Consider the following 144,179-nt stretch of genomic DNA (forward strand, 5'->3'; position numbering starts at 1 on the left):
TTGCAGGAAGCCAGCAAATCAGCATCTTTGTCACCAGAGAGGAACTACAGTGTTTTTTCTAAATAAAACGTTACTTTTTTTCCCCTACATTTTAATATGTTAATACACCATTTTAACATGCAGTAAATTGCAAATAAGTGCCAGATATTTAAAGTTATTCAGTGAAAAATGGGCAAAAGCACTTACTCACAGGACATTTTCTGGCCCTTTTATGGTTAAAATAAGCAAAAAAAAAAAAAAAAAAAAGACCAGACAGACATTTTGAGGCTTGGATGATAAATGGTTAATGAGAGAACACAAACTTACCAAAGGAGGCGGTAGCAGAAGACCAGCAAACAGATGGTGGTGTAGTGTAGACCGGGGTCTCTCAATCCTGGTCCTGGGGACACACCTGATTCAAGTCCGCTCATTAGCAAGCCCTGCAGAAGAAGCCAGATAACGAGCCATTTATTTGAATCAGGTGTGTTAGAGCAGGGAAACTTCTAGAACATGCAGAGCAGTGGATTGAGAAACCCTGGTGGGTGGATCTCATCTTTTGTTTATATTTTTTTATATTGCATATATTCATCACGTAAAAATTGACCAGTTTTATAGTGAGTGTGAAGAATAATATCTTATTTCTCTTGTGTGGTCTTTCTACCACTTAAAACTTCAGATATTCAGGCTCACAACTATTAAGTTCATTTCAAGCCGAAAAAAATCGGGCCTGGCCCACATAGCTGCACTCTCCCTAAGACCTCCAGATAATTAAAGGAAAGTAGGAGTCCGGAGTGATCTTTGGATCCTCATGCACAGCCATGGAGTTCACGACTGAAGCACCACTTGTGATCTCTCCAGGCCTCCGTTGGGGGACAGGAGAGGTCGTGACACCACCCAGCTTGATCAAGGTTTCCTCTATTTTCCTCTGTCCTTTGTTCCCCCCGTTCGGCTGCATGTGTTCCTCTGTTGTCAGCATGCCGTGTGCTTTTTGATGACACATATTAAAATAATCCTGTGTTTTCTGACAGAAGAAATTAGCAACAGGAGTTAACACCGTGTGCCTTTTCAATCGCAGATTCCCTATATTGAAAAATTCTGCTCTATTCCGTCTCTACAAAGCACAACTGGGGACACACAGATGTCAGTGTTGCTGTGATCCATGGTTCCCAGCCTGTTTTCTTAATCAGTGCAGCGTACTGTACACTTCAACTCGCTCCCAGCAACATACCTCCCTTGACTCTCAGATAAAACATGGGGTCTGTCACACAGACTTGCACTGAGGCCCGGCAGGGGAGCCCTAATGATTGCAATAAAAAACAAATGCAAATGATTACCTTGGGGTTCCCTCTTGTGCAGAATCTGTCGCTCAGCCTCTGGCTGTCAGGATGGATCACTGCCATCGTCTGTGGACATGAAGTGTGCGGAAAATAAACACCGACTGGGCCAACGCAGGCAGCAACAATGCAATAACAATAATGCCATTATCTGATACATTGTAGGGCGGCAAGCTTATAGGCCATTTTTGGCGAAGAATGATGGGTCACGGCTGAGCAGTATCACAGCCAGTCTGCCAGTCAAATTAGCTCGTGTGCATTTGTAACTGTTGATGTTGTGCCATTTTAGAGTGGGGGAAAATACTAATTCTATAACTTGCATGGGTTCGTTATATTCTTTATCATGTTTGAAGTTGTCGCAACACATATTTTTTAAAATACACACAATTCACAAGCTAACAGTGTGGTGTCAAAAATGTTTTCCATATGCTTATTTTGCATACAAATCTGAAATGTCATTTTATGCCACTTTATATTTCAATACCTTTCTAGGGTGATATGATAAGATTCAGATTTAACAAACAAAACACATGATGTGATTAATTGTGATTAAAAAAAGCACCAAATCACCATAAAAAGGACTAAATAAATGTGACTTTACAGATTTAAATCAGTGTGAATCAGGGGTCTCAAACTCAAAAAGTGTCTAGTTTGGTCAGTAGAGGTCAGTCAAGTGAAAAAAAGGAGATATTATTATTTCGATATTATTTATCGAAATAATATCTATGATGATATTTAACATAATATCTAAATAAAATTGTTTGTTTATGGAACAATAACTAGTTCACAAAAAACACACAGAAATAACAACTTATACTGTAACTTGATATTAAGTGGCAGGCCGCTATTACTTGCATTGATAGTAGTCACTTATAGTTAAACACTTCCTAGTGTGTCATTACTCTACAGAAGATGAGTGCCTTAAAGAGAGATGTGAGAATATAAAAGGGATGGAAAGTGTGTGAGAGGTCTAATTAACTCATCACATGCCCAGCTCACCACAATTGGTCTGACCGTGGCCTTTAATATGAACAAGAACATTTTTCCCTTGTAACAGCCATTTTAGTCCGTCTCCTCATCTCCTACACATTTCTATAGCCTCATTTTAGTTTAGGGGCCACAAACAAAGTGCAATTTGATCTCAAGTTGGCCGGACCAGTAAAAAAAAAAATCACAAACCTGAGGTAAAACTTTCAAAGCACTTATTAGTGTAATACCTCAAAGTGCATTTATTTTTATGCATAAATATTATTGATTGCTGATATATTGAGATTTTGATTGCTATTACAATTGAAGAAAGGTACACTGTGACCATTAAAATTACCCTTTTGCCAAGTTAAGTTATGTTTTGTTGTGACGTTTTACTGAAAACACTTCGATTACGATTTCTGGCGATGTAGGTAATGGCCTCAGGAAGACTTTATTTTGATTTTGAAGAACAATAACAGCTTTGCATTTCTCTTCTTGCCTCTTTCCTCTCTCTGTGCTTTACTTTAAATTCCATCTCCTTGTCGAACACAGGCAGAAACACACACAACCCCTTTAGAATCATCATCAGCAGTCATTTATTTTTTTTCCTGTGCGGGCAAATATCATGGAAATTAGTCTCGTTCCTGTTGTAGAGCGGCCGGCGTTCCATTTGGAAAATGCTTTGGCTCTGGTAGGTCATAACTAAAGAGTTGAGTCAACACAAAATGAGCGGCTCGTATAAAATGATTTCATGAATTATTCTCTAAAGTGTGTCAGCTTTTTGGATTTAGAGGACAGGGGAGGTCAAAGCAAACATGAGCGCACAGGACTGTATATCACTCTGTAATAAAAAAATAAATAAACAAATAAACAAGAACATAAATTAAAAAAAAAAACTCATGGCTTCTCTGAAATCAGGCCCAAGGGAGTGAATGCTCCACGCTGAAGCTCCTTCGCTGGTCCTTGGTGAGGATGCGATGCTCGAGTCAAGGATGAAATTTGCCTTTGGCTCTGCGTCAACAGGTGAAATGAGACTTGGTGGTTAAAGCGATGTGAGATTAGTTTATGAAAGATGTCCGCCGCAGACACACCGGAGTTCAGAGTGTAATCCAGGCTAATCCCACATGAGAGATGTTGGAAAATTGACCCTTTTTTTTTTACTTAAAACTTAATTCTCCATCATATTTATTCAAGGCCAATCGGAGTCTGCATTGATGTTTACACTAACCTATAAAATCTAAAACTGCAACATTACAAGCCTGAGATCACATTACAGCGATGAAATACAAACACACCTGCAGCTGGAAATAACCTGCTATTCTATTTCGGCTATTTTTATGGTGTGCTGTAGTTATTTGATTGTTTGGGCCCTTCAGGGCTCAGGGCATCTATTGGTCAAAACAATCCAAAACAACAATTTTATGATTGATTTGTCATGCAGTTATATAAGAAGCTGATATACCGTATATGCACTGTTTTGTCCTGGAAGACCTGAGAGAAAGATCATATTGGAAGGGAACGAGGGGATGATTCATTTCTTGTATGAGGAGAAAACAATAACTCCACTCTGAGGTCTTCATCTTTAAGTTTTCAAACGATGCGAAACAATTCTTAAAATGTCAGAAACTTTGACGCGAGTGTGATTTTTTTTTTCCCTTGCAGAGAATAAAAGGAAGGGGGGATTTATCTTCCCAGGCCTGCCTGTATATTTTTGGGAATGTGCGTTACGTGGCGTTATGTATCATAGTAAATGACTACAATATCCACAGAGAATTACAGTGAAACATAACGTCATTAGAGCCGTTCCCAAAGTTTTAGGTGGACTTAACTGTCGGCTGAAATGACTTTTTCCTAATGAACTGAATTTGAATAATGTATTCATGGACAGATTTGGAACGCTGATACGGTGATGATGAGGATATATGACTAAAGACCAGATGCGGGCAAGCCACCTCTGCGAGACGCGCGACACGTTCCCGTGATTGATGGCGACGCGTGACGTTCGAGCGACGTTGCTCAAACAGAGGCTCGGCGCCTCGGCGACAGCTCCTCTCGCGGAGACAAACCAAGGGCTCGGGTGTTCTGTGAGAGCGTGCGAGATGAGGATCATAGATTCTCCTCAGCGCTGGGAGCTGGCAAAGACAAATTTAAGGCACATGCTGCTCTAATGTCTTTTTCCTTTTCTTTTTCCCCTCACTGTTTAGCAATTGTGGGTTTCTCCGAGCACAGCGTTTCCTCATTCAAGAAACATTAGCATACATATGCACGGTCTGTTTTCACAGTGCATGTGTTGAATCAACAGAAATGCAGGGTAAAGTCAGTGATTTGCAATTTATAAGGACAGAGAAACTTGCAATTTTACAAATCTGCCACACTCAAGATATAGCTTATGCCTGGTATACAACACAGAATATTTATCGTACCACAGTCATGTTTCCATTACTGTTTTTTGCTAAATAAAAGCGATATTACAATTTCAAGTACAATTGCTGGTTGCAGGTGTTCCCAATTGAAGGGAGTTTTGCATATGAACTGTAATTCTTGTTAAGTCTTAGTCTCGCGACATCCCATTTTTCTCGTAAAATCTCGTCCCGTGAGACTCCACAAAAGCATTTGCTGTTACCACGGTTTTGGCTACAGTGATCTCGATCACCGCTACTGCTGTTGCTGTGATTGTTTTCAACAGAAGAGGAAGGCAGCGGGGGTCACTGACCGCCAAAAGTCCAAAAGTCCATTTGCGCCTGGCTTTCTTGCGCCAACACGTATCAAAAGTCTGTCAAACACATTGAGCGCCGAGGTCCGACGGAGTTTGATCCAATTTATTTCTCGCAAACAAGTCATAAAGCGGAGCCCTGGCCCACAGACTGCCTTCCATCTAGTTCACTGGGTTTTTATATCACATGATCATGTCCCACAGGATTTAAAAATAACCAGAGTTGGCAGATTAAGTCAACAACTTTCTACTTGCCATCCTCCCCCTTTTCCCTTTTGTCCTATGGCTTATGACAACCGCCTGCTCGTTACAGTCGTCTTCTCTATCAGATTCAGCTTCTCGTACAGCATGTCCTCAGTTTGGACCGAGCAGTGCTCATGCGTTCCCTTTAATAAGGCAGCAGTGTATCATACTAGCTTATCCTGGCACATTCCGTGGAGTCGGCCCTGCTTCCTGTGAATAACATCAGACATTCTTGGCAACAAAGGTAGTTCAACAAATACATGATTCTTTTACCTTCTTCGACATGAGTTGAATTAATCAGATTTCAGTGATCCCTTAGGATGCCCGGTGCAGAGGAAACCTTAGGGTTACGAGATGAAAAATACATTATGGTAACATTCTAATTAGACCAAACAATACAGTGAAGTTAAATAAGTCCTCAAACCTTCACCTCTACTTGGGCTATACTTGTACACACTACACCTCACCTTACTGGTAAAGGTTGCGTCACCGCTCGATATCTGCAATATCTGCGATGCTCCAGCTGCTTAATCAGCTGAGAGAGCATGGTGCGATATGAGCAGCACACAAATCAGGGTCCTTTCATTGCTCATAATGTCCTTGAAGACTTTATGGCGTCTATAGGCAGCAGGGAGATTTTACCAGCCTCTCCCGGCCACCTGCATAGAGAGGCTCCGTCCATGCTTTGTTTTCCTGTAATCTAGAGATGCAGATCAAACCCCCGGCAACCAATTAACCACGGACATTATGCTTGAACCGAGTGTTAAGTAGTATTTTCAGCTTTGAAAAACAAAAAAATGTGTGTGTGTGTGTGTGTGTGCACACAAACGGATGGAGATCAACATGATTCAGAGAAGCTCTTGCCAAATAATGGTGGGATTTGTTTGTGTTGCAGAGACACCTACCGGTGTGGCTCCGGTGGGTTTGAGGCAATGTCAGTGCCTAACAACAACAAAAATGACTTACATTTGAAGGGTTTGTGTGTGTGTGTGCGGTGTCAAGAGTTGTGACCTTATTTGTCCACGTCTGTGGCTAAAACAGACAGAAGAGCGTGTGTTATTCTGTGCAAGTGCAGCTCATTTGTACTTTTCCCTCTGCAAACAAAGGCAGAAGTGTATAGATTGGGATTTAAGATTCTGATTTAATTAGCTTTGACTCTGGGAGCTGCCTCTAAGGTGGCTGCTCCTACATGCTGCAAAGCTCATTATGGATGAATTAATTAAGTGGGACGTACACTTGGCATCATCCATGTGGCTGATGCATTATGTATTATTATTATTATTATTTTAGGGCCTGAGCAAATTAAGTTTGAATGTCGGGTGCATATCAGGGACAGTTGAATACCTTCGCACCCCACGTGCTAGTGGCTTAATAAAATCCCTGCTCATGTTATGAGACACACACACACACACACACACACACACACTGCTGAGTACTTTTTTTGATATTGACTGCTTTTGATTTGCATAACAATGTTGGCGCTGCCAACACTCCACATCAAGTCTGGTGTCAGCATTACATAAAATAATGTTCGCTTCAGAATCCATTTATTCAGCCGAGGAAGGTGCTTTACAGTCATTTTACATTTGCTTTGATTAGCCGTGGTTACATCATGAAAGAATGAAAAAGACTTCAGACACGCTCGAGTCTGAGGGGAGAGGCTTTGTACAGTAGCACACTTTATTTGTAAAGGCCGTTCATATCTTAAACACTTACTGCGTCCTTAGCTTTTCAAAGGACAAGGTTTTTTCACACGGATTTGTGTGAATGCCGCTATTTAAACCTGCACTAATTGTTTGGTTTTTTTAGATGAAAAAATATAATCCCATTTTGCCGTTTCAGTCAAAATCAGATTAGGTCAAGAGGAATTGAAGTGTTTGTGAACTCTACCCCAGCTGAAGGCTACCACGTATGTAGCAACTTTATCTCGTCATTAGAAGACATTTCTTTGGACTGGAAAGTGAAGTTTGTAAAATATTATGTCTCCCATGCCAAATTCCATAGAGAAAAATCAACATTTTTAGCTCAAGGGGACACAGGAACTGCTGGTCTACTTCTGCCTTGTTTGGCAAGTTCGTGTCACTTAGGTTACTGCAAACAACGAAACACAATATCCAAAATCATATCAACATATTTGAACTGACTGATGGAGGCAGCAGTGGATCAACAACTCCTGTGTGCCGTGATGTAAATGTGTTGATTTTCTCTGTGGGCTTTTGTGCAGCAGAGAGTGAGCGGTTTACAAACTTCACTCTCCGGTCATGAGTTTGACTTGATTTCATTATCACATAATGTGAGATGAATGTTTTATTTTTAAATTACTGATTGATTATCATTGTAGTTGCAGATGATTTTTCTTCGGTTGACTGAATATTGATCAGCTCTCAGCATTTGTATGAGCTCCGTGCAACAGTATATGTGCCTGGGAGCAAACATTTAAAAGACATAATTAGCGATGAGTGGCAAACATTGTCTTGCTCAAGAGCCAGATATAGTTCTTTTCAAAATGCTGAAAACAAAAGCAGAGTTCTGGAGAGAGTGAATAACAGACTCTTGTCTGATGGATGTGTCCATGCTTAATAAGGTGACATTGTGACAGTGATGCGTGCTCTCCCCGTTCCGCTGCCCCCAAATGTGCTAAAAAATACCTTTAATAAAACTTCATAAATAAGTAAGTAGGAAATAAGGCACTCTTTTTTTTTTTGGTACCAGTAGAATATATTACCACAGATGCGCTGCCAGTCTATGATTAAATTAGATTAAATCGGATCAAAATAGTATATCACAACATGCCATGTGTAATGTATACACTCCCTGTGCATATGACGTGAGCTCCACCATAGGTGATAAACTTGCCCACAGCGTCATAAATATCCCCGGCTTGTTTATTGCGTCTTATCACACGGCGTCGCCGACAATGCATCATTAATTTAAGAACCTTTCTAATGAATGTGAAATGAAAGACTCTCAAGCAAGCAATTTCTCTGCACTTATCATACAAGGTGAGACAGTGCCGGCTGCATTTCCACAGCCCTCACTTGAGCGCTTGTGAAACTAGTGAGCGCCGCCGTGTCGCTTTGCTAGCCTCTCATCTGTCACCCATGACACAAATTACATGATTCAGTGCTCCTGGTGGAAGAGCTGATGGACAGCGGACTCTAAAATTTTAATAAACACACTGTTTTATATAGCAGCCTTTACATTTTTCGCCAACAAATACAGCTTTAACCTTGAATGTTGCCACTCCCTCCACGCTGTGCAGGTTCTGACTATACTGACATCTGCAATTCAATTCCCATCCAACCCCTCCCCCTGTTCCAGCACCAAAAAAACAGAAGCCATATGAGAAAAATACAGTTCAACATAAGATTCAAATGCAGCGAGTTGTTGTCCTTGTCGCTTCTGATGTCATCAATAGCCGCGGCGTATGACAGGGAATAAAAAGCCCAGTTAATGATTTTCAGTGGTGTGCGTGACCTTCCCAGTACACCAGTGCTTGTACTCAAAGAAAAAAAAAGCTCTGGTGTCCTGCCCGAGACCAAGTCCGCCGGGAGGAACGCGTACTGGAGCGCCAGACAAATGTGCCCATAAAACGCTTGTTTTCGGCATCACTCAGTGCACTGGGACAAAAGTGGCACTCGTGTTCTTGTGTGCACTGAAGAATGCACGAAAAAGAATCCACTGACATCTCCATCAATACCACATTGTGAGCGCTCTGCAGCAATGCAAAAAGCACACACAAGTGCATTCCTATCACCACATTATCTCAAATCACTGCCGTATACTAAATTTCACACGGCAGCTCGTCCAGATCAATGAACGTTGTCCCGCCAGAGTTTCAATTGCCTCTCCTTTAAGTACATCAGATGACAAATTTGCTCTGAATATTGTTATGGGCCTTTTCATAGTGTATTGACCTTTCACTTTGATTGATGCTCTTCAATGCCGAAAGAAGACGTTCGCAGGGTATGGGAGGTGAGTCGGAAACTTCCTTTCTCTCAAGGTAAAAAAGAAGTTTTGATGAGACACAGAAGTGCTTCATCATGAAAAGCAATTATCGATCCCGCGTTTGAAGCACTGCAGCGCTGTGTTTTACTCTTTCAACACAAACTGATATTTCATCACCGAATACGAGACAAGTGTATTTACAGTGGGTCTACATTATGGAATTGGATGTGTTTATCTGTACTCAGGATGACATGAAAATATTACATTAAGGGCAGTAAATCTATAATGTGATTTAATTATTGCGGTAATTAATGTACTGTAAAAGCACTGGGTCATTAACTTGCTGTGGCTGTATTTTGCAGTGGGGGGGGGGGCGACTTCTGACCAAGAACCAGCTGCACAACCTGTTTGGAGACAGTGTCATCTAGTGGAGATTATATGCAAGTACAAGCAACACTTCTGAGTTTATGGCTGCATTAATTGTGTGTTTGTCTTAATGTGTCAACCAACCTGTTTTTAATCCAACCTTTGGAACAACATCCATTCTATAAACTCATTCCTCGTGAAATATATATAAATACTTACTAATAAAGCCAATTACATGAAAGTAATGGACTATGAGATCAGGGAATTCAAGTCAACATGAGACTAATTATGGTAGCACAGGTGCAGCTCGATGACCCAGGGTTGTTGAAACAGGGTAGGAAAAGGCAGATGCAACAACATTTCTTTGATAAACCACTTGTGTTTTATGATCTCTGTACAGGAGTCTGCAATGATACCTTGTTCAAAAATCCTTACTAGATTGTTTGTTGTGTTTTGTTTTAGGCCAGGACACCACCCTCAACGGTCAGCCATCAGGGGAAGTTGCCAATGGCTTCACAAGTGATTCAACATGTTGACTTGCTGTGTGCTGATGAGGAAGACGCTGAGCTCCGGCCAATAAAATGACAAGAAGAGACATGGATGTGATTAAGCAAGCGAAAGACCATGACCATACTTTCTTCTTCCTCAAGCAAAAAAACACGGGCTGATAGTGTCGAAGTCGCTGCACCGTCACAAGTCCGTCCGTCTGAATGATGACCAAGTGACAAGATAAAGAAATGCAGCAGTTTCTATGCGCCACCATTAGTCCACTTGTAAGTGATTAATACAGACTACTGCCACTTGCTGGTAATGGAAGTGCTTGTACTTCCCTGTAGGCTGTAGTCACTGCTGTTTACGCAGTTGCAACTTTTTTTCCAGACACATGCCAATGTGAGGCAGTTTTGCCATTCGCCGATCATTAGGGCAGGACAAGCCTTCCCCAAACTACCTTGAACTGTCCCTGCTCTCCCCAAATGCATCCTGGGATAGAAACCAGGGACAATCAATATCTAAAGTACACAAAAAGATAATAAATAACATGTTTACTATGAGTTTGCCTCGATGCATGTGTGTTAACAGGCAGAGACTGAGATACCAAGTACTTTGTTTGTATTATAGGCTTTCGGTCACTAGGGGGAGCTAATTCTTTTCAGATCCATCCTGCAAACTGACCTGATTTGCCCTAAGATTATATTTCATTTCCAATCCAGTGAGTGCTTCAATCAAAGGGTCCCTGCAGGGCAAGGCCATATCCCTGTCATTATTATTTGGGCTGATTACACCTCAGGTTAATGACAGAGTTTAGCTGCAAATGACACAATAGCACCGATCCTTATGTGTCGTGAAGAAGGATGAAGTGCCATTTGAAGCCCTCGAATAAGTTCAAATATGAGAAGGCTGCACACGGCTGGAAGAGGTGAAATCAGGCTAAATGAGTTAAAGCACATTTGTGGGTGTATCAGGGGCTTTAAGGACAGGATCATCTTAATTTAATTTTTAATCCAAGACTCTCTGCAGTAGCTGTTTTAATCCCATTTATGCCTGATTTCCTTTAAATAATGCTAAATTCATGTTTAGTCTAATGCTGCTCATGTCTTTATGACAGCATGTCACTTGCTCATCCTAGTAAAGTAATTTGAAGGGAACATTGCCTCATCTTTGGTTTGTTGACGTGCACATCAATACAGTTTAGTGTGAGTTAATTTCAGCTCCCGCGAATGCTTTCCTGTTCATCGATTTTAATGGGCTTTACAAGAAACAAGTGAAATAAATTGCCGTAAATGATCAGAGAATTAATGGATGATTCCTAATCGGTGAGTAAGTACAGTGGAAGAGCGGAGAGGTATGGTCTCAATAAGATTGATCCGCGAGAGGAACAAACACTGTTTACGTAACAAGCTGTATTTTAAAACCTTCAGAGTAGAGCTTATTATGTCTGACATTTAAAATCTGCCTGAAAATGCAAATGAGGTGACTAAGTGGTTCCATGCCACAATTACGTATTAGCAATCAGGAATAGAAGACAAATAGGACAGACTGCAGAGCTGCTGGAAATTAGTTCTGTCCAATCTCTGATTAGAGAGTGTAACACAAATTGTTCTAAATAATCTACATATTTTTATGTAGGTGTTGAATCCATGAAATACTGCATTAAACTATACTTAGGTAAACTTTCACAATGTGCAGGGTCATAGTTTAAGTTATTTATATTGTGCATTGGTGTGGCTCCAGATAGGGGTCCAAATTACTTTGTTTACTATGTAAGACAGATCATTTTAATGGAAATCATAATTCCACGATCCATAATGTTTTATTGGTCTTGACTGAATTTTGTCTTTTGCCATTCTTGTTTACAGTCTACTATATCGCAGGATATTTAGAATTCGTGTAGCACATACAGTCTGGCTGAATTTGTGGTTTTAAGAAAATTGGTGGTGGCTTCTTCTAGGAGTCTGAGATTAGCAGGTTTTGTGTGTGTGTGTGTGTGTGTGGCCTCCGTGGAAGCTCTTGTAATGGATACCCAGCCTTGAATGAGTTATCGGCTGTTTGTTATTCCCTGTTGAGAGAACCAATTTGAGGGTTACAGAGCAATTAGCTATTTATGCACAGTGCCTAAAAGACGAAGTGAGGAGACACCTAAGTGTGACCGTCCAAGAGTCAAAAGATTTACATACAGCTCTTTATACTAAAAATGTCTGTGTTTTCCCAGACTATAAACTATAATCAGTGGATTGAACTGTGTGTTAAGTGAAGAGAGCTTTGTTTTACCTAACTAATAAAGTATATTACCCTTCCGAGTAACGAGCCACCATTAAAACTGAAGCCAGGTTATGTTATGGCGCCATAGGGGGAATGGATTGATTCAAGTTCCCATAAAGTATCAGATCGAGTGTCATGTTGAATATTCATAAATCGCTTTAATGAAGATCTCACATTGATTAAGCCTCTTCTAATGGGCTGTGTCACAGGGAATGCCAGAATATAATTGGATTACGGTGACTTTGGGAAGTACTTTGAGACAGTGCCCACATTGGAAATGAAGATGAGCAGACCGCTAACGGCATAATTGACAAGGATGAAGATGGATGCATGCGGGCGACTCCCAAGCTCTTCCTGCCCAAAGTAGAGGAGCCTACAGCTGTGCCCCCCCACCCCATGCACAACAAGGCAAGATTTAATTAGCTTTCAAGGGCTTTTTTTGTAGAAAATAAAATCAGTTCCTGCCTAGGTTCAGTGGGAAAAGTTTTTTACCCTGTTTTGTTTCAGGGTAGATGGAACTGGCACCATTTATAGAGGCAAGTCAAGGCAGCTCTCTATAATTTACTTGGGCACAAGATGGAGAGTATAAGATAGAGATAAAGTTAAAAACTCTGCTGAATTTAAGAGCCGTCTGGCAGTGTTAAATAGGTTTATAGTAGATACTATTTCTTTCATGGGCTCTTTTAAGAGTTATTATACAAATGTATGCATTTCTGAAGCATTCCAGGCTCTAAGTTTGCTTTTCAATCAAGAGAATCAAGCTCCAGGGGCTTTGTACACAGTTTATTTATAATGTTCTGTCCAAATGGCTTTCTCTTCAAATCAATACCCATAGCAACCAAATGCATTCATTACTTCCCCATTTGTGCGCTGTAGACGAGCCAGGCATTAGCTAATGTCAAAAATCATCCCTGTTCAGATTTCAAAAAAATGTCGAGGCTAAGCTCCTTACGATATAAGAAGCCCTCTGTGTATTGGTGAACTTCTTCATACAGTACATGTGCAGCGCATCACTGTCACAAATTATGCAAATCTTTTTTTTCATTCTTAATCAACTCTGTGTCCCGCTGAGATCAGAAAGCCTGCATCAATCACTGCAAACGGCTGGCTAACCGGCAAGAGGGATCACGGCGAGACAAAGGAATTGCCGTTGTCATACATGAAACTGCTTTATTTCTGCACATCTACCGTGAACGGGGGGGCCTTTCTTGTTCTGCTGTCACTGTGGAGAGGCAGGAACACAGCTGTAACACGTGGCCACAGAAGAGCGCACTAATGAAAGACGTGACAGGCAACCTTCACAAGCCAAGCTGACCTCCCCTGGGTCTGATTATAACAAGCTTTTTGGCAGATCTGCGGATAGTGTGTCCCAGTGCTCGTCTTTGTGTGTATAAGTACCTGATTCACATGTAGATTTTAGATGATTTGCTCTTTGTGAATTACTGTACTTGATAAGATTACTGAAGGTGAATATCAAAAATATATCATCTTCCCTACTTCTTTCATGGCTCCCATTGCATGTCTACATGTGCTCCTCCCTTTATAAGTGTTTCCTGAATTACACTAAGCCAGCAGACACTTTAGAAAAGCTGTCACCATTGACAGCAGTAGAGACGTTTCCCACTGTGCACTGAAAGCAAACATTATGCAATTATCTGACATTATCACTGTCAACACATGTCTATGCACGCATTTTTAAGGCTCACACAGACAGTTATGAATATTTCTATAGGCGGCAACCATGGGAAAGTGTTGTTCAAGTTGTCAAAGATGAGTCAGAAGAAAGCTTGGATCTATTCTTTCTTGTCTGCTCAAAATGACATTTTCTTATTTTACATGGAAGTTGATCGTGCGCACTTGAATACATTCCTATAAGACTGTGACATCTGACTGTTTTAAAAAGAAAAAAGTTCCAAATTAACTACAGTATAAAAAGTAAACCCCTCTACATTCCTGTAAGGAAATGTAGTTGTAGATGTTATTTTAATCAAAATCATATGCCAGACAGAACAAACTGCAACAACAGTCATTATACAATGTGTTGACAGTATTGATGGGAGATGAGTAGCTTCCGTTACATGGGGCTACCAGAAGATGGCACTCATCACAGCTGCTAATGTCAATGAAGTGGAGTCTTAGTGATTGTCTCGTAAACATTGATTTGTTTACCTGGAATAGACAGGTACTCCATCACACTGTTATTAGATGCTACATGGAGAGTCTTTTTTTTTTTCCTTTTTGGAAGTGTGAGCTAAGTTTCTCTTGTACTTGCTCTTGACGACCAAGTTCATAATCCATCACTGCTCCGAAAAAACCTTGAGTGTCACAGTGCCACTTAAAAAGCAAACAACAGCTGGCAAAAGTTGCAACGGTAAATGGTAAAAAAGTGGGTCAGTCTGTGTCCCAGTCTGTTTCCATGAGGTGAATCCTAATACACACTGTGCCCGTTTCACAAAGTAAATCCAGATCGGGGTAATTAGGCGGCCATTCCGTGTGACGAGAGTATCCTCGGGTCACAAACTGCCTCTGTTTACTGTACATGGTGGAGAAAAAGGTGAAGGTGCTCAAACTGCTTCTCTCGTTCATCAAAAGATGACAAACACGACAGCTGGGTGACGACTGCCGCTGCCGTCCTCATCACCAGAAGGTCATACACCAGGGTCACAGCATGGAGATTGTGGTTGTCTTTTAAATCATAGCATTTCTGAACTATGGCCTTGCATCTGCAATAGCTTGTGAGCTACTTCCTGTCAGAGAGTCAGGGATTCAGCCCCACACATAATCTCTGTCCAGACTAACAAACATCCCTCAAATGTTCTGTTTTTTTTCATGGAATGGCGCTGGACATGATAACAACGAGCCAAAAGGGGGCATATCGCCACCTAGTGTAGCAAAGGCAGACACACTTCCTTCAACACATCAATTCCCTGGTAGTGCTTGCATACTGAAGCAAGGGGACAGTAGTCCAGATAGTTGTTTCCATGCACAGTTAAGTCGAGCTAAAGTTGTGGATGTACTGATTGGTCCACTGGCCACAAGCCTCGAGTCCCAAGAGGTGAACTGACTCTTAATATCTCGGATTTTCACATTTATAAGATACAAAAAAAAGACCACAAAGCGCTGCATAGTTTGTAGTCATTTTGTGTCTCCTTCACTCTGGGGGTCCTCTGTCGGCAGCCCAAGGGCCTGTTTTTGTTAAATCTGTCCTTGTCTGAAGTGCTTTGTCTGAGTGTCACTTCCAGCTGGGTACATTCACTTACATATTTGCAACGTCTCCAGAGATCTCTGCACAAATTCCGAGCAAAACTTTCAATCTGAAAAGGAAACCAGTAAATAAATTCCCTGGCATCTTAACATGGGTCAATATCTCTCCAAGAGCTGTCGATATGAATTTAAATTCTGCTGAAGAATCACAGAGCTGTGAATATATATACATGTGCCAAGACTTCTAGGCGTAATTGATGCTGGACGTGCCGTTGCTGTAACAAACGCGCTGTGATGGGAAGATTGTTGACAACTTCCAAGTCTTTAATGGACCATAGTTCAGTATTACTCATGAGCTGCCCTCTTTAAGTTCAAATGTATTATTTTGTGACTTTCGTGTTTGAAATCCTCTGCTCAGATTTACTTAAGTGACAAAAACATACCAAACAAGGCAACAGTAAACAATCAGCTCCTGTATTCCTGCAAGCTAAAAACAATGATTTTATCCATGGAATTTGGTGCAATAAAGTCTCCAGGTTAGAAACTTTAGTTTCCAGTCCTAAAAGGAAATCTAATGGCAAGGAGAAGCAGCAAACATATACTTAAGATATTGTAGACCCAAGTCGGCAAGGTCATGGAACAAAACAACAACAAAAATGTTTTAACATCACACAGGTAGAAACACGCTGGATTCACATGGATGCGGCTGCCCGCTCTGTTCACAAATGACATGACTTTCTTTCATGTCTCACAATAAGAGCAAGATAAATAAGGGATAAATCCCCATGTTACTTACTCTTTTTTATTGTCCTGACATTGAAAGCTTTTTGTCATTGATGTTTCCGACAGATGAGGTGGGCTCTCTTTTCATCCCCACCTTATTTCTGTAGTATAACTTTTTCTTTTGAAGGATGTGAAAGAGTGACTGTGGCAATCAGTGCTCCTTCAAGAGAAGAGCCCCTGCACAAGTGCCCATGCAATATTAATCCAATCTGCGGAGGTGGTTTGGCTTCCAGGCCAGCACTTCCCGAGGGGACTTCTACATTACGTCTCTCAGCTTATCTCTTTCCTCAATTCTCCATAAAGAAAAACTACAGTTGCAATGTTTTTGTACTTTGGGCTCCTTCTTCTCCTCCTCTCTAGAACATTTTCTGTTGTATTATTGATCAGTGAGGCTTTAAAGATGAATAAATTATATTTCATCAGTAGCAGACAAAGGAGAAGAAATGTGATGATGTCTCTTACTTTGATGTCATAATTGACTCTTGGAGGACAGGAAAAAAAACTCATCACACATTGGAAAGTTTTTTGTTTTAAAATATTGATGGTGGCACTAACTTACTTTTTTTACATTTTCGACATTTCCCAAGCAAAGTGGAAAAAGCAATAACAACAATTCATGACATTTTCTGTGTCTTCTAATCAAAACTTTGGAATAATACCAGGTATACTCATGAAGAATTCAGGCTCCCATTACTCACTTTCATTTCATTATCTGATTTAGCTCGGCTTTATACTGACTCGAGATTAAAAGAGCAATTCCTCAGCTCTGTGGGAAAATTAAAAAGTTCCCGGCTTGTATTTATTGCTACCGAAAACTTGTCGGTTTAAATTGCTTGCAAATCTAACCAGTGTTTGGCCTGACAGGAAAAATTAAATTACACTTTGAAAACTGATGCCATGTCTATATTAAAGTTGCAGTAGGCAGATTTGCTCGAAAAATAGTTAACTGTGTCATCCACAGATTGTTTAGTTCTAATGTTTTGGGATTGAGGCACTCCATCAGATGAGCATGGACAAACACACACACTTTATCTGTGCATATCTGAAAGGCTCCAGCCTCATTGACACATGTTTTACTTTGTTTACTGTCCAACTCTGTAAGTCTCCCTTTTTAAGGCTTATTTCCAGTAAAGGTACTTTCCATTGTATACACAGTAGTTTAGTAAAAACGGCTATGTGATCGGTCTTTCCATCACAGACCAGATTTACATTATTTGCTAAAAGGTTCTTGGAATTATCGATCAATAAAATGAGATTAGATTTATCGATCCCATACTGGGGACACTTAATTGTTACAGCAGCAAAAAGGTCATAGGTAGATAGATGAGGATTGAGCGATATGATATTATAATTCAAAGAGAAACACACTTAAACACAGAGAGGAAGTTGGATAAACAACAAATGTGTTGACTTAATAAGCTTTCACTTTGTTTTATTAAAACATCCACCATCTTTAACTGATATTAACGGAATATTTGCCATGTCTACAGGTTCAGGATGAGCTCTATAAAGGATAGGGCAGGTTCGTGGAGAGCTGAATAATTAACATGCAGTGGAAAACACTGAAATGTGTGGATTTTTTGGTAATTAATGATTGATTGTCTATTGATGTTTTTGAGCGAAGAGGAGAAACATCTGCCATGAGAGCAGTGGATGAATCTCTCCAACAAAAGCAAACAGCATCCAAAAGGGGACTTTTTCTCTCTTGGATTATAATACACAAAAGGAATGTTTTTAAGTTGATGGGGGGGGGGGGGGGGGTGTGTGGATTGATTAGCCCACATTGTCGCTACTTAATCCCTGGAAAATGTAGATACTACATATTCTTTACACTTCAGCTCATGCACAATATCCAATATTAACAGTTTTGTAAAATCTAAATAATCTACAAGTTAGCTCACATTTTCAAACTACTAGCTAAGGCTAACTGTTAGCAGACTAGATTTATCAGGGTGTTTCTCTAGCTGGTTGTTTAAGACCTAGCTCATTTGAGATAAACAAATGAAAAGGCAATTTCTATAGTTTCATACGCTTGAACAAAGATTAGCTAACACTGTGCTACTTTGATAAAAAAAACAACAACAATGTAGAATTTGTTATGAACATTAAAGAAAACAATGATTCATGCTGTTCAAATTTGGTGTTTGTTTGTTTTTTAAATAACTGATCTCACAAATGTGTGAATTTTGGACAAGAAACCATAATATTCTGGGGGTGCTCTTATGCCAATTACATGTTACAAAATTCTAGCTAATGGATTTAAAAACTGAAAGGTCAAAATGACGGTTGTGACATGCTAAATGATTTATCAGTTTCTGTTTGTGTTGTGGACAGAGACTAAATATTAAAATTGACAGAATCTGAAATTGAAAAAGACCTGAAGCCAGCATTTACTGATGTTAGAAATGAAGTGAGAAGTTAATTTTTCAGTTAAAACTTCCAATTAACGGAGTACTTTTTGTAGTAACTCAGTTATTGCTACCTCCCTAGGATTTACTTGAAGACTGTGTCTATATTTTCCATTTTTATATACAGTCTGTGGTTGTCCAAGGTTGTGCACTTAATTGTAGATGATACAGTAACTGAACACACACAAGGCCTCAGTCTCAGGGCGTGAAGGTACAAGATATGGCAGGAGAAAATTAACAGCTCTTGTCCACAAGGCCTCTTTAGAGCGACCGTCTCCCAAAAGCACAGGATCACTCTCCAGTTGCACTATCAACACTTCTAAATATTTAATCACGTCTGTCACAGGATCTCACTTTTGACATTGACGTCAACCTCTACACGATGGCCTGCCAAGTGTTTCCATTACACGGCCTCTCAAACGTCAACCGCCGACCACTCTTCCTCAAGCACCTCACTTGACTGAGCATACTGTCTGGAGCAGAGGCATGGCGGAGTGTAAATAAGAGCCCAACACTTGTTTGTTCCGCGACTACTTCTTTCACAGGGATGATCATAAACTGGAAAGGACAAGAAGTATGACAAAGGCACCGTAAGGACGCCTGGAGATAAGTCTTATGAGCTCTCCGAGGGTTTCTTGCCTGGTTGTCACCTGGACGACCGGCTTGGTGACAAACTTCACGCTGAGCATGAGCGGGGACTCTGGGGCCGATGTAAATAGCACGTCTCTCCCCCATGTGTCCTTGTTCCTGTTGTTGGTTTCACTTTGCTGATTGTGTTGCAACCTTTTGATTTTTCCTTCTCACAATCCACCAAGCAGGATGAAAAAAAACAGCTACTATAAAGATACACAAAAGCTCTGTCTGGAAGGTACAGCACCATTAAAATGCAACGCTCCCTGGAGTTAACCTGTTCACACTGCTGTCTCCTTTTTTTCATTCTTCTCTGAATTCAGGCACATTTGTTTGGCCTAGTTTCGACTTGCCATTATTTCCGAAAGCTTATCATGTTTTATTCATTGGGTCAGATCTTGATTTCAATAATCCTATTGTTTTGCTCCAAAAAGCGATCTACATTGCAAATGAGGAATCCGGTGCGCTCAGTTTTTCCCCGTATTTGACAATCCTGCCAATCGTGTCTTTTATAAATGGCAGCGCTTAATTCCTGCTCATTTTTTAAATTACATCTCCAGCAGTTCAATATCACCGCCTGATTAAAATGTTATAGGACCTGGGTTCAGCAGTAATTACAAAATCGGCCGGCTAGAATGAGCAGAGTAAATTATTTTACTTGAGGGACATAATTACGTCTACAAAATGCATCACTGCTACTGATTTAACAGCATCTATCACTGCAGGCGGGAGGGTTAATGGGTCAATTTAAAAAGCCATACTGGACATTATATTGACTTTATATATTAGAGTCAGGTGTGGTGTTGAATAAAGGAGTATTGCTTAGGACTGCTGCTGACGGGGAAAAGAAATTAATAAAATGCCTTCAAGAAGCTGAATGCATATTTTGATTCTGCATTGTTTTCATTCAATTATCACAGCGACATTAAAAATATACTTGTATTTTACATAGGTAATTCATTTGTTGTACAGTACTTGATGTTTTATCACAGCATTTCTGTTATTAATTACAGGTGACGTGGAGTTTTTTAAGTGACAAATTTAATATGTTGACAAATGTTGCCAACATGTTAAATACTTACATTTCTTTACTTCCACTTTAATGCATGCTAGTGGTATGAGTAAACTGTGGTTAGGTACATGCTTTGAAATTAAATTAAAAAGGTATTAAGTAGTGGTACTACTATTCTAAAAAACTAGAAAATAGTTTTACATGTTTGATTTGTATGCACATTTCCCTGCTCATTTGTCAGTGTCATATCATCACCAAATGTAAATCAGTGAATTGAAAAAAGGACATAAACAGGAGTCGGAATTATCATGTAGCTCATCTTAAAAACGATCAAAACTCGGAAAAACATTTGAGTAATTAGCAAAACACAGCCGCTGCCTAGATAATGACATGAGCCTAAAGCCTCTTTCACAGTATGATTTCTAAATCCAGGTAATGCTGTTTAAAAAAAGGTGATTAACACTATTGCATTGGCAGTCATTTTGTTCACCCTAGCGTCACCCATGTCTGCACTGTGATGTCTCACTGTGACGCCAGAAAACTTGATGGATTCTATCGTTTCGACGATCTAAGGGAAAGAAACGATAAGAATCGCAACATTAATGCCAACCAGCGATGTGACTTGCCCGTGCCGAGGCTTCTGAGCACGTGTTGGCTAATCCAGGAAATACTTTGCAAAGTGCATACCGAAGCTTGTTTAGATGACGTACAGTATGTGATGACGTCTGAACCTTCCCCACTGGGATGTACAACGTGGTACGCTATTTGGCGTGCCGCTCAAAATATATGGGACAGTGAAAAAAAACAGAGGTCCATGCACATCTGGGAAAGACAAAAACTTGTCTATACCGAATTGCTTGTTTGTTTTTTTTACAAAATAAAGCACTGATTAAAACGAAATGATATATTTTTTTTATCTTAGTAGACCAAATTGTTTGTGTTTTACAACACATTTCAATCTGCAGGGAGCGTGCTGTGAAACAAATGTAGAAAATGTTCCTGCAGCAGATTCATTCGCCACAAATGTCAGCTTTCAGCACACACATAGCTTAGCAGGATACCTGTGTCAAATGACCTGACAAGTTTAATAACGTGAGGGAGAAAAGAGGAGACATTGTTGATGTTTGGGCTTATCAACTCATGACGGCGTAATCGTCGATATTTCTGCGTGCCAGTTTTCTTATCTCTGTGATAACGCAACAACTGGAGCATGTACATACATCATCAAAAACAACGAGAGATGAGAGGCGCCGCTTTGATCTCACTGTTTTTGGCTTCACACCTGGAATCAGGAAGGGAGAGAAAAAAGGGTGTCTCTTTAAGACCTTTAAGATCTGTCAGACCTCCCGCTGATATCAATGTGCTTGTAAATCGTCTGAAAAGCTCATCATGTAAACATTTGTCACTAATATTCCTCTCTCCCTGCAAAGCATATGGTCACAGTTCCCATGACTGTTTGCCAATCCTTAACAAGATCTGCAGGTTTGTCTGTGCCAACCACCTAATTCTACTTCCCCGCAGCGCGTCGCACCCATTTGCACATAACACACAAGTGTTGAGACACGTTTTGTCTGGAAAATGAAAGACTAAGTTCCTTTTCAAAAGAGCAGAAAGAGACATGGAGACCTAAGACGTTTACTGTAAACAGATGAAACGCACACAACATTTTCCATTCAGCCAAACATCATTCGGCACTCAATTCACTATTTAAACTCCTCCATGGGCCATTACATATAATTTCAATACTATAATAACTGGATAACATTTTAGCAATATTGCATCAATAACTAATTCCGTTAAGGTTGGTCACAGTGTGCACATATACGAGCATGGAATGTATGTGTTTGCTTTACACAGGAAACTATATGGGAAAATAAGTTTTCACACAAGAGACAGTTAAACTGCCTGTAGCTGCATGCACAGCCTGACAATGAGTCAGACATGAATCCAAACATATAAAGTTTACACTGGTGTGATTTCCCCTGTCCGTTTTTACTGATTAAACGGTTACTGAGCCACCTAAACTGTCAATCCTTGACTTCTGTTTGTTTGACGATTATTAGGGTTTTAATACCAGACTGTTTCACATGGGCAGAACAAGGAAAACAAACTCAGATTCATGACTGCAAATCTTACTTGTTTGCTTAATACACAGCAGCATATGATGCATTCTCAAATACACCCATTCTTCAACTATTAAAGTTCACAACCAGTGTGAAGTGGGCGAAAAAAATAAATGCCAGTACTCCCTTTATCCATATGAAGTGTGTATGTCTGTGTACGTCTGTGTACTTGTAGCACCCTTAGCCTGACTGGAAGAAACACACTACTGACACCTACACTCTTCCTAGGTTTGGAGAGTTGGACCCCTAAAATTTTCAAATAACTTGAACTTTGACAATTTATTGTCACACACAAATAATTATTGCAGTATATAAAAATACAAAATACAATAAAATGGAGCCCTTTCATAAAAAATAAAATAGAAAAATTAAATAAAAGGGTCTCTTCTTCTCTATTATAAATTAAGAGTTCCGTTTTGGGTTGTGTATGTGCAATGTTCTGTTCATATGACTACCTGGGCAGATGTTTGTGTATTATTTCCTTATCTGTGTCACTAAGCGGAATGAGACGATGGGCTGGGGTTCTCCGGAGTGGATCCCACAGCTGGCCGTACTGTTCCGTCCAATCAATCGACCTTCCTGGCTCGCCACTGAACCTCCACAGGTTCAGAATCTGAATCAATCTATAATCCAGAAAATAAACCAATAGAGTGCAGAAAACATAACCGTGACTATTAATCACATGACATCATTCTACTTCCACTTTTCACAATGAATATCTTCCATAGATATATAAACACACACATGTATATGTATACATATATATACACATCATTTAAATCATTGTAAATGAGCCTGTATACATTTACAATCCAGTATTTTAACCAAGATAATGACCCATCATGAAATTAAATTTGAACATTTATACACCTTCATAAAGCACTATTTTTATTTTAAACCTTTTTAAATCGTAAAATAATATTTAAACAGTTCAGTGCAATAAAACACACAATGTACATCACATTTATCAAAGAACAATAACTATCACAACCTGGCATCATGTCAACAAAAATATGCGTCATATCCTGTCTCTCTCCCTGATTTAAATGGTAGTGGCAGGTTAGCTTACTTAGCCACACTGTTAACACTCACATTACATTTTACAGTGAATATCTGAGCTATTGTAGCGGTAGCGCCACTCGCGATTAGCGTTAGTGTCGTGCTAACTTAGCTAGCGATCTTTTCAAACAGTAGGAAACATTATTGTAGCTCCGACTGGTATCATAAAAGTGTCTCAATGAAAGGCATTTCACAAAACAACATCACATGCTAATGTAACTGCCATGCTTACCGGAGTTCTTTCAGAGGCCTCACACGGTGAAACGGCTCCTCTCATCCAACATACAACACAAGCCTCGTTCCTAACAAACAAATACATGGGTTTTCGACCTCTAAGTTGTATTTCTTAACGATGTTAATTCCGTTCGCTCACTAACAGGGTCTTTTCTTAATTAGCATCTCAGGTAAGAGGGCATACACTTGACAGTGGTTAAAGGGCTGGTCCGCCCCCTTGTGGTGAGGCATAGTAACCACTTTTAAATTACAGTATATGGGTTTAGTAACCATTTGGGTAACATACTAAACCATTATAATGTTCAGTAAATAAAAGATACCACATGTTATTGATGGCTGACATCTATTTATTTTACTCCATATTAAAATGATTAAAAACTGTACTCCTGTTGCACTTTTTGTATATTTAGATGATGCAAACATCAATAACATGGCCCATTTTATTCAGGGTCCTGTTATTATGCTGTCCTCCTGGATACAAATGTTGTCTCGGCACTAGACTCTCACAAGAACCCGGAGAACATGGAAATAAGCTTAACAGAGTGAGCATATACAAAAAATAATGTAAAAATTAAGAAGTCCCGGTAGACAGTACTGACCCATTTCAAGTACTTTCCACGAGCCCAAATTATTGTTTGTTAAATAAACGTTATGTAATCTCTGCCACTGGGAGTGGCGTCAGGGAGCAGCGTGGGATCATGGGAATCTTTGATCTCTCTCATCGCTGCCAATGAACATCTATTAGTACAGCAGATGATGTAATTAAAATGTCTGTTATGTTGAACAGAAATGCAGATTTTTATGGATTTAAGGAGTGTTGGGAACATTTTGGATAAAATACATCATCAGTCTTGTTGCTGTTGCGGGTGACGACATTTCAATGCAGAAATGTGACATATTATATGCTTCAAATTGCATTTAACAGGCAATAATGTAAGGCAACTTGAAGTGAATAATTATATAATTTAAGGGTGTTGGTGTAAAAAAGCTGACTTAGCTCAATTAACGGCTCAGGAATCAGCCACAGAGCTTATGGCCTGTCTGATCATTTCAACACAAGTCCTGCTAAGTTAGTGTCGCAACAACAACAGAGACAGTGATGTTCTTATATTTCATTGTGGCACGACTGCTTGGTGAGTGAACGCTCTATCAAAGTGACTTTATGAAGCCAGAGGTTGTGTCATTGACTATGCAAAGCATGCCGCTGAAAAGCTTTTGAATTCAGAGTGGGTTCTTTCTTTTTTTTTCGAGTATGAATTATTCCATTCAAGAGCCACTATTTATCAGAGATGCTATGAAAGTTGCCGTGCTTGATGTCTCACTTTGAAGGCTCTTTAAAGAGTCTCTGCTGATACTTAGGAGAAGAAGAAAAAAAATCACCGCCGCTTCAGAGTGATGTGCTGCTGGGATCAGTGGGTGTGTGAGCCGTGCTCATCAAGTGTAGATTACACAGACTGAAATATGGAGCCACAGAAAAGAAAAAAAAAAAATGATCCAAGCATGGGATCTTGTCATGTGATTACATGAGGAACATGTTCAGGGGAAGTTCAGGGGGAAGGTGTTCAAAGAGGGTGAAAAAACTGAAAAATGAGGTGAACTGGTTAGATTTTTGAGACAGAAAGCAGAAAGTAACTTTTTGTTTCCTCTCAGGACACTTGTACTGCGATATATCAGTGTATTTTAAAGCTCAGCCATGAGGGATTTGACAGAGAACCTCTTTAAGCATCAATGCAGTGTTGAAAGCAATTTCACCTGTCATCTGTAACAACAAAAACAAGACAAAAAACACGTCTGAATACTGGTCGTGCTGGTAAAATAAGCCAGGTTATGTATTTTTATTGACGCTGATACGAGAAAACAGTTCTCCATCACTCCCATTATAACTTTCTTGTTCTTTCATTTATTTGTATTTTTTTTTCTCATCAAATTGCAGCATCCTCGCCAAGTAACCCTAACGAGACTCTGCGGTAAATTGGCATGGCAACCGGAGAAAACAGAGCTAACCAGGTTGATATTGACATTTTGGCTGCCAGACATTTGGCCGCGCAATAAGCCGGGGCTGAGGAACCTTGATCAAAAATGACATCAAATCAAGAATTCTAATTTTCACTCTTCCAGGTTTCTACACTGGCCACGAACGAGGCGGCGTATTCTAACAGCGGCAAAGCAAGGGTTTGAATAATTAGGGTGTTGTGCGCCTTGAAATGATTGCAGTTTGTTAGAGTGAGTTATTATTTTCCAGTTGCTGCTCTTGTCTCACACTGCTGGGACCAGGAGTCTAAAAGTGATATCATGCAGGCATTGCTGAACATGGGAAAAATGTTTTTTTTTTTTTTTTTTTATCATCTTTGTGTGATTTCTCTGAAGGGCAAATGAATGTGGACAAAGTGTCTTGGCGAGATTTCATATGAGCTTGAGGGTTGGCACACAATTGCCCAATTCTGGTTGGACATGATCACACTGTGTGCAGAGCAAACACCATTTCAAGCAATAAACCAACACAAGGGGCTGACAATCTTTAAAGAGAATCTGATTGATTTTCTCAGGAATGAGCTATTATCTACAATCAGTGGCCTTAGGATTAGAAAAGGGCCGCTAAGAGGGACACGGCAGCGGCGGAGGCACGAAGCAAACAGACAAAGCAGGCGAGAGAAAATGGGATTCTTCTAAAAAAAAGAGACAGATGTTTTATGACTGTGAAAAAAAAACAGGACGCTGTTCATTTGACACACGTTTAAATAATGTGAACACAATATAACATACTATTTTTTAGTTTTAAGGAATCATCCCAAACTTTGAAGTGTTCCCTTACTACTTCAAAGCTGCATGTTGGTCCATTGGATGGCTTCAAGCTTTAATCTCGATATCCCATCATGATATGGCGATAACATTCATGATATTTCACATAGTTTCAAAATAAAAGGCCTCAGTTTTGATGCTTAAGGATATATAATTCACATATTTATGACACAAAGTTAATCTGTAAATATCACATTTAAGTGACGGGCCGTGGTAAATCGGCTGATAGGCCGCATGGGGCCTGTGGGCCACGAGTTTGAGACCTCTGACTTCACATTTACATTTAAGCATTTTCATTAAAAGCGTAGATGCTTTTATCCAAAGTGACTTATACAAGAGGAATAAGCTGCGGAGAAGTCTTGGAAAGAAATCCACTAGATAGGAACAGTGGAGCTGACAGACGATGAGAGTGCAGAAGTGCATCCATGTGCAGAAGGTGATAGTGGGGGGGAAGAGCTGGGTCTTCAAGAGCTTCTTGGAGATAGACAGGGACGCCCCGTGTTCTGGTAGCGCCAGCATGGAGCGACGCACGAAAACAGTCCCGACCTGAACCTCTGTCCAGGGCACGCACACAAAAAAGTCAAAAGTTCATATGCAAAAATAAACAGCAGTTTATAATCGGTTTTTGTTCCTATTCAACAGATAAAAAACTGTCCTGTGCTTCCAATAAACAAAACCAAGACCCCAGGTTGGGAACCATGGTCCTAGGGGGTGATACTATTGAATACTATACTCAACATAAGTATAAGCCTGTTCTATTTCTGTCTCGTTCCATCACTTCTGCTGCTGCGACAAAACTGTGAAAAATTGAGAAATTTTGAAGTCAATCAATAAAAGTAATATAACACTTGTTAATATCAGCCCAGAGTGTCATATATGGAGAGATTGCCTCGGGTAATCCGTCGCATATGAAACAAGTGCACTTGTCTGTGCTCATCTGATTAGAAGAGCTCGGGACAGAGCGCTGCCATCAAAACATTTAAATAAATAAATTGACAGTCAGCTACTGTATACTTTTTACAACCCTGTAAAATGGAGCTACAGCAAAATTGGAGGGGAAAAAAAGAGGAAATCCACTTACTGAATCATTTTATTGTATACAAACCTAAATCTCTGTTCCCTTTTTTCAAAGAACAAAGAAATCCACTTTTGGTGCTGCACATATTGCTCAGTCCCACAGTTACTTAAAGATTATGAAAGTCTATAAACACAAATGTCGGTGTTCATCTCTTCTTTGCCAGATTTTTATTACAACTAACACTCTTAAGCTTAAGTGATAAGCGGCATAACTGTGCAAAGTAAAGTGCTTTTACTACTGTTTTCATTTCCACTGAGTGAAAAAAAGCCGAATATTTCCACTCATCCACATCCAAGTTACAAAGTGAAGTCAAACACTGTCAGGCTTTTCAGCCCATGTGGACATATGGGTCAAATATGGTTATTGAAGTCGGTTAATGCCTCAAAGAGACTTCACTCCGAGGCGTAATGGATTATTTAGATTCTCTGGCCACAGAGGTTCTGAAACAGGAACAGGCTTTGATCTCGGACAACAAAATGCTGATGGCAAATTAGTTTGCATAGACGCTGAAGAGTTTGCCCAACTGTGTGGTTCTTTGAGGCGATGAAAATCCCCCCCCCCCCGCAGGGACAGTAAACACGTCGTGAAGTCTTCGTTAGTACATACTGGCGAACTTTTGCCCCCCCCCCCCCAATCATGACAATAAAGAGGGTGCGGGTGTGTTGTCTCCATAGCAACAGTACATGTTCCTTTTTATATGTTGCGTCTCCAGAGGAGGCTGAGAAACACTTAGAAATCCAACCTTTAACATGAACTGTAAACAGCGTGTGTGTCTGCAGCTCCAGCTCCGGGACTCATTACGCTCCACTCGCTGCCACAGGGCCAGACATTCAAAAAAAAAAGAAAGAAGAAGCAGTGCACATCATCTCTTTGTGTGCTACGGTCTCCACTCAACACCGAAGCTACTTTTCACTCGCAGTAAGCATAGACTAAAAAAAGGTTAATCACTGAATACGCAGCAATGTTCACATTTTAGTGAGTAAAACGTCAAATTTAAACTAAAAGGTGGAATTTAGTTTATGTTCTTTCGGCATCTGTGTCTGTAATCTATTCTCCCTTCATGCATTTTGAATTAATTGCGTTTACATGTGCACGTGTGTGCGTCAGTTGTTGTTGCTAACTACCCATAGGGCTCGTAATCCTCGCTGGCGTGACATCAGACAGAATCCTGATGGCAACCTTGATGAGTCGTAACAGAAGTTCACAGAGGAGAAACGCGGGGAATTTGCTTGTTGACAAAGGACGGGGAAGAAAAGGAGATTACTTCAGCATCTTCAGAGCGTGGATGTATCACAGCAGGTGACGAGGTTTATCCTGTCGCAAACGTAACGTCTTGATGCACAGATCTTGTCCCCGTGAAGCCTGGACAGGCTTCAAACGAGCGAGTTTAATCAAATAATAGAGATTGACTTCGAGTCTTGCAGGTTTATCAGTAAATTATACCAGTGTGCCCTGTATGTGTGTGTCCTGAATGATTCGTTTTCACATTGCGTTTTTGAAAGTGACAACACTGCATCTTGCACCAAGTACAGGGTTTGAACGATGAAAACTCGAATGACGGTCACGAAACACTGTGATCAGGTTGATATAGACACTATATTATGGTCCAGGAACTTCTATCATCACGGTTACAACAAAGAATATTTGGTTCATTCAGGAAAGTTTTGATAGCTGTTATCATTTTAATGGATGTTCAAGGATTTTCTCATTTTCACTTTAACACAACTAGATTTATACTCTGTATCTTTGTACCATTTTATACTTTGGATACTTTTTGTTGTTATTCTTATTATTTTGTACTCACGTCTGTTCTACAGGAATACAAGGAATGGAGGTGGTTTAATACAATAAAGACAGTAAATGTTACGTATCACGCAACAGAAGTGTTATAACCAGATAAACATTGGTTTATCTTTGTAATCCATGCAAATGTCTTATGATAATGACTTTGTGCGGACAGTATAACAATCCCAAAGAGGTAAAAAAAGGGCAATATGATTATAAAAAGGTTAATAAACTAACAATAAATATTTGCATGATGGTTTTTGGCAGCAATCAGGAGTGTATTTAAGATTCTTCAAATGTATGTGAAGTAGATGGATAGTTTTTCTTGAGTTCACTGAATTGACTCAAAGTGCTTTTGTAGCTCTGCTCAGTTATAGATTGATTGTTTCTGCTTGTACAGTATTTCTAAATCAGGTATTTTCAACCTTGCCATGTGTTTTTTAAAAGTTCTTGATGTGTGCATTTGAATCGCTATTGTTTTTTCTTTTAGTTTTTTTTGTCAAAATGTCCAGTTCAAACCCTGCGTTTATCCATTGTATTTACTCTTCACAGACCATTAGAGGATTTTTTTCCTGGCGATTAACTTGTCTGACTTTTACAAGTTGACACGGAGCACCTGAATGCACCATTAGTTTTAGCGCGCGAGGATAAAGTATCTCGTTTGAGTTGCAGACACACGGGTCGGACCTCGCCGTCCGACCCAGCCTCGGAATTGAACCGCGGCTTGTAAAAACCCTCTTTGCCGTCGTTAGCGAGTGATTACTTTGGCTAATTCGCTTTGGTCCTGTTGCTCATCACTCGACAGCTTCATCTTTTTATTTACACCGCTCGCACGCTGTCGCAGGTGCAGACCAACGTCAGGAGATCCGACACTGCTCTCTCCCCCCTTTTTTTATTTATATTTTAATAACAACTGACATTTTGCAGATTGCCAAGGGTTATTACTTCCATCAGGAATGTGCCTTATACGAATAATCCAATTTACAACATCCATGTTTGTGATTGTGCACACACAGTACGTGTTAGGTCGCGTGCCGAATAACATGCACAAGCTAGAGTCACTCACATGCATGCACCCGCCCACACGTGCAAGGCCCCACCCTCCCCGGCTGGAGAGGATATTTTCAATTAATCAGGCACCCTCATCAATAATGCATCACCCCTGCAGCCAGTCACTCTTCCTCAGCCTTTTAATGAGGCAGCTCAGCCAGAGGGACACCGTCGACGCGACACTCCTATTATAGACAAAGCTCAGGAGCCGAGCCATGGTGACCGCGGTGGCTTATTAGAGTAATGCCATCATTTGTGCCTTAGAGTAAAATCAAAAGCTGTCAAAGGCTGTTTGCAGAAGGACACAGAAGGATGACGGTAAGCAAACACTCTGGGAGCGAGTGCACCGCCGTGTCATCCCTCCCAGACTCCAAGAACCACAGGTTGTTAAAAAATCGACTCCAGGAATTCCACGGGAGGTTTGTCAGACGTGACGAATTATCGAGAGCAACTGTGCCGTGATGGAGCCACATGTCCCAATTTGATGTAATGTTTTTTTTTTTTTTAAAGTTAAACTATAGATCTGATTTAAGAAAATACCTAAGAGCCAAATATGGTCCAAATAAATCTCCTCAGTGGTAAGCAAAAGATCCTGTAAAAGGTTCAGAGTGCTGTTCTGGACTCAATATTTAGCATTTAGTGCAATCGTCATCGAGTGAAATGAATTGGGTTAGCGATGAAACTAAATCTATACGGTTTCTAATTCCTTTGATTCCTTTGACAAATGTGTGTGTCATGGCAGCAGACAAGGAAAAAAAGAAATGGGAAATTATTGTTTATCATCAAACTCTTCAAGTCGTTTGAATCATGAGTCACAGGATTTTATTGCGACAATAAAAGACGTTTAAATGTGGGGCTGCGACTAATAATTATTTTTATTACCGATCAGTCCGTCGATCATTTGCGCGACAAATTGTTTAGTAGGTTTGAAGTAATGTCAGTAATAATAATACATCGTCCTACTGATTCAAATCTGACTGATCGATCGTCAAAACAGTTGGCAATTAAGTTACTAGACAATGATTGATTAAACAAGTATATGGAGCAACCCTAGATGTAGAGAGTTACGTGTTACACGGATTAGCTTTCAAGACACAAATGTGGGTAAAATGTCCAACCAAACCAGTTCTAGCAACAGTAGACTACACCACTGTTTAGATGAATGCATTGCTGATTGTTACCTAAGGCCATTGTTTTGTCATATACCTGTTTAGGTCTTTATTTGCATAGTAAATAAGCTGCTGTAGAAACTGTGGCACACAATGGCTGCCTCCGTGAAGCAAGGCCCTTGCCTAAAGTAAAAAGGCTTATTCTTAAGCTACGGAAACACACCATTTAATTTTATTCGAATGTGATTATACACCTATACAAACACACGTATGGATGGCATATTGAATTTCTGTCAATAAACCCTGCTTAGTGTGACGCAGTGGAACTTTAAAAGAATGCTTTCGCAGTCATAAAAAGAAGATATAATAAAAAAAATAATCCATGACCGAATTCACACTAATTTAGAGACTGTATCCACAAAACGGCGAGATGTAGTAATAAAGACCGGATTAGCAACCAGGCAGAGCAGGTCCCAAAGTCCCGAGGTTCACAGCAGTGAATAATTACTGACAAATTTGGAAGATTTTTTTCTTCTGAACCTCATTAAGGCCTTCAGGCAATTCCTGCTCTTTTACTGGATGCCCAGGCTTGTCTTAGAAGAACTAAAGCGACGGAATATGTTAAAATCTCGCTTTAAGACGATACTGGTGGTGCATGACCATTCGCAGTCAAGTGGAGTCGAACGCCGTATTGCACGAATGTGTCCAGATGCCCTTTCCAGGAAAGAGATCTGGCTTAAGCCACACTGCATCGAAATCTTATTCAAGTTTGAACACAAGTCTGGAAAGGGTGTAGTCACCTCCCACGTTCAAGAGGCGTAACCTAGACGTATGCAGAAGAAAGAGTGAAAGCTGCTCTTCAGTGGCCGCCATGTTGGATGCATACAAAAGCTGCTGTGATGTCACTTCTCTCGTCCTTGCGTTTCACCCGCCTCTAGCAGGCGTTTGTCATTGGTTCCCCCTTTTTTTTTTTTTTAGGAGATTCTCAAGTTGGCCAAAACAGGCGTCCTTAACACACTGTGTCTGCAGAGCGAAATCAAAATCGCTGGCAAACTCGGTTGAGTTCACCCGGGGTAGAGAACTGGGCAACTTTGCAGACTGAAATAGCTATGAAGCCAGGACCCGGTGGCTCTTGAGACCGGGGCTGTCCTTCTTTTCATTTTCATCCTGCGACAGAGCGGGTCAACGAGGACACTTTTGTCGTCACCGTGTCCTGACGAGAAATGGCACCTTTGAGCATCATCTCTGACAACATGTTTGCTGTTTGTCACGTGTTCCGTTCCTTTCATGTATTCTAAAAATGGCTCTTCAGAGTCGCGGCGGCAGAGTTGTCCTGGCTTTGTACAATTCTTGTGATTTCTTACATCTCTTTCTCTGATATATATATATATATATATATATTTATGTTTTGCCGAGCAGGGCGAGGACGCTGATCTCTAAGGAACACAACCATATGAGCAGAGAATCTGACCATCTGGCTTCCTCTGCTGCTCAAATTCACATGGGACAAGAGAGGAGTGACGACCGTCCCTCATCTCCTGCTGCCTGTCAGTGTCAAGATGTCTCTTTTTAAAAATAAAACACTGTTGTCGGAAGCTGTACGGAGCCAGCACTGCGATAACAAGGAAAAGCCTTCAGGAAATGAAGGTTGTCTTTTTTTTTTTTTTGGACAGAAGGTCACCACAAGGGAAAAGAAAAGGGAAACTCATTTTGAGTTTGCTTTCTTGGAGCGAATCCAGGAGTACAAATAGTCACACTGGGGTGGGACAGCTATGAGAAGAGGGATGATATAGAATCTGTGTGGAGGATAATGATTGGCTTATCTCTGGAGCTCACAGTGCAGGACTCCTGTCAATTCTTTATTCTTGGGAGTAGCTTTCCATCTCTGGCCTGTCAAAAAGTGTATGAGATGGGAATATGTAAGCGAGAGCACGGGGGGAACTTATGCATTTCATTTTCTAAAGACTTTACATCAAGCTGTTGCTCGACTCTTAACTCTGACAATGTCACAGGGGCCGTTACTTCTCCTCAAGACATAAATTCTGCTAATTAGAGATCAATGACTCATGCTTTATTAGGTAATTAGACCATAATAAAATGGCACACCCCCACAAAAAAAAAACAACGGAAACATACTGTATATCCGTGCCCCCCTCTTTTCCCCCCATCAGTTCTTTTGTGTATAACATAAAACATGAGGATGAGCCCCTCGGCAGACATGGTTCAGGAGAGAGCGGTGGCCGCGGCAGAACTTTGACAGTCGGGTTATGGTTTCCTGGTCCCAGTAATGAAGGACTGAGTGTGTCATCCAGGAAACGGGCCTCTCCCCGCGTCTGTCTGTTGGCGAGCCAGCTGGATCCAATCCCTCGGAATAACACCGAGGCCTCAAACGCTGTAGCGTGGCCACACTTTGCTTTAATAGGAAGGAACAGCTCATTAAATCACAAGGGTGGCTAACCATTTCCATAGCAGAATTGGTAAAGTCACATTAGTCAAACACAAGTGCTAAATCACTTGGTTGGTTTTGTGTGTGTTTGTGTACGTGTGTGTTTGCCTTTTTATCTCTTCTTCCAGCCTACACATCAATCTGCTCAGTTTTGCAAAGTTAGCAACCGCAAACCACCGAAATAGGAGAAACAGAGGTGCTGTTCTCTACGGTGGCTCAATTTCCAAGAGTCAGCGATGTGTTTCTCTCCTGCAAAATGTCGATGATGTCCAGAACAAGAGAGGGGATTAAGCAAAATGTCACAAGAGACAGGTTGAGCTGAAGGGATATTGGTTCGTACGGAAAGGGTCACACTTTCAAAGTCAAAAAAGTGAGGAACTTCTCTGTAAATAGAAAAAAATAGACTTTATTTGACTTTAAGAATGAGGAACTTTAACAGAGACACTCAGCTTTAGGGAAAAAAGACAACGGCACTGAAGTTAATTATTTGCAGAACGGAAAGACTTTTGCTTCAAGGACTTTTTAAAAAAGACATTTTAAACACAAATCCACAAAGAACACAATGTGTCTATTAATAGTCCGGCTGAGCAGTTAATGTGGATTTATGTAATTCAGACAAATTCAGCTGGCCATCACACATTCTGTCAAAGAATCAGGAGGAAACTGAGGCAGAGGCTGAGTATAAGAAGCTCCAGGAGTGTTTTGATTTACAACTGTGAGCCTGACTGCCGTGTGGAGATTTGCCTGAAGTGAAATTCAAGAAGCGTCTCATCTGGTCTGATTTCCCTGCGCTATACGACCAGACTGGGCTTCATTAGCAGTTGCCGCTGTGCTTTCTTGGCACGGAGGGTCCCATTTTCACTGCAGAAATGACTTGCCACCAGCTGCAAATTGACAATGCGCCATATTTCCTCACAAGTCAACTCTTGTTAATAGCAGTTTCTGGGATCCGCGTTTTCTCCTTGTTTGCCAAGCACAGCAGCGTCAGCAGCAGGTAAATTTGAACCGCTGGGATCTGAGGACCTCACAGGCAGTGTTTACCGCACTGAAAGAGACTAAATATAGGAGAGCGGCATCGTCTGCTGCTCACATCCTGTGTCAGTGAAGTCTAAGTACACCTGAAGCTTCTTCTTCTTCTTCTTCTTCTTCTGTCATCTGAAGTACGCAGTTGCATCAAGTCGTACGCGTCAAATTTTAGATTTAAAGCTGCAGTGCATAACTCTCTGTGAGTTGTTTGTTGTTGTGGATGTTATAATTCTGCCTCTTTTTGGTCTCTGTAAACAGAAACTGTGTAACATTACTTGCGTGATGCGTTCTTCATGTGAAAACAGCAACTACCAGACCTGGCTGAGGGAGCATTTGTGCGTATACAGCAGCAGAGCAGGGGACAGTAAGCGTTAATTAAAAACAAGGTTGTTTTTTAGTCTGAAACTTTTCAGTCTTACTTCAACCTGTTTGCAGTAGAGCTCATATATATAATAATGAACTCAGGCTTCTGGTAGTCATAGAAAATCCCATTTTGATGCCCTGGAATATGCATTTTGACTGATGCTATGTCAATTTTTGCAACCATGTGTTAAAAAATATCAGCTGAAACTAGTGATTCTCTGCATAAAAATTTTGGAAAAGGCTCATTTTCCCCATAGACTTCCATTCAAATGGAATTCTTTTGCAACCAGCAGAGTCGGCCTCTCTTCCACTTCAAAGGCCTTTACTTTTCTAATCACAATTGTGTGCACCCATTTGAGATTTAAAGTTACGTACTACAGTACAGTTTTAACTTTTAAAACTCTTTAAAAGATAGTGTTGCTCTCCATTTGCAGGCTAATTCTACAGCACAATAGATGTGCACAGTATCAATGATTACTCCTCTCCAGAATATCAGGCTGCTCCTCTCTTACTGATGGTGGCTGCAGCAAAGGTTAATTAATGAGCAGAGGCAGGAGCGATGGCTGCCGGCGAGGGAGAGCCTCTCCTGGGACTTAGATAAAAGGTGGAACAGGGAAGGGTATATGACGACTCAGCTGAAATTGAGTCCCCTTCTTCTATCTGGATAACCTCCGTGTACTTTATAGTCTGAGAAAGCTACTTGATCACTTACCAAAAGCTGCCGCGTGGAATTAGATTATAATGCAGCTTTTCATCATTCCCCCGCCCTGTGAAACCTTATTTCATGCGATGATTACGTACGGGGTTATCAAACGTAAGAGATAATCTACGAGGCAACCTTCTAGTTTAAATTAGCTTCCTGTGACCAGACATCAAAAAGGGTTTTCATAAAGCTCTCTGTTCAGCTGTATTATATTCAGGTGCGGGAATGAATTCTATGGAAACGTGCGCTGACATATAGCTCTATTTTTAGCCTGCCGGTAAGATGCCATTAAATTTAATAGGCAGAGGCAGACTTGAAGTTAATGTATCAACTCGTCTGATTAGCTTTTTATGTGGCGTCCCGTAAAAAGGCCCTGTTATGAGATATAAAATTGGTGGTGCTTACATATAAGGCACTCTTTGGAAGGGGATTTTAGGTTGTATACAATTGCTTCATTAATGTTAATAAACCCCTGACTTGCACATTAATATAACACTTGGGTTGCCAGGTTGTAAAAAAAAAAAACTCTTTCTGGCAAGACTGAAACTGTCTGAGTTTCTTACTCTTTGCTGCTATTATAAATCTTACAGAAAGTGCATTAAAACAGCTAATGAAATTATTATGCAGTTAAGCGTCAATAAAGTCATTAATTAAACCGTAATTGTATCATTCTCTAATGAGATGTCTGATTTTTCAGAGGCATTAAACTGAAATGTATCAATCAATAATTTCAACTTATAATATGCAAGCCTCTTTTTTAAAGCCGTTATATTGGGGTTCATCATTTAGAAGTCATAACTTTGACAATGCTTGATTAATTCTTTATCATATCAATTAAACCTGGTCAATAAAATCTATATAAAAAAACAACTTAAGAAGAATAAATACATTATATAAGCATTAATCTTATAAACATCAAAACAGTTTATGATAATAAAGTTATTAAAGAAAGTCCTACCTTCTGCAATTATAAATGGTAATAGGACATTACATGCACTCACTTTATTAGGTACACCTGTTCATCTCTGTACACGCAACATAACAGTAGAAACTAGACCTGCTTAACTTTTGCCACTATAGTGGATGAACTGTGTACCTAATAAAGTGGCTGGTGAGTGTTTGTGGGTGCAACTGCTTTCTTAATAGTCAAATTACTTCCCAACACTCGATATATTAGTTATAATCCCTTTAATAGGATGAAAAGTATTTCAAATTCTTTCTGACTGTTTATTTTGAAGACACTGATTCTCTCCCGTTAGCGAAGGGACACCTGGACCGCAATCCCTTTATTAACTATTCATAAACCTTTACAAATAAGCAATCAGGTAAGCAGCCATAAATATTAACAAGTCATTATCGAAGGGTTTCTGCAGCTGAAGTCATTAATAAAAGGTTCAGGGTTCACAGCCGTGCTTAGGGAAAGGCGCTATCAGTTAGTAATTTGCAAATGTTAACGAGTTATTGATAAAGAATGTTCTACAATAATTCATCAAGTCTCTCGTTGCAAATGTCGATAGCTAATTGGCCGGTGGTCGGAGCTGGAAGGACAGAGCTCGAGTCCTTAGAGGAAGAATTTTGATTTGACTCCAGTGCAAGAAATAAATCTGTGTTTGATATTTAAGTACAAAACCCATCAGCAAACTAGAAAGTCAGCATTTAAGTATGAATAATGTTTCCTTTGCTGATAATAGCAAGCTTATTACCACTAGATTGTTACTGCTGCTTTGATTTGAATGTGAAGTAGAGCTAATTTTATACGTTTTACACTTTTATACAGATCATTGTCCCAGTCTTTTTCTATTTAGGTATCAGGCCCCTCACAGGAGGAACAAAAGGAACCACACAACAAATAATAGCAGAACCAGAAATACCAGCACTAATACTAACCTGCTGTTTAAGAAGTTGTTTTTCAATGTGAATCTGAGAACACTTGGATTCACATGCGTATTTACATAAAACTGAGAGATTATTTCCGTGACACAGAAGGAATTTGTCTCTTTTTTCCACTTTTTAGATTGGATGTTTTTTAAACAAATACTTTTTTTCCATTTTATTTGATGTGTGTGATGTTTTTTTTTGGAACCAAACTGAAACCATCAGTATTGCTAAGCATTTGTGTATAAAAAAAGTGCAAATAATAATGGTAATACTTAGAGGAGGAGTTATTCTTTATTTTATAATCATAACAACTTAATGTGCAATTTAAAACAAGGGTTGATGAAACAACCACATGGTAAAAGTACATTAAAGTTAATGGGCTTGAAACCGAGTGGATTTCAAGTGTAAAGTAACAGAGCACTGAGTTACTTATGCACACCGCAACATAAATAGAGGCAATAAGCACAACCTGGCAACCCAGCGGTAATGAATACATGTTGATCGACTGTAAACAATTAATTATCCATGATCACTTAAGTAACTTTTCCAATCCAATAAAAAAAAAAGTTATAACAGGAGAAATTGGGGTCGTAAAATCAATTAATAATAGATGCTATAAAAGGTATAAGGGGGCACAATGTAACTAAAATGTTATTCCTCTGTATAATCTATATTGATACTGATGTTATTTATGCACCAGTGGCTTTAATTACCCGCAGATCCCAGGATGACTCGGGATAAGTAACAGCCAGTGAGTGCAAGTCTGGACTTGTAGAAAACCTCCCGACCAAAGCATTTTCCCAAGGTTTTTTTTTTTCTTTTTTTCCCTCCCCTTTTCTTTTTTCAATGAATAATGTGCCTCTGCATGGAGGGATTAGACATACAGGACGCTGCCAGGCACTGGAGCATTGCAGGAAGGAGGGGATAAAGAACAAATGAGTAATGAAATGACTGACTCACTGAGACCGATATGAAACATGAGATGCTGCGAGCTGCTCTCTCTCTCTCTCTCTCTTTCTCCCTAAACCTGCTCATGTTTAGTTCCCGTCTCAGTCGGAGCCCGACAGATGAATCTCACTTGACATGTTTTTAATTGTCGGTTCCTCCTTGTCACGCACGTCACCCCTATACAGTAAGCAATTAGGCCGCCGCCATCCGTGTCTAATACAAACGGAGACTTCTCTGCGACGTAATAAGACACCGAGACCGCAGTCAAAGAAAGCATGTGCAAATTAAAATACATGTTCTGTCCTTTGTTGTGATGGATAATAGTTGGTTTAACACGAGTGCAACCAGTGTCTGCAGCTAATAGGAGCTGATGTCATGTAATCACATACAGTACGAGCACTCCCGGTTGCCAGTATATTTATGAATTTATTATTATTTTTTTTCTCTTTACATTTCATCTTCATGTCCCGCTCCAGAGCCCACAGAAAAACCGTTGTAGAGAAATGATTGTAATTCAAGGCCACAGAAGCATATCCCCACAAGCAAATACAAAACAGAGTTGGTTACAGGATTGCAACACCAAAGTGAAAGCATGTCTGCCAAGTCTACACATTCAAAGACCACAAACATCAAACGGGCTTTCCAGGCAGTCAAGGGTTTTGCTGTTCATCGAGAGGAAAGAAAAAAAAACAAAAAACAACCAAACGGGACTGTTTCTAACTAAGAGAAGATGGAGATTTCCCAAAAGTATGTTGTTTTATTTGCATACAGATGTCTATAATCGAGTGCGCCACTTATATAGAATATGTGATCTCCTTTTTCGGCAAGAGGTTACTGAAGGGTTATACTTTTTTTTTTCATCACAGAGTAGAAATGGTCTCTAACTTCTTTTTTTTTAAAGTACATTTATTTCCAAAACATTGAGCTCGAACTCCTTCAAGACAAAGGGGCGCACAGAGATCATTGAATATCTGATTGACCACAACAGGAAATGGAAACTTGTCCTGTGTGAATTTCCTGCAGGCCGTTAAGAGTGAAGATAGCACTGCAATATAACACAGGATAAGCCTCCGTTGTGGCGTTTCTTTTTTTTACAGATTAATATGAGTAGCTGAGGGGGATGCTTTGGAAATTGCTTTGACGAGAAATGTGTCAAGGCTGACAGATGAGATTTTTTTTTTTCCTTCCCAGTTTGATCCCCCATTTAGCACTTCCCTCTCATCTAATTCAATAAATGCCAAAGGGAGTTATAATAATCGTATTAATTCTCGATCCTTTGGGATATGCGTCTTTGGAGTCCATAAATACTTAGAACTTTCCTTCTTTGAGACCTTATTATCTTCCGAGGTTTGAGATTCCCAGGCTTATCAAGTACGCACAGTAAAAGTTAGCTTTGGAAAAAAGCACTGAATCCCACGTACAATCAAAAGAGTCCCAGTGAAAGTGCTAAGTCGCCAAACTGTCATGACATCATTGAGCTGAGAAAAAAAAAAAATCCTTCTACTGATGTAATGAAAATACAATCCATATATGTCTGCATCATAACAATAAAGCATGACTGTCATCTTGTTGCCCTCTGCTTGGCTTTGAGTCTGTACACTGCAGCATTTATTTACAGTTTTAAAGGGAAATGGCACTCAAAACACTCCCATATTAAAATCCACGACAGCCAAATCCGCCTCCCAAAGCTACAAACCGAGCCTGTTAATAATTACAAGTCTTATTTCTTAATGATCTTAATGACAAATCTGATGTGAACTTCCCTTGATTCCCTTAAAAAAAAAAAAATCAGACACCACAGATTAGCAACAGAGGCAGGAAAAAAACCCACTTGCTTTTCATCTCTTACTAAGACACAGTAAATAATCTCTCACTGAGAAACTGAGCTGTTCTTGAATGCTGCAATATCATGGAAATTAGGCTGAAATTCAGTGGCATCCGTCTGAAGCAGAGGTCTAAAGTTTCACTCTATAAAAGAAGCTCTACAAGTGCTGCTGACGAAAAAAAAAACAAAAACAAAACAGAAGCTCCCTTTTCACCTATTTTAATGTAAAATATTCCTCCCTCGCTAACATCTGTTCATGTAGCCAGTACAACACCATACGTCCCCTCAAAACAAATACAAAAACAACCTAGAGACAGAAATGCTACGCAGTTAACTTTTAGAATCTCCCTTGTTTTTTTTTTAAATTTAATTAAGTCAGTGCAAAAAGAAAAGTCCATGGCAGCTACAGTAAACTAGACAGCTCAACATCAGCTGACCAGCAGCAGTGAGTTAACTAGCAAACCGGGTGTAACCCAGCCTCTTCATGACACTTCCGCACACGTCCTCGACGAGTCTCATGTCCTTGCGAGGCATGTTCCGTCTCCACATGTTTATATTGGCTGGTGAAATGTCTCCTTCATACATCAGATTGTACAGGTTCGTGGAGGTGGTGAAGATGAGCTGGTTGAGGGCTGTGGGCGACACGGGCACCCCCAGGAACGTGTGTATGTTTTCCGCCGTCTCCTGCGGGAAATTGACCACATCCTCAAACCTCACTTGGAGGTAGGTCTCCTCTGGGAGGCTCTCGCTGACTCGCATTACTGCGGCGGTGTGAGCCAGCCACAGATGAGCCAGGATCAAGACCGGGTTCGTCTCGGAACGGGACAGCAGCCTCTGGATCATTTTAAACTCTGGTGCCACACTCGGGCACCCGTCCCTCCCGACGTCCCTCTTGAATATCAAGGAAAGGTGCTGTGGGATGTTTTTAAGGGAATACAGGCTGGGTTTGCTGTTGTAAAGCATGAGGTAAACCCACGCTCGGGGGTCTCTCACCAAGTAGATCGACCTCAAAGAGTGTCCCACCACCTCCTGAACGAACGGCAGTTTGAGCGCCCAGCTTCCACTGCGCATGCTGAGGACGACCCGTGCATCAGGATACTCCGCAACATGGCGTCTCATCTCCCTGACATACTCTGCATCTCTGTCTAGACTGGCTTTCAGTTTGCCCTTCAGCTCAGACGCCTGCTCCCGTCTCCTGGACCGTTTCTTTCTGTCCCTGGGGGAGGCAACTTTCTGAGGCTGTTTCACTCTGCTGCCCTCCACCAGCTGAATGTTTTGCAAGTGCAGCTTGGTGTTTTGGACCAGCGAATGAAACCAGCCCTGAATAACCTTAAACCGTCCGCGCTCTGCGTCTGACCTTGACCACTCACAGGCATCGACCACGGAGTCAAACTCAAACTCAGTCTCGGGAATGTCCATGTGCTCGGTGGGAACCCTAATGTAAACAAAGTCCGAGTTGTTATAAAAAAGATGTTTGAGTATTTCTGACCCCGATCCAGGCAGGGTTGTTATGACAACAGTGGGGAGGGGGAGCCGGTGCTGCTCGTACAGTCTGATCTGTTTGTTTACCTCGCTTTTGGCACCCACACCTTTCCATTTTACCCCGCAGAGAAGCTGATCGCAGCTGTTTGACACAAACAGCAGCTCTGCGATCCACAGGATGAGCACAGAGAGCAGCGCGTAACGCATCAACTTGCTGAAGCAGACGTAAAACTTTCTCTGCATGGTCAGAAAGCCTATGGCCACACAGAGAACAACCCCGGCTATTACGTTGACTGTGAAACCAAAGTCAAACAGCTGATTATCGCTGCTAATTTGTTTGGGGATGAGTTGAGTCCCAAGGCCAAATCGAGTGATTTGATATCTGTCCTCAACTTTACAGTGACCTCCAAATCCTAAATAATTCAACCTTGCGCCTATGTCTTTATAGTTTGTAGCAATGGAGACTATCCTCTCTGTGTTATTGATGGTTAAAGAAAGCCTCACCCCATTTTTGCTATTATCTACAAATTTACAGCTGGACACTTTGACGTACGGCCCGTGTAAGACATAAGCGACTCTGCTGACTGTGCCCGTCATCGGGAAAGTGACGTTGACGTACTGAGTCCACCTCTTTTTAAACTCGGCCGCCTGCTCTGCCTCCTGTATCCTGGAGTCGGGGCTGTGACCCTGGGTGTTGAACCAGAACATTTTATAATGAGCATCCCACACGTCCATCATGGCGCCGTTGTATTTGTCCATGAATCTGAAAGGAACATATTTGAAGTCAATGTCAAGATTGTGGAAAAAAGCGCTGAAGGACTTCACGGGCGAATCGTCCCGCTTCTCAACGTGGTCGAGCACCAGCAGTGTCTGTGAGTTGAGCAGCACCAAGGCTCTGAAAACACTCTTCAGTCTCATTGCAGGGGAGTACGCCAACACAGCCTCCCCACTCACAAACATGGTGTCTCTGTGTGAGGAGGCGACAATTACCTCCCCTCGAGCATCACCTACACCTTCATCAGTCCAGCGCAGCCACTTTGCACACTCCCCCAGCTGACCCTCCCACGGACTGTTGCACAGGCTGGTGGGAGAGGGGCTGAACACCAAAACATTGTTCAGGTAGCTGTACTTTGGGCCATAAAGTGCTTCAGACACAAATACTTGTCCATTAGGAGCAAACGTGAAGGAGTTCTGGTCTGGGTGCTCGTGACCCGGGTTAAAGCTGTTCCAGCCATCCACCCAGGAGTAAGGCTTGTCATGGACAATGTCATATACGGCTCGGCCTCCCAGCCTGCTCGACTTAAAGGAGACAAAAGTGTTACCCTGACCGTTGGGAAGACCTGCTCCATAGGTAACCACACCCCAGTTTGAGAAAATATGCATCCTCGCTTTGCCAAAATCATTGGGGGGCAGCGGCGTGAGGTGCGAGTTGTACCAGATGTATTCTGTGTGAAGTGTAGCCCAGCGCTGAGCCGACGACTGCCCCATGGGGCCGTCCTTGGGTCGGTGCTTTCTAATCTGCTGAGCCAGCCAGTTACCCGTGCCGTTCCTCATGACAAACGTGTCAAGGAAAACAAGCTGGCTCTCTGGCCCGTAGAACCAGTTGTAGTTAGAGTCCGCTATGCCAACGGTCCTCTGAAAGCCCGGTAACAGTGTGGCGTAATAGAAGAAGAAGTGTCCCCGCAGCCAGTTGTTCTGCGTGTTGTCGATGCTGAAGTGGCGCTGAGCTAAGAAGACGTACTGCGTGATGGACTTGGCCGTGTAGCTCCCGTAGGCGACTCCCTCATCCAGGGAGCCGTCGACGACGTGATTCAGGAGAAACATCGTTTTCTCCATGTAGTTCACCGCCACTTGTTTCCATATCATGGACTCTGGGTCATCGTGCGAGCCGACCACTATTGCACCAGTCAGGATGGCTAATATATTTGTAGTTTGATGATTTTGGAGATACTGTTTCCCCCAGCCTCTGTACTTGGAGAGTTCGTACAGCTCTACGGTCTCAGAGCGGATTTTCTTGAGGTAAACACGTTGTCTGTTCTCATCCAGTCGAGAGTAGATGAAGTCATAAGCTGTAGCGAAACCAGTGAGAGAGTGTGCCATGGGCACCTCATCATTAGGCGCACTGGTAACCTTCCAGTCAGGATATTCAGCCATTCTGTCCATAAACTTGATAAGAAACTGCAGAGCAGCTGAGTCCTCGGGGCACAGCAGGCAGTAGAGAGCTAGAGGGGGCAGGTTGTTCCCATAAATCTCATTCCACTTGCTTGTAAACTCCTCGTGTTTCACGGGAGGCATGTAAACGGGAACATTAGAAAGCATGGTGAGCACAGCCGCCCGGATGACTTTAAATATGTGACTGTGGGTGGTGGAGGACTTCTGCCTCAAGTGCAGCACATCAACTTGGTTAAAGTACAGGTTTGGATGCGAGTCAGCAGACTGGAGTTTCCACTGCTCGGCCGCTTTGTCTTGTGTGAGCTTGACCTGCAGCAAGTCATCCGTGAAAACGTCTCTGTCTGTGGCATTGAAGACACCGGAGAAAGCAGTCCCCACTGCGAAGAGTGGTAGTAAAAAAACAGAATACACCACCCAGTTCACAGCCATGTTGCCAGGCATCTGTGAATGCATTTTACTGGATTTCAAAGTCTTTTCTTTCATTTAAAAAAAATACATTGATATAGTGTCCCGTCAAATTTTGAAGTTGTGGTTTCAGGATTTAAGTCTTTTTTCAGAGACATAATAGTCCATAAAACTGATTTCTCAAAAAGCAATGCAGTGTCATAGTGAAGAAAAAGGGGAAAACAGAATATAGCCTCCAGGTATCAGCCATGCTGTCTGGCAGATGTGAGTTCTTTTTTTAAAAACTAGTTTTCAAAAATGCTGAAGCGTTCTTCCTTTAAATGGCTGTCCCATAACTTGTGATTTCAGAATTATAGTTCATGGTATGTTATAGTTGTTTAATAGTCCATACATTGGCATTTAAAAAATCCTGTGCCACCACAGTCTGACGCATGATGGTCAAGAAAAGAGGGGAAAAAACTTTAGTGCAAAAGCAAACATTATCCATATCCAGTTTGTAGACGCAGGAAAACATTAAAATTCCAAAAACATCAGATGTGAGGGAGGTCTGCTCCTCTCTTTGGTCTGCTTTTCAATTTAAATCCACTCCTGGTGACATTTTTTTCCCTGCGTCCTCATAGTGATGCGTGTTCTCGTGCCGAAGCATCTCCCCCCCCTTCACGCGTGCGCCACCACAAACTAGTATCGATCTCCTCCCCGTCCAAAAAGAAACATCTCCTCGCGGACAAACAAACATTCGTCAGCCCCAGTCTGTATCCGGTCCAATCACAGCCGCCGCGAGGCTCCGTGCGCAGCCCGACCGAGCTGCACCATCCGCGGACGAGATCATCATCACCACCACCGTCATCCTCGCTGGGTCTCCCCGCTGCAGAGTCTCCACACTGTCCGCTGCTTAAAACTGCGCATCCCGATCCATGTGTGTCGTCTTTAATCCACTGTCTTTTTTTTTTTTACGGATGTGGCTTTGATTATAAAAAGGAGAAGTCCGGGGAAAAAAAGGAGGAAAGAAGTTGTCGTCACTCCTCAAGTATGCAAAGAATGACACATTTTCCCCATTGTCCGCGCAGGAAACAGTTGTATCAGGCTCCAGGTTGAAGCAGAGTCCTCATGTGAAAAAAGGGGGGAAATCTGCAGCTGTGGATGATGTTTTTACGCATTTCTCCAGACGCACGAGTCCCAAGTCAGACTGCAGCAGCGGCTACAGTAATCTCCAGGACGGACGTGGGTCCCCCCGCTGCGTCCTCCCGACTGTTCACTTCTCTCCAGCTCAGTTTGATTGTTTTCCCTCTGCACTGGATGGAAAATTTCCGCCGTGCAAACTGTAGAGGGAGCCGTGACTTCAGAAGCCCAGCCTCACGTCTCATCCTGTGGAGGAGTGGGAAGGCTCAATAATATTCATCTCTTAAAAAAAACAACACCCGTCTTTCTAACAGGCTGCTTGACTCAGTCAGTGTGAAGTGTGAGGCTGCAGATGGAAAATCACACACTCGCATTCAACACACCACACGTCATTGGACATTTTTTGGGACTTTCTTGGGATAATAACGTGACAAAATTGGCAAAATATGTTATTTTAATAACAAATATTCATACATTGAGCTTTCACGAAACAATCCCCATGTATTTGATAAGGATCAAGTGGCTTGAGTGAGTTTTTTTTCTAAAATAAACACAAAAGTGTGACTTTTAGTAGTATGGTAGTATGGAAGTTTTAAAGAGAAGCACGTCAGTCAAACTATTGTGAAATGAATCACACGACGTTGACAAAGCACATCAGCGCCACACCACTATCTCCGTTTCCAGGTTAGATTTCGTGTCTGTGGAGACACACACAGTGACGCACAGGCGAAGGGGGCGGAGCCCTTAATATAACAGCCATTTTTATTTCTTACTTCATTATTAACTTGTTTATTTACTAAGAAAGCTAGCGCTATAAACAAAGATAGACGATAATGATGTATTTTTATGCGTTTGTCTTGGCATTGATTAATAATTATCAGGTTAATAAGGTATGACTTAAGGATTCTGAATGTAGATTTATTCATATAGCGAAAAGAAAAAAGTTGTTTTTATCCAATATCAGGCTGAATAAACACTGGATGTTTTACTGAGCACAAGGCAACAAAACATACAATAGAGGTCAAAAGGCCACCAGTAACTAATCTTTAGATAATGACAAGGACGCTGGAAACATGCAGGCTAGGTGGTGGGATCATGATAAACAGGTGAAACTTTACAGGAAGCAGACTCTGAAATGAGAGGCAATGGTGATTATTTCAAAATAAAACAGGAAACAGAACTCAGGATGTTACAAGTGACTATAGTTCTGTGCACTATTATAAAGATATGAACGCATACTGCAGTCTTAGCATTAGCATTAACCGATATATCCCATTAAAGGTGACATTGAATGCTTGTATCGCACATGTTATGGAGGTCTACTTACATATATTAACTTGTTTTCATGGTTAAAAACCTCCCAGTCGCTGCAAACGAGCCAATCAAAATATCTCCTCACTGACGCTCTCGTCAGCCGCGCTGTTTCAGACCAAAATCACACCCCCAGGACGTGGACTGTGTTGTGATTGGCCAGCCAACGAGAGCTTTCCCACTGTCCTGTGATTGGCCAGGTACCTGGAAGTGACGTAATTGGTAGGCCAGCTCTCAGATACACAGCTCCCCCTCTGGCACGGTGGATGCTCTGCATCTCACCAGCTACAACGAGAGTAGTTCTTCTTCTTCTGCGGTTGAATGTACGCAACCGGACTAGTGCTCGCACCAGGAGGCGCTACGGTGGTGAGAGGAGTGGTGAGGTTTACTGATGACAACATCAACATACGGAAGTGCCGATCTGCTTCGCAGAGCCCAGGAAAACAATAAAACCCTATTTTCTCAGCAGTGGCTGAACTGTTTGTTCTGAAACTTTGGGGTTTCATAAACGAGGTAATGACGCAGATACACACACAAACGCAGCGTTAATTGGAGCTTCCGGTCTATGTCGCCTTTAACATATTTCATTTTAAATCAACCTTTTGTTTTGCCCAGAAGATTTCAGTGCACCTGTTTTTTTCCCTTCCTCGTCTCTTTAACACTTTTCCCGAGGCCGACAGGAAACCTCCGATAACCTCAGATGCATCCTACCTCCGAGAAACGCGTGACATTTTCCCTGTCCTCACACTTGGACGCCGTGGACTCTCATCCCCTCGCTGTGTGTATATTAGGTTTCCTGTGCGCCGTGTTCCTTTAATGATGGATCGCTTCCTCTGTACTCAGGTCACATGTGTGTTCCGCAGGCATGCTTTCCCACAGGGAACACTGTTGCATGCTGCCGCTCTTTTTTCTTCCTTCTTATCAAGATTGCCAAGAGGAAACATGCCTAGTAATCTGCCTTTAGGCCACACTCGCAGACAAGATACATGCATCAAATTAAACAGTGATGATAATCTCAAACTCGCGTCAGTTAAATCGCTTCTCGAACATAAAGACAGCGCATCAGGAAGCGGGAGGAGGCTTGAAAACCCTTTCAAGATCCAACATACTCTTAGTAGGTTCCTTTAAGAGAGATTGGATTTCATTTTTAGCTCATGTCCCTCTTCTGCAACGTACGCTTATGTAATGTGAAAATATCTATAATTATGTCATTGTATACATATTGCACAAAGTGCTCTTGTCATCAGTCGTCTGTTGGCGACAGCTGTGGACGCAGCAGGTTCTTTTTTTTCCTCCTCTCCTTGTCGCAACTCTCACGCCGTTGAACAGATAAATCCTATGAAGGAGCAGGAAACTGTGTCGGCGTCTTTGAAAAAAAAACTCTTTATGAGGGGAAGTAGGAGTAGTAGAAACCCTTTATTTCACATGGATACAAATATGATGCAAGTGCGCGACTGTTTACAGTTGCAGTACAATTTGGAACCAGTGGCAGGTAGTACACGTCGACTACTTTAGTTTCAAACACCAAGGTGGTGCTGGCCAAACTTTAAAACCTGATGCTTCTTTAATAAACGGCTGAAGTTACAATGGACTACCACTTGATTGAGTTCCCTCTCCTTTGCCCAATTTCTACCAGTAAATAGGGCTGGGCGGATTGATCTAAAATATCGATAGTATCGATACTAACGTTGGTATTGGGTATTGATCGATACTTGTGTGATGAGATCGATTCTTAAGTTTCAGTTTCTCTTCTTGTGTGGCTGCATGATGGCAGAACGGACGAGGAGCGCTGTTTGGAGTTTTTTTTACAGCTGCAAATCAAACCACTGCAACCTGCGATGTTTGCGATGTTGTTAATTGCAAATGCAGATTACCACCCCAAAAGGGAAATTTAAGTTTTAAGTTTTCTATAAACATTTCTGAGTTACTTAATAAAAGTATTTTTATTTTTCTGACAGTAATTGCAACACACCTGAGAAAGGATTTTCTCCAGGTCAGTTAGTAAGTGAGAGAAGAAGCTCAATAAAACAGAAAAATGTAAACAATTTTTCTGAGTTACTTAATAATAGTATTTTTATTTGCCTGAAAACTTTGTCCTGTGTTTTATTATCATCATAAACATGATTAATTAAAGGAAAACTTCAAATTTGCATATTGATGATGCATTCACTTAATAAATCATGATACATTGCTCTCCCCTACACAAAAGTAGATGGTAGTAGTAAAAAGTATCGGTATTGGTATCGGTATCGGCAATACTGGCCCTGTATTTACTTGGTATTGGATCGATATCAAATTTTGCAGTATCGCACAGCTGTACCAGCAAATCCAATCTCCTGAACATTCATGAAGGTTACTGCAACAAAACAACACCCACTCTATCAGAGGATGCAAGTTGGAGCTTAAATAAACCCAAACAGTTATGTCTCAGAGGGAAAAACATCCCACTTTTATTTTTAAAGATAAGACAGTAGTGATGTGGGCTTTTTTTGTTTTTTTTTTGCAAGACCCCCCTCCAAGAGCTCGGCGCACAGCAGACACATGCAAACAGACTCAATAAAAGCAAATGATGAAAGCAACTTTGTAATGGCATCTCGAGAACAAGACTCAAGCAACGTGAGAGAACACACAAGGAAAGCGCTGAACGTTGCACCACACAATGCAATGGGAAATACAACAGATGTGTCCTTTAATTCCTGCTTCTCACTTCTCCCCGTGTGTTAGTCATGAAAATGGTTGCATGCATTGTTCATCTGCAGCGAAACACTGCACTAAACACCTTTGTGATGTGGGGAAAATGGGAGGATGCTTCACCAATACGGTGGTGTACTGCGGCCGCACGAGCCGGCGCCTCTTCTTTCTCAACATTCACACGAATACAGCGGAAAAAGAGGCAGTGAAACGAGGAAGGCGCCGTGTTTCGTTATTGTGCAAAAATGTGTCAAAGGAAAGCTCATGAGAACAGGAAACATAAAGTGCGATAAACTGTGATGGAATAAGTCTTGAGCAAAAAGGGCATAATGTGCTACACACATACACATTCACCCATATATCAAGCAAATTTGAAGTTAAATAATACAACTTATGTTCATTCACGTTCAATAGAGGCTGAACGTTTTGTATGGGAATCAGGAGAGCGGGTTCTTTGACACATGAGCGGATGTAGGAAATGTATCCGTATTCACTCTCTTTCCTCTAGTTCCTGCATCTTAGAAAATATCATTACTGGCTATAAAGACCTGCAGGAGACTCTGACGCAGTGAGTGAAAGTTCTTTTAACGTCTCTGACGTTAATGCTCTGGTATCATGTTACATACAGTATGAGGGATCCGGGCGATTCCTCGGGCTTCAGTTTCATGTCAGTCTCTGGTCCAACATCTTCTCGGCTGCACTTTGTGGTTTAAACTAAATGTCTTTGATTTATAAAATAATAATAAAAAAAAAAAATCCATAGGTGCATTTTTCAGACTCAGACAGCGGGGTGTTGAGAGTCATTAAATTTAAACTGCATTGTGATTTAATAAAGTCTCCAACTTCACTTTGCTGTAAGATATTGGCTTTTTCTGCTGCAGCCGTCACTGCAGGTCTGCAGTCTGGATATCTGTTTTGACGAACTTTCACTCTCGGAAAAACTAAATCCAAGTTTAAAAAACGTTAAAGTTGGATTTTTTTCCCCTCTGCCTCGTGCACTATACCCACACTTTCATTCCCATTAATCGTCCATCTGTTCAACCTCCACATTTCTCAGCAGAGCGTTTTTTTTGACTAATTTGATCTCCATTTAGGCACTTACGTTAGGTCCTGCCTTCACAGTCAAACGATGCTCCAAATGAGCATCAAGGGAGAGTGTGTGTGTGCGCGTTGCATGCGGCTGCCGTCCATTACAGCTTTACACCGAAACTAAGCGGAATGACTTCTAATCATCACATCACCCTGTCACACTCTGCAGTGAACGAGTGAGCATCCTTATTAGAGAAAGTCTCTGTATGGTGAAAAGGAGTGAATGATGTCATCCATAGTAAACTAACACTCTAATCACTCTCAAGCCACAGGGGCCCGAGGTCGAGGGGGAGGTCCTCCAGTTGTTGCTTGCCCCTGGCTGCCATAGCAACACCTCAAGCGCGTCTGATCACAGTGGATGGTAGATTGTGAGATTACCAGGAATGTGTCAAACCTGCGGTTCCAGGAATGCATTGTTGATTGACAGGTGGCAACGGTAATGTCTCCATGCCGACTGCAGCTCTCCTGCTATTTCCAATGTTTTTTTTTTTTAAAGCTTTTGCAAATCCTGGCTTTGCTTGTTGCGTTAAAGAAAAAACTCCCAGCCATACACAGTGAGAGGAGGTGAGGTGTGCGCTGACAGCCAGTGCCCTTATTAAAAATATGCCGTGCTGGGAGCAAAGGGAGGCACAAACCAGGCCTGTTGAAAGTCTCCCCTCCCTTTCTGCCTGCAGAGAATTGCGATTTCTCCCCATGAGTCTCAGGTTGCTCAGCATGCCCGTGTCCTGCATCCAGCTCTCCGGGAATGGAAATTGTCTCCAACTGTTTGGGTTTCAAAAGACGGCCGTCCATGAGGCCATCTGTCAATCACAGTGGGTCTTTGTCAGAAGGAGCCGCGCTCTGTCACAACCGCGGTGGTCCTTCGAAAACCACCAGATAACACGGAATAGGCCATCGAGAGAAAACAAAAAAAAACTTGGCAGAATGATAATTAAATTAGACAAAAAACTATGTAGGATTCTACAGATCATATTTGTATATAACACAGGCTACAGTGCCTGAACTTCAGAGTTCACTGGTAACACTGCTTACAGACCGTCTAGAACGTTACAATCCAATCACATGGCAATAGTCAAGTCTCAGGTTTATTTATGCAACACATTCAAAACAGGAGATGCTTTACGGAGGATTTAGACAAGGCAAAAAAAAAAGAAAAAGCACAACTACTGTAAAACAGCATCAGAGTCTTTATCAATAGTAAGAGGACCTAATGTGGGACATGTCCCCAAGCTGCTCCAGTGTAACAGAATTGTAATGGTATAGCAATGATTTTGTAATAAGGATGCCATTTTAGGTTTGCATTTGTTTTAGAGAATAAGAGAGTAATAAGGAGATAATATTACAGTAAAACTGTTTTATTTCAAAGTAATATCCACATAATAGCTTGGTAATGAGAACGACTGGCTCAGTGTAATACCTTCCGATGGAACCTTTCGTGAATTAAGTCGGTAATTATCAAAATATACAGCTGTAATGCATCCTCCTTTATGTCCTACGCTATTTTACATTTGTCATGACCAACCTAATGTTTGGTTAATGTGGTAGAAATAAGATGGAAAGAGTCACCGTGGGGTATTTATAATCACATTTATATTTATAAAAGATGGCTGAACTTCACCTGCCACACAGTCAAACTAAAAACATTCATGCACAACTTTAGAAATCTCGGTTTTAGCCTGACGAGGAGGGAGAAAAGATAACAGCGTAGGTCAACACAAGTCACATCAGTATGATTGGAAACTCTCCAGACGTCCATTGAGTCAACAAGCCGCAGACAAAATGGTGACTCGTGGAAAAACATAAAACATCAGGAAACGAGAAACTTTCCTATAGAGGCTTCACGACCTCTGAAGTCAAACTGAGAGGCTTAAGCAGAGACGGTAGAGAGGAGGAGACAGACGCCTCGCATTATTCTGAACAGAAAAGGCCAGCGATGGAGGCGTGAGACACACCGTTTCTCTTTCTTCAAGGAGAAACGGTCGGAATAGGAGAACTGAAAGATACCAAAAATGTGTTGTTGCACTGGTGTTCATGACGGTTTTAATCCATCACAGACCGAGACAATTTGGTCAGTCGCTGTGATGGGAGGAGCCAAAGCTGATCAGCAAAATGAAAAGGACAGTGTTAAAGACATCAAATCTCCATTGAATCGTAAATGAGGTTGATTCAAGAAACCTAGAATACCCTTTATAAAAAATCTAAGTTTTGACTGACAGCCTGACGCGGCAGAACAACAACAATAATCGACCCATTATATCTTTAAATGTTACCGTCACATTTCATTTTCTTTTTTCAAAAGCATATTGCTCCTGTTTACACATCTGCATGCTGTTGCACGTTTGCTGCACATTTGCCGCGCGGCGTTAATGACTGCGCACCGTTGCCTCGCATCTGCCCGACGATCCGTGATACCTGCTGCTTAATATGGAGCCGACATCTGTCGCTTCCCTTTGCTGGTGTCTTGTGTGTCACCCACACACACACACACACTCACTCACTTCCCCCTCGCCGCCTTCATTTGCACGTCACCTCTGCCATATTGTTTGTGAATTCCCCCTTTGTGGTTTCCCCTTGACTCTGCAGTTTGCACACGGCCTGCGACATCTCCCTCGCCTTCCATCAAGTACACAACCTACGTTACCTAGATTACCTTATTTTAACAAATGTCTGACCTGACAGTGCTACGCTGCTTTTAATAAACCCGGACAGAGCTGTATGGATGACCTTCTAGCGCGTTGAGCTGTGAGAGAAACTAAGAGAAATTCATAATAAATAAAAGGAAAAGAGGTTTCTAAACCAAATGTATCATTCCCCTTAAGAACTTGTATCTGTTTTCCTTAACATTATCCCAGTCAGTTATCTAACACGTTTTTAAAGATCACAAACCACTAAACGGTGTATTTCACAATAAAATTCATGTTAAGAGTAGATTTGGACTGTTTTTTACCGACATCTCTTGAAACCGGATAAATGTTTGATGAATGAACATACATGTGACCATGTAATCGTTACACAAACACCCACATGATCCAAACATGATGTCCTTTAAGACCGTGTCCTTGGGTTGTTTTATCTTTTGTCATTAAGACCGGAGCTGTTTTTTTTGAATCTCACTTTATTGTGTTTGTAGTTTCGACCTCTCTCTCTCTCTCTGCAACAGCACGCGGCACACTGTCCGTCCTTGCAGAGATAATAAAGTTGAGCTGAAGGGAACTGAATTAATGGTAACGTACGTGCGCTCGCCTAGTTAAAAATGCGGACATCCTTGAGGAGGGGTGACATTGCTCAGAAGGAGTCCCTGAAAGGTGAAGAGAAACAATCAGGAGGAAGCACAAAAGCACTGATAGATATGTTCAACTTGAAGGTCTGACTCATTTCAGACCTTCAGTAACCAGGATTTTATTTGAGAGACTTTACTGTCAAATGCATCAGCAAATATGAAGAGATAAAATAGTTTTCTCTTTCACAAATCTGTAGCGAACATGGTGTATTCTGACATGCAGCAGCAAGTTCTTCAGTTAATTATGGGTACAATTATAAATATATATAGCACTGTTGTTCTGTGTGGAGCTTGCGTGTTCTCCACGTGGGCATGTGTGTTTTCTCTGGGTTAATTGGACACTGTAAATTTACCATAGGTGTGAAAATCTGTACGTTTGCCCTGCAATGGACTGGTAATCTGTCCAGGATGTGACCCTGTTTTCACCCTATGTCACCTGGGATTGGCTCCAGCAGCCCCACAACCCTCATGTGAAGGATAAAGCGGTAGAAAATGAGTGAATGAATGACTAGAAGTACATGCAGATGTTATTATACTCCTCCAATTTCTAGTTGCTTCTCTCACTTTTCTATAAAAGGAAATGGTTCAGTTTATATCGGACTAAATTCCTTGACAGCAAGGTGTCCGATCTTTACAGGAAACCAGATTCATTGCCATAAAGTACATTTAAGATAAAATGTTGAAAAACGTGGCATTAGGAAATTTACATTCACTTTAAATGTGTTAAAACAAACAAAAACAAACTTGAGGCTGTGTTGCATTTTGACAAAAGAATACATTTGACCAATGAAGGGAGAAAATTAACTTGTGCAACATTGGAAATTAACTGGTGGGAGTCCTGCACCACTGTGCTCATAAAAAATGAAAAACCGCAGACGGTGTTGATACAGTACCTGTTCGACTCCTCTGAGGTGCACAACACAATAGTTCTGAAACTTCCCATGAATATTTCACGATGCTAATTCTGTCATCCAGGGGGATCATTTGAATCTTAAAACCGTGCACTTTCATGAGAGGTGACAGAGAGGGTGCTGTGATGAGAGTGAAGTCTATTTAAAAACAACACAAAACCAAACACACGGACAAGTGAAGCCGACAATAGTCGCCGTCTCGGCGGCTGTCACAACACAGTGCGGCCTCAGCGTGGATTGATTTTCCCATTTGCTGATACAGCGACGCAGATGCGAGTCTGTGTAACGCAAGACATTGACCCAGTGAAGATGTGAATAAACAGCCCTTGAAACGAATTTCAATCCCCAACAGATACACGTGATTTTCTCCAAAGGGGCCAAATGAAACATCCCGCTGTGACTGATACATCATTTACTGCCAGCGTTGAGGTTTAGCTCTTTCCAGAGTGAGATTACAACTCCACTGATTCCACTGTTTCCTCTCCCGCCTCCCACTCTTTCCCCGCTACCTTCAGAGAGTCTGGGGTTTTAATGTGACGCCGCCGCGACTCGTCGTTTCACAGCAGACACATCAAAGAGCCTGGGAGGGAATCAGTGTTCTCTCAGGTGCGCATTATTCAAATGGGCAAACTTGCCGCTCGTAGTTCGCCGTCTGCATCTCGTCTGTGCACGACATGTCACAGGGAAGCGAGGAGGAAGCAGGAGATGGATTTCTAGTGTCACTCATGGCGGCGTCCTGTGGGAAGCTGCAGTGTCTCTGAAATGGGACTAAAAGATGAGACGCAGTGCAGAGATAAATGTGCCGTCTTCACATCACGCAGTGTTTTGGCACGAGAGCACAGACCCCGTCCACAGGCTGCACCGCTGGCCCTTTCTCCGCCTGCTACATCTGGGATGTACACTGAGCAGCATATGAGAGCGTTTCATACATTTATGAGGACTATTTGGCCCTAATTAAAATCCATAAACAAGCAAAGTGCAAGTTCATCTGCAGTTCATGGTAAAATGTCTCATTGATTTCCCCGCGTTCTTGCAACAGCCAAGACGTTCTGAAAAGCGGCCTTTCAGTGGTGGAAATATCGTCGGTTCACAAATGATCTTCGTCCCCCACAAATGGATCATTATGCTACATTTGATTTCTGTATCTTGTTTTATTCCGCTGATATTGTCTGAACACGTCGTCCTCGGGGTAAACAGCAAAAAAAAAAGCAGCGCTGCAGTGAAGAGGCGAGCTGCGGAAAATTGAAATCTGCAGCTGTCATTGAGTGTCTGAATCGTTCTTAAACAAAAATGCCAAAAGGGCTTTCATATGAGACTTTGCTTGCTTTCCTTCGCATCACAATTATGTATATTCGGGTTTGTTAATCCAAAAAAAAAAACCTTTGGATTCTGGGAATGGTGGTCTCTGCTGCTGTTGGGCTGTGTGAAAAACAACTTTCTTGAAACTTTGGTAGGAGGATAGCATTTGGATCAAGGAAGTAATTTTCTTTTCACCTTTTTCATAGGCTATTAAAAAAATAATAATGTATAGATCACTATTGAAATCAATCAGGCACATATACAGATATGTACAGATAGGAATCATGACTTTCCTGTTCCGGTTGTATTAAATTGTTTTGTTTTCGTCACCTTAGGAAATGCCTTTTATTTGTATTCTGTGGGCAAAGGCCATGTTTTTAACAGAGGCTGCCATCTGGCACCACCATGTTTCTACAGCAGCCCAAATGGACAAAGCAGCGCGAGTGTTTGTGTGTTTCACATTTTGAAGAGGAAGCCAACTATGCAACAAAAAAAAGAAAAAGATCCTTTTCAGGATGGGGAAAGTGAAGTGAAGGAGTCTTCTGTGTGTTCAAATCTGTCCCTAAAAACTGGCTCAATAATTGTTAGTTGCAGCCCCGGATTATTTGTATGCATGAACTTCTGCGTAAACTCACCTGAATACATTTTGACAATGTAGTGGGAAAAAAAACACTTCCCACATCCACTTCTTAAGACAGATGTTTGAACGCCGCAGCAATAAAAAGTATAGTCTTGCACGTCGAGACGGTGCGTGTGTGCGCGAGTGTTTTCTTGCTTATAGTGAAATAAAATTGTCCCGAAACAGCCACACTCACAGGCGTAATGAAAAACCTGCTGTTACTGTGAGGCAAATATGACAAGCATGATAATGGCATCTCCTGGAAGCCATGTGTAATCAAAGTGTGCGTACAATTTTTGAATAAAAGAAAGTATTAAACTATTAAACTAATAAACTATTAAACCCACCAATAAAACGGCTCTCACTGGCAGCTTTCATCGTGCGTATAAATGTGAACATAACGTTGCATCGTATGCCGTTTGTACATTTGTGGAACTTAATTCTGTGCTGGTGGCTGCTCAGAGGAAACACATGAAAGCCATTGACCTGTTTTCATTTCCATCTGTCCTTTAAGTTTCACCTTCTGTCTCATTATTGTCAGGCTGCCACGATTTCTGGCCTGGCTGACGCAGAGTGGAGGTCTGGCCTCAGGAAGCAGCTCTGCAAGCCACACGGACTCCGACTTCAGAGGAGTGACCCGTCGCTGAGAGTTGGCATCTCGTACCTCTGTGGTCAAGGCTGGGGCAATCCTGATCTTTGCTTTAAGGTGGTTGAAGTTTGACCCCACAGGCAAGGGTGATGTGTGTGGAATAAAATATTCATCCATTTCTCCCAAAAAAAAGATGTTGAAAAGCTGCACTGTATTTGCAATGTGTTTGTTAAATCCTACTTCTACTAAAGCCAGGGGGGGGGGGAATAAAACTCAGTAAAAGGACATTTGTAGATTCCTTGTCAAGATGAATCTGCAGCACACTGATTTGATAAAAAAAAAAAAAGGGAATTATGAACACAGTCTAATGTGCACTGAAGGATGACACAGCAGAAAGAAAGGGGCGCTGCCCTCCCGAGCCTTGAAGTGAAACCAGTGACATCTCCTGATGTGATTTTTAATTAATTCTGAAGTTTCCTCGCAAAGAAAAAGGAACCTTTATCCTCACAGGGTGGATCATTGTAACAGTGCCATAGGGGTTTTAACAGCACGTCTTTATTCTGTTGCAAAACACCATCAAGTCGCTTAAACCGCATAGGTGAGAGTCACACAGAGCGAAGAAGAGAACATAGAGCGGCTTGTGGGTATTTGCTCCAATTCGGCTCACACCATGCATGTGAGGAAGGAGGAGGAGGAGGAGGAGGAGGGGGAGGGATCACACGCGCCGTCACTGGTCCAAGTGGAAGAGCTCATACTTAATGATGATAGACCAGTATTTTGCGGTGTCAAATTGACATTCGCGACGCCCCCCCTTTCTCAGGCTTCAACTGGACTCGATTAACACGCGTGACGACGTTTAATCGCGTGCTACTGAAGGTCGTTCAGCTGGTGAGAAGAGGACTTAAATGCACAATGAACCCACAAGAAACCAGATGTTTTTCTTGATCTCTTTCAGCGAATAGTGGAAATTCATTCCAGTCCATTCCTCTTGCAGATGATTTTACAATCAATCTGTTGGAAGCAGGGTTCCCACACCAACATTCAACGACTTTCCTGGACCAAATGTGCTGATACAGCTTAAGATGTATCTGGACAAGTGATTGTCCTTTGGATGTTGGTCAAAGTCAGTCTTTGCAATTTTCTTTTCGTTATTAGCTCTCTCTTTGCTTAACGTTGCTCTTAACGTTAATCTCATATCAATGGCGGAGAGAGACAGTGGACAGTGTGTAATTGCGACTCCTACTCCATGTACATCAATGCAAGCAATGCAGGGCATGAAACAGTTTAAATATCAACTTTGTGCACAAAACTCAAACACTTTCAATAACCCAAAATTTTTTAGGGTGATTTTTCAAGGGCCTTGAAGTTTTTTCAAATTCACAAACTTTCAAGGATTTCAAGGATCCGTTGGAACCCTGTGTGAGAGAAATAGTGCATTATTATATCCATCTAACTGAAGGAAACAAACTCTAATGAGCACCACCATTAAGAGTTGTGAAGCAGTGGCGCTGGTGAGTCATATTGACAGGGAATTATTTGAGCACCATATCTTTATATATCAACATTCGGTGCTAACGTATTAATAAATGTATCTCATAAGTCGGGGCAATGATCTACTGCTTGCATTATAATTTTGTCTCACCCTAAAGTTTCCGGCTGTACATCTTAAAGACGAAAACAGAGGGTAATGGTTATATAAAATATCTAATTACAAAATGTGTCAACCAGTGATTTGTTTTTTCGAAAGCCTGCAGTCGCTTGTGCTACTGCTGTGATTTTTATCCAGTCTTTCCTTTGGCAGCAGAATTAGTGCTAATTACAATTGACGTAATCATTTAGGCCTTCCATATTTTATCAAGGCACTGGCTGATAAATTCTGCTTCAAACACATTTTCACACACACACACACACACAAATGCACATATGCTCAGTCGACATCAGGTCTGCTTGTCGAAAAGTTCTTGGCAAATCCTGCCTATTATTCCTCGGCTCATTACTTGACTCGAGCCTCGTAGAGAGGACTTTGTGCTCGGATGGCAGGTAGACAGGATGGGGTGAAATGTATGGTTGCATTTTGTCAAAGTGTCGTCTGCTATTGCTCGCTTTTCCAGACTTACTAACTTTGCCACAAAGCACTTTTTAGTTTTGCCCACGAAAGCTATGCAGGAGTCACAAAGGAAAGTTACTTCAAGTCAGGGAAATTATATTTGTATAGCACTGAATGTGAATAAAGGTTATCTAAGTGCTAGGGGTGGGAATCACAGGGTACCTCACATTAGAACACATGGTCCACAATACCAATAATCTCATGATACAACAATTCTGTAATATTGCAAGACAATAGTATCGCGTTAGTTGCATCAGGATCTTGGTGTAACTGACGAAAACAAAGAACTAAGTGTTAGGGTAAGGTAGTGCTGCACCGAAGAGCAGACAGGCGAAGGCAGTAGGCAGTTTAGCAGTTCGTTGAAGAAGGGTTTAACAGATGAGACGAGCGAAGCAGGAAGGCGGAGCTCTGATCCAGACAGCGGAGAGGGTATGAGCGGCAGTGGTAGCGTGCACGCGGGAGGAAGTACTGCGCGCAGGAGTTAACACGAGCAGAGCACAAGCAAATAATTAAACACGAGAGATCTGAGACATCTTCGGGAGAGCGGCGTGACGTTCACCGCACAGGGGTTCTGTGACAAACTGGCAACGAGAGGCTGGAGAACCAGGAAATAAGTAGAGGCTTGATGACTGGATTGGGAGCAGGTGTGCTCCCGCCGCAGGTGAACTGATTGCATGGAAAGGAGGAGGAGGAGGAGACGCAGGCGGAGCACTATTGTATTGCACGATATTTTGACCCACCCCTACTCAGGGCACTTTAAACATTTAAACTTGTTACAAGTGCGTCATCCTCTTTCGTTATGTCAAGTCTCCATCGATACTTTCTTCCTGTTTAAGGTGAACACACGTTTTTAATTGGCTGCATCACAGACAAATGGCCCTTGGATTCCATCAAAGAGGCAACGCTGCAGTCAGGTTAATAGCAGCCCATGTTTATCATTTACTTATCATTTTTATGCAAATGCAGGCCGCATGCAAGACGAGCCCTTTAAACAAACCCGGCAAGAGACATTCGCACGTATTGTATTTCCTCAGCCTGCAGGAGGTGAATGAATCCAGCCGTTCCAAACAGCCTGCACAACCACTGACAAGAGGAAGAAATCACATCATGGCCTGCATGGATTGATTAGCTCCAGGCTCCTGCTTCATGATTGGCAGCTTCAGTTCTGCAGGGTAACACAATATTGTGTGTCAAAGTGATCCACTGCCCACGCCGCAGTGAGGGCAGCGAAGAGTTGGAAGAGGAAAATGCGAGCGGTGCAGGTCGGGACACAAACACGGTTGTATCACCTCAGCTGCGGCTCTATACCACCGAGGACATGAGGTCGCGAGCCATGATTTGTGTCTTCTGAGGATTGCTTTGCAGGATTTTCCATTCTGAAGGTAAACAGGTTTGAATATGAAAGAGGGATTCATTATTTTTTACAGAGTGTAAAGCAAAATGGGTGAAACAGAGAAACAGCTCCGTTACTCTGACTAGTTATGTTGAGTTTATTATTGAATTCCAGTGGAAACTTGCAGGAAGGATAACAGCCAAGTCATTAAAATTTCAGGGGTACACGGGTGACTTGAACGCCTGACCTCAGGCTTATTAATATTCCTCACCACAGTCCTGTATATCTTTTAAGATAAAGTAGAATGATAAATAAAAGTGACTGGACAGGCTCAAAGGTTTAGGAGGATGTGCGTGGAACTGCAAATAAAACAGACGATATTTACTACGCGTCGACATTTTAATGTAGCTTTATTCAGTGTTTTTTTTTCATCCGCTCCGACGCCGATGTGAAACGGAAACACTGACGGGGAATTTCCGAATGTTGCAGGCAATTAAAATGTTTTGCATCGCTGCATTTTGTCATGCGAGAAGATCACACAGGTAATTTGATGCTTCCGGTGCTTTAACCTTCACGGAGACGTTATAGGCAGCCTTGCGTGGTGAGAGTCTCGAGGAATCTGGCTAATTAAGCCGTTTTGAAATCCGCGCAATGTGGATGTCACGGTAAACGGTGTGCGTTTTTTGAAGGGCTGACAAGTTGTGAAATGGCCTGGGTAGGTAGCGTCAGCTGCATGTCGGACAGAAATACAAGTGTCTGGAAGCTAGATGCGGAATTACATTGATATGGTTAGTCACATGACTAGGCTAGCATGCAAATATTTAGCAGGTATTATGCGTGCAATGCAGGCTGATTTAGTTGTGAACAGTATATTTTATTTGACTTTTTCTGATCATTTTCACTTTGCATGGTCTCCCCAAGTTCCAAGTGATCAAGTGGTAGATGAATGAATGAAATCATGTCATAATGTGGCTTCAAGAGACTGTTTTGGCATCACTAGGACTAGCAGGTTCCAGGAGCTAACTTTAGCAGTTGCTTTTGAGTCAATTTGTGATACCTATGGTTAACGATAATACGACACAACATTGTTTTCAGCATTTTTGATGAGTTTTCATACATGTTTAAGCCTCCAAAGAGCATTCACTTTGGGTAGAAGTAAAATAAATAACCAAAGGAAAAAACAAAAATGGCCATTGCACCATTTGGGCCCTAAAATCAGTGGAGTCCATGCTCATTAGGAAAACAAGAACGTCTCTGCACAGCAGCAACTGGTGCCAGTCTAATCCGACATGTAAACATCGTCGCCGAGATATCTCAGCCTTGTTCAAAGAGGTGAACTGACAACACTGCCTCTGTGCCAGTCTTGTTCATATGCATATGCATACGCACTGTTTATAGAGATTACCCGAGTGCTAATGCGGCTAAAAAGGAATCAAAGACGAATACCAACGCCGACTTAAGAAATGTGCAAACCGAGGGCAATTTACAATGCTAATTGTATTGATCGCATTTAACATCATTTGACTCCGTTTCTTGTGTTTTGCACTTTAAGACACTCAGCACATACTGTAGACCGGCATGCTTACCGCAGCATATGTGTCTTTGTTTATTCATTAGGCTGATTTGAAGCATAGAGGTTACACCTCCTGCTTGATAAGGTTGTCCTTTTGCCCTCCCTGCAGCTGATTTGATTCATCAACGTCAATTAGAGCAGCTTTGGGGACGCCTTGGGGGGGGGGGGGGGACCTACTAAATGCCGCGTTCTCTGTATTTGTATATCTTGATGGCTAATGCTGCTCATGTGCGAGGATAAAAACCTGTTCATGTTCTGCAACAGATCCCCTTATACGTATAATCAGATGTCACAGGGACCCGCGAGTTGTTCTGATATGATATTTGACTTTTGAATTCAGTGTAATTTATTACGACAAGAACGACTTAGAGTCAAAGATCTGTGTGGGGGAAAAAAAAAAAAAGGCATTTTGTACCCCCTGCAAATTCACATGCTTTGATAAACAGCATGAGCAGTAAGCATTTGCATGGTTAGGCAGAGAAGGCTCATTTATCTTAATCAGGACTAATATCACCATCAGGGAGATACAGCAGCTGAGCTATCTATCATGTTCCTCCCTGGTTTTCTTGGAGCAAAAAAAATTACTTTCGATCAATCTCCAGAAGCAGATAAGTCCACCACAGAGACCTGGAGCTTCATCACTTCAAAGGGGTGGGGTGGGTGTCCGTTAAGGGGAGGGGTGGGGGGGTCCATCTGGGATGAGCTATAAGCTATTAGAGACCACACAGTTTGCACTGAATCAACATGAATGATAGGGGATGCTAATGTTTCCCAAAACATTGGGTCTGATTTTTTTTTTCCTTTCTATTCTTCTCGCGTGTGTTATGCAGCTTGCTCTCTTCACCTTACGCTATTGATTTCACATACTGTGAGATAGTTAATTGACGTTTGTATCATAGACGATATCATCCTCTAATGCCGGGGTTACTTAACCTTTTTTTTGGCTTCTGATGGACTCGCTGGGGAGAAGGGAAAAAAAGATACGATACACATGTCAAACTTATATATATATACATATATATATAAAATAAACAACAAATCATAAGAGTGGTTTTCAGGGAACAACCCACGTTATTTCAGAACTATCTGCTTGTTATTGCCTTTACTCTGGTGCGGCTGAACAAAATGTCAAGGCCTATTGACACAGTAAATGTAAAACAATGTAAAGAGAAAATATAGGTAATGTGGTCTTTTACAACAGTTTGAAAATGCATTTAGGAAGAACATCATCAAACCAATTCATTAAACAATTCACCAGTTCATAGTGCATTAAAATGGACTTATATGCAGATGACTACATCTTTTACATTGTAACTGATATGGGACATCTGTAGCCACATAGCTTAGGCCTAATACATAGTTACATTCATTTTTACAGTCTCTCTACATTTGCATGTTTCACTTTGCGAAAATCACAGCAGAAAACCCATAGGACATGAAAAGATCAGACACAAAAGAAAAATCTATAACATACATTACATATGTGGTTATGTTTAAAGTGGAGACGGCTGAAGGTATAAGGCTTGCATTTCATACTTTCTCCTTTGTGATGGTAGGAGTTGGAAATGAGGATTGAGTGGGTGTGTGGTGTCCTGTGATACTGCATGTGTGACACGTGTGATGGCCTTGGAGTTTGTAGACCAGTTATTTCTGTGTGCGAGGTGCGTACGTATCTATGAGCACTTAACGAAAGCAATCAGGGGTCATGCGCCTCTGACAAGTGCTTTCGACCTTTTGGTCGAGAATGGTGCCGCAAAACACCCAAGGTTTGCCACAGACTTGTCCGAAGGCTGCTTCAGGCGCCTACGTGCTGTAAAATCTGTGAAAAACTACTTGTAAACACAGGATATAATGGAATATTTACGCACATATTTACTTTATTTTTAATCATAAAAGTCACTGTAGTAATTACTGACACAGTCCGGCACATTCGGATCAGACTTATCACAAAGAAGCTCTGGTAATACAGTAATTACTGTAAATCCATGTTAAAACTAATCCCGTCCAAATGGGGCTATAGATGCCTGAGTGACAGGTGCGGCATGTTTTTGTTTTGCTTCTGTACGTTTACATTTATATAAATTCCCTTGTGATTTGTGATATAAAAAGTTTAACTTTTCCACAGGGAAATTAATGTAACAAAATGTGGTAGGCTTACCTTCCTATGGGTTTTTGGGGCCCGGTTTAGCCTAGTCCAATGCCCAGTAGAGTCCCTGGAACCAGGTGTTGGGAACCCCTACTTACTGTTTTTTGGGGCATTAGTATTCTCTAGATAATCTGCTGAACGTAATGTGCTGAACAAATCTACACTTTGGAGCTGATTTCCCTTTCAATCACTGTGTTTTCATTTAGCCGCTAACTTAATAGCTCCTGGAAAGCAATTAATTTGGAAGTAATTTGAAACTTCTTGGGTGTCACCACGTTTCCCCTCAATATTTTGATGCAAATTTCTTTTTTAAATAAATGATGACCCGTCCGTGTTGTGCGCGCGTGACAAGCTTTCAACAAAGCTTTTGAAGAATGCTTTCATTACAAAAGGGAGGGATTGCACTGTCAGACGTGAGTGCCATGCCTCCGAGAAGATGATGGATAGATGCTTTTTGTGCTCCCAGAAATGTACGTTTCCCCAGAAGCTGTGTACGCAAACCAGCCAACACATCCCACCCCCCCATCAGCGGGTGCAAGGGACGCAGCAGAGCGGATATGGCATATGTCAACACGGCGACGGCGCCATCAGAGAGTGGAGGACTTGCTGAGACCAAGACAGGAGATCAACCATGTGCTTGACACAGCAGAGTGGCTCAGCAAACCTGGGCCGCAGCACCCAGGCTCAGCAGAGCCGCTCATCCCCTCATCACAATCAATCCACCGCAGACCAACCGTAATCCTGTTTGTTCAAATAAATAATGAAATAGCTGCAGCCCCACACCGAGGCACACAGAGGGTGGTAATTGCCGCGTTTCAGGCAGGATCAGATGGGCTCTGTGGGAGGCTGGCTCGGCTCCACCGTGACCTTGTGTGTGTTTTGTAATTTTCCACAAGCTCAGTGGATGTGCAGCAGGCAGGGGCCCGCAGTGGGCGCACAGGAATCCACGGAGCGAGGGAGTTCGCCAAGGCCGTCTGAGTGAGTGAGTGAGTGAGTGGTACGGTGTGATGGAGCCTTTCTTGCGGCTTAAAAAAAAATAAAACGCTAACAAGGGACAAATGACACAAGAGCCATTTGGCGAGTGCAAGGATGTATCACAAGTGTTCTGTCCTTTGCCGTGCGCCGATGCACTGTAATTTGTCTTCTTCAATTTGTTTAGGTGCAATACCTCGGTGCATTACGAGGAGGTTTTTTTAGGAGAGCAAAAAATAATAAAAAATGCTTCAGTGCTGTCCTCCAACTGAACATGGATTTTACTCTTCAGCAGATTAACCTGGATTTATGAGTTTTTCCAATTAATATTAGAGGCAGCACTCGATCACCTGGACACAGAAAGAAAGAAAGAAAAAAAAGAATAAATATAAAGAACTCTCCTGTAGCATAAAGTACTAGAGAAGATTACTTAAAAAAACGCTTCAAGGCAGTTTCACTGAGAGTGCAAAGGTAGGTCACAATAAATTCTCACTTTAACAATAGCAGCCACTTTGATCCAGATGTGTTTTAAGGTTTTCATTTTAGTGAACGCGTCTGTATTTTCTGTCCAAAAAGATGAATATAGATGGTCAATAACAACAAAGCTATTGGTCGCCTAACACTCCGTAAGGTGAGCGCACGGATGCAGCACAGGCTGCACTGTCATGTGTCTTTGTTCAGTTTCTTTAGGTGCAGCTACAGAGGACTTTAGTCAGAGCAAATATAATCATTCTAAACCATCTGAACTTGGATTTTTACTCTTCAGCAGATTAACCCGTAACACCTGGACCACGGGATTTTTGAATTAATGTTTATCCCGTCCTGCCATGGCTGTATTTGCCCTCATAATCTCATTATCCCTGACAAAATATTTCATTATCTGGAATACTTTCCAAACGTGGTGCTGACCAGTCGAGCTTCGGCTCACTGCAGCAAGCACTCGGATGTTTGCCACTGGCACCAACATCTTCTACTTGTTAGGTGGGATATTTCACCAAGTTAGGTTCTCACAGTTGGTCTAAATGGTCGGTCATTTTGTGAAGTTATGGCCCATTGTTGTCAGGAAGGTGTGATTGCGCGGACTGTTATGAGCCATCTCTCGATATTGCGGAGACATTAGGCGGAGTCACAGAAGGGTCACGCCAGAAAATGTTGCCCTGTGACTGATGGACTTCCATAGCGTTCCACAATGAACACTTCAGCGGACCAGTTCTAATTTGAAATATGATGCCCTACAGCTGTTGGAACATTTTTACAGGTTTATCTTTTTTTTTGTGTATGATGAAGTTTAATATTTAGAGACAAAACATCATCAGGGTCAGGTTAGGATTGAGATATGGTGCTTGAGGGCGTTATAACCACCATTAGGTTTAGGGTCAGGAAGTGAATTTTGTGAACAAGCACCTAAAAAAACTGAAATTAATGTGGATTATTCCTAATAAGTAACAAGTTAAGCAAGAGTTCATGTTCAAATACAAAGCAAATTGTTGATTGTACACCAACGTTTGTGTTGAATAAATGAGAAAGGAAAATTAATCAAGTGTTTATCACTGATGGTTGCCTGGCAACTGTTAAGAAAGCAGATATCACAATCTACTGTACAAAAAAAAAAGTTTGAACTTAATGTAAGTTAATTAAATTGTGTTCATATATAGCACAACTCACGACTTGCCTTGTAATTAAGGGGTGACAATCTGTACAAGGTGCAACACACTCTTCTCAACCCAATGTCTTTTGCATCATTTAAACAAAAAAAAGAAAAATTATATTACTGGAGTTTAGGGATGTTTTTAGCATAATTTTATTTACATTCCAACCTGATAGTTTTGGTATATTTGGAAACCTTTCATTAAAACTGTATATAAAAGGTCTGTTTGTTTGTCTGGCAACACACTGGGAGTTTGTGTGGACCGGACCACTGGCAGTGATTGTTGTGGGGATAAAACCGGAATGTAGCACAGTGGGTGCCAGTAACACAACACATCAGACAGCCATGCCTAACAGAAAAATACCTACGTGCATAAAAAGTGGCAAAGACTTCAGGCATTGTTGACTTGATTACACCTGGAGGTAATAATACATTAGGATAGTGAATGCTTGTGGCAGCGGAAACAAGTTGGCCTAGTAAACAGTCGTTGGATAAACAAGTCAGGAAATAATTGGCATTTCCCCGTCATTCTGAGAGCGAGCGAGCGTGATCCGACTTCCTGCTGCACCCGGCACAAGGCTGCGAACAGCAGGGCACAGTCAGAGGAGTCTGTTACCTCGCTGAGAAGTTGGATTTAGAGCTGCAGGCGACTTCATCTAACACTTCACTGGGGCTGCTCCACCATGTTCCACTCCTCCCTGCAATATTTCAAACAAATGAAAAATGCAATGAGTGGTTTTTTTTTTTCCCTGAGACAAGCACCGGCGTGTTTTTATCAGCTCAGGAACATTGCCAGAATTCAAACTATGTTTACTTGGACACAAAAGGGTGGAAGAATAGCCTGATTGGAATGCTGAATAAAAGAAATATAAAAAGTTTTAAAGATATTCAGACAGTTTCCCTTGTTTTTATCCCATCACACTTGGATTACTGCAAGAACCTTTTTAACCTGCTTCAATAAAAAAGAAATCTGTCGACAGGCTGCAGACAGTAGAACCCAGACATTGTCGGGCTTTTAACCAGAGTAAACAGGTTTGAACTCATCACCTCAGTTTTAGACTTTATACCGACTCTCAGTGCTTTTTAGAATTGATTTTTAGGTTATTTCACCGACTTACGGAGCAGTCAATGCTGTGGCTCCTCGGTATTATTAAGAATCTTACATCCACACACAGTCCCAGATTCTTTGTTGGATCAAATCAAAAAGTGAAGCACTTGATAACTTTGATTTTGTAAATGTCACATAACTAAATATTGATTTAGAACATATTTTAGTGTGTGACTGTCAAAGTAACGGTTATACTCTTTTTTCCCTCTTAAGTTCATGAGTTCACACAATGCAAAAAGCAAAAAAACATTTTCTTTACATCACAAGGCAAAGCCGAAACAGCAACGCAAACATTAAAATGTACCGACAAAACGTTTATAAAATTGCTATTTGATGCAAAAAAAAAAAACCCACCAAGATGTAGGCCGTGTTTTGGTAATTACTCAGAATTACTCAAGGGGGCGTTCTGTGCCGTCTTGTCCCAAGTCTTGCTTGAACTCACCGTGTTATTATTTCCCACTGTGACGGAGGTTTTCATGGACAATGAATGAGATTTTAACATCACAAAGGAAGTGTGTTGTGTTGATTATAATGCAACACTAGCCCTGGCTTCGTCTCGCTGCTGCGTTTTTTTGGGTTTTTTTTTTTTAAGACAGCGGCGCAGGAACAGGAATGCTCTGGGGACATGGAAACCGTCTGTTTCCTCTTTGAACTGCAGCTCTGGGAAAAAAAAGTTTCGTTTGCATAAACTTTGCACAGGAATAACACGACAACACCATGCAACACTGCAAATGTCGAACTTCTTGAGTGTTTTTAGAAGAGTGATTCGTCACGTACGTCGTCTTCACTACGGAGACTCAGAACCGGAGACCTGCACATTGAAATTGGCAAGAAATGTGGATTATGCAATCTTTTATCACAGATCACAAGGACAAATCCCCCCCAACTCATTATTTTCGCAGGGGCATCATTGCCGCATCCTTGGCTTAGTGCCTCCGAAAAATAATTGTAATTGGTTTAAATAAATACCCTGTGGCAGACAGATAATTGGTGCAGCAGGACTCGTCTTCGCCGTGCCGACAAGGCAACAAGGTCAGTAAAAGGCTCTGTCACCACTGTCAGCCACAAAAGAAGTTCCTGACATTTATTTAATTGAAAAACTTTGGGACTGTCACCAAAAACAAACACTAAATTCTGTATTTCCTAACGAGTGGTAACATTTTGTGAGTGAGTGTTTTAAGTGTTGTACGTACAGCCTTACATATGGAGATAAGAGCGACGAGAGGCCTTGAGTAAAGTAAGGCATGTGCCACATGGATCACATTTTACCTCTTGCACATCTTATAAAAAAAAAAAATTGGAGAATAATTCTAGAAATTGCCTTGTTGTTAGTGATGTTTCTGCCAGAGGGCACACGACTCCTGAGGGAGCATGTTAGAGAGAAGGCATTGTGTATGTCATCATTTTATTAGATTTCTGACTTCATCACCGAGGTTGGAAAGTGCTGTGCAATTTGGAGATAAAAGGGAAACCTGGGCGAGGACAAAAGTGCAGTTTTGATACTCTTACGCAGCTCCCCTGAAAATCAATACGCAGGCAACATTTTTGGTTTGTCGTGTCATGAATAATACACCTGTTCAACGATCCATGATCAGAGTTCTCCAAACCCTGCGAGTGGTCAGAATTTTAAATCTTTGATTCCTTGTCAAAGCCAAGGTTTCCATCATCATCATCAATCATTCAGTGCTTTCCCAATGTATTTCTGGCATTTAAAAGCCCGGGACCGTCACCGGTCGTGAAACCAAAATAACAAACCTGAATGCAAAAATCGATCCGGCAGACTGAAAACAAATGTAAGCTGCCATGTAAAGGAGTGGCGCCTCACTTTCTCCCCAAAGTCGCTCCTGCACGTTTCCCTGAAGGTTGTTTGTGCCCGCCACAAGTATTTGCTGTCCTAAAGGCAGACGTCTTAGAAACAGCAAGTGAGAAAAATTTCATCCAGTGTCATCATCTGAAGCCATTAGCGAGGCTATTTGATCAGCGCTACAGCAGAGCCGAGTAATGGAAGCCGGCCAAACTGCAAATCACAATCACTCCAGCGAGTGAATGAATGTGATGTGCAGACTCATGTGCGACAAAAGTGTCCAACGTTAAACCACAGCTCTGCGAGCGAGCGTGCACGTGTGTGTTTGTGTGTGTGTGTGTGTGTTGTTTATTTACCCATGCAGTGCTTGGACAGCTTCATGGTTCAGCGACTGGCAGCGACCTGAGGGGTGCGGTGCCAGCTGAATGTGCAGAGCTGTGTGTGCACACTGCGAGGCAGGAGATAAGCATCCAGACAGGCGGTGGTCAGAAGTGACGACCAGACGGCCAAAAAGGTTTTGGATTTGATGCTCTGTGGCCACGGCGCATTCATATGCTACGATTTCCATTCAAATCCTTCTGGCTCTACAGACATTCGGCGAATAAGTGTCGACACTTTCTTTGTATGTCGTGCACCCGTGTGTCAAAGACACGGTCGTATGATCACTAGTCATTGTCTTCATGTAGATATGTCACTGTACACACCATAACATATTCATATAGTATTCACACATAGTTGCTCCAACCAAAGCACTGACCACTACCTTTCCTTGTGTAAACGTTGTGAGACTCTCAGATTGAAACAAATGGAGGACTCCGTGTTCCCACACCTTTTGTTGACCTCAAATTCAAGAATTTTCCTGGCCCAATTCCCTCAAATTCAAGGACCGAATGTGCCGACACAGCTTATGATGGTGTGGGGGGGGGGGGGGGGGGCGACTTGTAAGAGCCGCTTCAGCACGCTCTGCATCTAGTCAAGCGATTTTAGTTTTTTGGTCCAAGCCATTTTTTTTTTTTTTTAAATAATTTTCTATGTTGAGTACGAGATCTTGGAATTTCCATAATTTGCTCTCGCTTGGCGGAGAGAGACAGTAGACAGTGACTTAAGTAGACTTAAGTACATCAAGCAATTTATGCAGGGCATGAAACTGTAGGAGACGTCAAAACAAACAAAGGGAGACGTTTACCTAAGTTTTAACTTTCTTGCACAAAGTGGAATGACCTATCGTCTATTTAGGGCGATTATAAGGATTTCAAGGACCCGTGGGAACCTTGCAGAAGATATTTTGAAGCCTCCACTTCAAAATATCAAACAGTTGTCCATGCGGTTTGATGTAGAAACAGGCAACACAAGAACGTGGCATCCGTAAAACAAGCAATATACACTTTACTTATTCTAAGCATTTTTTTTAGTATTATTATTATAATAAGTGATTATACACTCTTATGAAAACATACTGGTCATATAGTCAATTTCTGCAGAAACACCATGCTAACGCACTAAACCTTTAAGATTAGTTGAGAGACAATAATCGAAAGCAGAATGAATCAGTCTTTAGGATCACTTATGCATGAGCACTAACTTCTCTATCTGCATTTCCCGTGACCCGAGGTTATTGTGCCAAGCTATTTTCTTCCTCTCGTCACAAGCTCAGCCGTCGCTGCTACGCGCACAAACCGCTCTCCAGACCGCCAATCCAGCTGAGCTCGCACGCCCTCGGAGAGTTGTGCTCATTTCAATGTTTATTGAAATGTTATCAAAACCACTCGGAGCGACTCAAAGGCAATCAATGATGTTTAGGCTCAGTGCTGCAGAGGAGGAGACGGGGGTGAGTCACTCCTCGGCAAATTCCTGCCTTTCAGGAACATTTTGGCTGGGGACTGCACGCCGACTGAAGACAATTAATTGACACGAGGCGTAAACATGTGGTTTGCACGCGGAGAGCGGCGCAGCGACATGGTAAAAAGGGGAGGGGAAAACGGTGCTGCACATAATGCCTGCCTTGCAGGGTGCCTTCAGTTTTTCAAAGGCATGCTCATTGTGCCAGTACAGATGATTTCCCCCCTCATGCGTAAGAAGCAGCAGTTTGCCTGAAGACGTTCCTCTGGCAGATTGAATCATCCCCCGGTCTCTGCTCCGTTGTACACAAGCCGCTGACAGAAACCCACCACAAGATACTAAATGATGAATGGAACCCACTGGGTGACACAGTGTTCACGGGGAAAGAAAACACAAGCACTTAGTCCCCGCGTTGCACCGTCAGCACCGAGAGACAAGTTTGTCACGACGGACTGAGCTTTACGTTCGCGTCAGCCAAAATATCCACGCCGCTCGCTGCGCTTATGAAAGGGCACGAGGAAAGAATGGCTTTCGCCTTTTGGGCTTGAGTGGCTTGAGAAGAGATGGATTTAAAAAGTCATGAGGGGAAGAATGTGGACCACACTGGTCAGGTAAACATCAGGAACACTGACAGCAAGCAGCTTTATTTTTTAACCTATGCTCATATCTGTACAAATTTAATTTATAAATCAAGTGATGATCTTTGCTGAGGTTACAGTTTAGACAACTTAAAAAAAAAAAGTTGTCTTCATATTACTTATTTTGATCTTTTTTCACTATGTCAAGCATTTTCTTTTTTCAGCATTTCACATCTAATATTTACACAGTTACAGGAGTCAAATATGATTTGATTTGACCTGCAGCTCTGAGAAGAATGAATAAGTTAGACTCACTATACAACTCCAATCTGAATCTGGAAAGTTTATTCAATTAATTCATGAAATTTGTTGTTGACATTTTAGAATAGCTTCCTGGTGAGAACCTCAAGAGTTGGGTCATATTTGGACAAATATTTTGATATTATATTCAGGTTCGGACACACTGATGATTACATCATCATCATCATCTACTGTCATGCATAAGTGTCTGTACACTGCACGTCAGGGACAGTTTAAATGCCTTGTTGGGCTCAGGTTGGTGAAAGAATCATCTTTCCAATTCGCATTTAAGTAGAAATACAAAAAAAAACTGAAAAAAAAGTTAATTCAACACATTTGTAGTCCAAAATATCCACCGTGTCACTTTTACCGAGGAGGCCGAGCGAGAAATGCTGCCGCTTATTTCAGCTGTGAGGCAAAATATTAAATACATAAACAGTCCAGCACTATTTAAAACATTAACAAACCACTTAGAGAAAGTAAATCAATTGTATTGCTATTGCTAAAGAAAAACACAGAAATATCAATGTAAGGCTTGAAGAAGTTAAAATGAAATATTTATTTTCATACTCTATTTGAATAGGAGCTTGTTCTCTCGCCACAAGGCTACAATATTCTTGTATTTTAATAACCACTCGATATCTCTTTTGGCTTCAAAGTATTGTGTTCTATTGATGCCACAGTGGGTGGTAAAATTGGTGTTTTTGTCCCTTCTATAATGATTGGTGAACACTCTCGGGGGGGGGGGGGGGGGGGGTTTAGTAAAGCTGCGCTTCTCTTGTTCTGTGAGGAATTCCCAGTGCTCCAAGATGGTTTTTAATGGGTTTCTAGACAGAACATCTATTAAATTGTAGTGTATTTGTTTCACAAAAGCTATTTTTTTGCAAGGGGGGGCAAGATTATTGCGACATACATTAAGGTTTTCATCTCGCAGATTGCTGTGCAAGAATGAAACAAGATACTAAAAAGATAGAGAGCAATATAAAAATCACCCTGATGTGGAAAGGTTGACCTCGTCGAGTTGATTTTATCGAACTGCCTGAAGAGTCCTTGAAGCTTTCTTTGGCTGCAACAACTGTTCCAGGTGTGTTCAAGTACAGTTTTGTTTTTTTTAAGTGAAGGTCCTTCATATTTCAAAAGGACAGTGTATCCATCTGCTTCTTCGCCGTTTGATTAATTTCCCTGTTAAGCTGCAGATTTCACTGGAGTTGAGCCAAGAATAAGAGGGTGACCTATAACGCCACTACATATACCTGCATTTCTTCCTTTTTTTAAATCTGTAGGTTTTTCCTCATAACCTCAACACTCCACTATAACTCCTCCCCCGTACATACTGTATGTTCCGCTCAGGCCAGAAATACACTGCTGCATCTCACGGATTCACTCAGTCAATGTATGAACAAGCCGGGCGATCTCACAGGACACCGAGCAGATGGCAAAACCACACCGTGTCAGCACTTTCCCTCCAGCAACCTGAGAGACTCGCTACGGTCAAGTGAAACATGAGACATAGGCACACAGCACACCTTCCAACTCCATTTCTATTGTTTATATGTTGTGACTGTGGAAAAACAATGTGAATGAAATCAGTGCTCTCAAATATTCCTTGAAACATGAGCCACAATAGTAAAAATAAAGCCATGTATGTGTGTGTGTAGCTTACCTGAGCATGCCATTTATTCAGCCCAGTGATTCTGAGCGAGAGAGAGAGACAGAACCTACTTTGAAGACTCCAGATCACCTGAATCACTCATTCTGAAGACAGATAAGATACGCTCACTCCTCACCTACCCAGATAGTAGAAGTAGAAATTGAGTGGACATAAACACAGAATACATACACACATACACAGGGATCCCTCTTTTTTTCAGAACTGAACTTCATTGAGTTGTAGAGCTCGACTTCAATGGACTCTTTACTTTTTTTCTGTAGCTAAATGCACAGCCAAGCTGGCCCTGTTAATTGTTGTGCACTGACATTAAAGTGTCACCTGTTCTAATCCCACAATCCCTGTGAGTAACTTCTAGTGCAACTCCTACCGGACCTAGATCAATGTGAGTATCTCTTTAACCTAAAAGTTAGGACCAAAGGTGCTACACAAACATCATGATTAATGCAGACAGGAAAAAAACAGGAAGTATTTGTATACATTTGTAAAACATCCCTTTCAAAAATTGACAACGGATATCTGAGAACAATACCTTGCAAAGTGCAGTCTTAACACATTCGACTCATAGCCACACATTGGCAAAACAACAAAAAGCAGAACATTTCTACATCTTTACAGTCAGTGCACATTTAAAAATAAATGTAACAACAAATAAATAAAGCTGCATCACATCAAGTAAATGCATAGTTGAATGTCCGTGTGCAATATTTCTGCCCTTTCATGGCATCGTCCAGGGGTTTTGTGTTGCTAAGGAACTTCTAGTACATGTACAAGCCTCTGGTAAACATTCTAGAAGAGGTACGAGTGGTACATCTGTTTTTGTGTGAATGGCATCTTTTCCTTGAGAACTTCACAGTGACAAATAGTGCAAAACCCAGCATTTCTGTCAGCAGCAACGCCATTTATGTCCTCTTTAAATCCAGATGTATGGCCACACTAAGACTTTGTTTACCACTTTCTTCTTGAGAACTTGGAATTAATTCAGTTTCATGAGGCCAACACGTGTTGGTTGTGCTGTAGGGTGTAGTTCGGAGGTAATTTAGCATCGCATTTATTTAGCACCTGACAAACTAGAGGGTTTTATCTACGACAAAAAACATTTTTACACCATTCTCACACTGCCGTTTCCAATCTTCGTGCCAAAATGCGCCGGCTGTCTTGTCTCTCAAGTTACATACAGTATTTACCGTACAGATATCAATATGGAGGTATCAATCTACTCGTCCAGCTCTTGGCAGCAAAGTAAATAAGCATATTTCCCAAAATGTAAACCTAATCCTGTAAAATGGCCGTTATCCTGTTTCATTTCGTAAAGGCCCTTGTTCATTATTCAGGTTTTTTATTACATCAGATGTTTGAAATGGTACCATTACACCTAATAGCAGCTTCTGCAAAAACAAATGGAGCACCAGGAAGAAACTATATACCGCTAATGTATGAGAGATGAGGTTTCAATGAGATGTGTGGTTGGCTCAATCAGTAGTAGAACAGTGTGTATAGAGGGATTGTCCTCTCACCGGAGCATCGATTGTCTCCCACTCTAATTCTGCTCCGTCTCCAATATCCCAGAGAAACGCGGTCAGCCACTGTCCAGATCCATCACATGCAGCAAATGTATAGTTGGACATGAAACAATTGTTTATTGTTTTTCAGCTTAACTTGCTGCCTGATGAAGTTCATTGATCTTTAAAAGAAATCCATGGTGTCTGGCTCGACATCGTTTGTTCCCCCTGTAGAAATGATTGGTTTGATCCCAAGGCCGGGGCATCAGCTGTAATTACTGAGATGGGATTTCAACTGTCAGCATGATAAATGGCCATTTGACTTTATTCGTCTTGGCCTGCCATTGGTCCCCGCTGCCACCTGTCACCGAGGTATTCTATTTCCTTTACTCAGCATCGCACACACAGAAACATATCGAATACCTCTTCCATCACTTCAACAGAAAATCTTTTGATATTACATTCATTTTAACTGCAAAAAAAAAAAAGGCTTCACAAGTCAACCCTTTGTTTTTGGTTTGTTAATTTTTATAACTTTAGTTACTTTGTCTAACTTTACCTCCCTGCCTGTCCTCACACACATCACTTGAGACTTTCCATTTTGTTACAAATCATTAAGCCCGGCTGCAGCGGGAATCCACAAGGGGTGAGATGCTTGCAGGTGCCGATCTCTGGAGGTGTTTTTGTGCATCAATGAATACAGCTCGTGGCCCTGGGTGACCTCAGCCCTTATCCCTGCGAAAGAATCAATTTTGCTCCCAGACTGCTTGTGCCAGCTGCTAGAAAAGGAACACAATACTAATGATAACAGCAAGTACCACCAACAAGGGTTATTCACAGTGCAGAATAAACTTTTTCCATTTTGTAATGCTGGTAAATATGTGGCTATGTGGACAAGACTGCTTCTAAAGAAAAAGTGTAGCAAGGTTGCTGATGGAAAATGTTTTTAACAGCTTCACGCACCTTTTAGAGCAACCTATCCATTAGCTGTTAAACAAGCTGTGCAACATTTTGGATTTCTGAATATAGCCGAGCTTCACGCTACAATTTCTTATTTCAACAAAAAAGTATTTGAATGGGATGTTGATGCACATTGTGTAGAGTCAGGCAGCGCCAAACAAAAGCACAGCACAGTCTCAAGTCATCAAAATCATAATACAGCTTTTTTTTATTATTATTCTGTCCAGCTCTGCAGAGCCCTTCATTTCTGCATGGCAGCGCTCTTTCCAGATCAATTATTCCCGCTAAAATAAGTAAGAGGGGGGCCATGAAATATTAAAGCTGCGGCTGAGCGGGGCTGAAAGCTTTTCTAACGCGGGGGCGTTGTATCCTTTTTATTTTTCATGACGGCGGAGGGGCCGTGTCGCGGAGGAGGAACTGCAGTCGCTAGGGGCCGTTTGCGTGGTAGCTAATTTAGTCCACGGCCAAAAACCGACCAGATGATGAGCACATGGATCCAGAGTTGAACGAGGGCCAAAGCTCACCTTCCGCCCAGCCGCTCCTACAGTTACCTATTAACCGCAGAACTGCTGCTGATTATTTAATGCTGCTGCAGTTTCAACTGCTGACTGTGAGACTGTTACGTTCACAGCATTCTTGGTGCTTCTTATGGGTTTTATCTTCTTGTACTTAAACGTAAGGCAGATCAATGTCACATTAACACTCTTAGTCTCCTAAACTAATTTGCATTCTTAAAAATTTGTATTGGACCATTTTTCCAGCCAAATATGCCCATTTATATTTGTACATCAACATGATAATGTTTTAAATGATGAGTTTGAGGACAACCATTTAAGTTTAGGTAGAAAAAAAAGCAGCTAGTTAAAGGATATTGGTGTGAAAACATGTCTCGTTTTGTAAAATACTATAAAAATAAACATTTTGACATGGGGTTTCAAACTTTGCTGTGCTGCTTGGCAGACGTCCCCTGTTGTGTCACTAGAGCTGGGTATTGATAAAAAGAAAACTGCCATACAATATCAATCTGGACTTCCTTAATACATTTTAATAATAAATTACATTGTGGTGAAATTCTTTAGTTTTAGTTGGCCTGATCTTATTCTTGCTGTGGGAGATGATCTCTGCTTCTATATTTATTCTGTGAACTATCAAGTGTTTCATTAAAGGGCTGATTTCTCAAAAACACGACAGAGACGTGTTAATCTTCCTCTCCTCCTTTGGGGAAATGATCTCGTCACCATCTGTCAATCTGTACCAGAGACCCAGTTTGTTCTTGGCATGAGCAAAAAGTGGAGCTACTTCATGTCATCACCTGCAATAGAATGAAAGAAGCCCTTAATGTCTTAATGTGTATGCATGCATTTTATAAAATCCTGAAATGGGATGGTGGGAATTTTCAAAATACTTCGAAGTGGGGCATCCAAGGTGCCTTTGTTTTGAGGGTTCACACATTTCCTTGGCATTAAGCCGACCATTTCCCTTGCATATATTGTTGCATAAAAAGTCATGAGCTTATTATCAGGCCTGTTATCGTTTGATTGTACAGTATCTTTCACAGGTCACTGTTCTCCCAGCTGCCATGTTTTATGTATTTAACATCTTTGTTTTTTCCTTAATGTACCCATTCCCTCTGCGCTATGGAAATGTGGTCTTAGCTCTGCAGCTGTCAGAGAAGCAGATGCTACAGTATCTATAGTGCACCAAGTGTGTGTGTAAAATGGGGAGGCAGTGACTGGGCACATCTCACTGACGGAGCTTCAAAGCTTATTGTTATCACTGCATGCATGCCAAGCATCACTCTGTTCCAGATCAAACAGCACATTTGTCAGTGTGAATGTGACGTTGAGGGGAAGCCATTTTTATTCATCAAATCTCCTTGGTACTTTTGAAATCTGCTCAGTTTATCGGCATCCCTGGAGACACTTTACTGAAATTCAAACATTCACTCTTTTGTCTCCATTATTAATAATACCCGCTTGTGTGGGGTGACTTTGCTCGAATCAAGCAGAGCACGAGACAAGGTTGTGCAGGACACAAACTTTGATTAAGTAGTATGAAATAAAAAGTATCCCTTTCTGAAGTAGAAACCAAGTTTGAGTCTCAAGAGATTCAACTTGTGGTTTAAATGTCATATCATCTAATGCAAATATTTTAAAGAGTTTACCACCGATGACAGTACCTTCATTAGTGTCCACTGCAAGTTAGTGGCTTCCTTTAGGATTTAGAAAACACTATACGTTTGGTCTTGTTTGCATTGAGAGAATGACCCGGATGAGAAAGGTTGTAAATGGTAAATATAAGTGGGCCGAGAATAGAGCCCTGTGGCACACCACATAAATCTTATTACCAGAAGTGGCAAGAGAGGTTACATCTGGTTTAGTTTGTTTTTTTCTTGGCACAACTCGTTTTCTCAGTTAACTTGACTGTTGTTACCCAATCCTCAAAATAACAAACCACTTGTTTTGTCCAGGAACCACATATTTTCACTTTTCGGTCTGCAAAGAAACCCACAAGCACACATGGGCTACATTCAGTCACATCATAATCAAAATGGTTTAATAAAAGCTGCTAACGTCAAAAACGTAATCTTTCGGCTATCAAACAGCCAAATCTCATGGGCAGAGAGAACCAACCTCTTTGTGGAGTTCTGGCCCCTGATTGGGTGAAGTGAGATAGCACCAAGATGCAAAAGTTACTTGCATAACACATTTTAACTGGATTTCATACAGTGTGTATGTGCATCTAGGTGTGTTTACTTCCACTGCCGTTAACTTGGTGAGAACAAATTAAAGTCTGGATCACCACAGGAGATGGATAAGGCGTGCACAACTCGATATCAATAAAGAGCACCTGGACCTGCTGAATCATGGCTGTGTTTACGCTGCTGCTTCCATCTATTCATGTTGTAATATTTGCTTATTGCACCAAACAGAAGAATGTGGATGTTTCGTCATCAGTCCACACATAGCTCTGCTTGTACGCTGTTTTTCCAGAACAGTGAAATGTGATCTCTAATCATCATCATCATCATCATCCTTTATGTTCCATTGTAGATTTGCACGCTTACTTTCTACAACATCTTTCTTGAGCATGATTTTCATGCGGTATTACAAGACTTCAGCATTTCCATTCAGGTGTTTTAAAATGCAAATCAGAAAACACAGATGGTTGTTGTGATAGCTGCCAGAATATTCTTTTCAAAGCCTTAACTGGATTTGAATGACAGCAGCTTCAAGTAAGTATTCTATCACTAATCGATGAATTGTTCCAGCCCTACTTGCAACAGGAGTCAAAAAGCAATAACTTGGAGCTAATTGTTGGCATGGTTGCACACAGCACAGCCGTTATGGAGTCTGGAGAAGACACTGCCAGTGAGCTCTGCCAGAGGGCAACTCATTCTGCACAAGCTACAAACAAACACATAGAAAACCGTTCTATTAAATATTATCTCTGCATGCTTGGAGTGCTTGGACCCAGAATACCCGTGTACATGGTTTTTGGGTTTCACTCAACTAAATTCCATTTGTCTTCATTGTACCAGGTTAGAGGCAGAAGATTGATATCTGAACTTAGAAATATCTGCATGGCTAAAGGCGTGTGGGGCAAAACTGGGTATTTTTCTTCATAAACTACCTTTCTTATAAGCCTTTCAAGTTTGCTCACGCTGCGTCCACTGATCCAATACTATAATCTGATTACCTGTGACACATGTGAGCAGGGCAACAAGATATCGACTTTGAGCGACGCCGGGCCCAATCCATGCTAATGTCCATGAGCTGGAAAATAAAACCTGCAAAGACTGAATCCCCCAGACATTTTAAATAAGAAATGCTCAACAGGTCGTGTCCTGTTTTGAGCCCGAGTTTAATGCTACAAATCAGAGTTCTTTCAACTTTGTGAAAATTTAATTTGCTGTTATTTCCAGCACACTGACTTTAAGGTTGGGCTGCAGCAGTGAGCTGTAAACAAACACCTGGGAGAAAAGGCTTGTGGAATACAACATCAGAGCTCCTGAGTCGAGATCAGCCCACCGAGGAAACAAGGCAGTAGGTGTTGCAGTGTGTGAATTACACCGGCAGCACATGAATATTTAAAGTGTGATCAGGAGAGACCTCCATTATGTGAGCTACTGAGCCGTAATGCCACGGCAGATTATGAGAGCAAGAGTGGTTCATGTGCTGCTGCTGAGCTGAGCAAGAATCAATAGTCTTGGTGCCATGGAGTTGTGCAAACAGGTAGCTGTCAGTTCATGCTTAAATGCATGGCTGCCAGTGTACACACACACAAAGGATTTAAGACTAAGGGGTTTGTAAAACATCTTGGACAATCGGTTTTGATTTTTATCTCGTCTTGTCGCTGAGAACCTCTGCCACTCCAGATTTACCGTCTTTGTGTTTATGAGAAAACACATTTTTACATTTACAAGTAACACAATGAAAGAGGCAAATTTCAAATGTTGGTCACAATACATGTATGATTACTTATCAACTAAAGTAGACAAGGATTTGCCTAATTTATACACAGCAGACTTCGTATCATCGCCTTTGAGAAATATATTCTCTTTTGGAAAAATGAATCACCTCTTTATTTCAAGATATTTTTAAACCGAATAACAGAATTCTGGCATTATAACAATTAAAGTATTGCAGTCGCCATTCATGGGTCTTTATGATTTATAACGCATGTTGAACTCTGGATATAGTTGCTTTAGTTGACTGTTTCTGTTCATATAATGCCCTAAATGTGTGCATATACATAATTAGCATACATGGAAAAAAATAAAGTTTAAAAAAATGAATACAAAAGTGCAAATTTATATTTGGAATTGATGAATTATGGCGTCCATCCACAGGCGGTGCCCCTTTGCCCCAAAATCAATTTCCCTCAGTTGGAATGGACTACTTTTCTTGAATTATAGTGAAAAACCAAGCCAGAGCTGGCAATTATGAAGATTAATTGCAATTCTTAACATTAATATACCACATTGCCCAGTCATATTAAACACTGCGGTCAGTCAGTGGGGTTTCCAGTTATCACTGTAATTTCTTCAGTCCGGTGTAAAATTACTTATACAGTAAAACAGTCGAGAAACATCAACAGCTCCCGCGATAATAGCAGAGCTGTCAGCGTTAAGGTGAAAACGGCCTTGGTGAAACTAGTTGGTCAAAATGATATTCACCACATGCAGTCAACATGATTTAAGAGTTTGTGAAGCCACCGCCGTAACACACGGCTCACTCATTTCATGGCAGCTACCGCACTGAGACAGACAATGGGAAGAAATTTATAACAAACAGAATTGATGTAGTAGGTAAACTGTGTTTTATACAACATCATATACTTTTATGCCTCCTATAGACTTTGAAACGATCACCACAAATTACACTGTGTGTGTGACATGATCTAATAAACTCACATTGGTGACGGACAGAAAATGTCCTCAGACCAGTTTGGAGCCACAACTAAAAAAAAAAACCCCTGTTGTCATTCTTCCTTTGTGGCAGCCTGAAGTCAGATTACAGCTGTAAAAAGCGGGTTAGTTGGATTAATGGATAAATATTTCAGTAAATGATTAACAATTTCCCAATTGGAGTTGAATGCCAAATATTTGCTTCTCAAATTTTTGGATTTTATGTTCACTTCGCTGCTTGACGTGAACCGTTTAGCTCAGGGGTGTCAAACACATGGCTCGCAGGCCAGAACTAGCCCACCAGAGGGTCCAATCTGGCCCGCAGGATGAATTTGTAACAAATTCACAGTATGATTAGAACTTCATGATGTTAAATCCCATATTTTTCAGTTCCAGATAGCTGTGACTCAATGTTTTGTGCCTTTGTAGATCCACAGGTTGTAAATGGTAAACATATAGTTGAAATTGCATTTATTTTTCTCAGGAAATGTCAGGTTGTTCATAATGTTTTGAAAAAAGACACTTCATGAAATGTAAAATAAAGGGGAAAAACATCTGTAGCTCTTCATAGAGCTACAGTTCATAGTATTTTGCTGTTGCGGCCCAGTTGAGCAATGTGGCCCCTGAACTAAAATGAGTTTGACACCACTGGTTAAGGTCATCAGATTGGTTGGTCGATCAATAGATTAATTGGTTGACCATTTCTCACATTTTAACAGAATGCTAAATAATCACGTCTAAAAGTTAATGTTCCTGTTTTGTGTTTACTTTGTTGCTCGTTTATGAGCCGTTGTCATAAGCCGTCATAAATGTTGGGCCGATGATTGATCGGCCATTTTTCATAGAAGGGCGAATAATTGCTTCTCAAATGATAACGTTACCGTTTTATGTTGTTTGTGTTTGGACCATTAATCACAATGTAGATGCATTTTTTATGGAAATCAATTCAGATGCATCATTTTTACTTTGTTGACAAGGTGGTGATAAACGAGTGGGTGTCATGTGCTCTCCCACACTTGTACACGAGCAATCATAAATCAACTCGCGTTGGGTTTGTTAACCAAACATTTTGCAGAAAATTTAAAAAAAACGTTTGATTTCTCATGACACTTCTACTGATTTTATGTTTTAATTTGTGGACTTTTAAATAATTAGCAGCTTGTAAATCAAGACCTCCAGTCGCCATAGGAACTGAATATTTTGGTATTTTATTGATTTAAATGCAGCCTTCGTGGACATCTTTTAAAATTTAAACGGTAAAGTGGGTGAAGAAACTTCAAACAAATGTAGAGCCTCATCTCCCGCTCCGATCGCGGCGTTCATGCCTCCTGACCACAGGCTCATACTGGGATGGATGCTTCAGAGCGTGGGTCAATAAAGATTGTCCTACACAAAACGAATGCATTTCATTCCTCACGCTGCCACTTTGCCGTGTTCAGCCAAGCAGAGTGATGATGTTTATCGGTGATGTCTCTAACAGAGATGATGGGGTTTTAATGGTGAAAGCAGATGGCGATGTGACTTTGAATTATGTTCATCTCACAATCTATATTTACTGAAGAGTCGAGGTAATGAGAAAATGGCGTATTCTCATAGTGGATTTTGCATTCTTTTCATCTTTAGTTTTATTGTACGAATTAATACTTCTCAGTGACTGCTTTCAACTGACCAGAGTGCAAACACAAGAATAACTGCTGTATAATTTTTTGAGGCTAACCCAGCCTCTTTTTCCCCCCTTTCTTGTTTATTTGTAAGGCCTTTAATCAGTTATAGCCTCAAAGGACTTCGGTGCATTTAAACAAAAGAAATGAAAACTATAAATGAAAAGGACACCACCAACCTTCAACCCGCAGCGAGAATGAGGGAAAAAAAAAAAACTCTCATTAAGAAGCTCAAATCAGCAAAACCAAAAAAACAATTAGCAAGCTATTCCATGGTGGGCTTTAATATCAGCAGTTAACCAGCATGCTCCTCTCATTGCATAGAAGGTGATGAGGGGATGCTATTGAGATTTGGAACTCCAAGTAGGCTCTTGTCATTATATATATATAAAAAAAAAAAACTTATGACATTTCATCCTGGCACGTGGAGCAGCCAGACTGAGCCAGAAGCAGAAGCCTAATTGAACTCTGTGTGATTCTCTCAAGGCCTCTCCTCAGTGCTCATTATCATACCCTTGTCCCTGTAAAGACCAGATAAGTTCGCTTTGACTTTGAACCTCCCTCTCCAAACAGGTCACTCGAGCTGCCCTTGTACTTTCATCTTCCCTTTGGCTTCTTCCAGTAAGCGGGTCTGCGCTTCTCTCAAGAGGTGCAGTTGCCTCAGCTGCTGGCCGTTCCCTCAACTTGAAATAAATTGGATCCAGAGAGATCTTCTCAAATCACACTTCTGAATGTACATATTAGAAGAGAAAAAAAAAAAAAAACACATGTCAACATTCTGTGGAAAAAAAACAAAAAAAAAAAACTCTCATCCTCTCCACCCTGCACTGCAACACTGGCTTGAATCACTGTTTGCTTCTCTCCTATCCTTGCTCACACATGTCTCCATTTAATTTGTATCAGCAAGGGATCACAGTGGTTAGTGCTGCCCCGCCATAGACGGCTGATCTGTAGCGTCGTCAGCATGCCGCCTCATTTAAAAGCTTTCACAGTCGTTGCACTTGCTACTTGATCCCTTGTGCAATTTATGCACTGGCTCCTAGTGACACTGCATACATCCCTAGATAAATGCCCCACATCACTGCGCTAAGCGTTTCCATAATAAGACGGAATTCGATTTCGGACACGTGGTTACAAAGATGCTAAACTTTACATAAAGAGACCAAAGTGGCACAGTGGGTGTAGAAGTGTGGGCTTGGCGTTCAGCCTGGTGTTCTATAGTAGCAGAAGCATTTAGGGAAAAAATTGAAGCAGATTCAGCATTTGACACACTGTCCATGTGCCTCATCTCACTCTCCCCCCACACACGTGAAAAGTCATCTGAAAACATGTATTGATTGTGCAACATGTCACACCACATGAATCCCATCAGTGACTAAAGACAGCATACACTACTTTTCTCATAGTACTATGAAAATCACTCAAGAATTGTGTCAATCTCAGCTTAAGGTCCGGTCAAAATCATTGGATCTGATATCAGAAAGAAATGACACGACATGCTTTATAATGTCACCTGAATGAGTGTCACATCAGCTATATGGACTTATTTTTAACCACAAGTATTTGTTTAGTGAAAAACACAGCGGCATTTTTTTTAACCGAGTCATGTTATTGTACTTCCCAATGGCAGTCAAAAATTGTTTTTAAAATAACTGATGGTGGCTATAGGTGGTAATCAGCACAAATACCCTTCTAATCCTTTAAGTCGTCTACCATCGCACTCATCTGCTATAAAAACATAGTCAAGTGTCCTTTTAACTGTTGTTCAAAATTAAGACCATAATACTCACAAAATATAACATTTAGAAAATGGCTTTTAATCTTTCTTGGGCTCATTTCGAATGCTGGACTAGACGAGAACAATCATGTATCTATATATCATTGTAAATCCATTCCTCGGTGGTAAATTATTGTGGTGGAATTCTTCATTTACTTTGGGTAGGTCTTTTAGGCGTTTCTTTGAAAATATGGTCAGGGCATAACAGGTTAAAAAAGCTTAGTTAATGACAAGGAGAATAAATGGTGTTCGAGACTGATCTCAATATTGGTGTTGTGATATCCACATGCAATATAAACTTCCCAAAAATCAATAAGTGAAAAAAATAAACAAATTTGAGTTTGATCCTTCCTCTCAATTAAAGAAAATTGGTTTGATCCATTTCAACTAGGGGATACTCTGACTACAGCAACCATGAGCCCAATTCAGTTTGCTATGGTCTGTGATGTAAATGTCCAGGACGGTGCACGTGGACTCTGGCTGTTGCAGTTTCTGCAATACCTCGGTTCGGCCGTCCCTGGTGGCACCACGAGTGCTCTCCTTTCGTATCAGCTGCTGAGTCTCTGCTCTATTAACTTCATGATGTAATTCTGTGCATGTTTTCTTCGTTTAAGTGCACACGAGTCTTAAGGGAACACGAGATATGACTTTTTCCCCTCTCTCCCCGAATTCCCATTTCAAAACCTTTGAGAATCAACATCGGACCAGTGCCATTTTGAGGATTTGCACATGGATATTCAGTAGTCACCTGCAACCAGGCACCAAGCTGACAACACCATTGCTCAGTCACACAGGTGTCCACTTGTGTGCTGTAAATCTTCATTTGTTTTCCCCTAGATTAACATAAGAGAACTGACATACTGAAGACTGAGACCATTATCGCAGGAAAATGTGGAGAAACAGGATGTTTTTTCAGACTTATATTCAAAGTGATTTATTTTTCGCTACAGTAGAGTTGCCCCTGGCGGCTGTTCAAAGTATTCTTACTTCCTGGTTGGCCTTACAGATCAAACCAGAATATATAAAAGCATGGCCTGAATGTGTTTTGAGTTGGGATTCGTCATGTTGGCTGGGCTTTTATTTTATATCCAAATGAATCATGTTAAATAATATGTATCAGGAGTCGGTGTAATATGAATAGAACCCAAGGCGTCACATGTCAACAGAACACATAAGCTCCTCTGCAGACAGAGTGTGAAAAGTATAGAGAGGCTTTAAAACCTTTAAAAAATGTGGTCGCCTTTAGAACGGTCATGTTTGTGGAAGGCAGAGAAAATACTCACACTCCGTCTGTATTTAGTGGGACGGATAGACTCTGACATTGAGCTCAATTAAGGCCAAATGCTGCCCAAGTTATTTTTCCTGCTCGAGCAGCACACGGGTCATTTGTTGAAAGCATACCCTCCTTTTAACTGCGTGACCGAGGCTGGCCCACAGTTGCTTGTCCGGCCCCACAGTGAGAGGCTTCATATATTCCTCAGTAGCAGCTCACCCTTTGCGCCCCTTTGTGAGACATCAGTACAAACCAGAGCGAGTCTGCAAGCTTTGAAGTTAGTTTCAAAAGCCACATGAAACACAGCTGGAGTGCAGACACGTGGACCACAAAACCTCGTTCAGTTATGCAGAATTACACACGGCACTTGAAACGTGCGGGCAATCAAATTCCTTGTTGTGGTGATGTATAGCAACAGTAAAATTGTTTTGATTCTCTATTATTTTTGGCTACGTAAAAACTACTTCCTACAAAGTTTTGTTCCTTTTGTGTTCAATGCATAGAGGGCAGAGACACCACTGCAGCATGGATGTATAAGTTCAAATACACTGCAAAAAATTGGTTCACAAAAGTTGTGTTTGGGGGAAATTTTGTTCTTGTTTTCTGCTTGATATGTGATTTGATTTTAGAGTTAAATAAGTCTGTGTGGTGCCCTATAGGTGCTGTTCCCTCCTGTATTTGTTTCTTGTGCTAACTGAATAAGCTGAATTTAGACTGGTACTTTTTGGTTGTTTCTTTCCCTGACTAAGGTAGCTCAGCTCCTTCGTCTGAAGAGTAATTTTTTGGTTGCATTTTGTTTTGCTTGAACAGCATCTACTGCTCGTTTTCTGTTAATGCATTATGTATTTTGTAAGTTTCATCCTTTGTTAATGTTTCTTAAAAATTACAGTTTTATGACGCGTGACACTTGGAAACTACGCTTTTCATAACATACTTGTATTACTATGTTGCACAAATTGAAAAAAAAAAGTTCAAATAGTGACCACTGACAACTAAAACTAAAATCTGAGCCCTTTCACTAATGCTTCAACCACATTTTGATACCAAAGACATAAATGAACATGTAGACATATTGCACATATTTGTCAGTAGGCCAGGCCATGGTTAAAAAGGGTTATAAATGTATTGATGGGGGTGGAGTGGCTCAGTGGTTAAGACATCATGTCGCAATGGTCGCAAGTTCGACACCCCTGGCTGATTGTACTCAATTCCATTGTAAGTCGCTTTGGATAAAAGCGTCTGCTAAATGAAACATAGTATTTATTTTCTCTTTCTTTCAGGTCTGTCCAAGAAATTGCAGAAACTTGCTAAAAACAAGGACTGTGATTTTGAATAAGTGGCTGCATGGCATAAAGAACCATGTGTACTACAGTGCAACGTCCTCAACATCGGGCCTAGAGAAGGTGGCAAAGTGGACATCCATAATAAATCACATGCAGGATGTGCATACTCACGACAACCCAATCTACCTAAAGTGTGCACATGCTGACAAGGTGTCGAAGGATAAAAACAAGTGGTTCCAGCCCTTTCCAGATGTAATGAAAAAGAAATGGACATTATAACCATTTTGTGATAACTGATACTGTTTTTTTTGTATAAACTCACCCTTCTCAAATGCAAGATCAAATTAAAAGATTTGTATTTGATAAATACTTTGTTACTCAAGGTCAGTTGCACTGTACAAGGTCGAAAAGACCCTGACTAACAAGAGGGTCCTGAAAGACGTGGAGAAACTAAGCCACCACTACCAGACTTCAACGCTGGAGTCCTTCCACAGTTTGGTCCTGCGCTTTGCTCCTAAGAATGTGATATTCCCATATGTTGAAATGTTATGCAGGTAATGTACATTATAATTAATTCTGACTAAGTAACTTATTGGGCATTATAACCTCTGAAACTAAAAAACAAAATACTGTCTCAGGCATCTTTACATAGGTTGTACCTTGCATCCATGCATCACAATGAAAATTCAAGCCGTGAGCAGGCAACAACAGCTTACGGCCAAGCTGTCTACAGAGTGTCATATCCAAAGTCCAAGAAGGGAGAGGCCACTGCAAAGCCAGTCAACAGACCCCATGTACAGTAAGTTACTAAAAAAATGTATTCACATGAAGAAAACTTTACAAATACGAAATACTTTCAACTAGTGTTTTTAAAAAATAACACATTTTCAGCTATTTAAATTTGAAACGTAAGGACAAAGTAAAGAAATTACTGTCTGAATGTAATGTCATGGTTCTCTGTAACATTTTAAAGACTATGTGGCTGAAATGATGAGGCTGGTGTTCGAGGAGGTGATGAGGACCCAGAGTCTTTCGCTGAGGACATGAGGAAGATCATCAGCCCAATAAGACAGACCCTTAAAGGAGGAAGTCATCGCCTCACACGTGACCCGCTTCAGTCAAGGAAGTCAACATATTGTCCAGCCAGATCAGGAAACTCCCGGCGTATCTGGCACACAACATATGACGGGATGACGACTCGTACACGTCGTCCCAAATAGCCCCAGCACCAGCTGACAAAGCTGCAGTAGGCTAAATGCCGATAACGACTGAAAAGAGGATAGCATTTAAAAAAAAAAAAAAAAAATTAAATGCTGCTCTTGCTGTGCACTTTTTGTAAATAGTTCTGATTAAACATTACAAAGACACAATGTAATTCTTTTATGAATTATGTGTGTTATGATTTAAACATGCCTCTTATTTGCATGTTAAATACATACTCATGTGTTGTTCTGCCCCAGCAGTTTTTGTTGTGGAGGTGTTTCACTTGCAACAGTATCTTCTGTCTCTGGGTCAGACTCCGGGTCAAAGGCGTAAGGGATTTTACGGCGTGGGGTTAAAATTGTAAACTGCCATCATTCTAATCTGTGACACCAGTAGTGTTGGTTTAAAATTCACCACAAACTGTCATTTTTTGCACATGGAGCAATTCTGATTGCCAAAGAACAAACTTTGAGTCGACTTGCATCAAACTCAAATCTACAGTACGTGGAAATAAGTCGTTACACGCTCATCAGGAAGCTCAGCGAGAACGCACACCTTTGTTTCACAAAAATAGTACCCATTGTCATTAAACGTTCCCACTCACGGTGTGCAATACTTCTCACCATCTGCAGCAAATCCCCAACTGTCACTCACCTGTCAACTATGTCAACACAGACACACAAGCAAAAGGTAATTAACTCCTCAGCTTCAGAGTCTGCTGACAGGCAATTACTTTGTTTAAACAAAAGTATACACACACACACACACACACACACACACACACTCCAAAGCAGACCACGTCTCTCAGATGACAAGTGTGTTTTAATGGAGCAAAAGAAAGTCCGATGTGGAAGCGAATCATCAATTATGGATGCTTCATGGATGTATACAGTACAGAAGTGGCAGAGGCGAGTGAAGCAGACCTCTTACACAGAATGAACCACGTTAAGATCTACGGGGAATACTTAAAGTATATTTTTTCATGCGTTAACACTTGAACTTTGACTTCTATCAAATGCACTTGGATTGTAGCGAAGGTTTTTCAGAAGCTCCACTAACAAATAAAATGGTCAAAAATGTTTCAGATTTAGCTGTAAAAAAAAAACAAAAAAAAAAATCTATATACATACAGTATAGATACCAGTGATGGGTATTTGAGTTGCTGCTTTGGCTGTGATGGTGTGATTGATTAAAAAAGGACTTAAACAGATCAGCAAATCCAGTTTTACTGTAATCCCATGGACAAAGTTAATACCTGCATGGCAAATAAGATTAAGTGAGTATCAGCACAGTGTCACAGAGGGCTGACATTGTTCACTGGAAGAAAAGTACCCATAATCTCTAATCGGCAGATCATAAATGCATCTTTGAAACGGAATACGGTTTGAAAATGGAGCTTGTACCAATTCATGACTCAGATATTGGGGGAAAAGACATTTGTCATACAATACATCCACCAGCGAGTTTATTCATTTTCAAAAAATGTAATCACACATTTACCAACTTTCCCTCAAGGTGTACTTAAGCTGTAAAGACCGGCTTAAGAAAAGGACTCTGCGGTCACAGAAGCTGTGTGGTCAGCTTCCCAAAACATTTCTGTAGCCTTCTGTGTGTGGACTGAAGACCTCATAAAATCTAAATAACCTATACACAAAACTCATGGGTGCTACAACTCAGAACTACCATGTTCCTGCACTGTACTTTGATCTGATTTAAATGAGCGCTACCCTCAACAAAAAACAGCCTCTAATTATTCTGTCTTTGAATTTGAAATGGGAATACCCACAGGACGCTGGTGGAGGTCTGAAAGGGCTGCAGCTGAAACCAATTTTCTCCATGTTGCCCTCCCTAAACATGGCAACAATGAGAATCAAGAGAATTGGATGCCAAAATAAATTATACTTTTAAAAAAAACTTTTGGGAACACAAAAAAAAAATCTTTGTCAGTGTGTTTTTTTTTTTATCTCCAGTTTGTTCAAGTGGTCTTAAGTTTAATCTGCTTCCATAAACACATCCCCACTATATTATAAGTGGTAATACAAACTGGCACTCTCAGTGCAGTCTGTCTACTGAATTACTATACTCATTATCCCAACTGTAGAAGAATGAGGGAAGTGTAGACAGAAATATCTTGCCCCCTTTCCTCCAGAGGCCGACTCCAGCCGTGTGATTCTCATACCCTCCGGTTCGGCGCTCACCTTGACATTTCCCGCTAATGACACCGACTGAAGGCTGCGGATTTTCCGCGGCTTTGTACGTGGACGTGTCATTTTCGTGATTGAACTAATAATGGATTCTTAGATGTAATTGTGCCCTTCTGCTCATGACTGCTGTCAAAGAAATCTCAGACTTGAGGATTTGTCTTTGTGTATCCAGAGCTTTCCCCTCTATTCCCCTTGACTTTATTTTGCCATGTTTGTGTCATCAAGATTTCCATGAACTACAACATGGATTTTTATATAGATTTAACAAGTTAACCACCAATGTGTTTACACTTAGGCTTAACAGGTTAGTTTTCTTTAGAAATGTGCTAAATTTTTGACTATATTGGCCAATATTTACCCCTCTGTTGATAACCAGGCTGAAGAGTCTCTTAAAGAGCTATGGACACGCAGTTGGTATTTTTTATATTGGCGTTTCTGAGCTTTTAGTGAGTACATACATTTTCAGTGTTTTGGACAAACAGGACAAAAAACATCCACACTGAGGCTGACCCACAGCCACAAAGAGACACAGGTCGTTTGTGAGAACCCACACAAATCAAATATCAAAATACACAACTCTTCATTTAGTCACATGTTGAGTCTCTCGTGTCAGGATTCATCAACCTGCCTCACAGAGAAAAGAAAAATATCTACTGTGCACTGGACAATATATATTTTTTTTTTATTTAAACTGACCTTTCTTCGTCGAAAAGGCTGCATTTACACATGTTTACAAGGTCAGTCACTGGTGCATGGATGTCTTTTCACCAGACTTAGCGGGGAATATACTCGTTAGCTCCAGCTTTTGGGGCAGATCATACAGCATTAAGAAATCATAACAAAGTCTGACATCTCAGTTTGTTTACACTGCCATGGTGGCAGGAAAAAAAAACACTATAAAAATAAAAGTGGACTCAAGTGTCATTTCAAGTCACCAAGAGCTCACTGTGCACTTTAAACCTGTGGAGATCGAGCAATATCGCAGAACCTGACGGACTGAACATGTCCGACCCTTATGATGCTCCTCGGTCCTTTACGAGCAATGAAAGCGTATTTCATCACAGATCCACAGCGCCCCAAACTACCCACTCTGGAGAAAGCTACACGTCGCAATACATGTGGAAAAACAAGTTACTTTTAATCAATACACCCGTCAAAGACTATTGCTTGACATTATCGGCAAGACAGTGTATATACTGCATGAAGGGAATGTGTGAGGTCAGCTCTAGGATTATAGACACAAGACATTGACTTTTACAACCAATAAGGTCTTACACATCTTGATGAAGTTTTGACTTAGAGTTTGCAAACATTCAAGCAGCTTTGTAAAAGTAGATGCATATAGGTAATCATATCTAGATGCATACTGTTCTTTATCGTTCTTGTTCTGCACTGTGACTGTAGAAGGTCTTGTGTTTTCCATTTGCACGCTCCCCTGGGGTTATTCTCCGTAGAGTGCATGAAGTCTGTAAACGTGTCATCTGAACAGCAGGAGCTAACTGCTGTGCTTTCTTGGTGTTCAAGCCTCTGAAGCCTACCTTTGATTTTTTTTTTATTCCCCTGCTCTCAGCTTTGCAGTGATACCATCTGGCAGCAGCAGAGAGTGAGTGAGCTGATGGAGGGCACAGGGGGAGGAGGGGGAATCATGGAATACTCCACTGTCTGATTAATCATGCTAATCAATGATGAGGGGTTAGAAGTCCATTAACCTGCTCAGAAACGCCGCAGACTGCCATACTTCAGAGGCGGAGTGGATTCAGCGGGACAGCAGCCACAGATGGGAGGTGGGAGCCAAATAAAACAGGAGGCAAACACTGGACTGAAACACCTGTGCTGTTGATGTGATGAGTAGAGGTGACAACATATGGATGCCAAGCACAAAAACACCTTCCACTCACCAGGGGAAATACGTCTCTGTGGGGTCAGCTGTGTCTACACAATAGAGCCAGGGAAACACGGATAAAAGGGATAGCGTGTGGGGCTAATAATGTGAGCTAACATCTCAAAAGCCACTTTCCCACTGGAATTAGTGTGTGTACCAGGGATTTGGGAAGCTGCTATAACAGTAATTTGGCCGACCTGTGGCCTTTTTGCACCCCATGGTCACCAAAGCATGCATCGTGAGGTCATCCATGTGCCAAACAAAACAAGTCGGGACAAAAAATGGGGTTCAGAGAATAGTCCCTTTGTAAAAAAAAAAAAAAAATCCCACTTACTTCAGTCTAAGTTGAACAAAGTGAGCACTGTCCAAAATTTAAAAAGAGTTTACCACCTGAGAAAATATTGAGCTCTCAAAGTACCACCAACATTAAAATACAGTGGCGTAAATGAGCAAAGTCAGCTACGGACCTTTCACAGTCCCAATAAGATAATTTGGTCTCCCACCTTCTTCATGTATACGTCGGACACCAGTATAGTGACATTAGAGGAAGTTTTGTTTAACTTTCGACACTCTGGGCAGAATTCCTCAGCTCCGCTCTGATTTCACACCCTGGTATCTAAAGGAAGCTTGTGTACCACTGGTGGTACACGTACCAGTTTGAGAACCATGGCTCTAGACAAGAAATGAGTGTTTATCAAGGTTTTGTGTTGGCAAAAGGCTTTAAATCCTTGGGTCATTGGACCCCGATAGTGAACACAGATAAGCACATTTCCACTAGGTTTTAACCAAGGTGTTTTTGATCACCAGTGGGAATGGGTGTAAGATAGCAGCAGAGGTGGTCTGTGTGGCTTTTTAAAAGCATAATAAGCTTGGAGATTACAGAGGCAGCCCACAATCACAGGGCTTTTCTAGTGTTCCTCTCCTCAGATGTTTCATTACTCTGCTGCAGCCAGAGGCGTCGGGTACATCAGCACCAGCATTTCTAACAAACAGGCATCATAATTGCTCCCAATAATTCACCACAAATGAAAATATTGATTCTCGTCCTCATTTTTTTTTATTTTCTCATAGCATCTCTTCCATTTCTTTACATTTATGCAGAGGTTACAGTCGGGTCGATGGAAATTCAAGCGAAAGCCCATTTGTTGCCAATGTTCCCTCTCATTGCCTAATGAGGAAAACATTTATTAGAAAGCACTAATGAGCTGCAGTTTCACGTTAACATCTCAGTGTGAAGGGAAATGTCACAGCCATAAAGAGACTGGTCTCATTTTTCAGTGTGATTCTTTTAAATAAGGTAACGGGAGCCATTTTGTGGCCATTACCTTTATCAAAAACTACAGCCTGAAAAGACATTGGAAGCGTTTCCTTCCCCCCCTCTCCCTCTAGACACAAATGCAGCACTGCAGTCCACACTTCAGTGGGAGTTCGCCTACAGACTGCCATTTTTCATGGGAGATGTGGTGAAGGTTTGTTAAGAAAAACTTGAGATGTAAATGAGAGCCATTAGAATGCAATTTTAAAATCATTTGACTCCAAGTAACCGGAGAAGACTCCCTGAAAACACTCCCTGGTAACAATATAAATCAGTGTTTGTAGACAAATTTTTTTTTTTAAATCCTCTCCCAATGCCACAACTCATATTATCATGTTTCCTAATGTATTAAAGCTTGACACAATAAAATTTATCCAGAGGCCATAAACTGGAGATTTCATCAAGTTAGAGTTTTCTCGCTTGCCATCAAGTATCATTAAGGGACTCTGCCCTTGGCTCTGTTGTTTACAGCGGTGGGAGAATTGATCTGTTTGTGTTCACAAATTGGTGAGAAGAAGGTTATATGCACTGTAAAAGCTCCAGCCTCCCAACCAGCAGTCTGTGGGGACACGCGCTCCCAGCACAGTTAAGCCCGTCTCTGCCTGTCTCTTTATTTCGCTCTGTTAGTGTCAGCGTGTGTGGGTGCGGCGAACGCGGATGCTGCTGGAAATACACCCGACTCCACACAGACGATGGATCTTTTAGTATAGGGATGAGCAATTTTGAAAATAAACCACTCCAGCTCAGGATGAGCAGTTTTTCACCGACCAGAGGACGCGCCGCCGCAGCTGCCTTCACCCACAATGTCAACAGCAGTTGCAGCCTACTTTGCATTTATTATAGCTTTCAAATATACAGTACGCAATGAGACTGTAGATCACAGTCCAGCTGGCTGGCTTTATTCAAGTGATTATATGTGTAGGTGTTTTTTTACGCTGGGGGAAAAAAAAAAAAAAAAAAAAAAAGCTATACAAGAAAATGTGTCCATGGTTCATTTAATGCAGCGGCATCAGAGTTAATCACTAGGAAGCGGTGTTGAATAGAACTCAAAATCCAAGAGCCAAAGGATCACATTTTGTATCCATGTTACAGAATAAAATAAAAAAACATTAATCCTGGACTAGAACTAATATTTATTAGCCATTAGTCTGCCAATATTTCATTTGTTTTGTCAGTTGATTAGTCGTTGGGTCCAAAACTGGTGAGAAATGTCATATTAACAAAGATGCCATACCAAATATTTACATTTAACACGCTGAAACCATGCATTTGAATGCAAATGTATTCCTCAACTGTGAAAATACCCAACAGTATTAGTTAGTTCTGACGGATTGCATAGCATAATGTATCTGAAAGTGATTTTTTTTGTCTAAATAATTTATAGTTTCATGACTAAATCATATGGATTTCATTCAGCTTATATTCTTAGAGCAACCAAACAAGCAGTCCATGCTGTGCATGTACAATGACAAGGGTCTCATGCCTTAACATGGACCAGTACTTGGGTCAGAAAATTTCAATAACACTAGTATTGATATTTTTGAGCAACATGGTAGTGTCTCATTTTAAAAGATGAATTTAAAAAAAAAAGAAATCTTCACTCCACCCACACACACACCTGTCATTGTGGAGTTTTTAAATATGCTTTCAAGTGCAGGGGCATTAAGGTGAGAGCACAGAAACTTTCCCACTCAGCAGACAGATCTGAAAACAGCTGTCAAGTGTCAAACACGCATCATTCCGCACAGTGAAGCACAAGCATCCAAGTGAAGTGTCACCATGGGAGGGAAAAAAAAAAATGACATTTTCCCAGACTTTAAAATCAGGGCAATATTGTGTTTAGTAAAGTTAACAACATGAACTGCAAGTCAGTGTAATTTATTGGTATATTTAGCAGAACTGTTTTAAGCGGTCATAAAGATGTGCTTTATCTAATAAACGCACTGGGAAACTTGGCTATAAAAATCACCCGGTGATGTTTCACTGGAGATGAAACTTGAAGTCTTGAGACTGCAAACTGCCGTGACACAAAAAAGGTCAGATCAAACATATAGGTCACTGAGGTTTCTGAAAGGTGGCAGTGAAGCTAAAACTCCCCACAGCCACAAGTCAGTGATACTACCAAAACTGACCAAAAGCAAAACAGGAAGTAAGAAACACAATTAATGACAAGTTAAAAAAAAATAAAACCCACACATTTCCCCAAAACAACAAACACAGAAAGCCAACTGAAGGTGTTGACTCTCTGGAGACAAAACAACAAGTGAACAGAGGCTTTGGAACCTGCCTATATATCCTCCCAGCCAGGCTGATTGCCCTCAGCTACACAGGTGCAGCCTATAGCCCCTGATTAGCAGAGAAGCCCGTCACACTCACAGCTGAACGAAGTTCCCTTGATTACCATGTGGAGCAAACACGGACACAGGAATATTGTGTAACTATGGTTTTGTGTCAAACAAAAGCACCAACTTTTTCAACATTTCTCATGAACACAACACACGTTCACAATAATCTTTTCTGTAGTAACACCATGGTTTGTGGTCAGAACTTTAGATAAAAACAGCTACTGCAACAATGTTGGGATTCAACAGCCAGACTTTCAGAAACACTCTTGTCACTGGAGATGTGAAAGTACACAAAAGGCACTGTCAAAAGTTTAGTTTATTCCTTTTAAATGGAAAAGATTTCAACGTGTCCTGACCACAAAACGAACAGAAAGCCAAAGGTCCAGTTTGTAACATCCTGGAGGGTTTATTGGCAGAAATGTAATATACTACCCTTGTGTGTGTTTGTTGTCGTGTGTAATTGCTTTGAAATAAGAAAAAAAATAAATAAATAAGACCTTGATTTACAGAGGCTGCCATGTTTCTGCAGCAGCACAAATGCATGCATTTTGGATTTGTAAGCAGAATCTGATCTTCCTGGCCAACTGTTCAGATAACAAATCTGATTTGGGTCTGCAGTCTAAACAAGACCTAAGCAAACCAAGGATGGCCCCGCCCCCATAAACCGAAAGCATAAACTTTAAAAAGTATGTCTCTATGGGAACCTCATCAGCTGATGGACAACTTGATGTATATGTTGATGAGCAACGTCTTTTCTGCTATGCCGAGGAAACTGCGGATCTTTGACGTAGAGAAAATGGGACGAATGCGCGGGAGGGGAGACTTTTGTTTGTTGCAACCTGCAGTCTCACCATTAAATTGCACAGATTATTAAACACTAGTTTAAATGTAAATGTCAACTTCCCCCACAATAAAACCAAAATAATGAAATCAAATACTTCACATCTTTTCCACCGGTTTCTCAAACAAGTAAAGAAAATGTCTTTCTGTACACTCGGCTAATAAAAATAACAATCTCACATGAACATATTTGTTTTTCTAGGCTACAGAAGGACATATTTGATCTTAAAAGGCATTTAACATCATGTAATGTCTGTTTATTCTAGGGCGGGGCTTGTTTGATTACAAGCCCCGCCCTCATTACTTCCACCTGGGTTCACTCAGCCCCAAAGTATATAGTCGTCCCTCATGCCTTCACTCGACTCTTTGTCTGTGTGTGCTCCTGTTTGCAGTCCAGCAGTTGTGACCCTTGTTTTTCCTCAACCTACATAACTATGACAATATTGAATTTATACGTTGTGAGAAGTTTGTGTTTACATGGGGGCATTATGTGGGACTGCTGGAGAATATTATGCCCCACTATTCTTTTGTTCAGCATTTTGAAATGGCCCTTACTTTGGCGGAAATGTCAGTGGGTAAAGACGCAGTGTAGGGGAGTGGTATGAGAGCGGTCCCACAGTTTGGATCTCTGTCCACAACACGTCCAACATCCATATGCACTAGGAAGAGCATACATACCGTGTGACAATCTTTAGAAGTGGAGGTTTCAGTGGTGGCTGGGTTTTTATACCATGTCCGAAAGCAAGAATGAGCAGTGGTGTAGATGAGGTCAAAAAAATCTCCCTTTTTAATTGCAATAATTCTTGACCATAACGTTATAATGACCATAAAGTATAGCCCCCACCCCTCCCCCGGGTATTGGTGGGTAGTCACTTAAGGTTCATTCATTGCTGTGGGGAAATGTGTCCTTTATAGCATTTAGACCTTTCTAGCAATTTAAGTACAAAGTGCCATCACAGTGCAGCACCAGGGGACCAAGTCTACTTCTGAGGAAAGTGCTTTGGTCAAAGGCTGCGTTTATAGCATTTATGATAGCAACTGTAACATGGACCAACCAATGCATATGAAGAACATAAGTGAGTACAGGTTTGGACCATGTGCTTTGGTTAGTGTTTCTGAGTGAGTGTTGGTTTTATGAATTCAGAGATTTCCTACAGCCGTGCGAGGGAGATGCTATCGCCGGGCTCTGTAAGCACACATTCCACTCCTGTTCCTCTGATAAGAAACAAACCATCTCGCAACACAAACAGACTCTTTTATATAGGTGCACATGAAGAGGGGCTGTGCTGTGCTGTGAGTCATTTGCACAAACCGCTATGAATAGATCACCCTGCCTGTGAACCCACAACAGCACTCGTGTGTTTCTGGATGTAACAAAAGCCTCACACTTGGAACAAATATTAATTAAAGGTCCTCCAAGATACTTCTGCTGGTCAATGCTGCTGTGCAGACTAATCACTGTGTCCAGCAGAACAAGCTTTTTAGCAATGGTTGTTATCTATTTAATGCCAAGGCCCTTAGAGTTCTTATCTATCCTCTGCAGATCTGTGAAATCCAGGATTACTATACGGTGGCTGGTTCTGTCCAAACAATGACCTTCCTTGAGGCAAAGGGGAACTTCAAATTTCCCATTCTTAGAGAACAAATCAGTACACATCTAGATACAAGGGCAACACAATTCACGGAAGAGACTTTTATTATGGAACAATTCCATTCGATGCAATTCTGTTTTATACATGGACATTCATTTTTAAAAATTACAAAAAAGAACAAGCCAAGACTTTTTTTCTTAGCTTCCCCCATAAGAACATGAATTATTTCAGAACTACCTGTTGTGTTCAGTTAGCCACAATAAGGCAAAAGAGACGAAACATTTTTAACGCAAGTATAAAATGTCTGACACACCGATGGCCATACTATCAAAATAAAACAGCATTCACCTTCCAATTTCATATTGTCTTAAAGGTTCTGTTCCTCCGTATTCATTCAAACCCTTTTCACATCCTGATAGGAATACATAAGAGCTGAATGGCTCAGATCAGCTTGGATTGGCTGAAATAGTCACATAAAATGATAAAGAAACTATAGCCACATTTTACAGTCCCTTCGACCTCTGGTGCTAAACCAACCAAGAATGGGTAAGAAAATTGAAACTGCTTTTGTACAAATGTTGATTGCAAACCAAGGCCAAACCTGAGTGAACATCGATGATGGCACTAGCTGAGTGACTTGAAAGGAATGAAAAGCTGAGGTTGTTTTTTTTTCTGCTAGACACATTTATATATAATATATTAGAGGGGGTTTTATTTCTTTATTGTCAAGACCGAATGAGTAATGTAAATTACATGCATGTTCATTGTGGGAGCGTGGCTTTCACCAGAAGACGAAAGGGAGGAGGGAAGCATGTGTCATTCATTCATTCATTCATTCTCTACCTCTTTATCTTCCATGAGGGTCACAGGGAATGCTGGTGCCAATCTGACATGGGCTGACGAAAGGCGGGGTTCACCCAGGACAGGTTGCCAGTCCGTCACAGATCACACATGCAGACAAACAACCATTCACTCTCACACCTATGGTCAATTTAGAGTGTCCAATTTGCCTAATCCCCAAATCTGCATGATTTTGGACTGTGGGAGGAAAATTGGAGAACCTTGAGAATACACACAGAGAGAACATGCAAACTCCATGCAGAAAGGCCTTTGTTGCGACCAGGTCGCGAAACCCAGGTCTTCGTGCTGCAAAGACAAGTGTGCTTATCACTACACCAAACATGTGGCCTGCAGCACATAATTTCTATTGGACAATTTAAGTAGCACGACAGGAAGAAACAGATTAAAGGTTTAGTCTTGCAAAGTGCCTCTTGTGGGCGTAGTGATTCTCAAAAATCATTAATGAAAGTTGAAGTAATGGGTTACATTGTTCTGCAGATCTTTTTCTTAACTGATTACCAGTTTGAATCTGCTACTCTACACATACTCAAGTTCTAATTGGAGTGTAAAATCTATTCCCTTGTTGTGATTTGTTTGGGCCACAAACGGCTCACAGAAGAAGAGCTTCAATGTAGCCCGGCAACGCCGACATAAAGAGAACCTGTCACAAGCCCAGTGTGGTCAATATATCACTCAATGCCGTGTTTCTGCTCCAACGCCGATAGGGTGCAAGCCAGCAAATCTGGGCTTGGACCGAAAAGGGGTTGAACGCTGGATGTGTTATTTATCACTATAACTGTAAAACATGGAGGCAGACCAGGGAGTGAAAGAGAGGAGGGAGGAAGAAGTCATGTTAAGAAGAAACCTGTATCACCATAGAAGTGATTGATGGGGATGAGAAATCGGTTTTGTCATGGTGAAATTACACCAGGCCAACAGGAAGTGTTTTGAAGGACAGAGCTGGAGAGACTGGGAGGAAGTGATTCATGCTAAAGGAAAGTGCAGCAGCACAAATTATGTTACAATCTTGACCTTGTAGCTGTGATGAGATGCCATCTGTCTTGTTAGTTTTATAATATTCCTCTTGCTGGGTGAAATATTTGTCGCTTAATGTTTTTTCAATAAAACTGGAAAAAATGACCAAGGCCTCGTACACTGTGTCATCTCTGTATTGAGGGTTTTAGATTATTTGTTAATTTTCACAGTGGGCACGCTCACCTGAGCTCTACTAATTAATGAAGTCTTGAGCCATGAGTAGTTTTTATAAGTGGCTCTATGAGGTGGTTGTTTAGGCCAATTTTCACTGATTTTAAAAGCGTTACTGATCACATTAACTCCGGCATTACTTTCAATGTGCGTAATGCTAAGATTAGACGACACAATCTTTCAGTCTATCACAACGGTCCCTGCCAGGTCAGGCAATCGGGGCCTCTCATTTTTGGCATAACTTGACCATAAGACATAGAATTAAGAATTACATTTTATTAATCCCCTTAGGGAAAGTATTCCTCTGCATTTGACCCATCCTAGAATTAGGAGCAGTGGGCTGCCACACTGAGTAGCGCACCGGGGAGCATTGGGGGTTGGGTACCTTGCTCAGGGGTACCCCAACCCTTTTTGGCCGGGGACCCTTCCGGTTACAAGTTCCCTTTCCACTTGGCCACGGGCTGCCACATGAGAGAGGGTGTCCGCATCAGTGTGATGCTTGCTGTGTTGTAGTTGGGGGGGGGGGGGGAATTCTGTGGTCTCACTGTAATGTCAATGTTATGGAAGATGTTGTAGAAAGTAGGAAAAACATATGCCCGACCTTCATTGATGTTTACTATGACACTCTACATGGGCTATAGCAGTCAATATTGGGACGAGAGGTGCTACCAGATACTCTTTAGACGGCATGTTTTGGACATGTCTGAAATTGTGTTAAATTTATTTGGGTTTTTACCTGGAAACCCAACCCCTTTCTGTGATTATTATTTTTTTTTTTTACTTTATCCTATTAACTTTTTACATTTTTGCTGAGAAATCAATAAAAGTAAATAAATAATAAATAACCTTGATTTAAAAAAAAAATTCACACTTGTTTAACCATAAAGGCTCAACCCCACAGTGTTTCTGGTCACACTCACACAATATTGTAGCATAGTGTTTTTCAATGAATTACAATAGTACAATAAGGAAAAATGCAGGTGGAACATAAGTCTGCACCAGCTCAAAGTGCCTGCGGCAACAAGATCATTTATGCGGAATGAGGGACCGCTCTCCAGCAAAGTAGGTGGCAGCTGCAGAACTACACAGTTAACGCTTATTGCCGCCCAACTTTAAATAACAGCCATGTGGCTACGTTAGCTCAACAATGGCCAAGTTGTGAAAATAGTACTTGTCACTTACAGTATACGGGCCGTATCAGCACAAAGCAGGAACAGGATGACTGAACCCAGTGCTCTCCAAACATGTAATCCACTCCGGGGATTCGTTGAAAAATAACAATTAATTTTAATTAAAATAAAAACCTTGAAACCATTCTCTCCTCAGTCAAATTGTACCATCAAAATCTATAATTACTGCATCTCTAATAGGGACACACTACAATCGTAATATAACAATTTTAGGACCCAACACTCTACATTTGCCTATTTGTGCTATTATAAATCAGGACAATAAATCATGACTGAGCAACATAAATGGAACTCAGCCATTATTTACACCTATGATTTTCCTTCCATGACCAGACACGATCACAAACGTATTAAACCCATCCTTTTCACACACTAGTGTGAACACACACATACCAGGCACAGGAGCTCTTATCTGGACCTGGGGAGCAATGGGGGGAATTTCACCCCAGCCCTTGACCCGTCCCGGGATTTAAACCAGAGTCCAATTCCTTTTTCCTCTTTGCAAACATCCTACCACTAACTTGTGGAAATGTCTTGCTTTTTATAATCTATATCTACATTATGTAACAAACATTTGCTACACATTCTTGTACCCATTTCAAAGTAAAAGCACAACAGCATTCCATTTGTATCCATTTGTTTCGGACTATAAGATGCACGGCTAAAACCTGTTGCCAGTAAGCTAATGCAATGTTTGATTATCATAACTGTCACTAACTTGGATGGATTTGGTTTCGGGGAGGATTGTAAAACCTTGATAATGTGGCGAGGAATCATTGCTTTCCCAAGACTCTTGACATTCTGGCTGTCTGTGTGTTGTAAATAATATTTTGCCGGGACGGTTGGACAATAAAATATTATTCTATGAAGGATGGTTCATGGGGAAACTTGTCCAAACAGAACTGTTTGTGGAAGCGCAAGGTATAAATGCCACGATACCAATGTTTGTTTGTAAAACAGCCTGTTAGAGGCACAAGCCTGTGGCCATTTTTAAGGCAAAACATAGGGCGGGACAGACAGACAGGAGCAGCAGCAATCACATGCTTCACATGCATCAAGTGTTACAAGGAAATTGTTGATTGAAAAGTCAGGGGGGTGTGACCAAATGTAATTCATCCGGTGGGGAACATGAATGAATGAAAATGTTAAGATATTTCACAAAAAGACGACAACACACAAATGTCAACCATTTCGGAGCAGAGGATCACCAATGTCGTTAGTATCCATCCTCTGAGGATAATGAATATATGCTGAGAATGCCACAGCAATTCATCTAAAAGTTTTGAGTCGTGAAAACGTAAAGGGCGACTTCACCCAAAAAATATACAGTTTTATATTATTACCAGAGATAAATGTTATTTGATCATCAGACCCCAGGAATTTGAGATTGAGAAAAATAAATTGACAAAATGTCAGTCACCTCCTTCAAAAAAGTTTATTGTTGTGAGAGCTGCTGGTTAATATACATCTTGATGAAGAAGAGGGAAGTAGCTTAATTTGGCTCTTTCTGCAGTCTCTTCTCTCTGCGAAGTCAAGTAAAAATGTAATAAATAGCCAACAGGGGGCGACTCCACTGGTTGCATAAGAAGCGGTTTGAATGGAAATCTATGGGAAAACATGTTGAAGCTTCTCACTTAATGTATAATGTCAGTAACCATTTAACTGATAAGTGAATGGTCTCAATTGCTAGTTTCAGGTCTTCAATAGAACATACTGTGGATTTTGTATAATATGTGTAGAGAGAAATGGACAATAGAGCATGACAATGACAAAAGTAATCACATACAGTAGGAGCCTGGTTACAGGTGACACGTGTGAACTTCCATTTGTAGAATGTCAACATGTCACTGGCCAAACTGCGATTCTGGAGGCTTCAAAACAGTAGTTCAGATTCATCGTGACTGGTTTCTACTTGATTTACACTGATCTCACCTCAGAAACAGCAAAGGGAGTTTCCATGAAAAGTAATATACACTTAAGGTGTGATGCGTTGGCAACAGGGAGTTGCATCTCATAGCATCTTCACTTTCCTGCAGTCCCCAACTTTTTCAGCACTTCCATAAACCCACTGTTTTTCACATCAGCACTGACCAGAGGTACAGCTGACCCTGCTAAGCTGAAAAGCCGCCTCAGCACTTAGGTCGTGGATAACAGAGTTGCAACTGACAGCGAGTTTAGCTCGGTTCCCTGAGTGATTTGGGGAATTGGTGATGGATTTACAATATCCTGTCTTGCCTTCACACCTGCTCAATACCTGGCATTTCTTTCTTCGTCACTCTATCACTCTTCCCTACATCTTCTTCACACCTCTCCCTTGTTACACCCCCCCCCCCACACACCTCTCTAGTGTGTGTGTGTGTGGGGGGGGTGGATTCTTCTTTGTCTGTTGGGCTCAGTGCAGTCAACAGACCAATGATAAGCAAATGAACATTGATCCTAATAGAGATCCACACCCTCCGATTTAATTAGTTTTTGAAAGAGTTGTGATATTTCACAGCATATCAGCGTCTGTCGCCAGTGACGCACGGGGTAAACATTCACTTGATCGAGCATCGACTTTAAGATCTATTGCATTTTTTCGGGGGGGGGGGCAAACATCCACATCGCTGATATGCACACACAACATTAGAGACGGGAAATATGCTCCAGTCTGATATGAAATATAAACTCTAAATAAAATATCGATAAAAGTTGGAGAATCACGTGACCTTGTGTTTTCTTCCATTAGGTACGACTTTAATACACGGTGGTCACTCAGACAGTCTTTCAGGACACTCACTTTAAGTGCTTTTAATCACAAGTATTAAAGTATTTGTTGAAGGTTGTCTCATTCCATCATAAAGGCTCTCTGTATGAAGAACTGCTGACATTAAATACAGCGTGTTTCTGCCCTCCTATGTAATTTGGAATTTGACATGAAAGAATATGAAAACTGTAAAAAAATAAGCTCTAAACATAAGAGCATTATATTATACATGAAATTATAAAATGTACATTTTCAGGTCATATAAATTCCATAATCAACTTGTAAGTGCTTTTTGTTGCAATGCATGTTTTATCCTTACTTGCAATACTATTAGACTGCAGCTCTGGTCTGTTTGTATTCTCACTTCTCTAGTTTACAGTGATGTAGATATTATTTATCTAAAATAAAAATTGGAGAAACTATACAGTCACATACTAACATTACTGGAATTTGAGATGTGTATAAGAGCAACAAGCCATCCCATGAAACCAACTTCTGAAGAAGTGGTCTTGGATGGTGAAAGGATGTGCTTCAGGTTTACAGATGGTTCAGAACCGTCTTTTTTAGATAAAAGTGTCTGCTAAATGTACATGAGGATATAATGTATAATTCCAGATACATGCAAGATTAAAGATTATTTTTTACAGTTTCATGTGCTGTTCAACACAATGTTGAGTCAGAGTTGTGGATATTGTGTTATTTCGCAAAACGGTGTTTCCGTGGCAACGGCCCAAACCTTGATGATCACTGAAAAACAGGAAATCGGTAATGTTACAGATGCTCCAATACTCAAACGTGGAAATTCAAACATTCATTGACAGCAGCACACCTTCAAGTGTGATGCGAGTCCCAAAATTCATGTTACAAATTATAGTTATTAGTATCTTGTCCATAATGGTTTCATATTAGCACACAGGTGTCATACTGAACCTTTTACATTATTTAAAATGTCTCCTTTTTTCTTAACCATAGATAAATCATTTAAATGAGTAATTCTCTTGACGGCTCATTAAATAAGACACAGAATGGTCATTTATTAAACATCTGTACACATAATTCAGTGAATTAATGTAAATCATGTTTGATTTATAGTAAGCGATCCATTCTTAATGAGGATTAAATAAGACAAAGGCAGTGCATTGGTTTCGGCTATGAAAGAAACAGTATTTTTTTCTTTGTTTTAAAATTGTATGTTATCTTTATTTCCCCTTGAATCCAGGTGAGAACTTTCCTGAATTGTGATTCCAGCCAAGCACGAGAGAGGCCACCATGTCACTCGTATTAATTAATTTTAAGACTAGCCTCCCGGAGGACAGTTATCACTCGGCTGTATGGCTCAATAGATTTCAGCATTAATATGCAACACTCTTAACTTTCATTATTAACCTCTGGGCGAGAACAGTGTGTGGATGACACATGACAAAGAAAAGAAAACCCATCACCCGTGATGAGCTTGAGTGAGAAAATCCAATAGTGAGCTTAGGAAATGAAAAGAGCAGTTTGATAAGAGAAATGACTGGGAATCTTTTTTTTTTATCCCTTATTGTGTGCCGCCTCCATGAAAGGCCATGAGTGTCTGTCATGAGCGGTTCTGTTTTCATAGAGTGGTCTAATCCAGACTCTTCACGCTGTCAGGTCCACTGCCTCCTATTGTGTTCCTCGGCTGAATCTGATTATCTACAGCATTACAAGTGGCCAGAACCAAACTACCTCATTGTTCCGAGTACAATACGTTTTGGCCACATCTGGGCTTTGCTGAACTATGATCTGAAAGAGTTCACCACAAAGTCCACGGAAAACTGTAACGACATCCATAACCTTTACTGCGACTCTCCACGGAACAGCCACTGACGGCAGATTTCCCACCCTTTTACCCTCGACTATTTTGATTTGATTCAATTGTAAAACATTGTAATTACCCTTTGTGAAGCAAATGTAGAGTTTCAGACCCATGGTTCTCAAACTGTGGTACTCCATCATAATCTAATTTCACTATACCAGTGTCTGAAGGATACTGTATGTGAGGAAGAGGAGAATGATGAGAGATCTGCTTCCTATGAAAGTTCTGTAGCTGACGCCCATTTGCGCCACAGTTGAACAGCTCAATATTTTCTCACGTGGTACTTAAAGTTTGAGACACTGTGTTGGACCATGGTGGCTGAGAACATCCATGCATCGTCTACTGCTTTATCCTCCACATGAGGTTTCACGGGGCCACAGAGGCAAACAACCATTCACTCTCACATTCACACCTGTGTCTGGAGAACCAGAGGAAAACCACGCACACACACGGGAAGAACATTCAGACTCGATGAAGAAAGGCCCTTTTTCGAACTGGATCTCTTTGCTGCAAGAGTGTTAGTATGGAATAAAGCCTTTTTAGGCATGTCTAAAACGCACCAGAGCCATAACGATGTGCATGCTTTATCTACTCACAATGCTCCTACTGCTTATCAAGGAATTATCAACTTGTGCTGCACAATGTTTGTTTTATTCCTATTTAGCATTAGAATGGCTGAAGAAAACGCCTGCTAGCTTCCCAACCATCCGCTAACGATGACAAAGCTGTCCATGTCAGTACGTGTGACAACACATTGTTTACTCTTCAACCACAGCGGCAGAACAGCCAACTTTATAGACTGACAGCTGACGGGACATGAATTGGATTCCAACAAATAACAGTAAAAGAATCCCCAGCTTTTGAGTGAATCGGAAAGAGACCAGAGAAAAATCTTGCCTGTCAATCTTGACTCTCCCATTTTTCACATCTTATTGCTCACCCACCAGAAATTTGCAGTCGCTCTCGTCGCCATAACAACCTCGTTATTCATCCTGATCAGCGCTGCGCGCACAATGGGCTCCGCATCAGCGGCAGACGAAATATCACTCTGCAATCAGCACAATCGCCGTACAAGCCACTTATCACGCCGCATGCTCTGACGGGGCCTGAAGCGCAATCAGATACACCTCATGAATGAACAAACTCAGACACCGACTGCCACTTTTAATTTGATTGGGCAAACAGTGGATTGATGGAGCCTCACTGGGCATAAAGATGAGTATGGAACGGGTGAGCGCGAGGGGACAAAAGGCTGCGCAAACTGGATTATGAGTTATGTCTTTACCGCTCGACCGCAGCCATTAGAGCACTTAATCATACAGTATTTCTCTTTGGATAACAAGCGAGTCCTTTGCTTCTTGCAGCACAATTTCAGATCTCCTGAAAGGACTGTATTTTTAACCTTGACGACATTTGTTATTCATGCCTGATCCCCTGTAGCATCCTAATTTAAATTGTCCATATTTGCACTGTCTACATGAGTATTGGCATTGTAGTTTTGATCAGCATTGAAGTAAAAAAAATCTTTTTTTTGAAGAAAATGGTGGCTTCAAGTGGCTTTTTCATCAAAGGACCAAAATGCTTGGTTGTCCTTTCAGCTTTCATCTGCACAAAGCTCAGATTTTGTCAAAGGCTGCAGCACCTATGAATTCAAAGCGTCGATGCTATTTTTCTCCTCGGGGCTGGAAAACATATTTTCTTCTCTCACAATAAGCTTGTGTGAAGAGAAGTGAATATATTGCATCACATTTTCTGCAAAAAAAGTTCAATAGTTCCTTCACCAATTAAAGGCTGTCACTGGAATTATGCTTTACACTCAGTTGTGTCAACGTGTGTGTGTGCGGCGACAGTACAGTTTGACTGTCAAATGTGTGTTAATAGAAACTCAGTTGAACTTGTTTTATAAGAAAAATTAATACTTATGAAAATATGTAATGCTATGGAGCCTGTTTTCAACATTCTATCTGCACATCTGCATTATATTTGGGATATTTCTTGTCATGGTTGTTGTTGTACCTCTGGATGAATTCAGAGTCTCTGAATTTTAATTAAGTTCCCCCCCTTTTTTGTGAAAGCAGCACCATGTTTAGCTGCATATTCATCACACACTGTATTGGGGCTGATTGAAGCAACTTCCTGTGTGCTCTTGCCTCTTTTCCACCACTTCCTGATTGCTAACCCGGCTTTAGAGATTCTTACAAATGCTCTAGCCGGAGTTATTGACATGCAGCTGCCTCTACAGTAACTAACTGCAAAGAAAGGCATTTTATTTTTGTTCCTCGTTGACTGTGAACCAGCACCTGGGAGTAGTTAAAATAATATAATTCTTTGGAATTGGCAGAAATCACACAGTGCAGCTGGAAGCATCACATGACTCAGTTTAAATGCCTCATGTTGAGTGTTTTTTTGTTTTTTTCCCCTTACGCACGATGCACATACGGATGAGGGTTGGTGTTTTGCGTGCAGTTCATTGTCATCAGGAGATATAATTAAATCTAAATGAAAAATACAGGGTCCTTCAACTGCATACCTTATTTTTACTGTACTTTGTTTTTAGGGTCGATTTCAAGCAGTGTATTAACAATATCTGAATAAACCACGAACAAGTATGTTTCTGTCAGTGGACAATCACCTTAATATTAAACTTTTCTAGCTGAGAATTAGCCTTTTTATGTGTTTTTACAACAGTCCAAATGGACAAACCAACCAGAGGATGCTTTTGGGAATGGAACTACACTATTCAATTTAATTTGTATAGCGACAAATCGTAACATACATTATCTCAAGGCACTGTACATAGACAACAAGGAGAACAGAAAACCCCAACAGTTCACACAATGAGCAACCACTAGGCATCAGTGGAGAGAAAAAGCTCCCTCCTTAACAGGAAGAAATCTCTGACAGATCCAGGCTCAGAGGTGTGCAGTCATCTGCCTCGACCGGTTGGGGTGAAAGGAAAATGGGGGACAGAAAGGGGGGAGAGAAAGGACAAGAGGGAGATGAGGTAGAGACAGAAGAGAGACCAGGAGCAGATACACAACAACTGTATCAAGTCACAAGTTTATACAGTCAATGTAATTTATAAAGCAGCAACAGAGTGTTATATTATACTAATATCGACTTTTAATTATAGCACAGTAATAATGGTGATATGTATGATATGGATAGCCTCGAAAACTGGATCTTGATCCTGCAACCTGCAAGATGAGAATACAGAGAGAGAGGGAAGGAAGGAAAGACACAAATTCGGGAGAGAAAGGGACAAGGTTAATGACATATTAAAAGTCATATTCATACCCCGAGTGTGACAGAGTGAATGTGTGTGCACCACATGAAAATCCCCCAGCAGTCTAGCTCTATAGCAGGATAACTTTCTTTTTTAAATTTTTAAGTCTAACTTTAAATACAGAGAGATTGTCCGCCTCCCGAAACTGTCATTGGGAGCTGGTTCCACAGGAGAGGACCTGGTAACTGAAGGCTCTGCCTCCCATTCTGCTCTTACAGACTCTGGGAACCACAACTAAACCTGTATTATGTGACCTAAGTGGTCTGTTAGGGTGATAAGGTTAGACTAGGTCTTTCAGGTATGAAGGGGCCTGACCATTAAGTGCTTTGTACGTGAGGTGGAGGATTTTAAATTTAATTCTAAACTGTACGGGGAGCCAGCGTAGAGAAGCTAACACTGGAGTTATATGGACTCTCTTTCTAGTTCCTGTCAGAACTCGTGCTGCAGCATTTTGAATTAACTGAAGGGTTCTAACAGACTTGTTGGAACATCCTGATAATAAGGAGTTACAGTAATCTAATTTAGATGTAACAAAAGCATGAACTACTTTTTCAGCATCCTTTAAAGACATTATGTTTCTAATTTTCATAATGTTCCGCAGGTGGAAGAAGGCTGTTCTGGAAATTAGTTTTATGTGTGAATGACAAATGACATTTCCTGGTCAAAAGTAACTCCAAGGTTCCTCACAGTGGAACTGGAAGCCATGGTGATGTCATCTAAAATAACAATGTGATCAGAAAGTTTTTCTCTGAGGTGTTTGGGGCCGAGTATAATGACCTCAGTTTTATCTGAGTTTAAAGGTAGAAAGTTACAGGTCATCCAGGACTTTATGTCTCTGAGACATTCCTGGAGTTGAACAACCTGATTTATTTCATCTGGCCTCATTGATAAATATAGCTGTGTGTCATCTGCATAACAATGAAAGTGTATGTTGTGCTTCCTAATAATGTTCCCTAGAGGAAGCATATATAGGGTAAAAGGTATAGGCCCAAGCACTGAGCCTTGTGGAACTCCACAATTAACTTTTGTTTGTAGTGAGGCTTTATCATTAACATGAACAAACTGGAATCTATCAAATAAGTATGATTTAAACCAGCAGAGGGGAACTAGAAACTAGATCATTATCTGAAGCCAAGAGAAAATCGTTACTAACTTTAACTAGTGCTGTTTCTGTGCTATGGTTTAATCTAAAACCTGACTGAAAATTTTCATACAAGCCATTAATGCGCAAATATTCACATAATTGATTAGCAACTGCCTTTTCTAAGATTTTAGTAACAAAGGGAAGATTAGATATAGGTCGGTAATTGGCTAAAATATCTGGGTCAAGGGTCGCTTTTTTGAGAAGGGGTTTAATAACTGCTATTTTAAACCTTTGGGGCACATATCCAGTTAATAAGGATAGATTAGTTTGAGTCAATATAGAGCTGTTAATTAAAGGAAACACATCTTTAAACAGTTTGGTGGGGATAGGATCTAACTGACAGGGTGATGGCTTGGATGATGAAACTAATGACGTTAACTCAGCGAGCTCTGCAGGGGAGAAACTGTCTAACTGTGCACCTGGTGCTTCTAAAGCTCTTGTGCTAAAAGATGAGTCAGTCCCAATATGAGGAAGGAGATGATCAATTTCTTTAATTGATGTTTTATTCACAAAAAAGTTCATAGTCATCACTGCTCAGTGTATGAAACATAATTTCTGATATGCCGTCTCACCATTAGATGTCACTAATTCTTACACATCGCACCTTTTTAAATGTAAATCAATTTCCACATTTGACCAGTCACTACATACCTGCACTTCTTTATCTTCCTACTGTATATTTAGTGTTTTAATAATTAATAACTGCTATCGGCATAGGTTAAACAAAAATTCAATTTTCAAATATGCCACCATCTGTAAAAGACGTGTATATAAGGTATGTGCTGCGATAATTAAATGTACAGTGGGGTGGGGGGGAAGCAAATTAAATAGAGCAATTATCCATGAATATGAGAGAATCCTCATCCTCTGTTAATACATTTGTGATGATGGCGCCGAACCAACTCCACCTGCACATGTGACTGACATCTGTCAGCGCTGGATGCCGTGCCAGTGGTTCATTTCCCAGGTAACAACAATCTGTTTGTTCCATTTTTACACATTCAGCAGAGGGCCAATAATAATTATGCTAATTAAGGGAATGATTTTGTCCTTTTGTTTTGCCTCCTTTCATCAAATATTATGTAGCCAGGTGGCACCAGTGGACAATCTGGTGATGGCAGTGTTCAGAAGCTGAACCTTGCGTGACTTCAACCTACCCCCACTTTTTTAATGAGCTGTTAAATCAAATCAGACATCGAGTCGGTGTCATGTTTTCTTTCTTGTGTTGCGGAATTATGCATTTATATTTAACAAAACATAATCCAACTGATTTTTATCAAGGTGTTGTGATATTAATGAAGTGAGGCTTTTTTTTGGGGGGGGTGGAATAGGGTGAATCCATCAACAGGTCTGCACCTGGCTGGACTCCAAAATGTTGGGATTAATTGCTGCAGTGTGGGTGATTCGGCGCTGGCAGGTAACTCATCTGCAGTTTTAGCGTGTGCCTGCAAAATGCTAGTATTTGGTCTCGGGCTCGCCATAATATGTTATCCTCTGCTGCGTTCATGAGGAATTTAAAGCACTGGTTTCGATTGTTTCTACTTGTTTTATTAGTTATTCTCCAATACCAGCTGGAATCTTATCAAAAAGGAGTGGTGTGGCTCATAAAAAGAGCTTGTTGCTAGTTTATTTATATCCTCATACTAAGAATTGAATTGTCTGTTGTATTGTGAGCTGTATGAACTGGGGTGGTCAAACAATTCGTTTTTCTTAATTATAATTAATGAGAGGTTCAGTAGTTCATTACAATTAATCACATCAAATGTTTAAAATTCAGGGGGTATGCTTTGAGAGTCAAAGTTACTTCATGCATTTGGCTTTTAGATTAATTTTATTATTTCTAATCAAAATAAGTACAATGAGCCTGAGGTAACGCAATGTCTATCTGCACTTTGAAGGAGTTCCAGTTAAGTCACCTTCTGTTTGATGCAGGCAGTGAATTAGGAACCTAATGTAAATTTATTTTATAAGATAACAACTAAAATGCATGTTTTGTTAACAGGAAATGTCCTGCACAGGTACAAAAAGGCTTTTTTTACTATCTGTGTTGGAGTGTGATGAAAATCTGAATCAAAGCCACAAGTTCACGCGTGAACTTTGATTTCATGTTCTAGGAAAAACCCTTTTCCGACTGAACTGCAGGCTGGCACGTCCGAATTCCCACCATGGTACATGTTTTATGAATGACTGGAAATGACTCAAATCGGACGCAAGGATTTAAAATCTCATTAGCAACGTAAACATTTGGATATGTGCAATTGCCCAAATGTCAACACTCCCGTGCTTTGTGCCCATCTTGACGGTTTAAGCAGGCAAATCGGCGCACACAAATCTTCAGTAAGTGCCAGTCGCAGAGCTAATTTTCACCCAAATTACACTGCACTTTTTGACTCTCCCAATCTCGCTCACTTCCGTGGCCCCTCCTTGTTTGTAGTCGATTCACAGGGCGACGCCGAAACACCCTGCAGGAACTGGTGAGAAAATGACCTGTGTGCAGTGGACGAAAATGCCACTTTACCAACACAAATAAACCCAAACCTCCTCCTCCTCCTTGCGATGCCATAAAAATAGAGCACTCAGTACCTCCAGAGATGTTTTTGCAAGATGCCCCCAGGATGAATAAAAGTTTGAGGTAAAGGAGTGAAGCTGGAGGGGAAAAAGTGTTAAGACATCACCTTCCTATACACGCCAAACTTGTGTCACCTGCAGATACCCAAACTTCACAATATCATAAGAAACTGAAAAACTCAACATGCGGATTGTCTTAGAAATTACTTTTGCTGTCGAAACTGTATGCAAATCGAGGATATGGCAAAACCTGACATTTATCTTAGCTCATGTGTTTACAGTAGAGGGTGCATACTCGATCCTAGTCTTTTGAGAAACCACAATGGAGAAAAGTATGAGAGGAAGTATTTCTGTTTTGAGGCAGTCAACAACATGAAAGTGCACATTCCCAGCTGATAAGCAAGTTGTGGTTGCTGGGAACTAATACAGAAGCAAATGCACGTCATGAAGTCGTCGTGTTTCAAAGGTCTCCATCTCCACCAGTCTGGACTTTAATGCTTCCCTGGAGTCGGATAAAAATGGAGCTAGCACAAATTCAAATTTCTCAGACAGATGGCAGACATATCTATCTTTTAAAAAAATAAATAAATCAGTGTACTGTGGATGTAGCTTTGGCTCTGTCCTGTTCAGTGCTGGTTACATAACATGTGAACACAGCTCTTGAGATACTTGTTATAGTATTTCAGGCACTACAGATTCAGGTCATGCTGGCTCAGGACGGAGGAATTGACTGGGCTCAGGTTGGGTTTATTTTTTTTACAGAGAAATGCACTCCATACTGCTCTCAAAAATCAAAAAATATCAAAGCAGTATGAGAGAAGAAAGGAAAAACTAAGATGTCAACATTAATTCCAGCATGTGGTGCTAAGACGAATACAATTAATGCTACAGATAAAGTCACATGCTGCAGCTGAATATCCCTCACTTCATACTTCCCTTCCAAGTGTGTTGGAGAACCGATAGCTGTGTTTCCATCATGGTTTGGTTTGAAATGGTAAAGCCCTTGGTCAGGTTTGCCTTTCGACCCACACCAGTACCTTACTTGGTAGGCGGGGTGTGGGCTGTACCCGATGGCCGCGTTGGCAAGACGTGGTACCAGTGCAACAACATTAAACGTGACCAAACTGTTCCGCTCCAGAGAAACACGGCATAAGTTATCATTCAAAACTAAAAAGATGTTTATTCTGTCCATCGTAGGCATTTAAAAATGTTACGTCACGATTATCTTGACCAAAATGATTGCGATCTGCGATAGTATTGTGATGATTGAAAGAATGTTCAATTCAGTTAAAATAACTGAATAGGATCATAGCTAATGAATGAATCGTGAGGAAATATGCAGCTCGTCATAGTGGCACTTAGAAATAGATCACAAGGACAGAGGAAGGAAAGTCACTCGAGTGAAATATTGATTCCCAATAAGCGATATTGCATATTCACTAGTCTTTTGTGGGCTATTGTAAAAATAAACATGTTGGTCCGTAGAGCTGATCCAGGTCCTGATATAAACAACAATTCATACAATCAGGTGATGGAATACCTTCATTCTTCTGTTTCTGTCAAATTAACTGGACCAATACATGTTACAATACACATACGTTTAATACTATAATAAAGAATAGACGTTTCTTCTCCCTCACCTTTAACAGTGCAGCCCCAGCTTTGTCATCACTGCTTCAGTCAGTACAGTGTAATCCCTGCACTGGGTCACTCTCTGCAGGCCACTCCATCACGCCTTCACTCGCCGGGTTCACCATGACAAATAGACGTGTTCCTGCCAAGCTGTTCTTAAACAAATGAATGTGTTTTTCTGTAGTATACTAGTGCGCCGCCAGACCAGGCCTGCCTTTCTTGTTTCTGCTGAACCAGGAAAACGACCTCGCTGTTTGTCACTCCGGAGGTCTATATCACACTCCTCCAGCGATAGGTATTTTTCAGGAAGACAGATTGATACTTCAGTTGCCGATCCTGTGTTCTCTGCACTACAAACAACCTGCTCGTATCTATACATAGTCTGCACTTGTTTCAGAAGACAAACCACACCTGAACACTGTCCTCCCTTTCTTCCCCACATGAATCATCTTATTTTATTTTCCTAATCTCATGCAGGGACAAAAAAAACCCACCCTGCTTTCTTTGAATGACAATCTGTTTTTGACAGCAACAGAGGAGAACAAAAGTGACTCTAGTGCTTATGATAACACACATTTTTCTTGCTTATCCACAGATTATTTCTTGAAAAGCATAGGAAATATTTTATAGCGCACTCCAAAATGACCCACATGAGTTTTTTTTCTCTTCTTTTTTTTGCTGATCTGGTGCCTCCATTAGCGAGACTAAAATACAAGTACAACAGCAGTATTATCTTCAGGTGCAATCAAATAAAACTAAACTGGGACAAGATCAAGATGTTCATGGGGAAACCAACGCTGGAAGTTGATACAGCAGAAAATAATTGTGGTTAGATTGGAGCAAAACTCCAATCGTGTTTTTACAACTGGTCAGGTGGCTTTGGAAAAATCGATTCTTATTTTGCTTTCCCATTTTGAAAATCAACAAAGGCACTACATGAAAATATGACGTCTGTATTTGAAATTTTTTTTCTGAACAAAAGAATGACTAACATGCGACAAAAGGGATAAAAATGAAAATGGAAACCTATAGAAAAGTTATTGGTCCACAGTATGTTGCTAGGTAGCTACAACTAACATTTGCACAGTGCTGTATAGGCAGTTCACACATGTACATGGCAGTTAATGGAGTAAACCCACAGTTTTGTGGTTAAATATAGCATACCAATTAAAAATGGCAATGTTTATATCCTTCAAAGTACAAGGATCAATCAGCACAAGAACACTATAATCTAATTACCTCGTAAATCTATGTATAGATCATGTTTGCTTTCGTGTCATATGTTTTTCCCATTCTGCAACTGGATTATCAAAAGTTTGTCCTCAAAAGCAATGGAAACTACTATCGTGGACTTTTTGAATTAGGATGCTTCATTGCTTTCTCATGTACCAAATAGACCTTGAAATTGTATTTCCAGCAGGTGATGTTATTGATAATATTAAACCTTTGATTGAGTTTAGGTGGGAAAGGGAGACTGGTTTAATGTGCTAAAAAAAAAAAAAAACACAACTAACCGTATGTCCTCTCAAGCTGTTAATCTAATAGGGCCATCTGTGTTGCAGCAATACAAAGGTATCACTGGTTTATTCTTTCTCATAGTCGGGTGGATATTTTTATCTGAGAAAACAGAGGTGCGGTTTTACTCTGCTCATGTCCCAAGGAAGGTACATTGCCATGTACAGTACGGTAGCGGGATTCTCCGAGATATTTATATATCATGTTTGAAGCAAGGTCGGTACCTATTGTGGTACTTTACTCTTTTTGTAAGAAGAAAAAATGTTGGAGCTTTGACTTTTGTCCTCAAAATCTGAAACCCCAGGAAATGGAATAAACATAGAAAATGGCTGAAATTTCCCCTCGCTTGTCGTTTTATCAAACTTTTCAAACTTTCAACTTTGTTGTTTACCATGAAACCCAAAAGATAATCCTGAGGCTTTGCTTCACTACACGTTGGAACAATCAGAGGATCTGCACATATACACAGAAGGGGGAACTAAACCATGAAGGCTTAACTCTGGTGAATTCACACCGACTAATTTGTTCTTGTCAATAGCCGTCGTCTTGACAGCGTTGACCTTTGAAGAGGGACCAGAAAGGGAAATGATGTCCCTAATTAGCTGCACCGTCCACTTATATTTAACCTCCTCTGTTAGAGTAAAAAACTGAGCAGAGGTTTGAGACGGAACAGAGCGTCACAATAAATACCTGACAATATTGTTCCATTGGCATTGTCGTAATCCATTCTTACATTATTTTGGGCCATTTGCAAGGTTATATTTTGACTTATGTACATTTTATTTTGAAGGGATTGCGTATGAGCCAAGGAAGAACCCATTACATTTTGGTGTGGATCCACATGAGGGGGCAAATCCACGTTTTGGCACAACTGATTATATTCAAAGGGAACTGTCAGGCCGAGGCAGTGGTATTCACATTTTACTGAGTGCCTTTTATAGTTTATACTGAAAGGGTTTGCAATGTTAAAGGTATGTTTTACTCATTATTTCCATGCACCTCTTCTGATCCATTTTTATATACAGATTAAAGACACTGTACATATGTCTGAAGCATATGGATGAACACACAAAGGGACTGTACTCTGACATGTGTCGCTAGTTGATATGAGGAAACCTGCTTCGTTTTCTTTTTTTAAGATCCGCCAGCCAGCGTGGCATCTCTACACGTAGCTGCCACCCTGCCACTGCATTACAGAAGACAAATAAAACAAAAGCATTGTTGTGAAAATGCCCTGATAATACCAGTGATTACAGAGGGAGCTACAGGCTGTGCATCTGCATAATCTCGTTCCACCTCTTGGAAAAGAGACGACGGTGGCTTCTTTTGCCAGTTTTACAAATATATCAAGTCAAAATAACAGTTATTAAGTTGCGTTGGGAGCAGAACAGAGACAATTCTTCGAGATAAAGATTTTTAACAAAGGTATGTTTATGCAAAATGCCGGCATCAGTTTCAGCGTGGCAGAAGTTATCGATCTTATCTTCACATATTTTAAAACTCCCATGTCCACTTCACTCTACAGGGAAACCCCTGAGCATCAACAACACCAGCGCAGGTGATAAATTGAGGTGTCGAAGTAGTCCAGTATTAACTTGAACCAGGTGAGTGTGTTGTTGATGCCTGGCAGCTTCCAGAAAAATAGCCACCATTTCATAGGTGAAGTGCTTTTTCTTTTTTTTCTTCTTTTACTGGTTGTAATCTGTCTTGCTCTCAGCGTCTACTTCCCCAGCTGATAATGAGGTGCCTCCAACCTCGCCCGGGGCTTTTTTGTAGCTGCTCTGCCAAATTTGAACATTTTTTGAAAAAAAACTAAATAAAAAAACTTGATTTATTAAAATGGCACAACATATCAGGAGAGCAACATATTATATATGGGTTGGAATTAAAAAGGTTTCAGATTCATGCCCCAAAGAGAATGACAACGTTCTACTTTACGGCATAATTATGTCACGATCCTGGTCTGAAAACATGGTGGTTTCCACTTCAGAGTTCACTGTTATCGTCGTAGGGGGCAAGGACGGATGACTGAACAGTCCCAAGGGCACAGAGGCCACTGAAGCTCTAGCTTCTGTGCTACTATCCCGAAATCTTTGCTATTATGTTATTCATAGGGCCCTTCATCCGAATAACACTGGTAATTATGTGATGTCTTGGGGTCCTCAGTCAAATAACAAAGGATAAGTTATATTTTTTGTCCACCATTATTTCAAATTTCCATTAAGTATATGATAATACGTACCTGATACTTCCAGAATTACTTACGATGTATTTTATTATTATTTTATTCAAAAACTCATGTTAGGTACGAAATACTTCAAATAGACTTGCTTTTTAAAATTTCCCTCATGCTATAATGTATTACTCCTTTCCCCTAAATACCCCATAGGTAGTCAGTAAGCACAAGAAAAGTGCAGTATAATTCATTTCTTCTTTCATCTAAAAATGACCAATTATTTTTTTCCTTTATTGTACTGAAAGTACTTTTAAGCACTGTTCTTACCATGAAATTGCACAGTAAGTCTGTAAGAATAAAACACAATATGCACACATGGGATGGGGGGGGGGGGGTCCTTTTTCCATTCTGTGCCCAGGGCCCAACTGGCTCATAATCCGTCCTAGGTAGTTGGGGCCTGAGGGAAAATCTTAACGTTGTGTTATACTATAAAACCAGAACACCTACTAAAGGGCGGCCACCTCATCTTATTTGTGGTTATTTGCATGCACTCAATAGCTGTTCCCACGGAATTGATTGTAATACATCAAATTACAACAGTGATGACAAAGTTAGATGCTGCAGACAACTCAATCTTGCATGTACCGTGGAAGTACAGCGTGATACTCAGCAAATTTTTTCCTATTCAATAGTCGGAGAGCTGACATCATGGAATACATAGGTCTGCATCAATTACTAATGTAGAACCAACATAGACCAGGATGTTGTAATCAATGGGCAACACAGCATTAGAACTCGTGACAAGTTGAGTTTCTCCAACATGAAAGGTCCCCCAATTAAAGGTTAAGTGTATACTCATTTTAAAATAATGAAGTCTTAAAATCACGATATGTTTGTATAACAACTTGACAGGTCCAGCTGATTTTGATTCATTTGTCAAAATGTTTAGAGGGAAAATATGAGTGGCCTTTGAGAGGAGGTTCATTGCTGGGGCACGGTTGGTAGGTTTGAGTCAAAAAAAAGTGTCAACAACCCATCCCTGTATTACATGATACTCATGCTTTGTGTCCAGTGCATAACTTATGTCGCCCCCTTGAGGAATTCTGAGTAATAATCTGCAGCCACTTAATTTTCTCCAAATCTCAACCCAGTTGAACTCCAGATAAGGAAATATATGGATGTCATCCATTTCCTCAGAGTTCCTGAGACTTGCTTCTGTTTTGAGATTACTTTACAAAGTTTTTTTGTGTTATGAATAGTTCAATGATTAATTTCCGTATTTTTTCTTTTATCTCTTAGGCTTCTGTAGCAACGCGATCCCGACTGCCTTTAAAGTACAAATCGAGCAATTACAACATTGTTCCAGCTTCCCTCACACAAATCGCTTTAATGCTCTCTGTCAGCTTTGTACCAATTTAATTTGTCTTCTCTGTTCTTTAATTATTTTCGTCTCTGGGTGGCACAGTCAGATTTGATCGTAACCCCGTATTGGCTTTTAAGTTAAGTTTCCTCAAATTTGGATGGATCCGTTTCTCCGTTCTCATTTAAGCTGTAAAGAAATATAGAAATGAATAGATCATTTGCTCGCCCCATAAGAATCCAAGCATTAAGGCATGGTAGCAATCTGAATGAAATATAATTTAACTACATTTGTGTGAATTGATTTCTGGTCCACCACTACTTTTAGACTCACAAATTCACAATTTAAGCAACAGAATTTATTTTCTTATTTCCATTTACTTGACTTTAATGATATTATCAAAAAAAACAAAAACATTGAAATAGTAGGTATTTACATTGTTAAATATTTATCAGTTTCTCTTTTGGTTTGAATTTAGAATGTTTACATACACCTTGACATTTATTGTCTTGGTTGATTTGCATCATTTTTCTTTCACAATATGATTACAGCCCTGTGTTGTTTTTCCTAAAAGAAACTTCTATCTGCAGATCAGATAAACAGAGTTGAAAATATTAGAATACGCTTGCTTTAAAAGAAGAAACAACAACCCATATTTGTCTTTTAGGGAACTCTCTTTCTTGTAGGAGTATTTGTTTTTTTCTGTTCAACTGCACTGGTTTTTTTTTACAGCCTTTAATATGAAGGGAGCAGACAATAACTGAGGGAGCTCGATGATTGTAAAATATTCAGCCACCCGAGGAATGCTTTTGCAAAACAGCAAACTCCCATTGATCTGATATTAAACTCTCACTGCCTCGGCCTAACAATGTGTCTAAGAGACTGTATCAGCAAGTCAAGTGGAATATTATTTCTCTCTACACCTAAATAAACTTGGAGTAATTATTACCGGGTTCATATTAACACAGAATCTGAGGGTGCCAAATGTTTTCAATTAGCTGGAAGAGCGAAGGCATGAAAGTAAACGTGTTGATATATCATTCATGCCCGTCTGGGCAACTATTTAAATATTGAATAGCATAAAACGGATATTAAATTCTAATCTGAAAAAAGCAAACCAACAAGAAGGTAAAAGTGATTTTGTTCAGGGTGGGAATTCTGCTGCCAATCTTATTGGCTAAACTTCAGTGAAGTCCATGATAAATAGTATATTGATAGTGTATGAATGACTGATGACGGTCATTAAAGGTTTGCGACGGGGCTTTTGTCATTAGGAGATTTCTCCTATTGATTTTAAAGAGGTCACTGACATTAATTATGCCAAAGAAAATCTCATGATTAAATCACACCGCCGAGCATGATGAAACTTGATTTACAGCATCAGTACGTCAGTGAGATTAAATGCAGCACCGCAACTGGTGAAGAACTAATGGCAGTGTATAGAATCCAACAATATGGATGACCTTTTAGTTTTCATGGAGGTATTGCACAAAAGAAAAGAACTCTGCCTACACCGGAAAATGATCTTCATGAACCACTTGGCTGCTTTCCCCGCACCGTGTGTGTTTTCTGTTGAGGCTGCGCTGCCCATATGGTGCGTTATAAACATTTAACAGGAACACCACCTCACCTTCATAAACCCATGCGCCATAAAACTTTAGCTCCCACACCTAAAAATGTGGCTGTGATTTTAATTAATATGAAAAAAAAGAAAAGAAACCGCAGTCCACTTCGGTGCAAACGACAGTGCGGCCGACTCCCAGCTTCTCCAGACAGTTTCACCGCAGTCGCACGACATGCATCGTCGTTTGCTGTAATTGTTTTTGAACATTCAGGGAGGCTGAGTGGGTGTTGGTGAACAGCAGAGGCAGGGAGCGGGGCACGTGGAGCTGCTGCAGTTGCAACTCAAAGTGGGTTCTTTTTGTCATCTTGTTTGCTTCTCGCCTGGCATGAAAACACTCACGCAAAATTAGCGTGCCATTATCAGTGGGAATTGCATTGTATAGCCGGCCGATTTTCGCTGGAGTGTTCGAGGCTGGCGGTGATGAAACTGCGTCATCTGACAGACCCGAGCAGTCTGGCTGTTATTATGCTGCAAATAATGAAAACAAAAGGCAGTATAGCTATTTAAATTAGATCATTTATCAACGAGGAGGTGTTTGTGGGAGTTTTAGCAGAACTAAGGCACTATAATATGATTATGGCTTTTCAAAAAAACATGACTTTAGAATACAAAAGACTGCTATTTCAGTTGCGATCAGCAATTTTATTCGTTTAGATCATAGATAAATAAAATGTTGATGTATTCAACAGCGTACCATTATCAAATGATTTTGTTGGAGTGTTTAAGGCTGGTGGTGATAAAACTGCATCATGTGCCAGACCTTAGCAGTGTGGCTGTTATTATACAGCGAGTGATGAAAACAAAAGGCAGCACAGCTATTTAAATTTGATCATTTATCAACGAGGAGGCGTTTGTGGGAGTTTTTCGCAGGTCTAAAGCACAAGGTGGTTATGGCTTTTCAAAAAGAGTATTTTGTAAAGAAAGTTCAGTGTCTTCTTGAATTTCCCCTGGTCTCTTATTCTTTATAATATATACAAGAGTGCTTTTAACGTTCCTCCAGTGATCCCTGAACCCCCTCTGTATTTCAGAGATTGTGGTTGTGACCAGTGTATTTAAATTGCTGTTGGGTTGTGACAGTAGACCGATCTGAAGGTCATCTGCATAGCAGTGAAAAGAAATTGTGCTTGTTTATTATAGTCCCTAAAGGTAGCATGTTTAATGAGAAGAGAATAGGGCCGAGAATAGAACCCTGCGGCACCCCACAGAAGAGAGGAGCAGATGGTCGTTTGCCAATCAAAATGAAGAAACTTCTGTTGGCTAAATAAGAGGTGAAGCACTGAAGTGCAGTATACCAAGGATGTCTACATGATATTATTATCCAAAGATAAGGATTCCATGGTCGACTGTATCCGACTCCTGCTCTGTGATTTATGCTCTAGGAAAGTTTTTAGATAAGACTGAACTCTGCTGGAAGGTTAAATCCTCTATCCACTTTTTCATATTCATTGACTTAATTCCCCGAGCGCTGTCTCTGTGAAATAAACTTTTATTTGAAACCACTGCATACTGAAGAGCAGGGATGTTCCCCCTGCATAGACGGAGCTAATAACCCATCCAAGACACTTAATATCCAAAAGAATTAATGGTGCATTTTAATGTTCAGAGTTATTGTCTAAATGTTGTTCCAGATGCTTTTCCAGGCGGTTGAGACGGGAAAAAAAACTCCACACACTTATTTTTATAGAATTAAAATAATCTGATGTAAGCTTATTGGATGGTGGAATTTTCCGCCTGAGCATAAAATGCTGTATTTTACCTTCAGACACCGAGAAAGGTCAAACTCCAACTTTTGAATTCAGTCATTTGTACTCAGCACGGACGCACACATACTACCCTCTTACAGACTCTGTATGCATAACAACAGCCATGAGTGGGATGCATCCTTTCTCCTCTGAGATCAAACGGGATGCATCCATTCCTCTATTCTTACTTTCCATCAGAAGGGCAGCGCCTGCCTTTGACACGTTTTTTTATCTTCCTCCTCAGCCACCCAGGCTCACAGCAATGGGCTGTTTCTGTTGACTTGTTACAGATAACAGGAACATGTAAACAGGGAATGGCCGCTGGGCCAGCCATTGAAGTGTTTCAAAACTTTGTGGTGTGATCAAATTCACTCCAACCACCTGGGAATACAGTGTCCTATAGTAGGGTTGCAAATTATGTGCATTTTTCCTGAAGCTACACGTTAATAATTAATATTCGCTTAATTATCAACAGAAAATAAAATTTTAAACATTATACAGTAGCAGCACATATATGATGTTCATGCAAGAAATCACTGAATAAGCTAGATCTCATCCATTCTCTCATGTCGGTAATATTTGTGGAATGTTGTGGTTTCACGCACACTCCACCTCCCCCTCGCCTGCTGCTTCCTGTGTTTCAAAAGGCTGAAGCTGCTGACGTTTCAGTCACATGATTTTATTTTTTTTTCGAAATGTTGCTAAATCTGTTTCGCTCTTATTCACAGTTAATCACATCTAATGTTTCCAACTCCCTCGATCGTGCAAACATTTATGGGTCTTTTAAGGACCCTCTTTTGAATTGGACCCATTAAGCAGGTTGATGGAATCCCACTTAATGAGGTTCTTGCTTGGAAGATACTCTCGTCTGTTTGACATGAAGCCAAGCTGAAACTGTAATCGTTTTCTGTCAAAGTGATTGCGTGAGAGTGTTGTCGTTGAGGTTGAGGTTGGGCTTTACTGCTCCAAACCATACAGTACCAAACCAAACTGTGTCACGATGGAAACACACCATACGATTTCTTTTTCTGCTTCTTATATTAACAGATTGGTTGATGTATGCCCTTTGCTGGTATAAAAATTTGTTTAACATTGACTTAAACAGCTAATGACTAATAACAAACAACCCTTTTATGATATTCTGGGTTTTTCCCAACAGGTCTCTCAGTATTATCACAAGAAGTAACCTTTCTCATTTTCAAAAATACATTATTTGCTAAATCTAGTGTCTCAGATGTGACGACACACTGCTTCCCTTTGGTGAATATCAATGTAATTTGGGATTTGGACGATACAAGTGCAGAGAAAACATCACCTTGGCCCTCTCAGACGTTGTCACAGGAATTTGTCATCGTTTTCTGGCATAAGCGGCTTATTTTGTCGATTTAACAGTTGATTAAACATGCACTTCATCCAAAAACAAACCGACAGATTAAGTGAAAATGAAGATAATCCTTAGTTAAAGCATCGCACAAGAGAATGCATCGTGTATCCACTCTCGTCCAGAAGAGCGTTGTCCACATTCCATTTAAATGTGTTGTCAAAAATGGCATCTTCAGGAGGAGGATTATGTCTAATGCATTTTATTGTTTCACCACGGTAATTCCACCGAGGGTTTCATTCATGCTCATCGTGACTCTTATTTATCCATGACTCTGTTTACATGCACATGCGTAACAAGGTTACAGCCGGCTCTCTGCAGTGCATAAGATGATTTCTTAAAATGTCACGTAAATGAGAAACCTGATTTCCCTCGGTAGACTTCCCCTGCAGAAGGAGGCCACTTTCTCTGCCACGTACACGAGCAGCCGGGTTTATAATCGGCTTTCCGCGGAGGGTGTTGCAGGTGCACGGGAAATATAACTCAGACAAGGAAGGAAGAGGAGCTGAGAGGGCTGGCTGAAAGGTGAGATCATTACATGGAGCGGTGCGTCGTCGTATTCCAAATAATCCGGCTTATAAACTGATGACACAAACTAGCGTGGGGAAGAATTGATGAGTTGGTTTCTGGAGCAGCACATTTGTTAAAAGTTAAATAGTTTGTTGCGTGAGGAGGAGCCTCAGTCACAGCAAAAAAAATAAATAAAATGGTCTTTTTTTTTTTTTTGGCTTTATCCATGAATTGTAACACAGATGACTGAAACCCAGCACACATTCTTGTCAGATGCTGAAAAGGTGTAAAAGCATCCATCTCTCCAGGTCACTGTCTATTGTCTGTGGATAAAAGCCTCATCTCTCCTCCCACCGTGATAACAGCAGCTCTTTTTTGCCCTGTGTCGAGCAACAGCTAGGAGTGAGAGGTTCAATGATCAGGAACAAAAATGATCGTGGAAGTCAAACAAATGAAAGAAATATTGTATTTTTGTCAATTATTCAGATTATAATTTCTTTGAATTTTCAAAAAAATTCTATTTGTATTGAAATCATATCCATCTTTTGTACAGCATTTACACTTGTGACCGTTTTACACCAGGATTAACTTAACTCGCTATGAAAGGAGATGTCAATAAGCTCCTTTCTTTTCCTCCTGGAGAATCTGACAGACACAGACAATGCTTTGTCTATCAGTCACTAGGCAATAGTGCGGTGTGTCATTCTGGAAAAGGTGGTCGCACCATTGTCTGCCACTCATTGTTGCATGAGACGAGAGACAGCGGTGACACGGTAATGGCACTGCCACAATAAAAAGCCTGAAAGCGCACAGTGGATGTGACGGGGATTGTGTGAGATTGTTGCTGGAACAGTGCAGGCAGAGGAATAATGGCAGACGGGCACATTAACCTTCATTAGTGGGTTGACTAGGGCTGGTCAGTTTAAATAGAGTAATTACTGGTGACACGGCGATGATGATTAATGGTAATGAATTTGACTAATGTGTTGGCATCTGTCAAAGGCATTTGAAGATGTGCACAACCTTTCTGTGGCAAACCTGTCGTTTTTTCCCCCGAAAATTATATTTTTGTTAATCATAATGAGAAAAAGGTTTGAAGAGATCAAATTTTCCAGGTCAAAATGTTAAAACAAAATGCTTAAAAAAAAAAAAAGGAAATCGCTGGTTACCCTAAAAGTCGTGTGGCACAAAGTTAAGGACTCCAAAATGCACAACTCAGAGTCTCAGGAAAAGTTCAAAGAATGTACTACTGTACTAAAACTGGCCCGAGGAATCTAAAATGCCGGGCAAGTCTCAAGTTCAAAGCGCTAAACTGTGGGTCAGAAAACACACAGCGGGAGAGAAAGACTAGAAATAATGCAGGAGCACTACACAGGGAAAGATGAGCTGACAGAAGTCGGGGGGGGGGGAGTATAATGGTATGTCCCATTTGTGGTCGGAACTTGGACCTCCTGAGGTCATGTGTGAGGCACGCCCCCTGAACTTGGCACAACCTCACCAACCCCCGAAATGGCAGCCACTGTACAAACACTGCTACTTTTAGCAGTAATGGCACATTTGTCATATTTGTCTCGCAGTAAATCACTCGGACAGTTTGATTTTTAACAGTAAACGTGTTGCTCCGCTGTTTGTGTGCACAAAATATCATTTATAGTATTGATAACACTAGGGACATAAAAGTTGCCTTTTATAAATAGATAAATCCAGCTCTTGGTTTTGGTGTGTTGGCCCCCTGTTCCCAAAAAAGTAGTATTTTTTTGTTGCAGGCTCGATATCAAACCCAAGCGAAAAACTTTTCCTCCCAGTGGTTTTGGTTGAAGTGTTTGGGTCGCCACTGAAGTATCAGTCATTTTCCACTCGTGAACCGTCACCATTATGATGAGACGCAGCTCTCCACCACAAATGTGTTCATGTGTCTCCAGCACCAAAAAAAACACAACAAGTGTCCACAACAGTGTCGATAAGTATTGGTATCAAAACCCTGACAATCATCATCCTAAACTGAGATTGCCTCTGGATAATTCTGCTGCTGTCGAGGGATAAGATGGATGGATGGATGTGTTTTGTTGCAGAGAATTATACACACAGAGGACTTGGGAGGCAGCGGCTGGTTTCACACTGGATGTGTGTGTGTGTGCAGTGCATCACAGCAGCAGCTCTGATCTGCAGCGCATTGTTCACACCAGGTATGTGTGTCCTGCTCACACTTCCACTGAGCTGCTGTGGAATGACTGCTTTGTTTGACTGTAAAAAATGAATGAATGAAACACACCTTGGTCCTTGAGTAAATATTAGGATTCTTCAGGACGAAGCCGCAAATCCACCTGTGCTGCACATACTTCACAATAAAACTTTTTGTTGAACTGAAACACGTGTGTTTTTACTCTGAAGCAAATGAGAAGAACAGCTCTGAAGTTCTTACACACACTTCTTACACTTTAATTCTTACACACTGGACATTTTAAGTTTGGATCTTCTGATAATAAGATATCAGCATAGAATATGTACAGTGCATCTGCAGCACATTTTCTCAGGATCCATTCTATAGTAGCAGTGGGAAATAAAGGCTAACTCATAATATAACAGGATGCAGTGATTCTGTGATAATCGATGTATCGCAAAACAAAACAACATATCAATTTATCAAGATATTTAAGAGTTAAAAAAAAAAATGCCCAAGAGTTGAAGGTTTTGCAGTCTTTTCACTGCCGTCTGCCATTATCCCACTGGCAAGTTGACTTCACTTCCCATTAGCCTCACCTCCTTTGATAAGTGCCGTAAAGTAGTGGCGCATGAGTGCTTTTACTTTGAAACAGGAAGACGTGACGTGACTGCGAGACACGCGACGGATATAGATGTTTTGACTTCAAACGGAAGAGAGCAGCTTGTACGAGAGCAGCCTCATTAGTGATTTCAAATGTAAAGAGAGACGTGTCACAGCCATCACGTGCCGCGTGTGCATCCAGCGAAAGCGGCCAAACTCATTTCCCCGCGTCTCCGCTCCCAATTCACTCCGACCCCACGCGACACAACAAGACTCTTTATTTCTGAAGACTCCCATTTTCCTATTTGTGCTCGGCGCTGAAATGAGGACGATGTGAATTTGAAGATCTGCACTGACTGCAGAGCGAATCGCTTCGACGCCACATCGCGTTCAGCTTTGCAAGCAAAATGCCTGTGAGCGCACTCTGCCTGTGATGCAACAGCCGTGAAACATTGGCCGTCTGACAGTTATGTCCATATTGACGAATAGTGCCATTAAGAACAAAAGCTCCTCTCTGCCGGCCGACACATGACAACAGTATCGCCACAGATCACATTGGACCACACGTCTTTTCCATTGTCATCTCTGACCTCTATATCTCTTACCTCAAGACAGATGCATTTTCATGGCTCCTAATAGTCCATTGATTCATTCACAGTGCGGCCCAGACGCACTGATTATTTATTTTCCTCTTGAAAATACTCTTTCTCATCTGTCTTATTATAATGTACGTAGACTCTCTGTATCTGATGCTGCAGAGAAAAAAAACTATTTTAAAGGATTCGCAACGGTATGTAAACCCGCTGCTCCGAGATGAGAAAACACCCCGAGGTCTCAGATGAGATAGACCTCTAAATCAATCGCTACCGCCACAGGATTCCTCCGCTGATTGACAGACCTCAAATCTTCCCACTGACGATCACACGGAGCCAATCTCAACCACCTGCTCCTACAATCCAGATGTGTTCAGCAGCTGGGGTCGGGCTTCTGTGAAATGTAAGGTTTTCTTGCATTGCGAAAATCGAAGTTGGTGGGTTTATTATTGCGTGTAGAAGATGTAATTTATCACCCATTAATGTTGGCGCGGACAGATGTCTGTGAAATATGTAGAGCATTTAACCTCGCTTTTTTCCAAAAAACTGAAACTGACTCTGGCATATGGAATCACTTTCTGCGTGGAATGTTACTTACACTTGACTGGCATACATTTGTATACATAGATGGCTTTTGCAGACTCTAATTGTGCATGTGGCGGTGCAGTTTGGCCTCTTTACATTCCCTGGTGGGGGAGATCGCTGACCACAGTGTACGGGGGAACCGCCCTGGCAGTCGTGAAATGACAGATGAGAGAAACCTGTGTCTCTAATGCCCATCTACTGGTGTGCAGGCTCTCTCTCTCTAGAGGGTGGGATAGTTCACTTGATTGAAACCTTTAATTTTGCAGACTGAAAAGAAAAAAGAAAGTGAATGACGGTGGCAGCTTTGACTTGAAAGTCTCCCTGATGCAGAGACTCTGGGGAGATGAAGTGGAGAGAGGACTGTGCTCGCCATCAGAGCAGTGGCTCGAAAAAGCTAAACAACCAGAGTGAGTGTTTGGAATAATTCAGGCAAGAAGGATTGAAAAACTTGATCTGTTTTTAATTACATTTCTTGCTCTTTTGGTGGTGTCACTGATTTGGCACAGATGGAGCTGCAGAATGAAATAACTCTGTTATCTTTGCAGACACTAATTAACACATTTCTGCTAAAAATGTAGACACTAAAACAATGGGAATTAATGAAAAAAAAAGTTCAAAATCACAGTTATGCTAGAGGGAAATCAAGGTTCATGGAGTTTGTCTGGGAATCATGATGTCCTGTACATTTATTTTGTGCCAATAAAAGGTCCAGTGTGTAACGTTTAAGTACATTTGCATGAGGGAACATAGCCTTAGAATAAAGCTTTGATATTTACATTATTTTACAAAAATCAGATTTTTGAATTCATCTACTGGGTAATGCTGGCAGGCCAGTCGTGCAGACTTTAGAGCCTTTATTCTGAAAGTCAAAGAGCAATTTTAAGACACTGGTAACATAATGTGGCAAAATTCTAGTTTTTCTTTTTTTTTTCAAACCAACACATCTGTTAAATTTGCAAATTTTTGTTCTATATTGAATAGTTTTGACAAAAAACAAACATATGACCAATATAGGCCAAACTTACTGTACATGCAAACAACTGGGATATAATTCCATTATCATGTAGAGGCTGGAAATGAGGAGGCAACTCAAAAATGACACATGATGTCGGCACCATCACGATACAGAAATCCTGTGATAATCGATGCATAGCAAAACAACCAAGACGTGTGTCAAACTGAAGAGTTAAAAATAGAAATTGCGAGGTTTGCATGATTTTCATTGCCTACACTCACGCTGGCCTCATTCTTTTCATAAGCATCGCCAAAAAAGACGAGAAGTAGGGACTCTTGTGACTGAAATTGGTGGGGAAATCGCTTTATTGCAGCGTATTTTTAAATTAAAATGTCACTATTTGTGACAGAATATTTTCTCCAACCCCTTTTCTTTTAGAATAGCGACAACGAAACATTATTTTTCAGGACGCATAATTAGGTAGCTGTCATATTTGTTTTGTTTTCATTCTTTTTTTACATTCCAGCCCCGAAAGAGCGACAGGAAATACTCATTCCTGTCAAAAGGTGTGAGGCATATCTAACAAAATCTTACAAAACACCATCAGGCCGTTCTCCTGATAGTGGTGCACGACAACAGCTTCTCAAATTTACTACAAGCGGTGGATTTGTTTTTGTCCTGAATTTCCCGGCGTTCGTGCACAGGAGGGAGCGCTTCACGCCAAGAGTGACATCTACATGCAATAAGTGCCGCCTGCGCACCACCAGCTAATAAACACAGTGAAAACAGATCACCGTGTCTACAAAGAAACATCTGATGTTTGGAATGCAAATGGTTGCCATTGGCAACATAGAGACTGCAGGAAAAAAAAGCCTTTTCAGGTGGGTCCATTATTTTTATGTGTCATTGTTCGGAGAGTTTTTCTTTGTCCTCTGTTTAAAATTTAAATTCATACACTACCATGTTCTGTAGATCATATTAAATCCTGTGTTTTTCCAGACAAGGACATTATGAAACACTTCACTGTCTGCATCTGTATGCCATAACCTGCTGATAATCATTGCTTCTTAATAACCCTGTCAGATGAACCTGACATCATAATTTATTGGATGATACTCGGCATTGTCCACACGAGGGATGGGGGGAGGGGGGTAAAGTAATGAATGTATTCCGAAAGGCAATACATCTGTTACGTGTGTTTTTTCTCCCCCCCCCCCCGTCTTTCACCCTGTGAGACGAAAGGTTAATTGTCGTCCCAGTGAACCAGTCAGGGATGTTTTAAATTGTCCAAACACGCCCACAAAAAGTCTCTTCCCCCGGGGCTGATTCTGAATTAAAAAAAAATAGAGAAGACAATGACAACAGGACGCTGTGAGACACGCTGCTTTGTGAAAAATCGTCTCTCCGTCTTCCCGTTCCTGCACCCGTGAGGCAGCGCAAGGTGAAACGAGGTGTACTCTCACAATAGACGCTTCCGCTTCATATTCGTATCACTTTGGCGTTTCCAGTATTGACTTGATATCTGATGACTGTGGGGGAGGAAATTTGGTCGCATAACAGTGATGAAATGCACTTTCATCGCACTTTATCGTTCTTTTGTGGTGCATTTAAAAAAATGTCACTGGGCGACTGCCAGACTGTAAAGCAATGACCCACAAGAAAACACTACCAGTGTCAAAGCATCCATAGTGTATTATTGTTACTATTATGTTTGTGTTCGAATGCTGACCTCACCTGCTTCTGTTTCTCTAAGTTATGCTGTGTTTATGTTACCCTGCCACTGAGACACAGCTGTTGCCATGGATACTGCTTGTTTGCAGATGTGCAGTTTAAATGATGGCCAATAAAACATTTGTCCAAAGCGAGCCTGACTTGTTGTGCTAGTATATGCAGTCTCTATTCATACACTCTCTGGCCACATCTTTAGGTTTTATTTATGGTTTTCTGCTCCTTGGGGTCAAGGTTTTACGTGATGTCGCTCTCTTTTACATGACTGGGTAGTAGGAAATGGTTATTTAAGTCACTGTTACAAGTTACAGAAGCCTTTTTTTATCATCCCAAACCGGCATGTTCAGCCAAAGAACTGCTGTTTCACCATTATCTATAAACCCTAAAGATGGCTGGATGTGAAAATCCCAGTAGATCGGCAGTTTCTGGAAAAACCCCAGCCCCATTCTCATGCTTGATTTAACTCATAGACCTGGTGCACCTAAAGAAGTGTAGTTATATAGTTGAAATGTGTTATGTAATATTAGTACATGGAGACAAATACTAAAAGATTTCAAATAAACTATGGGGTTTTTGTTATCAGTCTGGCTGCCAGTGGCTGGAATGACTACTCTCCCTGTGAGGTTTGCTGCCAAGGGCAAATTAGGTCTCCAGGATAGTGTTATGGGACACAACAGACATGATGCATCCATCACTGTTGGCACCTTATCCATAACCAAATTGCAACAGTGCAGTTACAGTTGGTGGCACCTGTTGCTAAGGCCACTGCCCCGCCTTGTAAAGAGCTGCCATGAAAGCTCACATCTTTTATAATGGAAGTAAAAAGGCAGCAGCAGGAAAAACCCACCTCTACTCTGAGCTTTACTGTCTGGGACACCACCGTTTCCAGCAGCCTCTGGCCTGCCAGTGGCAATTTTCTGTCCCAGTCAATTCTGTGAACTCCCACGTGGCCCCCAACTGGGGTAAAAAATCTCCTCGGGCTTTTCGAAGCGTGTGTTTGCAGATTTGGAGGACAGGTTCAAACAGAGGAGATAATTTATTGTGTACGGTTAAAAAAAAAAAAAAAAAAAAGAGGGCAGTAAATTTAAAGGACACCATTGTCGACCATTTATCAAAAGAACCACACCTGACTGCACTGCCAGACCTTCCATTAGTGTTCGCCTGAAGCTTGATCCTGTCAAGGATTTTGCGCGATATTAAGCCTTAAAATTATTTAGGTTTTGGGAACCCTGCTGAGGGTTATAATCACTATGGCATCATCTCCACAGGAGGTGAATGGGAAGGAACTGAAGGTTAAATGTGTTTTCCACATGGCTGTGCTTCAGCTAAAAAGTAAAGATCGGGACTAAAACGCGTGTGTGTAGATCATTAAAGATTGAGTTATTCAACACTTTCAGGCGCTCATCAGTACTCCCATCACATGTAACAAAAGCCACTGAGGGCCATTCAAATGGAAATTGCACTACCTTTTACTCCAGGGATCATTTCTCGCTCAGCAACAGCTGCTTTACATTATCCACAAGTTAAGTCCTTGCGGATGGATTTAGACGGCCACGTTCGCGGCATCGCGGGTAAACACAATCAAAAACGACAGGCTCAGCAAGTCTGCAACACAAACAATCCGCGTAGAATAGTATTTTTAATCAGCCACGACAAAAGCCGCAGTGTTTCTCTTCATTAAAATGTCACATATTAAGAAACGTACGGCCACAAATCCGTCCCTTTAAAAAAAGCTGAACTTGTTTGTTTGCAGACAGAATTCATTTGCAGCAGTGGAAATGACTTTCAGTAACTGGCAGTGAATGCTAATAACTTCTACAGTACACACTCTGCATGCATTAAACTCTGTCGGAAGGTCACATTTAAAAAACTTTGCATTAACTTACATGATAAAGATGACCTGATATACAGTATTCAGGCAATCAATGTATAGGTGTACAACATTTGTGGACACCTGCATCCTGGAAGAGGGAGTTTTTCTTTCTTATTCCAACCGAGGGTCTAATGTAACTTATTTTAGCTCAGCCAGTCAAAATAATAGCGTAATAACTTATAAACTCCAACTGTCCTCCCTTTGTTTTACATTCAATGAAGCATCTTTTATCAGGTATCAGGAATTGAAAGATATAGGATTTCACTTTCACAAAATTCATCCTGGTGGGCCTTCCGGTGCGCCAGTTCTGGCCCGCGGGCCGTACATTTGTAAGCCCTGGTCTAAAGCCTGAAGATTAAAGTAAGTTTAAAACAAGACAAGGTAATATGATCAGTTTGCACGTTTACTGTGAACCGATTGCAAGAGCATTAAATTATCTTGACCACAGACATGAGTCACAGAGATAATTTTTGGGTCACCAAATAAATTAAAATCAACTTCCTCCCAGCCGTTTACTGAAGTTTGATTAGATTTCACATCCGTAAAATTACATTTTAAATCATTACTGTTCACAGAAATTAAAACACAGTCAAAAATGTGAGACAAGATTTGTATATTTTTCCCTGGAATGAGATATCAGATAGTTGATGTTTAAAACATTGCAATAAAACAACAACCATGAGATCACAATTTATTTATTTGAGAACCAGTATTTAGGTCAAAGGCTTCTTAGTTAATCAGGAGCCATTGGCTGCACCTGTGCTGTTCTCCCACAGCTGAGGACAATCAGGCTGCTGCGAGGTTATATAGGCAGGTCGGCGATGCCTGTAACTCAGTTGGTGTTTGTGCGTCCAGAGGGTTTTTAGAGTTGACTTTCTTTATCAACTTAAAATCTGAGTCAGTTGTGTTTTGGAAATGTAATGTCTTAATTTGTTTTCCTCCGTTCCAGTGACTTCAACTTTAGTTTAAAGTCATGTTTTATTTCCGTCCATTTATCATTTTTGATGGAATTAGTGTGTGGCTGTGGGGAGTTTTATTCCCATTACCATCTTTTACAAAACCCAAAGGCCCATTTGTACCCAAAAGTTTAATCCAACACTCAATCTTTTAATTTTCTGAACTTGTGATTTTATAAAACTTTTTAATGGAGAAGAACCGTGAAGGTGTTATATCTTGTCTGCACAGTCTCCACAGATACATCTCATGAAATCTACTAATAATGAAGACTGAGTTATAAAGATTTTACAGCTAAAGGTCATGTCATAGTTTGCTGTCATGTTGCTCTGGCCAACCTCACACCATATGTTCAAATTTAAAGTTTCATTTTTAAACTTAATCTTAAAACGTTTTTTTCAGCATGAAAATAAATGTTTTTTTCCATCAGTAATTTTGTTAAAGACATTGTCATGGATTCATTTTCCCTACTTTGCCTTATTTGGTTAAGTAAAAGTGACTCAGACTTGGACATGTAGCAGAGATCTTGTTGAAAAGCTCTAAAATAAGGAGTATATTTATAGTCTGCCTTGCCACAAACCACCCATATGTTTGAATTAATATTTAAATAACAACAATATTCCGTCAATCCTTTTAAATGAATTCCCAAGGACACATAATAATAATGTGCCAGGTCTACAACAAACATAAAATAACTTTTTTGAAATACATTTCATGATTCGTGAGGGGAAATAAAATATAGACAATAGCTGGGTTGTGGAATTCAGCCGATAATATATGCAATGCATGTATGCAAACGTGACGGCTAGTTCTGGGCACATAAACCTGTAATATGAGGTGCATCCCGAAAATGTATATGACCTTATTATAGTGACTCGGATGGCAAACAGGGGTCTAATGTCTGTTATATTGCATGAACATGGATATATATACCAACACGGTATGACTTCATGAATACTAATACATGTGAACGCTGGAGCTTGACCTCAGGAAAACCATGCGGTGGTGTTGGAAAACTAATGCAAGGTTTTAATAGATATAGCATGAGCGCAGAGACATGATCATTTACGTTGTGTCATATTTGGAAAGAAAACCACAGATGAGCAAGGGCTGGTGGATGCTGGATGACTGCCTCTCTATAGTTGTATACATTTGTACTGTTGTGGGTCCTCAGGAGAGTACAGGGAAACTCCAGTAGAGCTAAGCAGGGATCAAAAAGGTGTCTGACTTTAAAAGGAAAAAAAAGGTAGAAAGTTAAAGTCCAAAAATGTACAAAAACGGGTCCAAAGATGATGTGGAGGAACATGAGGGAATTTGGCAGGAGATTTTCAAGGAGACGGACAAGACAATCTGGCCGGGAGTGACAGGTGAGTGAAAAATAGCCGAGATACCAGGAAACCGTGGTACGGCTGAAGGTGAAGGTAATCAAGAAATGAAAAGCACCAGGAAGTAAGACAAAATGAAACCAGACACGAGTGTGGGTCCAGAATAAAACAAGTATAAGGTCAATAAAATACACAAGGACGAAATAAAACATATAAATGGAGGACGGAAACAAAAGACTAAATGAAACGGATAGCGAACATCAAAATGAAAACAGAAGTCCAAATAAATCAAAGCAAATCAAGATTCAAGAGCTTTCATTTGTCACCAATGACTATGTGCCATAAGGAATGAGGTTTTATCTTTGTGTTTTGAAGAAATAGAATGGGGATTTTTACAATTTGTCCCAATTAAACAATTTATTGCAACAAACGGAAATACAGTTGGACTTGGCACTGACAGCTGTGCTCTGTAGATAATCCCTCGATTGGTCAAGTAGCATGCTAAGTCTAACAGGGAGTGCAATGCAGGAAATTAAAACACTGGTCAACATTTCAAACGTTTGAGCCTGTTAGACTTTGATCTAGAAAGGTGGAAGCTGGGGTGATGGTGGCAAAGCTTTGACACCAGCATCGACGTAGCAAGAATTAAACGGCTCCTCCCTTGGTGTGTCGCCAAGTCCGACTCCAGTCCGACTAAACGTATACATGCACGACTATAAATCGCATTATCCGGGTATGTTAGTCCGACTAAGACTAGTTTGATTTTAGTCGGACTAATGTGTTTACATTATGACATTAGGAAAACCGAGTTACTGTCTTAGTCCGACTGAAATCAGACTTTTACAGTGGCTGTGGTTGGAGCACGACTACCACGTCCTGCTTGAACAAACAAAGCTTCATTTATGTTGTGAATTGCCATTTTGGTTTGGATAATTGCGACAGACAATTTTTGTATGTTTTGTGTCAAACCCCCCTAAAGAATTAGATGGATTGTCTCAAGAGGCTATGGAACAATTTTGATTGAATATTTTCTAATAACAAGCTCATATCCACCAATCACACAAAAGCTGTTTAATTGTTGTCACCAAAATTGGTCTGACTCACCAAAATGCAGTCCATGTTATAATAAAAGGAAAAGTGCCATTATCTTGGCTCATACCCTGACATGCACTACTGTTAAATTTAGCCTCAACTATTGTGCAGCAAGTGCACTTTGATGGAGGATAATGGGTTTCAGTCAATGCACTTTGACACCAACATAAAATGAAAAGGTAGCTCGCTTTCTCTCACTTTTAGTCTCACTCAGACCTTTTTTTCCACAGCAGACATTTTAACATGTCAAAGCAGTAACGACTCAGGAGTAATTAATAGCGTTAATGATGGCTGCATTCCATTTAAGTGAGCCAGCTCCAGGGTTTGGTGACTCATTGGACAGGCTTCCTGGGACTCTTAATGGAGCAGAGTCATTGTTAATGATGGTGGGAGCACCTGTGCTTTTTTTTTCTTTTTTTCTGCCATCATAAGTCAGATTGTTTGCTGTCAAAAAGGTCTGGAACGGCACAGATTTACAGACACCAGGGGAGGAAGTATCCTCCTACCCGCATTATGTCATGTCGGTGGTGTTGTACGTGTCATATCCAAAAGAAGAAAAGTCAGCAGCTTGGGGGATGGTGATGCTTGTGAGTCCAGCCCATTGCACCATTTGAATGCCTTGATTTTTTTTCCTCTTGCACCTCTTTTTTCTGTTAGGGGGTTTATATGTAAAATATTAAAAACTGCATTCATTGGCATTCAAAATGGGTACTGCAATCCAACCCAAATACTGGATTACTTGACTTTAGGCTTTCATGAGCCTTGAGCCATGAGCGTTGCCGTGAGTTTCCAAAAGATGGAAAACGGGGGACTTGCGCTTTTGTCCACCATCTGTTCCTATATTTTAAAACATCGCACCATGACTGGCTGTTTGGCCTCAGCCAATCAGAGGCACGGAAATGGCGAAACGGGCAAAACGGCTTGCAAACAAGAGGCTCATGCATAAATAAAGCTACTTCCCTATAACGTTTGAATGGGACAACTTTTGACATAGTCTTCTGGAGCCATCATCTGAGTGACAGTCAAGTTATGAAATAAACAAACACTGCTGTTTACACGCATTTTCCCTATTTTGATGACAAATTCAGACTACTGCCATCTGCTGGTGAAGTCATTTCCTCTCATCCATGCACATGCATGTGTGCGAGTCCTGCTTTTTTTCCCCCAGTAATGCCAATTAAGGCAACCTCACTGTTGGTCAATGGCTGATTAGGACAGGTCATACAATCTAATTTATGACCATCTATCCTTAGGCATGAAGTACAAACACAAGCTCTGGGCATTAACTGCGCAGGTATTCTCATTTACCCTGTGATACTGTGCCACTCATGCTGAGCATTGTCAGTGCACTGTATAAAAACACACAGTGGGAAACGCACCAAAGTGATACCTAATGAACATCTGTGTCACTGCATATCTTTGAATTACAACCTCCTCTCAGTTCATTCAGCTACTCTTTGACAACCCCACTTTGAAGTGGCACTTTTTGAAAAATGCGCCCGGTTCACAGCGCATAGCAGTTCAGACTTAATTGCAAAGACTAAAAAAGAAAACCACAACACATTTCCGAGTCATATTTTTATGTGCGAGCTACCGTTTCTGGGTGAACCAAATAGGATGAAAACAATGTGCCGCATACGTACATTGGTCTACTAATGAATCTTTAATGGGAATTATATTTGCTGCAAATAACTTTCCCCAGACACACTGTTTACTGCAAACTGTGCTGAGTGGCTTCCACACATTCAGGCCGAAGAAAAAAGGCTGTTACCAGCGGCGCACTGGGTTTTTCACCGTCTAATGTGAAGTGATTCATCACTCGGAGTAATATAATACTCGCTCATTTGCATATCCGATGTTAATGTGGTGTTTGTTTACGATAATGAGTACTTCTAATTAGATTTTAATTCATTATACAAGGAATGGGCGAGTGGTGGGAAAGGCTTTTGCAGTATTAATGTCAGTAAAAGCGTCAGACTTAATGTCGATGTGTTTCTCGCACTGAAAGGTGTCTCTTGTTTCCAGTGAGACCTCGAACTAATCCAATTGTAGGGAAAGTACAGCTCTCTCAGCGCTCTTCTTTAAATAGCTGCTCGGCGTTGCCTGTGACTCGGCTCAATCAAATCAGATGGTTCGTCTATCACTTTTAGAGGAATCCGTGCGTCATTTGTATGTACAATGAATCCTGCGGCGCGGCTCAATCGATATTGCCACACAGCTTCAGTGTGGCTGTTAGATGAATATCGCTCACCCCCTCCCCTCACCGTCACTGGTGAGTTTCAGCGACATCAGTGTGAGGCGTCCAACAGAGACATAGGGCCCCATGTAGATTGAGTTACTGCCTACAGCCCACTAATGACACAAGAGAAATGGTCTCTAGACTCCATGTGGCAATCGACAGACTGGAATAACCAAAATTAGCTCACAGCGATGGTGAGAACACATGGTTTAGTGACGCATATGGTTTAAAATGAGAGGTTTTGGTTGTATGGGGAACAAAACCAGATCAAATCCTTTTTGTTTGTATAGCCCCAAGATTAGCTCGAGGCACTTTACATCGCAAGACCTGGGAACAATTAATCCAATATGTCACAAAATGAACAAGCACGGGATACTGACACTGTTGAGTCACTTAACAAAAGGCTCACCTAATAAAATCTATACCTGCTTAATGCTGAATGTTACTGATCCATGAAGATCAGTCGTCCCTGATGAGAAAAAATATTGTAGTACTAAAAGCTTTGACTGCTGGAACAACAGCCTCAATGCAGCACAAGAAACCTTTTAAGATTCCTAAAATATAGAAAGTTTCTTATTTGACTACAATTTACACAGGAAATCAGAGTAATATACTGTACCAATATGACCTTTGCTTTGAGTCTCAAGTGACAAAAGAGTAACATTGGCAGATGGTCAGCAGGTCAAAAAAGATTTAAACTTTTAAAGCTGGGGGCACAAGATTTTTTTACCCACTATTCACTTTTATAAACCCACCTCTTCTCCTTGGCCACGTCTAACTAGATTTTATCATATTACTATTTTATCATGTTACTGTTTTACTGTTTTATACATTTTATGTTGCTGTGCCTTTTAACTCTGTCAAGCACTTTGGTCAACCTTGGTTGTTTTTGAATATGCTCTAGAAATAAAGTGGACTTGACTTGACTAGTATGGGACAGTCAGTAATGGACCCGACCCGACCTCAGTCGCAGTCAGTCAAACATCAGGTCGTGTGTACTGATTACAGACCCGACTGCCAACAGCAATTAAAAAAAGGACACAGGAAATGGCGTCAGAAGCGTCAGACAACGACAGGAAGTATGATGCGTTCAGTTGGTTTGGTAAAATCTGCTGAACCCCGTCGGTCGGTGTGAACTCCAAGTCTTTTCAAAATCAGTAAACGGCTGTGAAAGTTGTGTAGTGTGTCCCCACTTTTAGGAAGATGAGAACAACCATTAATACAAGAAAGTGAAGCAACATCTGGATCACTAAACAGACGTCACACCACACTACACCAAAGAGCAGAGTGACAGTTGTCTGTGGTCACAGTTTAGTCTCCTAATGGTAGGTGGGGGCGAGCACTGGAACGTGATCTAATGTTGGGAGTTTTATTCAGTGAAAACATACATCACACAAAATTGAAAAAAAAAATGATCTCATAGTCTATCATTGCCAGGTTTATTTTTGCCCTAATGTTACCACTAATGGAAGTGCATTTTGTGCCAGATGCCTAATTGCATTCATTCAATTATTAGTGCCTTTTGAAGAATGACGCCATTCATCAGTCCGGTCGCCTGTTCGCTCATTATCCCCTCAATAACTAACTTGGCTCGTAATCAAAAGTGCCTGGTTCCAGACTATCAGCTGGTTTGAACTGAAATGATGATATTGTCTGTTGCATCAGCAGCTAATGGCTACGGTTCTCTCTACACGTTCATCTGGGCGTCCACGACTCACACAGACAGATGCAGCCGTTGCCACTGCCTGCTCTAATAACTTTTACTCTCAAAACATGTGGACTTCAATTTAATATCACAGCATTTGCACTTTTATTGAGGGAAAGTATCTTAAAGCGACACAATGTAGGATTTTAACCTTCAAAAATAATGTCTCCGAGATCATTTTGATTGTATATCGACTTACAACGAGGTTACTGGCACCTCTGTCAAAGCCTGAGCAAATCTGCATCACCTGCATCGGCACGATGGAACGTCTGGTTTTAGGTTCATGCGACAGAAAGAGCGACAACATTCTACTTTTTTCACCAAAACCTGGCAAGAAAAATGTAGATTTGTTTGAGTTATTCATTGTGGTGGCAAACTTAAACTTCGTTTTGAAGCCACTCCCAGTTATTAGCTGTTGGCAGGTTTCAATGGGCTTGACTCATGTACCATTCCTATTCCTCAGTCACCAAAGCACGGAAGAGTCATGTAAAAAGTTTTGGACATTGATTTCCACTTGACATGTACATCCAGGTTACATTGCAAAATCCAAACGTATCTAAGCCTCTCTCGGATCAACTGTACATGAAAATATCCCTTTGATGTTCCCAACGTGTAGATGAATGATTTACTTTATAGCGTTAACAGAATCATAACGACGAAAAAAAACCTTCTTTTTTTTTCTTTTTCTTTTACACCGACCTAGCACAGCTTCTAACACGCACATTTCGAGCCGGGAATACGTGATCATTAAATTCTAGCGTCTACCTATTTCATTTATCCACGTATCAAAGATATCAAAGACACACAGTGCCCTTTGTCTTATACCATCAAAGGTTCACATATTACACTGCAACATTAATCAATTAAACTAAATAAACACAATATGGGCTCCTGCAGTCATGATGAGAGTCATGATTTCACTGCACAGCTTGTGGTAAAGACGCTCAGAGTGCCTTTTATGAACTGTAAATCAGTCTTTATATTGTTTTCAAGTGCCAGATAGATAGTTAGATAGATAGATGTTTAACCCCCAAGTGGAACATTATTGAGTTACAACAGCACAAACTGTACAAAAAGTGTACTAAAACAATCTATAATATAAAAAAAGAATAAAGTGACAAAATATTCTGCCAAAACTAAGGATAAAGTATTAGAAAAGGTGCACAATATATGTATAATATAGGTGTTTTTTACATTATGTCACACAGACGCGTAGATGCAGTAAAGTTACTGCAATAAATGAAGACAAAGCATGAAGCAGCATTTCCCATCAATTATCCTGACTGTAGCCGAACACCATAGTTTATACTTTGTCCCGCCAGAGTTTCATAATGAACACACTTCTCATAACATCATATATCTCTCACTTGGTATTTTGCTCCCTTGCAATTTGCTTGTGGTCACTCATCTTTTATTTCTTTCTTATTTTGCTGCATGCTCACGACATCATCGATTAACCTATTCCACTGTTACGTGCACACGCAGACGGTCAGGCCTCTCGCTTTCACCTGCCGCTGTGCACGACACGTAGCTCCTCTCT

General features: G+C 40.9%; 1 protein-coding gene and 1 long non-coding RNA gene across 2 annotated transcripts; both read right to left on the bottom strand.

Annotated features, from left to right (window-relative positions):
- Positions 1 to 310: 310 nt before the first annotated feature.
- Positions 311 to 23,955, bottom strand: LOC131458733 (uncharacterized). Its single transcript, XR_009240120.1, has 4 exons — positions 23,764 to 23,955; positions 22,928 to 23,095; positions 1,314 to 1,382; positions 311 to 419 (listed from the first exon to the last, which is right to left on the bottom strand). It is a non-coding gene; the product is annotated as an uncharacterized LOC131458733 (long non-coding RNA).
- A 14,325-nt stretch (positions 23,956 to 38,280) lies between these two features.
- On the bottom strand, positions 38,281 to 46,207 carry LOC131458686 (dermatan-sulfate epimerase-like protein). The gene has a single exon (XM_058627891.1). The coding sequence runs from the start codon at positions 44,910 to 44,912 to the stop codon at positions 41,226 to 41,228; it is 3,687 nt and encodes a 1,228-aa protein (XP_058483874.1). The 5' UTR covers positions 44,913 to 46,207; the 3' UTR covers positions 38,281 to 41,225.
- Positions 46,208 to 144,179: the final 97,972 nt, after the last annotated feature.

This window comes from Solea solea, chromosome 1, assembly GCF_958295425.1.
Source record: "Solea solea chromosome 1, fSolSol10.1, whole genome shotgun sequence".
NCBI lineage: Eukaryota > Metazoa > Chordata > Actinopteri > Pleuronectiformes > Soleidae > Solea > Solea solea.

Bases quoted from the DNA above. Each gene is read 5' to 3' on its own strand.
- LOC131458686 (XM_058627891.1), bottom strand. From the start codon at position 44,912: ATGAAAGAAAAGACTTTGAAATCCAGTAAAATGCATTCACAGATGCCT.